Here is a 101610-nt window from a genome sequence, read left to right on the forward strand (position 1 = left end):
CAGATATGAAGGTAAATGAAAGCAGATACACGTGGCTCCATATACACGGGTAACATACAGGTACATTTCCAGAGTAACCAAGGTGGGGTTTTGTTTTGATCAGAGCAGAACGAGGTCCCAACCATCTACTGCTTTTTCACTGCACCGTAAGAAAACCACACTGGAAAACATGGATGAATAACATCAGAGAAACAGAACTTCAATCTACATGTATGTGCGTGTTATGCATGTATGTGGTGTCTTGTATTCTCTGTTTGTCACGTGTGAGCAGGTTCGCAAGCTAACTAGCAGCGTTAATGACAAGAGCCGTAAATTATGTTATGCAACAGAGTCATATGACCGCAGCGACGTCCAATCGCAACCTCCCGTCCTGCTTTGATGGAGCATGTATGACTGCTTGCTCTTCATCCTCAGCGTTCCTCAAGCTTTGACCGCAGTATATCGATCAACGGACAGCTCTTTTGACCAACTGGGAGCCGCTTTTGGTCTAAAGAAAGGTTCACAAGGGTGCAGCGTGGTTGTAAATTTTCTTGTTCCATATGTCACGGTGGCAAAGTTTACGATCGGAATCCACATGCAGCGCCGCATGCCTCAGCAGCCTCTCGAGTCTCTCGGATATCCATCCCTGACATCCATACCTGTCTTCAAATGGTCCCTCCAAAATTAACCTGCACTGACCTCAGTGAAGAAGAGATGGGGGGGCTGCTGCCAGAGGAAGATTAGATGGAGGGATTCAGGGATGAGATGAGTGGATTAGGTAGTAATAGCTACCATCCAACTCTGCATTCTCCTTATAGCGGTCTTGGGTGTGGAGCTTCTGGTGTTAGTGGAACTCTATCAGGTGCTGCTGGATGTGTTATGGATACAGCAGTGACAGAAAAGGAAATGGGGTACAGGGTGTAGACAGAGATGGTAAACAGAGCAGTGGGTGTTTCATTCGGACACAATGAAGCTTAGATGCCATATATACTTGTACATGTTACGTTGCTGGTTCAAATTCCTCAGCCAGGTGTTAAAAATCTGAGCAGAGACTGAGAATACCTTCACAAATGCTACTGAGCAAGACATTTAACCCATAATTGCTCCCAAGGGGCACCTGCAGGCTACAAGTGGACCACTGTGGCTGCACTGAGCAGGAAATGTTCCCTCTGTTCTACACCCAATGATTTATAACCAGGTGATCGCTCACAAAGCCAAAACCAAATGGTTTAAGCCACACCGTGATGCTCTCCTAACCCTAACCAAGTGCCTAAACCTAAGCAAAGCATAGGCACAGCGTTGTGACAAGAGAGAAATAGAAAAATGGACCTAAACAGACGTAAAGTTGATACTTAGCTGACATTTATTGTAGCGATTGGGTTGTTAAAAGTCATCAGAATGTAGGAAACATAAGACAAACGTCTCTGAGACTCCCCACTTTGGTTTGGAAAGCCTTCCTATGTTTGACTTCTCGAGATTGGCAGTAATGTGCAGGATAAAGTCTAAAGTATTTAGAGCATCCTTGCCACAGAGTTATTCCTAGAAAAGGTGCTACTAGATTAAGTGACGTGAGTTAGTGATAAGATAAAAGAGATTTTAGGTAGTTGACCCAAGATAACGTTACTTGTACGGATTCATATTTAAGACTGCGTCACTTGTGGTCAACAGGTTCACAGCATGCCTGTAGACATGAGTGCAGGTGAGTACTGTGTCATGTCACAACTTACAGCATATAAGAGCCTCTTTACTGCTTGAAAGTAGGCCACATGGCCCATAGGCGTACCGTCGGTCTGTTTTGTATGTCAAGGCCTGACAGTGACATGTAGCAGGGTAAGGTGATATTTTCAACAAGGCGCTCCCTCCCTCAGAATGATAACCGATATCTGAAGAGCTGAACAAACCTGAACAGACTGACGGAAAACCTCCCACACACAGTTTCGTCTATACGAATTCAGTAAATGGCAACGACGGGTGAGATTGTGAGATTTGAAGAGAAGTAACTCTCAGACAGCGAACAACAATGCTGAGAGAGTACTGAGTGTTAAAAGCTGAGGGACTCTGAGTCTGTAGCTCCCACAGCCGCTGGTATTATCACAAACATCCCCCACCGAAACAGACAGGAAACCAGCGGCTCACTGTGTCTGCTCCTCTCATACAGCGGCTCAGCAAAAAAATGTGCCCATCAAAACCATGCGGGGTGTTGAAACAACATTCTCAGGCTGCGGGTTTAGATCGGCACAAAGAACGATCCGAGCTCAGATCGAGTGAGTTTAAACGGGATACACTGATGCAGAAAATACTGTGACAGTTCTGACTCCATTTGTCCAAACAGGTGGACTCTTGTTTCAGACAGTTTTCAACCACTAGACCACTCGTTCCTTACCCCCGAAGGCTGAATGATGACGTCCAACAATCAGAAATACTGAGCTCAACATCTGCCCTGAAATGAAATGTGGCCATGAATATAAACAGACTCTTGCATCATACTCTGTCATGACAGTGAAGGCACCAGCTTTGCGTGACAGTGCCAAATAGTTGCGGCTTACCAGTCACTTCTTCCTCCCTCTGTGATTTCCATTAAAATTTTGCAACATGTTCTGCAAATGGTTTCCTCCATGTGTTTCCTCATGCCAGGCATAAAGATGAGCAGAAAAAAAAACATCCTACAAGACTATGGCTGCACTACCACCCTAACCCTGCACTACATGAGTTAAATGCACGTCTGCGCATGCTAATGTGCTCATAATGACAATGCTAACGGTGTATGTCTTTTTCACTTTCTTAGTTTAGCATGTAGCTAACATTTGCTTACTAGCATTACACACAAGGAACATCATTAGTGTAGTTATTAGCCATCACCAGCCAAATCTTGGATAAAATACTTGAAATAGTCTAGTATGTCATCAGAAGATTGAGCTAAAGTAGGTGCTAACTGCTGCTAACTGTAGCTGCAGTTAGCTCGGCTAGCCACACAGCTAGCAGTCTTATTCGCCCTAACCCGGCAAGAAAACCACATTGGTGTAGGTTGACGGAGGGCAGACGGGACGCTAAAGTCGGACAGGCAGGACCAGCTAGTTAGCAAGCTAGCTTCAGGAGATATCTCTGCAACACTACAGCGTGCCGTCATCTGGAAGTCAATGTATTTTTTTGAATTGACTGAATTTGAACTGATTTACACAAGCTTCAGAACATTTTCACGTTGTTTTCTGTGATATAAAATATGTTTTTAATTCATTTTTGTTGTTATCTGTGGTCTAGCAGCACCCTCGCTCTACTTTGTTGTCCTTTTTCCAGAAAATTCATAAAATAAAAGTGACGCTACATTGATCTCACATTACAGACGAGTATAAATCCACATATTCAAAAATAGCCTTTATTTCACTGCATACTTTCCTCTGTCTACTTTGCTCCGAGCGGATGACGTCAGCTAGCAACAGTCATAAAGAAAAACAATTATCACTGCCCTGTGGGAAAAACCTTTGAGCCCATAAATAGAGAAATAAACAGCCTTCCAGTCCAGAGATAAGCCGCTTTTCAGCAAATCCTAATGAAAAGGGAGTCATGGGAGATAGAAAAAAAAATCTGAGTGAGAGATTAGGAGACAGAACATGGCGCCCTACATCATCGGCCTGGCAGGTTAAAGGGCTGAGATATAGACGCGCTAACAGCTACAGCAAACCTATAAACCACAACAACTTTACAACTGCCAGGTTAACTTATACAGAACTTTGAGTTTTACTTATTTGTTTTGAGGGGCATGGCAGTTTTCCCGTGGCTCATAAAAAAAGATGATTGATAGAATCAGGGGGAAATAGACTTTTAAAATAGATATTTTTAGATATTTGAAGCTTTGAAGATATTTGCTGATTGTGCTGCAGGGCGGCGGTGTCTGCCATCTAAGAGACATTGTGTTCTCTGCAGTCTGCACGTTGGACAGTCACAACAGCGGCTCCCCGGGCAGAGGCCACCCCAGAGTGAACCTCCATGTGCTGCGTGCACATGCTCCAGCCGGGCACGTGCACCCTGCCGTCTCCTCAGCCGGGCTGTGCCAAGGATGCCGAGATGTGACCTGATGTGGTCCGTGACACATGAACTGGACCGGGCACTGCTTGTGCTGACAGTATGCTATGAATTATGATATGTAAACTACAGCGGGTCGCCTTCCTGAGGATTTCTGATGAGTTTAGACAACATTAAATACAAACTACCTCCTTTAACGACCTAGAAATTGACGCTTCCCATCAAAATCATCGCAGCTAAGCACAAAAGTAGGGCCCAGAAATGTTAAAAACAGAGAGAAAAAGAAGTTGAAGATAGAAACAGTGGGTAAATACTTAACAAGATGGGAAAATTAAGAACATATTTCAAGATAAGTGACTACTGATGCTGAAAAATCAACGAAGCAGCTTGTGGAAGACAGAGCCTTGAGGTGAAACTAACAGAATTAGCTCTCTCGATGACAACAACTCCACTGTAGTGGTTCAAAGAGTCAGTCAGATAACATTAGCTCCCAGAACACTCAAAAATAACCTTCTCTCTTTTGTCTGAATTCAATTTGAGACCTAACTGATGATGATCATGCTCCATCTTACATTACAGACCTTCCTTTTGTCAGATTGTCTAACGTCTGTGGTTTGAGAAAGGTGGACAGCTTAGTTGTCTGTTGAGTGGACTCGCACGATGAAGGTGATCTGTATGATTACTCAGTAGTATGTTTATGACGAGACAACAGTTACACAAAACACACGATGCAGATTTTACGTCTTAATGTCTTTATTGAACATAAAGCAGCAACAAAACATAAAATATGTTCACTCGTGGGACGGGATGCCTCGTGAGGCTCAAACACTTCGTCCCCATGAAAAGGGGAATATATATAAAGTACTTTGTGACGGAAAACAAAGCAAATTCATAACATATACAGTCTGTGGAAAGTGCTAGTATGCTTCATTTCATTCAGCTGAATCATCAGCTCAAATATCCTAAACAATATATTTCTATTTCTTACAGCCTGTCAAGAATAAGTTCATTTCTAATATACAAGATGATACAAACAGGAGCGACAGACTCGTCTCTCACTGCCACAGTACAAAGAGTTATAATGTACACACAAGCCGAGCAGATTTCTCAGAAGAGCGAAGGCTTGTGAACTCAGTGACTGAGAAAATTAAAGGTGACGGCTTCACAGCCCTGTTTGAGTCTCGTGTTCACACCTGCGTCTCCAAATTCCACCGATTCCTGGATAATCGTTTTTTTTACAAGAAGCCTCCTGGAGGCATCTACAAACCATCTCATCTGTACAACTTCCCTTTGCATTTTGTCACCTTTCTCTCTCTAATCTCACGGCCGGTTCTGAGAATTAATTCAACGATGATACAAAATAAAATCAAGCGAAAGGAGCCCCCACTCCCGTCCCCGAATAATGATCCTCCTCTCCCACATTCCCCACCAATGACCTTATCCCCATCCTTTTGTCTCTGTGGCTCAGAATGAGGCCGATTCTGGTGACGCATCACCGGTTAGCCAATGGGCGCCCTTCGTTGAGGGTTGTGTCCTGAGCCTAGCATCACTGAAACGGCAAAGTGAGACTCTTTTTCTCGGTGGTGTGCGAGGGGGGAGGGGATAGGGAGGGCGATGGAGGAGGAGCCTCTTGGCGTGGGCGGGGGGGGGGGCACGTGGCGCCCAACGAGGTCTCAGCCTGTCACAGGGCATCACATCAGACGGCGAGCAGGCATGCGCACTTTCTAAACTCCACGCCCTGCGAGAGAAAAGGGAGGACGTGCAGAAAAGCAGTCCGTGCGGACATATCTCACGTACCCCACATTACTGAGGAAATAATAATATATAAAACAAGGAGAATGCTTCATGGATATTCTGTGAGGCGATTAAAACGGCTGCAGACGTCATTGAACCGTCCCTTTAAACGCTCCTTCCATCTTTATGTTTTCCTTAAAGCACCGAGTCTGTAATGCTAAAAACAATCATGACCTTCAGTGTCTTCCAGGAACTAAAAGACTCTTCTACACCGTCATGTTCACTCCTCACGCCATCAAACATGACAGTCATGCTCAAATCTTTATTGCATGAGCTTCCTTCCTCAAACTCATCCCTACACTACCACGTTTCTGCAAATTCACCACAAATGTGGGCTTGCGTGCGCAGCGGGAACACTAGCAGGTGGAGACATGGCGTGCTTCGGCCTGACCGCTTCCTATCGCGTGCGGACGACACCGCAGATTCTCTGATACAGGAAATACTCTGCAGCTTCCAACTCGACTCGGACTGGTTTCATCCGACAGGGGAGGGTTTTGATTAACAGGAGTTAGCTTGAATATACACCACTAAAAACCTACTGTAGATCTTGTTCAAAATGTTCACAGCTTTATTAAATCATTACAAAATAAAGAAATACATTCATTCATCAATAATAAAAAAAAAGAAAAAGACAGACTCATTTGTTTTGATTAAAAGTCTGCACACCCATGCAGTGTTCGGTAAAGTTAAATGTTTGCATTAACATGTAGTAGATGCTGCAGGAAGGGTTCTTAACCAAGGTGTTCACACATCTTATTAAACAGGACTTCATAGATTAATGTTAAAACGGAAGAAAACAGCGTAAAAATAGGTAGTGAGTAGTTTTAAGTCCCTTGGCAGATCTGATGTAGCATTTTAAAACCTTTCTGCACTTTCTGTGCAAATGTTCACCGAGTCTCTGACACCTGACTGACACATTTCACAAGTAGATGTATTGACAGTCTGAATACAGATCCCCATCTGTTCACAAAGCTTCTCTTGTGAAGGACAAAAAAATAACAATACAGAAAACCTAAAAAAAAAAAAAGGGGTCGAGCTAACTTTTCATCCCCTTTAACCTTTAATGTTCTGGGCCTCCCATCACTTCGTTACAAGGTACAAGGTGCAGTCAGCCGTCCCTTTAAAAGGCGTTACTGTTCAGTGTGTTCAACTCCATTTGAGCTTTGAGCTCTGGCAAAATTCACAGTTATTTAAGAGTTTGTTTCCCCCTCTTGTTATAGCTCAGAACAGTATCGAGAGCATCTTGCAAGTATGTACCTTTGTAACGACTAATGGTCAGACCCCTGCTGGCAGTCAGCTGGTTCTGATCACCCACCCAAACCAGTCCTTAAAACCAGTCCTATGCACGACCCCATATGAGTGAGCCATCCCCCACAAATCCCTCAAGGTCCCGACAACAGAAATGACAGAAAACGTTTAACAGCAGCCCTGATATCTCGGCGCATGGTGAAAGAGGGATCCCAGAAAATTCAGTGTCTGAGTGTGACTATGACTGTGAGGTGAGAAAAGTGCGGTCCTGGAAGACACCGTCAACGTCTCTGCTCCTCGCTCCACACCTTCAGGTTTCATTGGCTCATCCGTTATCTCCACGATCAGAGTAGTCAAAAGTCTCTTCAGGGCGCAGGCTGGGCCTGGACCTTCTCCGTCATCTGTTTGGCACTGTAGTAGGACAGACTCAGGCCCATGATGGCCAGCATCATGGCTATCTGGTTGATGGCGCGGTCCTGTGGCTGCGTCTGCACCTCCCCGGCAACTTGCCTCTGCAGAGCCAAAAACAAACAGGACACAAGGTCAGAGGTCAGGGGTCGGCTTTTAGTGGAAACAAAGGGCCATTCAAGACGTGTTTCTTGTCAACGAAATATGCTGAAGCCTGAAACACCTTCTGCACCTCTGCTTTGTGACCAAACCTTTGGCAAGAACAGCTATTAAACATTTAAGAGGGGAAAGACTTGAGCGAAGGGGGAACACAATGTTCTCTGCACTGTAGAATATAAGCTTGTATTGTGTAGAAACACTGCCCACGGTATTTGGTGTCTAAGTTCGGCTCTTCCTCGCTCTATGACCGGTTTGCAGCCTCGGGCAGTGAGATAGGAACGTCAGCATTTTTAAAAAAGGCATCGGAGACAGCTGCCAACACTCACAACACCATGTAAAGAAACGTACATATAAAACACCACAGATACGACTTCTACTGATGTATTCAGTATTTCCATGTCCTGCTACTTTATACTTCCTCTCCACGACATTTATTTGATTACTTTAGTCACTAGTTCCTATGCAGATTACCTGCTGCATCAGAGCTAAAGTAGCACATTTTTAAATTAATTTATCTGATCAGCAAACGGATTAAAAAAACACTGATTCTGATAACGATTTTATTTTAAAGATATTGTCGTCAACACAAAAAAATAAAAATACATTTGTAAATTTTGTTTTTAGCATTCCTCACACTTTTCTGAAGAAGTTTAGCAAACATTCGTCTCCATCAAAGTCAAACTATATGTTCGAATCTGTCAAATCCAACCAAAGATCTCTTTTCTTCTCTGCAGATTAAAAAGTAGTCCTGCTAGTCAACTCCCCTTTATACAGTAACAACTGAGCATTAACAAAAGGAAAATTTACTGTCGCGCCAAAGTGTCAAATCTTATGTAACAGCCAGTCACTTTTCTCCGGTCTGTTGAGCTTTCACATCATGTGAGGGGACAGCTTTTGTTTCCAAATTAGTGTAAATAAAGCGAACAAAGACTTTACATAATGGTCGAGATGTATGGCGGGTCACTACTGCTGAGTGGATTACGATGACAGCAGGAGGAACAATAGAAAGAGAGGAAATGATATCAGTGATTAGTGTCACCCCTAATTATACTGGTGATGAAAGCGGATTGTGGGTCGCAGAAGAAGTCCGGGCCCCTCGTCTGAAAGCGGTTCAGATTAGAACCAGTGTTAATGCCTGAAGTGAAGTCGACAGCATAAAATTCATTGTTGGTGAAGCCGCACGTACCTGGAGGAGGCGGAAGTATCCAGGTGTCAGTCTGCCCAGTCTGATGATCATGTCTGCTGCTGTGGTGTGAGGTGGCTCGAATGAAGGGAAAGAGCTGGGGCGGCTCTGAAGACCTGCAGGGGGGAAAAAAGAAAGGAGAATTCACTTAGGTGTGCAGCAATCACACAGAAACATGCTGAAAATTGAGTTGCAAACACAGAAATACAGTCGGAAAACTAAAATATCCACCAGGAGTGAGCAGGAGTTGCGTCTCCAGAACAAAAAACAAAAAAAAAAGTAAAAGTAATGAAAAAGTCAACTTAATATAAAGCACAAGATTAAATCAGCTGTCCTCATCCAAGTCAAACTTTCATTAAGTTTTTGCGTTGTTGCCAAAAGAGGAAGAGAACATCGCCGCTGGCTCGCACACGGACTAAAACCATCTGATCGATGCACGAGGAAGGAACGTCTCTCGCCTGCAGCCACTTCTGCGTGCCCATCCATTTTCAACCCCATGCAGAGAACTCCCCATATAAATGCCTATAAGAGACCTTTCACATCTGGATTTAGTTTAGATCTGACCTACTTGGCGCCACTTTCACCCAGAATGCCCTAAAAAAGTCCTCCGTTATTAAATTATTTCTGAACCAAAGCAACAGAGCATCTTTTCATGCTGCGTCATGAAAGCGGCGCAGCAAAGAAAAGAACGATTTCATTCATTCGCTCATCGGACAATCTCATATTTAACTGATGAAGAATGTGGCGTTTTCGTATAAGAGTTGAACGCCAGAGAAGCATATGGAGGGATGGAGGTCCGCCCAACCATGAAATAAGAACAAGAAGTACCCAACGGGGGGGAAGCCAAGATTCAACATGTTCAAACTTTAAAGACTGGATCGTCTTTACTGGTGCAAAGATTGAGAAGAGATCTTAAAAAAAACGCACCCCAGACAAACCAGAGGAAGAAGATTTTGCAGGTTGTGCATCAATACGCAAACCCAAAAAAGGTGTGAGCTTCATGAGCTACAACAACCAGGGAAGTCCCTTCCAGCTGGGACTGATTACTCATTTGTGATCAAGCTTCCAGGGAAGGGAAGGTGAGGAGGAGGAGGAGGAGGAGGGGGCAGGTAAAACACATGTGAAGCATTAATGTGCCAACTCCCCTTTACGAGGAAAGAAATTCAATCCAAGCTTCCAAAGTTGCTCCTGGCGTGAAAAGTTGGGTCTTAAATCGTGAAAACCAACACTTTGTGATTCCTCACCTTCCAGAGGCCTTCTGATGGCGAAAAAAAAAACCCAACAACAACAGCAGGACCCTTTACTTCGCAGCCACGCTGAAAATCCCAACAGATGCCAAACAGAGTGATGATTTCAGAACTAGTGAGAGCTTGTGCCCTGCGCTCCGCCTTTTTATACAGCCCCGCTCTCACCCAACCAGATCTGCGGGATCGCCTGCAACACACACGCCCACACCGCTGTCGAAATGCATTACTCTCAGTGGGTCGCTTTGCCAAACACACCCCTTCCCACCATCTCCCAAAACAGGAAGAAACCTTTGTGGACCGTCTGATATGTTTTACTCATTTTAAAAATCGGCTCAAACAAAAACAATACAGCGTGACAGCGCGCTATTAAAAGCAGTGTGCATGTTAAAGTGTAGGGTTACATAACAGCATGATGCATCAGATTAATCTCAAACTGGAGCAGAAATTAAATGTCACAGGTGTCAGGCCCGGCCGTCAAGAACCTGACAAACCGCCAAATTAGACACGAGGGACAAAAAGTTTCACCTGTATAATCATGTGTTTGTTTATGTTGGGTTTTAATTGCTCCTTTAGCCGTCGGTGTTATGTAACCGGTTTCCATTCCACTGAACAAATAGTTGCACCGACTCTCCACGCATCTGTGAACGCCCGAGACAAGCCGATGTTTACATCGTGCGATTAGATTTGTCAGATTTTTGACTAAAATCCACTGATCCTGAAGTGTTTCCAGAGATGAGCAGCGTAAATACAGCGTCACACGAGGCGATATAAGGATACCTGGGCTGTTTCCCATAAAGAGCTTGATGTACATAAGCAGCTGCATGTTACACCTTGAACACACACGCCGCAGGAATTTGGCTCTAAGTCTAAATTGGCACCTGATCCACAACAAGGAGTTATCTAAGGCTAATTTCATTGTCAAACAAGAACCGAATAAGTCACATTAACAAGAAGGTAAGCTCATTACTGGACGTCTTTACGCACTGTGATTAAGAGATTAAGTAAATCTTGCTATGTGACTCCAAGCAAGAGAACATTAAGACATGATAATCTGACACGAGTGGTTTTATACCACAAGTATAGAAGACAATGTGTTTGAAGAAGCATTTCTGTGTTTGTTGAGGCACACTAAGAGTTTAAAAACAGCTTGCAGTGGTCACAGGGTAGATTTTCCAGCAGGTTGGATACTTGAATGCTTTGGCCATGCATGCGAGCTCAGGTATCACCTGTGGCCCTTTTCCATACATGTTCTGGCTTGGCTTGACTCGGCTCATTATAACAGGGTCACCCCGCTTGAAAGGGTCTTTAACCGACTCTGCGTTATCGAGTCCATGAAGAGCTGCTCCCTCTTTAGTGCTGTCCACCAGTTCACTGTGCAACAGTTGTTGTCAGTCAGCTACTCATCATCATGACTTTTCAGACAGCTGTTATCATTTTGCTTGCCGTTTAAAAATCGCTTGAAAAATGGAGACGGGGTGATGAAGTGGATCTGGAAGAGGAAGCTACCGACCAGACATGATGCTTCATCACGGGTGCGACTCGGCGTATGTAAACTGGTAATGGAGATGCAAATCAAGGCGGCATGGTTCGACTTGGCATTGCCATGAGTGCCGATGGAAAAAACCCCACTGCTGTGAACTTCAGTTTACTCATCATGAGTCCTCTGTAGCTTTGTTAAATTTGAAAAATAACCCTGAAGTTTGAGACTTTAAGTTTTGAACAGACGGCTTTATAAGCGTCACTAGCTGGAGGTGTAGGGTTTGAAAATAGTGGGTATTTACCAGGCATGGTGGGGCTGATAAAAGTCGCTTTTGATGGGTGCATTATGGGAACTAGGAGCTAGTGCTTTTGGAGTTGGACACATAAAAGTCAGGATTTCTTGCCACTTGCTGCTTCACTACTGACCAGATTTCTTTAGAAAGCCGTCCCCCAATTATACGGACATCCATTGCTAAGATCAAGTAATGTAAATGGTACAATTTACATTGGATTTTCTGTGATTGCCTCTTTATTCACCATTCTTGTCCGTTAAGCCATGAAAAGCTGAAGCCAAAAAAGTACCCACATGTTACATTTCTGAATCTAGTGTATTGTAAAAAAGAAAAATTTCCTCAAAAAAAAAAAAAAAACCCCATAAAAGTGTCAATGTTATCACTTTTGCAATAACCTTCAATACAAAGTACAAAATCAGTCTCTCTTAAACTTTTTATGGAAATACTGGGGACTTATCATTGTTTTATTTGGTTCAGTATCAAACAACTATGGAAACTGCTCTTGTTCTAAATGCTAATGGCATCTCAAATGTTTGTAGCATATCACACAGAGAATCAATCTTTATGAGTAATCGGGGATGACAGTCACAAGTTGCCCGTCTGAATGCAGAAAATCCTCCCTGGCAGCTGACCGAGTAGCTGACTCAGGGTTTAGGAGTGGTTCACTACATGCTTCGGCAGGAGTCCAGGTGAATCACCTGCAAACTATTCAGGCTTATCTGAGGCACGGCGGGAAGGCAAGAGGGCGTCTCCACTTCCATTTGTGTATCACCTGTGACCACATTTCAAAACAGCGGCTGCACACAGACTGAAGGAGTGGCTGTCAGTGAGCTGACACAAAACAGCTGGCCGGTGCGCTTAAAACATCTATGAGTGGTATTTGCTCTCAGGCAGAACTACACGCCTTTCTATCTGGAGAGGCTGAGAAAACACATTAAAAGGATTAATTCACATCATCTCTCCCACACCTGAGGGATGTCATTCAGCTCACCAGGCCCAAAAACATCCATTTGGTACACTGTGTACTTAACACCAAGCAGCCAATGAAATATCATCAGCGCTCCTCTTCTCCGCTCTCGGTCCCGCCTTCTCATGTCACTTTTTGTGCCCCCCCTCTGCAGCCCGTCCGCCTCCAGCCGGGGACCTCCTGCGAGTGAGCTCTGACACCAGCCTGAGAGCGAGGGAGGCATCAGTCGCAGCACCGGAGCGATCCATAAAGCCTCAGCTCTGGATTACATCATCATATAGGGTTGTGCAATCACTCCGCGCCGCTGTCTGGGCATCCTCCACATTCATGACGATGGCATGTGCACGACTGTTGCTATGGTTTCTCTGTGTTGCCGGGGTGTCAGCTCAAGCGCTTGTCATGCGATGCTGTGACTGAGAACGACTGAACAGAAGCCGGTTTATGCTTTTCAACTTGATATCAACACTTCAAACCAAAGTCTATAACACGCTGTGTACTGTGTCACCTCACAAGTTAAGAAACAAATGGGAAGGTCAGAGGTCAAGTAGTTCATACAAATCCCCTTTTTCCTTTAGTGTCTTGTGTACATGAGAATGAAACACAAGACACTGCCTCCATTTTGGGGCCCCAGCTGTGAAAGAGCCAACATGGCTGATCCACAGAGACAAAAAGAGCAAAGTTGAATTTTGGGAGAGTAACACACTGATGAACGGAGCTTTGTCAGGTAAACGAGGCAGAGCTCAAGCTTCTTAATCAGCATTGTGCTAAACCGTTTGCCCACCTACTGTTAAAAGCCCCCCCGCTGAGCTGACACACAAGTGTAAATCTAATCAAGGTGGGAAAGGGACCCAAAAGTCCAGAAGGTCCAATCACAACCTGGGACATGCAGATGCCGACAGCTGACAACAGTGCAAGCAAAGCAAAAAAAAGGTTTTCTGTGTCATTTGAAATGTCTTCATGTCAATTCAAATAGCAAAAATCAGATTAAAAACCAAAATCTAATCAACATTCAGTTCTATCTTTTGTCCCCAAGCGCAGACTGGCTGCACTTCCAAGAAACACCATTAAAGGCGAAGGGGGAGTCTGTTTTACAGTCTGCAGACTGCCAGGGTACAAAATGTACAGATGACATAGCATACCCTCACGCACTCTGCAGAAAGGTCAGATAACCTCCAACTGCCAACATATAGACAAAGTGAATGCAAACAGCAAAGCATTTTTAAAGAGTCATGTTTTAATATTTGCATTTTATAGATGAAAAAAAGCACAAAACATAAGATTTTTATAGAAGTTAAGCTCTTACTTGCAACTGTAACTGTGAAAATCATCATTAATGATGAAAATATTAAAAATATACAAGGAAAATTAACAATATCGGTGCAAACGAGCAGCGGGGCTGCAAAATAAATCAATAAATCAATAAAATGCTCTCTGTGGTCTGTGGGGGCAGTTTCTCTACATGGACACTTTGTTCAAGAGAAAATTTAAGAAAAAATACAAAGCTCTTCTTGATTTGGTCAAAATCAGCTGCATAATATGACAAAAATAATCTCAGTGCTGAAATATTCAGCTTCTTCTAAAGATATCTATAGGAGCCTAAATATCAATCATTTAGTTAATTATAAACCTTTTAAACGCAGCTCTTACTTTGAAAAGCACGTTTTTTCCTCTATAAAACCGATTATTTCACCAGCCAACAACTTGTTAATGGACAATTTGCTCATCTAGTGATTTTTTTTCTAACCTCCACATCAGCAACAAAGATCTCCCCCACAATAAACCATCTGAACACAACACTTCTCACCTTTAAATCCATAAACTCCACCAGCATTCACCCAAAAAAACCGTCAAATTAACGATATCCTGCATTTTTTCAGCACGTGGTCACACCCTCAATGTGAAAGCTTCAAGTTTTAAACACAATACAAAGTAAAAGCAGACAAACAATCATCACACTGGAACAACAAAAAGCGACTTTGTGTCCTTGTTAACCGGTTGCAAACTCAGCTGCAGCCGCCTCCTCGCCTCCCTTATCAGTTATCAATGAATTGAATCCCTTTAAAAAGTTGTAAAATCTTACCTGCAGCTGTTCTGGGTTCTGGTCCGGTCGTGTTTGGGGGTGTCCCTCGGTGCTTCTGTGTGGATGGTACACTGTGTTCACGATGTAAAGTCTTTATAGGAAGCCGGCCGGGACATGTTCTATATGTGCGGGGGGTGGGGCACCGCGAGTCCCGCAGCACACACAACGCATGCCAGTGTGCATGTGAAGCACATGGACCCCTACAACTGGGAGGAATGGGCTCGTCCACTCTTTGTGCTCACGTGTGTTGCTTTCTGCTGGAACATTTTGTCTTCCTGCAACTGTTCATTTCTTGTTTAATACTCGACATACAGGAGGAAAATGTCTGTGGATGCTGATTGTTGATGGACTGATAAATGAAACTCAAGGGAAGTGGTTCAGACCGGGTGTATCTGCAGATGATCAGAAGTGTTTCTTGTGTTTGCACAGTTCATGATGTGTTTGCATCTTGAGCCCTGGAGCTGTTGACTTACACTCTTTAAACCAGGATGCTTTCAACCTGATAGAACTAAAAAAAATGGGACTTTTTTGAACTAAATCTTAAAAAACTTTTGATTGGTAGTTGAATAAATAAATTAAAACCCAGGGGGGTGGCCGTGGCTCAGCATTTAGAGGGGTCGTCCACTCGGTTGGTGGTCTGACCTCCAACACAGTGAGTCCCAAATCACTGCCAACGGGCTGCCATCGCTGTATTTGCATGTGTACAGGTGAAATTTTAAAGCACGTTGGGCAAAATGCATACATTCAAAGATGTGGCACTGACTTAACACTTTTTAAAATGAAGCTCCACGCTGCAAACAACTAGATAAGCCCCATGTTTGTTCCACTTTTAGTCCTCTACGTTCAGTGTTGAAATAAAACTTTTATTGGGACTAATTGAAGAGAAACCAGACACAGACAGAACACTTGAACCAAACAGGAAAGTTAGGCATATTGTCAAGGTGACTGCAGAAACTCCCTCCATACTTTTAGTTATGGTCGGGCTGAGTGCATTCCTAACGCGAGAGAAAGGAGCAGTGGTGTCCTCCACACTATATGCAGAGTAAACACATAGAGCTGACTGGTATGTCACTCCACATGTGGTAAAGCCCGGGGGAAAGGTGACACTCGGAGCATTTTCTGGCTTAAGCAGGGTTGGCTTAAAAACAAACTCTTTTAAAGAGAATAACTACTGTATGCGTCTTATTTAAGCTTTTGTCTGCACATTTTCCAACATATTAATGAATTAACCTTTATGTCTTTGTGATGCAGCCCCCTTCCTGCCTGTGTCACCCCTGACATGCTTCTCTGGTGTCACCCCCCACCCCCACCCCCCGGGGTTACTACATGCAGAGTGACACAACAAGTAACTAATTTGAAGTATGTGTTAACTCCATGGTCAGCTATTAGTTGGGCTGCATATCATCTCACCTTGTTCAGGAATGCATATGAACTCACTGACCCCCCCACCAGCACAGTGGGTTCACCGAAGGGTGTTTTCCTTTTCAGTCAACTTGAACATCCTTGCATTTACACCTCGTCTACTTGTGATGCTAAACGATGCTGTTTTGTCACCTATAGTCCCAACAAACCTTACATTTCTGTCTGTAAGAGCAAATAAAAAAAAAAGTATAAAGTTTGGTTGTGTGTAAGATCACTCAGAGAACTACATCATGACTCAACATACGCCTCTAACAGCAACATGGCCGTCACTTTAACACAGAAAAACTATTTAAAAAGATGAAAATCACAATAAAACTGGTGATATTGACAACTACTAATATATAGGATATACAGGACAGGCTCTACAAGGTTTAAGTTGCGGGTTCTGGTAAGGGTTAAACGAGAGACGTCTTATATTTCATCAGTTTTATTGCAAAATGCGACTTTCTTGAGTCGAAAGAGATCACTTTAAATCAACAAAGATGATACGTGTAATTCATGGCTCAATTCAAACGTATCAAAAAAACATGGTTGTCCTTTGCCATTCACTACCATGCATGTCTTATCTGATTCTGGTCAACTGGAAGTGGCGTGACTTCACCTCTCAGAGTGAAATCGGCAAACTTGTTCATATCTGTTGTCCTTTTTTTTTCCTGCTGCTCTTCTTTTATGTGCTGTGTTGATATCGCCAGCATCTTTGCTATCTCCCCAACAGCGATGTCTAGTTTTGGTTAAACTCAAGCCGTCATTTTCTTGAGTCTGCAACTAACTGCACTTTCCAAAGTTGTAAAATCATTAAGATAAAACTAAGAAGAGAAGAGAATACAGCGTTTCTTCATTATACTTCCACCTGTACCCGCTCTCTGTATTGTTTATTCATAAAAAAGAAAAAATATACTTTTAAAGTTTAATTTGACCCATTATTGTCGCTACTGAATCTTAATTGGAGCTCATAGGATGTTAAATAGACCCTTAAACATCGCACTCAATGATCTGAGCAAACACTCTCTCTGGTTAAAGGTTTCAAAACAAAACGTGTCATATTTGACCTAGTTTCCCAGGCTGTACCAGGCTGGAGCATGTTAAAGGAGAGGGAGACCCCCGCTGGAATAAAGACAAGTAGCTCATGTGTCTGCAGTGATGTGACACTGCCCTCTACCGGTGCCACTGAGCAAAGACGCTGAGTGTGTTTTCCACAGCTGGAAAGTCAGCAGGATAAGAAAATCTTTCACACATCCCTCTGATGGGATACTCAGGTGTTACAGCAGCACGAGGACGGACGTGAGTACAGGTAAATAGAGAGAATGAAATAAACTGTTATATATTTGTACACAACTTTACGATATCATATAGTATAATATGCTGCAGGATAATGAAGGACAGGACATAAAATCAATAACGCACAGTACAGCAATATCACTCAGAATAGGACATATAATAAAGTATAGTATATGGATAGTATAGTATAATACACAGTGAATAATGTTATACAATATTATATATTATAATAAACAATAGCATATAGTAGATACTATACATATTGTGATACGTATAGTGTGGAAGATCTGTATGGGAGTCGTGTGTGTTATGAATGCGGACACTTTGTATCAGGGTTGACATATTGACCATTAACTAGCTGCTAGTTTAGCATGCACACTAGTAGCATACTGGCTCTGTATTAGTCATTTTAAAGAACGTATTAATACCTTATTCTACATCTATATTTACGCTGTATGGTACTGTATATTTGTATTATACTGTACATCGGTAGTGATACTACACATTGTACATATTCTATATGTATTTTTCTCATTTTTAACTGTTTAATCTTTTTTTGTTTAACTGTGTATATGAAAATAAACATTTTGAATTTGACCGCAAATACTAGGTCATTAACTAATAGATTTCACACAATAAGCTCCTAATTACTGTTTAGGATTATTATTATTAATAATAATAATAAGGAAGTTGTTGTGCATTAATTAGTATCTTAACATGCTTTAATAAGGTGGTAGCACCACAAGAATAGTCATTCTCCATTAACAACACTTAACACTAAATAAGGTCTAACTCAGAATATGTTCCCCTTTCCAAAGTGAGATTTTGCTCATAATTAATACACTTGTAGTGTGCCATGTTTCATCCCAAACAGGCTCTGCTGTGAATTAGCATCTTAAGATCATAATTCATATACAACTTCCTTACTATCAATAAGAAGTAACTGGAAGGATACTGAGAAAACTCTTGGTCATTGTAGAATAAGCAGAATAAGGCATGAATGGGTACTTTATATAGTTATAATTAAGAACTAATATGCTACAAATATGCAGACTAATACACAACTAGTTAATGTTTAATATGTGTACTGTAATATGAAGTGTTACTGATGCATTTGTTAACGAATGAAAGAACTACAATGTGATAGTCTCACTTTCACATCTGTAAATTCAAAGACGACCGTTACCGTTGGCTGCTTAACTCCAACTACTGTGGTTTTACCGAAGTGAAGTTTCATATGCACATTTTTACTTTTACATGGTTGAAGAATTTATATAATTTCAAAGAAAGTTTTGGTTCTTCATTTTAAGTTAACCAGCCTCCAGTCAAACACATTTAGAGAATATAATACTGACACATCGGCAGGTTGAAGCAAAAGCAGAGCCGCCTATAGCCTGCAGTGGTGATGAGTAAACGAAACCTTGGGGGGGTGTTGTCTTAAAATGGATGTCCTGCCAAGATGGAGGAGCCTGCAGAAGGTGTGGGGACGACAGTTGTCAGCAAAGATCATTGTCTCACAAGAAACAAAGGGATGTTATGTCTATATGAAACAAGGTTACCTCCATTTTTTGTGAAGTTTTCATGTCACAAAAAATAGCCAAGGACGACATTTTGAAAATTTTTATTCAAGAACATTTAGATCAACCATTGAAGTCAGAAAAGCTTCCTTTTCTTCTAACAGAAACATAACTTAACGTTTCATTAGATGACCAGGTTCACATCTTACATGTTTTTTGGGATGTATCAAACTTTTGACCTAATAACAGTATTTTTCTGTGGCATTTTCAATGACTAGATCTCATTTCAACATACAGTGCTTCAAAACATTTGGTAAGCAATTTCTTATTAGTTCAACATTAAAATATAAAGGAGATAAATAGGCAAAATTCCTGTTCTCCCTCATATTTTAACAATATGCTTTAGCTGCCTTATAATGTTTAAAATTAGAATCAAAGTCCAACGTCTTGGAAAATATCTATCACTCAGCAGAATTAGACTAAACTAAAAATGCCACGTCTACAAGATATGGACGGTATCATTTTAAATGGATATGAATGTGACAACAGAGTTTTGTTACATCAAGTGCAAGCCCAAAACAAACCTATAAATGACATTTGTAATATAAAACTTGGTAAAAAATACTTATTTTAAAACTGTACAATCACCAAGTACACAGAGTGAGTACATCAACTGATATTCATTTGGCTTCAGTGGCGTCAGTCTTTGCCTCCTGGGGACAGAAAAAGAAAGAAGAAGACAGCAGCATGTTATATTCATTGATAATTTAGGCAGTAGGACAGTACACTCCCCTCTACTGTGATCGCCGTCATGCTATGATTTAATCGACTTTATCTTATATGGTTTATTGCAGGGTGCCTGCAAGTTTCATCAAACCAAACAGCCTTTCAGATCCTTTTGTTAACAAAATCAAAAGGAAAACAATTGACCAACTTTACTGAGTTGTTAAGGATGATACTAATTATGGCATTTGCCTTCAGAGAAAGGATTACATTTTCAACAAAGAATAAGTGCGCCAATGAACCATAACTCCAGTCTTTTTTATACATTTTTGAAGATGTATAAATGGTAATTATTATAAAAAGTTTAAGGACTTAAACTTGCAGACACCTTGTGTTGATTTTCATGAACTTTTGTTTGATTGGTATTGTCTATTTTGAGATTATAATTATTGGTCCAGCCTTATTAAGACCAGCCTTATTAAATCCCACTGATATACAGATGCATATTATCGAAAGATATCTGCATTTGTTCTTACGTAACCTGGCAGATATTAGGAAAACTTTTTTTTTGTACTTGTGTGATCTCAAAGTAATAAGTTACAGTAATTAAAGGAATTAAAGTGAAAGTGCCTTAATATGGATGACATTCAATCTCGTTCCATTGACACTCTGGAGATAGGTAAATTAAAAACAAAGTCTTCTGCTAAGAGCACAAACAACCTGCAAAAAATTAAGAAAAATTATCTTGTGTAATATTTGTAATGGAGGCACTTTCTCATAGAAGAAACAAACCTGAGCCTTGGCGCCTCCATTTTCGGCTTTGGTCTTCTTCAGTTTGGCTGCCTTCTACAAACGACATGACACGTGGTTAGGAACAGATCAGAGCTCTCAAGCACACGTTTCAGACAATGAACAACATTAAGTGAACTAAAACATCTAAACACGTCTCAAATGGTCCTTTCCCATTTGCCCTGAAACTTAATTTCCCTTCAAGGAACTCCAGGACATGAATCAGTTGAACATGTGACAAACAACATACAAAAACATTCTGTTTAGCTTGTGTTATCAGTTACATACCTTTACAGCTTTCTTCTTCTCCACCACCTGAGTAGGTTTAGGTTTCTATAAAAATAAGGAAAAAAAGATAGAAGTTAAAATGATACGTAAACAGTATGTTACACCACAGAAAAGCATGTGCTACAGTGAAAAATACTGGCAGGTGACACTGAGCATTTAAGTTTTGTGACCACCTTTCAAAATAATTTCTGTTTTTATATTGTAAACACAAAACAATAGAAAGAAAGGCATACAACTTTAATAAACTAATCAAATGTTGCATGTCTGTCTAGTGCAAAAAATCAAATTGTTAATGATTAATTGTGTTTCTAAGACGCTTACGCTCGCCAGCCTTGAGGAACATCTTCTTTCCTATGGAGACAGAAGGAAGAAAATCTTTAATAATAATTATACATGTTAAAAAACAAACAAACACATAACTCCAACAAAGTATGACATATACAGCCCTTAAGTGGGAATCAGTCTTGTCAAAATTACTTAAAGGGACACTATGTAGTTTTGGAGAAGACATTGAAACTCAGAATTTAAATACTTACAACATTAATGAGATAATAATACAAACTCAGATTTTTTCCCCCCGTAACTGAATAAACAAGCTGTTCTCAGAGGTAAATAAAGTCCCCAGAACACTGTTTGAAGCTAGTAAGGTGGCAGGGTCCGCCACATATAAACAAAGTAAAACAGTATGATATTAAGTTGTCCTTTACGGTCAGTTTGTTTATTCAGTTTACGAGACAGTCATGAAAACAACGAGTTTGTTCAGGCATTAAAATCAGTCACTGAAGATCTTACTCTTCTGATTACATTTCCCCCCAAAACTACATAGTGAATTTTTTTAACAAAAAAAGGGAAATTATATTAAGAGCAACATTAAACCACAAATCTCAATTATCAGTCGACTATTTAATCTACTTTCTGAGAACGTGCAGGTGTACAATATTCTTACATTCTCAATAACAGAGCATCAAAATAATATAATAATACTGTAAACAATTAGGGTTTGTTACATACCTCAGCGGGCACGTTTTTCTGCAAAACAAAACAAAAACAAAACAGAAAAACACAATATTACAATTTGAATGTTATACATGACATCTCTAGAAAGTCAAACAACAGTATAATCTCTTAATCAGGGAGTATCAACATTGCTGCAGTAATGATCCTGTATTGGCAATAAATAAATAAATAAACGCTAGACCTGAAGACTAGTTAAATAAACTAATTTTTTTAAACGTCTTCCCGCCCTTATTTGAATTCAAACTGGGGCTGTCCCGTCACCATGACAGCGCCTTGGCGCCCTGACAGCTTCCTTTGTTTTGTATCAGTGCGCGCCGACAGACAGCTGTTGGGAAACTGATAAGATTACTACTCTACTAATCTGTAGCGACCGCCTTACAATACGTGCAGCCAAACGCAGGTCTGCAGAGATTGCACACAAAATTTTATTTAACTTAAATGTGAGATTTCATTAAGAAACGGATTTGTAATTTTTGACGCTTTTTTCCCCCCAAAATTGAATTTATTTATTTATTTATTTTTATATACATATGTATACACACACATATATACATATATATATATATACCACACGCTGCTTCAGGACGTATTATCACCTTACGCAAAAAAAAAAACAACGTAACTCCTGATATAACAGAAAGAAAGAAACATTTCGCATAGCTGCATTTGTTCACTCACTGACAACGTTACGCACTACTTAAACCCACAACGCGGTTTTCACATTTTAAAGGCCATTGTTGATTAAACTCGAGAATAAACCTGCGTTGAATCGACGTGCATGAGCAAGCCTGACTTTTCTTATTCAAAACAGACCGAAAAATAAATAAATAAAAAATAATTCCGCCTCCCCTCCCCCAACTCCTTCCTCAAAATTTGCAGTTCGCGCTCGAACTTAATAATGCCAGAAGAAGAAAAAAACAACAACTCATCTTTAGCTCATGCGTGTGGCGCGGTGCGGTGCGTTTATATCGAGCCGATAAGCCGCACATTTAACGTTACGGTGTGCGGGGAAATTGTGTTGTTGCGTTTAGCCTGGGGGACACCCCCTCCCCCTCCACCCCCTCTGTCAAAGAGGGAAAAGACCAACGGTGCCAGACAAATGTTGCACAGCGCAATGTCAGCCTCTGCACGAGTCGGAGCTTTGGCGCAGGACGTGGGAAATACAACCGCGAACGCCATCGGCCGCGTTAAGATGTAATTTTCCGTAACGCCGCGGTGTAAATACATCCACGGGGAGGATGCCCGAGCAGGTCTTTCCTGCCCGCCCGCCCGCCATGGCTGCAGCGTTTCGTTCGGGATGATGACGTTCCTCTGATGCACAAATATCAAACGCGAGCCCATCGGTAACCTCAAGCGAACTGCGCCGACACAGCAGCGTTGGTCTTTAAACAAAAAAAAAAAAAAAAAGGTAAAATAAAATAAAACTCTTACCTTCGTTTTGACCATGTTGGTGGCTGGAAATGAACGGAAAGCTCACAAAAAAATAACCGTAAAAACGGGGTGTTTTTCGGAGAGATAAACACACGGCGACCGGGCAGTAGCGGAGTAAAATGGCGAATGTATAATGCAAACGAATGTTTTTGTAGTTTATACACTGAAATATAAGAACGAAACCGGTTCGAACCAGTTTTGTGTTTCCAAGTCTGCCATTGGTTGAGAGCGCGTCACGTGATTACAGGCGCCACCCCATTCGTTAAAGAGGCAGGAAGCAGCCAGGGGGAAAATACCGCGCAGCGCCGCGGGGAGGCGCTGTACCGACGGTGGATTACCGCTCATGACGGTTGAGAAAAGTAGATCCAGTTCATCACATATCATTTAAAATCCTGTCTGTTTGCTACACATGTGCGTCATAATTTTAAAGGCGCACTATTTAGTTTTAGGGGAAGTACATTTTGATCAGAAGAGAAAGAGATGTCGTGTATTTAAGGCTGGTGTTCAAATCGTAATATTGTGTTTTTTTTATGTTTTTTGGCTTTCAGAAAAAACGGCCCCCTCGAGGTACGCATCACCTAATGTTTACAGTATTCGTGGTATTTTTTTGAAGCTCTGTTATTGCAAGAGTATTGTGCACCTGCACACTCGCAGAAAATAGACGGTAGATGTCGACTGATCATTGAGATTTGTGGTTAAATGTTGCTTTTAATATAATTTTCTTTCTTTTAAAGGTGCAACATGAAGTTTCTTACGCCTACAACAAAGTCTAAGTTTTCATGACTGATTAAACTGAATAAACAAACTGACCTTAAAGGACAACTTAATTTCATGCTGTTTTACTTTGTTTATATGTGGCGGACCCCGCCACCTTTCTGGCTTCAAACAGTGTTCTGGGGACCTTATTTTCCTCTGAGAACAGCTTGTTTAATCAGTTATAGAAAAAAAGTATTTCTGAGTTTGTATTATTACCTCATTAATATTGTAAATATTTAAATTCTGAGTTTCAATGTCTTCTCCAAAACTACATAGTGCCCCTTTAATGTGTTATTTGGCTTCTTTACTTACTCCTCGACCCAAACGAATCAATACTACATCATCAGTTTGATGCCATTACTTGCAAAATCATACATTCATGAATGAAAATTCTCCAATAATAAACCGTCCTTTTGAAATTTTGAAAATGAAGCCAACCAATACATTACTTTAATAAATACTCCAAAAATAGAAAAACATTGAACTTATGTTTCCTATTTAACATCTTTATGAACTGCTCTATGATCTGTGTGACTGTTGTTATTTGTTTTGTTTTTATTTTTAATTTTTTTTTTGTATTTAAATCTGCTGTCAATATTAACATTGTTTTTGCTTATAAAATTAAAAACAAAACATCTCTTTCATGCTAAATTAATCCAACTTTGGTGCTGACAAATCGCTCCATGACAAGATCTTGGCATAAGCTTTGTTGTAGCCATAAAATAAAAGTTCTGGTGGACTGTAGGCTACCTAAGTACATTTGCTTTAAGTACTTATTTATACTTTCACTACATTTGTTTCACTGATCGAGATAAATAGCTACTTTATACCTTAAAGAAAGAAGAAAACTATGAGTATTAAGTACTTAGACTTTTGATACATCATATTTTTCTTCTAATACTTGTGCTTGTACTTGTAATGAAGTATTTTTGTACTGTAGTATTACTGCTCCTTTAAGTAAAAGATCCTAATACCTCTCTCTCCATTGTATACAAGTGACACCAGTTGTATGAAGATTGAGGCTTTGATATATACTATATATTACTTAATAGTATTTTTTGTATTTTATATGGAAGGATTTTCAAAGAGCTCATTTTTGTCAGTGTATGTCTTGCAGTTGACTTACATGAGAGGTAAAATTAAATATTGAGAATTTTTGATAAAAAGTCCCTTTTTTATGTCATGACAGACCTGATTGTGTAGATAGGATACTATCTGATAATGATCTATGCTACTTTTCTTGCCTGCCACTTGTATTATAGCAAGAATAACATGGTCAGAACGGGGAGGAATAATAGGATAGTGGCTTGAACTGTGCCTTTAAAATGTACATTTCTATTAATCTCCCTTTTTTTCTATTTGTAATCAAGTGTTACTTATTTTTAATTTTAAACTTGGTATTTTTGAAGGATTTTTGTGAATGTTAGGTCCTCCGTTAGTCCCAAATGAACAACATATTAGTGTTGCCTTGCTTGTCTTAGATCACTGAATGGAAGTCATAGTTCACCTACCTTTTATATTCACTAAATCACAACTGCTACATAAGAATAGCAACTATATGCTTTCATATCGATTTAATCTACACAATAAATGTCTTAATTTAAACTGTATATTTAGCATGTCAATTTGTGGAAAGGTCCAATATTTATCCAACCGTTACTCGTAGAAATTAGAGAAGCTGATATGCCTGTATGGGATGAACGCTCTCCCGTTTTAGAAAAGCCTCCGTAATCTCATGCCAAACCAAAACAGTAATATCCTGAGATACTATACCTTACAAAATTGATATTTGTCTGCTGCACAGGTTAAGACATTCATTACCATCATATTAGAAGCTAGATGGAGGTAAGAACTGATGTCAGGCAGCTGATAAAAGACAACCAAAATGTGCAACAGAAGTACGAAGGAGTGGATCACACATCATTTAATCACATCTGACGTACAGTTATCACTTTATTCTGTTTAAGAAAGCTGGTCAAAATCTAGTTATGTCATTAACATCACACTCAACAGACGACACTTCCTTTGGGACTCGACAAAAAAAAAAAAAAAAAACTGGACTGGACTGGTTTATATCATCTGGATGATTTCTTCTTCGCAAACATCTCCACGACACAGAATCCCTGGCTTTCACTCGTAAGATTTGATCTTCCACTGGCATGCATTTGACACACGAGTTACACCATTTAACTACATCTTGACCAGACATTTCCACGTATTAGACTTTTTTTTAAATCTACAATCATAAATATCAATTATTCTACAGCCCCATAGGGGTAAAACTGCCCTCTCAACTTGTACAAACCAGTAACCCAAATGAAACCGTTGCCAGTTACTGCTCACTCTTCCCCTTTTCCACAAAAAGCCCTTTTGGGAAGAGCACCGGAGAGGTTTCATCCCCACTTCAACATGGGGTTCGTTCTTCGGAGCCTTCCTAAGCCAGGACGGCTTCGCTCTCGAAGTCATTAAAGAAAGAGTCTCTCTTGTGCTTCAGCGCTTCTAGGAAGTCCTGAATTCGTTCTTCCCGGCAGGTGGTGTAGTGCAGCAGCGCCTCTTGTCTTCTCTGGGCGTCGGCAGGCTTTCCATTCCCATGGTGCTGCAGGTGCTCCGCCACGCAGGCACGATCCGCCTCTAGCTGCTGTAAGGCCTGATGCTCTCGATGGAGGTCTCTGGCTTTCTAAAATACAAAACACACATCGACATTCCCATTAGTCCTGTTACGTAAGGAATTGCTTTGATTAGCAGTTTTAAAAATTGGTATTCGGATTTGTTTTGGTTGACAATAACTGAAGCCACAATGCTGATTACATGCACAACAGAGAGTCTGTGTTGTGTGACAGATGGTGAGCAACACAAACTGTTTCACTGTCATACTGGCCCAAGATATTTCCCTCGTCTTTGAAAAACATGGCAGAGCTAAGCTGATTCATTCGGGTTAGAATCCCAGGATATTTGGTGGAAAAAATATCTATGCTTTTTCACCAACTTAGCTAAAACCATACTATTTACGTTTTGCGACAGAACAACAGAATGACATGCACTGGTTGAACTAATTAATATAAACATCTTAGAAATGTGGGGCAATAAATGTCGACTACTGTCATGTATTTTGTCCTGAAATTGTAAACTTTTGGGGAGATGTTCATATTGTTATGTCAAGATTCTGGGCTATGATAAACCTAAATCATGTGTAGTGCTGTACTATTATACAGGAGATCCCTGTGAACGGTATTTGTTGAAAATCTTGTTGGCAGCCTGCAAAAAGGCCGTTACAAAGAGATTGTAACAAGGCTGAACCACCAACACAAGATGAATGGTTAAAAATGTGTGTCTGAAATATATGATATGGAAGAGTTGACTCAGGATAAGAAATGGACGATGTTTACATGTCAACGACAAGATAAGAGAGTGAACCACTGAATATGTTACAGGAATTGATTGGTTTTGCGGATAGCGGGCATTCCAGACATTTTTAAGTGTGTTTTTTTGTCGAATGTCAAACATTTGCTGGTTCCAGCTTCTTAAATGAAAGGATTTGTTGCTTTTCTTTGGCATTTATGACAGTAAAGGACAAGACTTTGGGTTTTGGACTGTTGGTTGGACAAAAGAAGCAATTTGAAGACGTTACTTTGGGCTCTGGGAAATTATGATGAGCATTTTTCACTGTTATTTGCCATTTTATAGACTAAACGAAAATAATCCATGGTTACTTGTTGCCCTACTTACACTAGAATAACCCAGGTGTAAATATCCATTTGATGAAGCTGGGAATGTTTGGAGTTTGTTAAGGTTGTTGATTCAGTCCTTTTGGATGCAGTATGTAAGAATTTCAGTTTAAAACATTCGAAAATGAAATAAAATTACCAACAGACTATGTATGGTGTTGCAGAGATATTTGCCTCTTTCTCCCAGCGACAAGCTCCTGTGCTAGCGGTGTGAACACCAACACTTCCCTGGTAGTCTGGCTAGCTGCATGGCTAACTGAGCTAACAGTAGCTGCAGTAATGGATGTATAACAAGAATACGGTTAGCAGCAGTTAGCGGTTACTCTGGTGGTATGCTGCCCTTATTCGTTGGGAGTATGATTTCAAGGTGGCTGACTCTTACATACTGCACCTTTAAATACCTTTCAATAATATTGATAAAAATACATGTGACCAGTTATTCCTCATTTCCCAAAATAGTCCTCCTGCATTTCAAATATGCTCTCAAGAGTGTGGTTGCATTTCAACAGAGATCTGACAGTGACCGTTTCATTGGTGAGTTTTGAAATCAATATATAGCAGGCTATGAAGGTTCAAGGAGGCCTGATAGGATCTGTGACTGTATGCTTTAGTACTGGCTGCCTTTTTCCTGTGCACCGCTGGCAAACAATGCAAAACATTCAAATGTGGAAAAGGCAACCACAAGAAATCAAGTGCTGTGTTCCCGTGTTGGAATATAACAACACGCAACGGGGAGCTGAAGTCACACGCAGATCCTCATCTGCACTGCCTGTGAAGACCCAAATGAGGACATTCACTCAAAAAATGACAGACCAGTGGAGTTAAATCAATACACTGGGCAGGGTGACAAAACAAACACTGTATTCTGAGATATTCTTGTTATTTTGCCAGTGTCCCTGTATGCCCTTTCAAATACAAAGTCCTCCATTGATCTCAATATAAGCCTTACCTGGATGGATTTGTAATTTAGTTGATATTGGAGAATGGCTTCACACAGGTTCCAGAATGAGTACTCTGGCCACAGCACCGACTGAAACACTATACAAGAGTGGGAAGTCTGCAGAACGGAGGAGAAAAGAAAATCAATACAAGTCTCAGACGAGAAGCTGTCAAGTGTCTGACAATATGATCAAATCATTACATAACTGTGTCTCTTTTGTGAACATCTATCGCAGATTGCACTCCTAAATTGGTGAATAACACTTTGTTGCTGTATGTCAGAACAAATAAATCTGCTTTAAAGAAGTCCTTTGATCGAAACACGTTAAGTTGGCGGTAAAGAGAAATGCAAAGTATCAAACAGGCAGCTGTGTTTGGTCACAGTCTTGATAAAGTAAAGCAGCCGAGACGGTCAAAGCCGACATGAATGAGCTTTTTAAAATAAACATTTATTAATGATCTCATTTACTGGTAAAAATCGATTCAATTGTCATCTATGATGGCTGCTACATTACAGATAACAGCAACGACACACAGAATATGACTTGAATACTGAAGATCACCACAGAGTCTTACTTGAAACAAAAACAGTCTTGTATCATATCATCTGACACTGTGGAAATCAATAATGGTGATCACGGTTACAGTTATCAACGGCTTATATGCATCAAAAAGCCTGGGAAAAATCATTACTATACACGAGCAAATAGTTTGTTTGAAGTAATCAGTTAGTCCACCTACAGTTTTCACTGTGGGTCTCTTCTACAGGACAACGTATGGGAAAACATTTTAGACTGGAGTAATTCAGACTCCCCTGGTAATCTGTCTCGCAGCAACCCGTTTGCTTCCGACTGGCTACCTGAGGCTGTTGTTGTGTGCACACTGAGATCATGATGGGAAAAAGGATAGAATTTTCTCCACATGAAAAAATAATCTCCTCGTAGCCTCGTAACAAAGTCAACGAGACGCAGTAGAAAAATGTGGGGTTCCTCAGGCTACCTTGTCTAGTCTACTGAAAGGATGGAGACAGAAAACGAGCAGGCATGGGGAGGAAGAACTGCAGCTGGCTGTATTTTATATACAGTACTGTATTATATAATAGTGTGTTTGAATTATAGACAGTACTGCAATTTAATTTGTACAGTAAAGAGCTATCTGACCGTTAGCAAAACTGAAAGAAAGACCTTGATAATATACAGTATATAATGAATACATTAAAAACAAGGTCTGTAATGTAGGGCCGCAACTGATGATTATATTCATTCTCAATTGATTTGTTGATTGTTTTCCCCGGGTGATTGATTGGTTGGGCCTGTGAAATGTCAGGGAAAGGTGAAGGATGTTGATTCGTGCTTCTCTGGGCCTTGGATGGCGTCTCTGAGTGTCTTGTTCTTTTTTCATCAAGACAAAAAGATGGTTTGTTTGCTGTTATGGGGGAGTGCGGAGGCCAGAGGGTGTTGGACTGAAATCAAAGAATGGCAACTTTCTCTTGGAAGTTACTCGGGCCGAGTGTTAGGGTGCTCGGCAGTTGATCTGGTGGTCGACCGGTCGATTAAAAGTTGTCTTAAAAAATGTCTACATAAATTAAAAGCTTTGCTTAAAATGAACGCTTTGAGCAACATTACCTGAAATACAAGTCTAGCTGCCGGGGTGACGACAACTACTGCGCCTGTTGAAGAATTCCTACCAATGATCTCCAAACACTCTCTGGAATTCGTATCTCCGATCTGACTTGAGTGTTTTCTGAGTTTAAGAGAGATCTCTCGAGGGGCACGTGAAAGAGACAACAACTCTCATCATGTTTCCACTGCAGTCATTCTCATCCTCACCTGCCAAAGAAGGAAGTCGCTGAGGCGAACCTCTCCAGACGTGCGGATGAGCAGATCAGGATTGGGAGAGTTATTGCTGTACAAACACTGACTTAGCAACGCTTCTGAAACATCGCTGAGCACAACAGAACAACACAAACATTAGTTTATTAATGCACTGGCTCCCCCGGTTATCTTTTCACATTATACGCTGCACGAGGGCTGGGCAACATATCGATATTAAACTGTTATCAACAAGATGAGCTCAGTGCTTAGCCTTAGTTTACCTTGCTTTGATCAGGCCCTGCTCCACTCCCCAGGCCATTTCTCTCACCGCGTTGGTGATTTCATATCTTGACGTGTAGGCGAAACACACATTCAGGAAACATCTGCAAAACATTTGTATAATGCATTATATATAATCTACTTATGTTATATGATATGGATAATGCGGTGGTAAGATTGAGTCACTAATGATGAGGGGTCATAGAAGCAGAGCTACAGATTAAAGGTACACTGCGTAGTGTTGGGGGAGAAGTTTTAATCAGAAGGGAAAGATCTTCATTGACTGATTGTTTTATGCCTTAACAAACTAAATAAACAAACTCTCTCTTCGTTTAACATGACTGCATAAACAAACTGACTTTGGGCAAACACAATTTCATCCTGTTTTACTTTATGTTTATATTTGGCGGACCCTGCCACCTTTCTAGCTTCTAACAGTGTTCTGGGAACCTTATTTTCCTCCGAGAACAGCTTGTTTATTCAGTTATGGGAAAAAAAGTTTGTACTATTACCTCATTAATATTGTAAACATTAAAATCCTGAGTTTGAATTTATTTTCCAAAACTACACAGTGCCCCGTTAATAAAACACGTACTTATTGTGCGCCTTGGTCGTGAGCACAGCTTTGGCGATAATTCGCTGGAGGTCGAGTGGCAGCATATTCAAGTCACCCAGCACGCGGATACACACACCATGTTTCTCCAGGTTTTCCCTAAAGAAGCGGACAGACAAGGGAGGGGTACGGAGGAGGAGACGAATTAAGAAAAACATGATGATTAACAGGAAGAAGAAGACTGCATTTCCCAATCAGAGATCACAAGACACCCACACAAAGGAATTTCCAAAGAAAAGTCAGTGAGTACAGGTTCTCTGAAGCAATCTGTGATCCAGAGTCTAGAGTGAAGCGGGTTTTTCAACACTAACCACATTTTTTTTTACAGTGTTAATGCTGTAGGGAAAAACGTAGAGAAGGTGGCGGGAACGATAGGCAAACACCAAGGCTGAGTGTGACAAGTTACTCGCTTTATTCAAGCTAATATGCTGATCTGTTGTACAAAAACATGAAGCAGTCTGGCAAAGCAAGACGACATTTTTCTTGGGCCAACATCTAGTGGCTATTTGTGAAACTGCGGATAAGCACAGCTCCATATTAGCTTAAACATTCACCATGGTAGCTGTTGAGAGGGGAGATTGAATGTTTAGTGGATGAATGTTATCAGTAACACCTATAAAGTATAGGTATAAGTATATATTGCAGGAAAAGAGTCAGAATTAGCCAAAATAGCGATGGAAATAATTGATATTGTGCACTCCTATCTATAAATCAGCCTTTCTTCCTCTTGGCCGTCCTGGCATCAGTCCACAGCATGTCTTACCCAATGGTCAAAGCAGTGGAAGGCGTTTCTGTGTCAGAGTTGTCAACTCTGCATGCAATTGCAGCAAAAAATCCCAATATCTTTCCTCAGTGCGGATGTTTTGAAATGCAACTGTGAAATATGTTCATGTTAAAGCCCATTACAGGTCATTTTAATTCATTTTTATAAAGGTTTCAGTCTTGAAAGCAGTGTCCGAGCACAGCATTTGTTTCCTGTCGACTTTACTTTAAGGAAACTGTGAATCATATGTGCAAAATGTGACAAGCAGCAGCAGTGTTATAAGCTATTTTAAATCTTCTGACGCTGGATTATGGAACTTTTCTCTCCCCCTTGTGGCTGTTAGGTTTCTCTGCCATGAGCTCTACATAGTTGCTGTAGCCGCTTCCCTCTTCACTTCTGGAATTCAAACAAAAAATGCAGCCACAGACACAACATCTGAAAACTTGGGGGAATACTGCAAAATACAGAGATTTATCTGGAGGGTATAGGATTAATCAGCAATGTGTGAACTCGTTTGGCAACGGCTTGAATATAAAAGTCTTTAATTTGTGTGTAAACGTTTCATACTGCTGCTTTAACTTGGAAACTCACCTTTCATCCAACAGCCTCTCAAATTTCTGCTTGGCCAGCTCCATCAGCCCATCCACCTCGTCTTTAGTGCGCTTGAAGTTCTCGATGCTGAAGGCGTACACCGTCACCTCTTGGATATTCAGATGTTTACACCAACGTAATGTCTGGTGTGGAAGGGACAGGCGGTTACACATACACAAGCAACCTACTTTATGCCCAGAAGACGTGTAAATCACAATGCAGCCTCACCTCTGCCAGCTTGTTGAAGCCCTGCATATGCCCTTCCTGCCGCTCGATGTTGTTCTTGAGTGCAAAGCGGCGGTTACCGTCCATGATGAAGGCCACATGTTTTGGCATGGGTCCAGCCTGGGAGACACGATGCAGGAGAGTCGGGAGAGATTTAGCACCGAGTCATGTAAATAAAGTTAAAGAGAATAATCAGGCAACAGTTGCGATGATGGACCAGTCAATTTTTCGGTTATTTATTATCAAGCATGTGTGCAAAATATTTTCTGAGTCCAGCTTCTAAAATGTGATGATTTCTCTTGCTTTTATGATAAGACACTGATTATTTTTGATACGTGTTTTATTCTTGACCTTGAAAAAAAAATTGTTTGAGTATTTTTGAGTCACAGAGCTAAGCATTTGTTATTTTGAAAAATAAAAAAGCAACACTTAGCAGTGCTCTGGGGGTATTTCAAGAATCCAAAAAGACTCTTTTGACCATCTGGATGAAAAGATATTCTGTCTGCAGCGCGACAAAAACATGATTTAATCCAATCCAGGTGGACAGAAATTACATCGTACTTGTTTTGTGTGACACAAGAAAATCCTGAACACATTATTTTATATGAAAATAGAAAAAAAATGTATTTAACATCAACACATGCACACTACTTAAAACTAGTTAGGGATATTTTAGTGTTTCACTTGATTGTTTATTCTGACATATCTGAATTTTTATTTTGCATTCTGTGAATATTTTTGGTCCCCAAAAAATAATGCGACGCATTTCATTTGACTTTTGTTGCATATCCACGCACACGCACCCATATCCCAATATCCATAACTTATTTGGAGTAGTGTACTTGATACTAGGAAGATTTTTATTTCGTCTCAGGTTGAACATGTTGAGCGAGGACATTTACTGTGAAGCTACCAGCTTGGTGCAGATTTGGAAAACAGAGGGAGACACTGTGCTCAATCAGTACACTTCACTTTTATTGCCGTTTTTATACATTCTCCTTACTGCTGTCTTATTGCACGGTGTCATGTACATACACATATAGACAGATATATATACACATAAGCAACATATCCCTGCTGTCCATATTTTTATTCTGCATACTGTTGTTGTTTTGTGTTCTTTCCTTACTGTTATCACTAGTTGTGTACATTTTATTTACTAATTTACCATTTACCATTTCTGTAGTGGTCTTAGGCATAAGAATTTCAATAACCAGAGTGACAATAAATCCATCTTGAATCTTAGATCTTGATTATTTTGTCAGGTAAAGTGTTAAATGTTTTTTCGAGCATCTCTTCTGGGTATTACTTTTTGGGGCAAACCGATGCTGTACTCATTGACTCAAATCTTACAGCAACACATGAGAGGCACACACTGGGGATAATAAGTACTTGATAAGTTGTAAACTGCTAGGATTAATAATAACATAAAGATATAATATGAAGTGTAATGGGCACCTGGGTGAGAGGCCATGATAGCACATATGTAGATGGGATGATTCAGTATCAAGATGGAGGAGATTTCATTCGCCAAAGCCAAAATAATAATAATTAAAGAAAGGAAACAGCCTAAGTTGACTCAAATCTTATGGCAACACATGAGAGGGTGCAGACACACAGGTGAGGAGGCACACACACATTCAGGCTTACCTTCAGGATATTCGCTGAAATCTTTTCAAGCAGGTTCAGTTCACCTTCTCTTATCCACGACATTTTGTAAACGGTCTAACAATAAGTGGAGTGAAATGCTCTTTTAAAGCGGTTTATGGCTGTCGACCTCGTGACCCACCCTACACTGGACAGAAAGGGGGAAAAAATAAAGCCAAGTTGCTGCTCAGAGGAGAAGAAACCTGTCCGAGTGTCTCATTAGCCTGTCATTTTAAAAATAACATCTCGTCTTCAATGCAGCAAAGTGCCCTGACTCGTCCGTTTCACTGCCAGCCCGGGCTCACGAGACATGCAGTGAACTTAAAGCCGACCGCGAGGCTTTTAAAAGGCACGAGGCGACTCGCACATCGTCCACAAAACACCTACACGGGTCGGACACCGCTTCACTCATTCAAACGACCGAACCGCACGCTGGTCTTATCGCAGAAAAGCGCTGCGATGCGATCACATCTCTCGCAGACCTTCCAACTCACAAGCCTTTACGATGACGATCGCTTCCGCATCGGAGTAAAGTGACGTCGCAGGCGCGATGACGACTTCCGGTCACGGGTCGGTAGATTTGAAAGCGTGCGGATGGAGGATGCGAGTCCGCGTCGGTGGGTTACAGTCGGTTCTTTGACCCAGGATGACACGAATAGTCCAAACAACGTCTCGGTACAGAGGTGATCCTCTCAATGTTTACTGAAGTGAGACAGTGAGGTCATGTCCTTGCTCCTCGATATTATTTTTTTGGGGATCTTTGATATCTTGATATATATATAAATATATATATATGCATATATACACACACACACACACATATATAGGCATATAAACATATATAAAATTACAATAAATAAAATTATATGTAATATATGCTTTATGAAATAGAAAAGGCATATATGTATGTATATACATACACATATATATAGGTATACATACATATATACATATATACATGTATATATACATATATATATAAAATTACAATAATTAAAATTATATGTAATATATGCTTTATGAAATAGAAAAGGCAAGTCCTGAAGAACTTGCTGAAGCCAGAATGTGCATTGCTGGCAGTGAAATCTTTGAAAAATGTCAAGGATATATGAAAAATGTGGAATATTTTTAGGTCTTTCAAGAGCTGGTGCCAAATTCCCATTGCTGGCCTTTAAAACTTTGAAAAATGTCAAGTATATATAATAAATGTGGAATATTTTAAGGTTTTTGAACCCCTTCAACTCATCCTCACTTCCACCATCTTCACTCCACGCTCTATGCTTTGAAATTCACAGGAGTAGTGTTCATCTGTGAAGATTATCTTGCTGAACAAAATGTGTAGGTATCATAAACTTGTGTTTGTCGCAGAGATTATTTTTGGTGATATTCCAAAATCCAATTCAACAATCCCCTAGGCTTTTTGTCGAAGGAACATGAGCTTGACCAAATGTGTATATAATTTTGTTTTGAAAAGAATTTGGGACCTTGGGGCTTCTGGAGACTTTGATTGCACCGTGTGGAGCCATTTTCTGTTTTTTGGTTGTTTTTTCACATTTTAAATCAAGTCTTCAACTACTTCAGTTGTTTAGGAGAATGCTGCAAAGATGTTGTGCATGGGGGTGAGTAGATAATGACTTCATAATTCATTTTAGTGAATTTATTGATATATATTTTATCATATATACATTTATATATGCCAATTTAAGCTTCCCTGCAGAAATATGAAAGAAAACAACAACAAAAACAGCCATTCAAACTTATAACCCTCAGAAATAGCTTTGCAAACCATGAAATTACACATTTCTAAATCAATATTTGCATTCCATAACTTAAAGCTATTTCATGGCGAAATTCTTAAAAACAAAGATAATGCTTTTTAAAAACAAGCTGAGTTATTGTGCTGCTACCCGTGGGTTGTTACCCAGAGAGATGGCTTGAGGCTGAACAGAGCCTTGGCTCTTTCTTCTTACTTAAACTTTTATTACCATCAAGGCAACTAAACCTGAAATGTCCCTTTTTGTGAACACACAATGATTGACGTCAATGCTGTGCTGTTGTTTTGTGGCAAACCTCCAAATGATGAATGCATATGCAAAAAAAATGTGTGTGGCATTAGTACACTCATGAAAAGGAACGTTGGGTAAAGGTAAAAGGCCAACTTAAAACAAAAACATGCAAATTGTTACAATTTATCTCAAAAGAAAATGTATTTATTTATGTGGGAGAAACCGGAGCACCCGGGGAAAACCCACAGTTGATCATCTCTAAACCACCCTATGTTGTTAAGCTCCTGCTGCAGGCTTCCTCTCTTCTGACTGACTGATGGAGAGTCGCAAAGACAGCTCTGGTCCTGGAGAAACAGCTCTAGTTCTGGGAAAGACAGCTGTGGTCCCAGATGAACTGCTCTTGTTCTGGAAAACAAAAGCTCTGCCTCTGAATTAGCATCAATTTTTGATCGGGAACATGATTTAAACTGATTGTTCATTGGATTTAGACAGCACTTCTTCTTCTCTGTCGGACCGTGGAAAACACAGCTTAAATCCCTGTTCTGGTTCTGGAAATAGCCGCTTAATTTTGTGCCAGGGTTCAGTCCAGGCCTGAGTGCGTAGCCAGCAGGTCTGAAGAAAGATATTTCACCGGATAGTGGGAGTCGATGAGAGATGACAGTATTTCTACTAATATCCAGGTATCGTTGTCAAGTATGACAAAACTGTGTCCAGATAATGGAGAAACGGACCGCTCCCTGCTTGTAAAGATTACAACTGAACAGCTTCTCTTATATCTGTCACACATCAAAGGCGCTGATCAATAATAATAATAATGATGATAACAATACATTTATTTTATATAGCATATTTATCATATAATTTGACTTTTTAATCTCATAATTATGACTTTTTCTCTTTTAATTCCCACTTTCTATTTCATAAACTTAACTTTACGTAATGTTAATTCTAATGAATACTGCCTCTAACACTTTATAATAAGGGTACAAATCATATACCTGAGTAATGTCTAACTAATGCACGTCTCATGATGACTTGATCCATGAATTATTGCAGCATGTATCATGACTTCCTGTTGCTCACCATTAACAAATGATCAAGGGACTATGACTTTATGTGATTCATTCACACTGAATAGATCATAAGTTAAGGAAAGTTACTTCACAGTTACTTCATACATGAATTGATATGCATCAACTTAACTGGAGTCTTTATATGTAAAAAGTTTGATTTCTTCATATGTCTATGAGAACAGGTACTGTTGTGCTTTCAGAGAGGCTGAGCAGATGCATGGGTCTTAAATCAAGTTTTATGTGAAGAAGTTGAAGAATAAAGTAGCATAAAACTGGAAATACTACTGGCAAATGTACTTATATACAGTGCTTAACTAAATGTACACCCACTATACTCATATTTATCATCTGTATCCTAGATATGCAGCCTACTTTTTTAAACACTTGGATAACTCCATAAATAAAGTGTGCAGACTTACTTAAAATGTTATCAAACAGTGTATGGTGACCCAAGGTGTTCAAGATTAAATAAATACATTTGACATAATGAAATAGATAACAATATGAAATTGTACTGAGATCATTCCTCGATTAATCGCTGACCGAAAATTCATTGGCAACTACTACTCAAGCAAAAATACAAAACATTCCTCAGTTTCAGCTTCTCAGGCGCACCAATAACCTCTTGATTCTGGACTGTGAGTCTGACAAACAACAACTGTTTTCAACTTGGGCTCCAGGAAATTTTTCATGGGCTTTTTTTTTTTTTAACTGTTTTCTGGCATTTCATAGACCAAACAATTAATCAAGCAAGAAAATCACCAGAGCATTAATCGCTTATGAAATATGAATACAGGATACAAACATAACCATGACACTGTGAACAGTCCAAAACATTTCTAAAAAACCTGGCTCATTATTTTGAAATGCATTTTTATGTCGCAATGTTATTTCTCCCAGTGAATGTTTGTGTGTGTGTACATGTGAGTGTGTGTGACCAACATACCCGGATGAAGAGTTAGCAGGGGGGGTTAAACACTGTGGGTCCAATAAAATAACTTGACGTTCTTATTAAGCTAGAAACAGTTCACAGCCATCCAGAATCTGATGTCCTGAAGACAGTTTTTGAGGTCGAGTAGTTTGCTGTGAAAATTCAGTCCTAGGAGAAGAATGATCGTGTCAATCATCGAGTTTCATTAGCATAACAACAAAAAGAGAGCTTGCGTTTTTGGGTGATGTGAGCAAACGGGAGCATATGGAGAAAAGAATGGGACCAAGTATAAAACTTTAATGGAGACGGGGAAGGATCTGTTGCATACATATGAAGACAACCAGTCTCGAGGGCTGTGTCTGGATCACTCACATACCCGCTGTAGAGTGGAAGATATAGTGAGCTTGCCATTTTGTAGTGACATCCGAATGTGTACTTCTAATTATTATACCCTATATATCTGACCCAAAGTACCCCACAGTGTGTCGTGTTATTTATTTGCACAAGTTACAAAACACACAAAAATCACAGTGCATTAAAGGATGTAAGAACTGTGCTTGTGAGAGACCGTCCCCAAACAAACAAACAAACAAACAAACAAAAAAGAAATAAAATTAAAAAATCAGTGAATAAAGAACAATTAAATAATTATGAAACACATTTGTAAAACTAACAAAAGGAAATATGCCTATAAAGAACAATAGCCAGTGATGGAATGTAACTAAGTACATTTATTCAAGTACTGTACCTAAGTACAGTTCTGAGGTTGATCGTACTTACTTTCCTTAAGTATTTCCAGTTTCTGCTACTTAATACTTCCACTCCACTACATTTTGGAGGCTAATATTGTACTTCTTACTTGCTACTATAATTTAATAACTTTTTTCTACTTTACTTATTTGATCTAAAATCAGATATATCGGATCTAATCATTGGACAGTCTGATAATCGATCGACTCATACTATACAGTATATGCATTCATGTAAATACATGTATAATTTACCTTTAACTTCAGTTCTTTTTGCTGGAAAATGACCTTTAATTTCTCTTTAATATCAGATCCTTTACGGCTTTTACTCAACTACTATTTGTATGAGTGGCTTTCACTTTTACCAAAGTAATGTTTTAACACGACATCTTTACTTTTACTCAAGAATGACTTTTGGGTACTTTATACAACACTGTAAATAGCTTATATGTACCAAAAACAACAAACATAAGATACATATTATGTCAGCTGCTGCTAACAGGCCTGGCATACAAGTAGTCTGATTCATCAATTCATCTTTAAAGGTGCTGTATGTAAGAATTGACCACCTGTTGAATTCATGCTCCAAACATAGCCGCTAACTGCTGCTAACTGTAGCTAGTAAGCTAAGTTAACCGTGCAGCTAGCAGTCGTCTGAGCTGACTCTGCCTGGACCGGGAGCTCGGATCACCAGGGACGTGTTGGTGTTGTTTAATATCGGGCTAGCTGATTAGCACGCTAACTTCAATAATAGATATCTCTGCAACACAATACACAGACGTCTTTGACATGACGTCAAAACTGTCTTGAAGGCCTTCATATTCTTATAGTTCAAAATTCTTACATAATGCACCTTTAAAACCTAAATTATAGGGAGGAAAATTGCATAATAATCATAAAATGAGTTTTGAATTATTCTGGATTGTTTCCCAGTCCTCTGACTATATATATTCTGTGTGTAGTTATTCATATGATTAATAATTTCACAATGTGCTGTTTTCTTTATGAGGTTCTGAACACGCCGGGTCACAAAGCGTCTGTCCACATTTGCATATCTGCAGTGCAGTACCGCCGTCGGCCTCTGGGGTGTGACAGCAAGTTCATCAACAGTTCCAGTGCACTTTTTTTTAATGGCAAAGAAGAAGTTTGGGATTTTTTCGGGGGTGAGGGGCTGGCCTTTTTTTGTTCCGCTGGAGAATCCTGCCTGAACGGTGAGCAGGAGCACAACAGACCGACGGGAAATCACAGCGCCGCGGACAATCGGCGAAATCAGCGGCGCCGGGAGGGACCGCGCTGCCCCGCGACGGAAGAGCCGTTAGAAATCACGCCGTGTCTCCGTCCAGCTCCGCCGCTACGAGCTCCGGGGTCAGCGGGCAGACGGGCGACTGGCAGCTACCGCCGTTAGCCTCGACTCCTCTCTGCGGGGTCTGAGGGGGGTTCTGGTTGGGGGCAGGGGGCGGGGGTACACCGAGAAAGGAGAAGACTACACGCCGAGAGGAGGGGGCTGGAAGTCTGAGACGCTTCCAGCCTGAAGGGGCCGGCGGTTTGGCCACAGCACCCCCGGACTAGCTAGCTTGTACCCGCGCTGCTAAGTGAATGGGATGGAGCCGGGACCGTCTGGCGCTGGTAGGTGTATTTTTTTTTTCTTTCTTCACTTTAGTGGTTTAGTGGTTTCACATGCTATCAGTAATGGGTGCACACATACACTGCAGTCATAAAAAAACGGGGCACCATAGCCTGGCCTTAGCGTCTGAGGGATGTACAAGGCTTGGTGACAACCCCGTCTGTTGCATCGCAACGTTAACAGAGGAGGGAGTGGGAGATGGAGGGGGCTCTCTCAGAGCCTGCACGCACAGCACTTCGCGGAGCACGATATTATTTATCCGGATTTATAGCCGTAGACAAGCCTTTTGGAGCGCTGACAATATCCTCAGCCATGCGCGGGGGCAGGGAGGTCGTGGGAATCTCGGTGAGGAGGGACGAGGTGAAGCCCGCCTTCAAGCAGCAGCAGCAGCAGCAGCAGCTGGCTGCACCCCGCACAGCAGACCAGCCTCCCCTTTCACTGACAGCTTACTGTTGCTGAAAGAAGTGTTTAATGTCCACACCTTACATGCGCACATAAGGGACACAGGCCTAACATCTGCACATGAATTATTTATGTGAAACCAAAAATATTCCTCAGTGATGTCTGCAGATCTGCTGTTGTTAGAGTTGATATAACCTGTTTATAGACTCAAAAGGCTGAGATGCATATTGCATTTGTGCACGCTTCACTTTCAGATTTATAGCCGGTGCTTATCAGTGCTAGTGCTGATGTTTGTTTGGCAGTTTCCTTGGATGACACTGAGGTGTGGAGGAAGCTAGATAGTGTTCAACTTTATGCTCAGGTCTGAAGTCCACCTATTGTGGAAAATGTTGAACCCTGGCATTTATAATCCAGCTTTGAGTCTGTACTTTTGCTATACAGGGGTTTACATATTGAATAGTTTCTTTCATACCGAGGTGGTGTTGTGAACTCTGTGGATATTCAGGCGGTTTCTATTTGCACAAGCAGGCCTGAGTTTGAAATTACATTGTCAATCTAGATACTGAGCCTTGAATTCAGTTGAAAAGGCTTGTTTTTATTTTTTAGGATGGGTGAAGGGCCCCCGGGGCCCCTCATCTCAAAAGTCTGCTTTTGTGTTTGAAGTGTGATTATTCAACGTGCTATTTTCCAAGATTGAGCTGATTGCCATGTTTAGCTCATGGTCAACAGCCAATTATTCCAGAGAGCCAACTAGTTTGGCCGAAACAATTGATGCATAATTGGCTGTTCCTTTTCATTCATGTATTGGCCTGATGAGAGAAGGGGTCTCCTAGTAAACATCCACTACTGCGACTCATTTTGAGATTTTAATGGCTTGCATTTAAGCCTCCACCAAGGCCATTAAAAAACCAAAAGTGTGCAAAAATGTACATATTCCCCCAGATATAACTTTAAAGTAATCATTCCCATGTGAGTTGGGCTTATTGCTTGTTACGTCATTGTAAAGACAGTAAGTGGTGAGCGTCTTCATGTTGTGATGCAGCACTAAAGCTCAGCGTCAAGACTTACCGCCCAGGAAAGACTGCTATTGTCTCGGGATATGTGTGAGCGCTGGCTCCGCTTCTCACCATCTGCCTTTACTGGCACGAGGGTGAAGTGTGTGTGTCATTGTGCGAGTGTGCAACGTTCACAACGCACCCCAGACACTCACATATTCACGAAACATACATGCTTTCTTGCACATAGTGAGAGGATGTGTGGCCAGCACGTGTCTGGTGTTGTTGGTCAGATTTGTTGTAGTGAAGTGTGATTCAAACATAGATACACACACACGTGCTAAGAAGAGCATCTTTCTGTGTGTTTTATGGCTAATGTTACTCTTCCCGTCAGTTTGGCATCATCTGAAGGCTTAGTGAACATATGATGGCGTGGTATGCTTGACCCAAGGATTTCCACAGCAGCTATTTAAAGCCGGGCTTTTCCGCTTTAGGATACACAGGCGCCTTTGCCCGATGTGGGAACACGTTCAGTGTAGGACCAAAAAGGCCAAGGTCTCTTCAGCATGACCACAGCAGCACCCTGCCTCCTCCCATCTCCTAACACACACACACACACACACACACTGGTCCCCTGATATCCATGACAATGCTGTGTTGCCGTGGTGTCTCCATGGTGAGGCTGGGAATGTAGAGGGGGCCCCCTGTGTTTGTGTGTATGAGTGTGTATGTGTGTGTGTGTGTTTGCTGTAGCAAGGGCGCTCCCTCCGTCACACACCCGTGTATTAGTGAGTGTGAGACGGAGGAGCAGGGCAGCTGGGGTCTTTGTTGTGGTGGAGGAGGGCTGGTCTCTGGGGACCAAGAGGTTAAGGCACTGGGCCCCTCTCAGGCAGGAGTCACAGCTAGCCTCACATCTAGCACCCAGTGTCGGACCCCCTCTGTAACAGACCTCCTGACTGGCTCAGACCTGTTTTGAAGACATGATGCTGGTAGGGCTGCAACTCGCGGTTATTTTCGTAGTGATTAGTCTGCAGATTACTGCTGACAACTCTTTAAAAAAAAGTTTTAAAAATTGTGAAAAAGGCTCATCACAATTTTAAGCGCCCGACGTGACATTTTCTTTTGTCCAACAAGCAATCAAAAACCACGGAAGACTCTTCTTTTACTCTCATAAATGACAAAGAAAGGCAGCAAGTGCTCACATTTTTAAGAAACTGGGACCAGCAGATGTTTGAGATTTTTGTTTGAAAAATGACTTCACTCAAAATAGTTGGAAACTAATTTTCTTTCCATTGACTAATCCATTAATCTTTGCAGCTCTAGATGCTAGGGTGGACACTAATAGTCACTTTTCAGTGAGATTGCTGTATTCTGACATTTTAAGTGTGCGTTGGATGAAGAAAACTTCAGAAATGCAACTTATTTTGAAAGTGAAAAATATGTTCGGCGCCGCGACTGATGATTATTTTCATTATGGTTATAATCTATAAGCTGAAGCTGAAGTGTTAAAAGCTGGGACCAGCAAATTTGTGCATTTTTTTTGTTTGATGAATTTCTCAAACAATCAATCAATAATCATAATTGCTGTTAATCTGTGTAGAAGGGATGTGATCAGATGCACAGTACTGAATTTCATGCAATACATGAATGAATCTTTGCTACTTTGCTACATAAAGAAGCATTTTTTCTAACGTGTTCCTTTTTTTCTCCCCCTCATAATTTCTCTCTCTGTCATCCTCCCCCCTTCTCTCCCTTGTCCCCCCTCATCTGACCTAATCTGGTTGTTCCTCCTTTTCTTTATTTCTTGCCAATATCCTCCTCCATCACTCTTTATCTCACCACTTACATAACATACTTCTTTTCCTTTCCCTGGCCCCAAATGCACATTTTGCTGTTTATATGTTCCACTCTCATTGTTTCTCTTTTCACATCTTCCTGTTCCTGCCCCTCGCTCTGGTTTCCACCTATCGTGTCCTCTCGGCCTCTGCCTACGCTTCCTTCCCGACTTATGCCATATTTCTCGCCCTCCGCTGCCCACAACCACTTCCTCTACCACCTCCTCCCATGACCGCTCTGTATCTCCCGTGTGCCTGCTCTGCCAATGCCCTTCCTCTGTTCTTCCTCTGTTCTCACGGCTGTTTTGTGCACATCCAATTTCTTCACTGCTACGTTCTTGGCTCTGAACCTCCTCCCCTCCATCACCTGTCCCTGCCGATGGCTCCCTATCTCCTGTCTGTCCAGTGCCCATGGGGGCCTTCCCCCCACCCCTGCAGCAGGTGTTCCATGCCCCCCGCCGGCCAGGCATGGGTACCGTGGGCAAGCCCATCAAGCTGCTGGCCAACTACTTTGAGGTGGAGATCCCAAAGATGGACGTCTATCACTATGAGGTGGACATTAAGCCCGACAAGTGCCCACGGAGAGTCAACAGGTAACAAGACATGTGAAGGCTGCCGTTACGCTTTCATCTTGATTTTCTTGTCTGTGATGTCGCACATTAATCTGAAAGATCAGTACTTATCAGCTGTCATGTGTCGTAAACGGTTAAGTTGTGGCAGCGAGGCGTGCATTTTAAGGAGTCAACAAGCAGCTGAAATGCCTGCAGTGTGGAACAGTTTTGAAATTGGATAATGAAAGCCCAACAGTCACTCGTAATCACTGTGTTGTCAGTCTTTCAGGAGGCAGCAGCAACAGCCTCTTTCAACGTGAACAATGCAGCTGAGATTTAAATGTAATTATTTGTAACAACTATTTATTTTTCAGCTTGATTATCATGTTTTGGGATGGGGAAAATAATAGGAAGCTTAAGCGGAGCTCTTCAGCTCTCAGTATTACCTCGATCGGTCATGCTTTATGTTTCCATGCAGCTCTGTTAGGTAGGAAAACAAATATTTGATTGGGATGCAGTGGAAGTAGCTATTTAGTCGTATATTGTTCAAATTAGGGGTAAAAAAAACAACCTCATCACCTGCTTCTGATATTTTCAGCCTATTAAACATATTCTCCAAACTTTGGACATTATATTATTGCTTTATTTTGAAGGACATGCATTTGTGCCTCCTTGGATATACGAAAAGTCTCTGCAGAATCAGGCAAAAAATAAACACTAAGTATGCATGCGTATGAGATCGCATCAAGCAGTAGGAAGCCTTCTCTCCCTGCAGTAGCTGTGCCAGAGTGACCGGACTGGACAGATGGTGGAGTCAAAAGTGAATCTAACTTAACTGACCCTTTAGCCTTGGCTGGTGTTTATGCATGCTTGAAGAAGCCCTTTTATTGGATGGTTTGACCGCTTGCTGTCTGATGCAGGTTATTTAAAAAAAGGCTGTGTTGTAATCTAGATGAAGTCACCAACATGAGGCAGGATCCTGAGGATATCATTGAATTGAATACAAACCAATCCACCAACATACCGAAGAGGTTTATTGCAAGAAAAAAGGAGATTAATCAGTTTTCTTTTATGGTGAAGAGACTGAAGAATCTTCTTTTGGTTCACTCAGTCCATGTACGGGTTAGCAAGGCTTTAAGACTGTCAAAAGTATTGATTTTGACTTTTTCGATACCATTTGTTTAAAACAGTACAATATATACATTCGATAGTATTGAAAGTACCAAAGTGAGAGAAAAAACAGATCTACAATCAGATTTTCAACCCAAGGCTGCACAGATACGAACATCATCACAAATGTGATGTGTGTGTTTGGCGACTTTTCTGTAGCAGAGCTGTGAAAAGAGAAAAATGATCCTATTGTGTGTGACTAGGACATTTTTGTTTTTGTATCATGTTTTTAATACTTGAATCAAAGTTTAATATTCTGGTTTCGTGACAACTTAACATGAATTGCCGTGTTTCTGTGTGCTTCATTCAATTTTCACTTTTTAATGGAGCTATTACTCCCTTGACAGTTTTTAGTGGGCCAATCCAAATATTCTTTTCAGCTGTAAGAAATTATAAACACAAAAGAGCTGCCATGGTGGTGATTTGTCACGTTTATAACTTTAATCCAAGCATCAAACAGAACATAAACAAAATTCATGGAGGGAAATGTGGTGTCTGTCTGCCTCGCTGACGTTTGTCATGCCTCTCCAGAGAGCCGGTTTCTTCGGAAAAATAAAAAGACTGTCTAGTCTGCCTTTGAAAAAAATCCGGCAACACGCCACACAATACATTTTTGTTTGCTCATGTTTGATCCAGAAGAATGTATCCTTCTATGAAGCCCTGAATGTAAGTTTTGCTTTTACCCTGCTTTCAATTCAAGACTAAAATTGTAGTGGGACTGTGACAACGACAATATGACTGGCTATCATGTTCCACATGTCTTTTGTGTGGAGTCATGTGTGAGGTATCAGGGACAGGCTAGAAGCAGAAATAAATATAGGGTTGTTTTTTTTTGGTCCATTTTTTGGCACTAGCCCAATCTGTGTCACTGTCCCAGTGTGTCTCACTAATAGCCTTGTGCCTCTGGGTAATCATCAATAATCATTTAGAACGACGGGCTGTAAAAGGGTGAGAATCGGTCTTTGGAGCTAGAAAATCTTGACAGAGGTAGAGCGAGTGAATTTTTCAAGGCTGATATAATAACGATGGTTTAGAGGAGGAAAAAGCCAATATTCGATTAATAGACTGATATCACACTCCAACCCCCCACCCCCCCTGCAAAACAAAACAAATGACACAGTCGTAAATGAACAAGCTTTTATTTTGCTAGGAAAACTGGATAAATGTTAAACTGAACAAAGTTATATGTACCGAAATGAATATATACATTTTGAAACTTAAAATCAAACTAATTGTAAAAAGGTGGGAGCGATTTCTATTATTTTAGTTGGAAAGCCTGATTTTATTATCGAGGAAACAGAACTGTCTGCATTCCCTTCAGTAAAGGCGGCTCCTTGTTGTGTAGGATCCCAATGTCCCTGAACACTATCGGAGCAAAGTTTGGGCGATACCCATAGTTTGTCAAATGTCTAATTGGCTCCAATTAGTCAACCTAAGCGGTTAATAGGTCGCCCTATCATAGATATTCTGTGTTTCTTTCTGCGAGTGTTATATATGCCTTTCTGTCTCTTAAAAACAACCCCGACCCAGTACTGGTGACCTCATATAACACTCTGTTTTTGATTTAACAAACAATCTTTTGTTCAAATCCTGGAAGATCTCAGCAGAAAGGAAAGGTTGTCTGGAGAGCTTTTCTAGGAGAGGATGTGAAGAGAAACAGATACAAATAGACAAATCAGTAATCTATTTGTAATTGGAGTTGTTTGCTCAGAAAACCTGAAGTTCCTGAGCAGAATCTTTGAAAAGTGCATGCGTTAGGACCACCGCCTCTAACGCCCAGAGAGGCTCTTTGAGCATCAGTCACTTTTTCTTTTAGGGTTCGAGACAAAGGTTTCAAGAAGGCATGCAAAGGTCGAGCCCTCTGACCTTCTCTTTTCAGTGCCAACCCTCATCCCCCACACTTATATGAAGGCCAAGGCACCGTTCATTGAAAGGTGGCCCCCCGCACACACCCTCACTCCTTTGTCCTCGCCACTCCCCCTGTGACCATGAAATATTGCCCACACCAGCTGTATCCTGCTTGATCAATATTCCATCATCTTGAGAACTGCTCCCCCCGGTCCTGATCACAATAGAGCATCCTGATCAGAGGATGGGTTAAATTGGAAGAGTCTCCTTCTGCTTCTGGTGCATGTTAATCTCATATTGTGTGTGTGTGTGTGTGCGTCTTTCCACAGGGAGGTGGTGGAATACATGGTGCAACACTTCAAGCCCCAGCTCTTTGGCGACAGGAAGCCAGTGTACGACGGCAAGAAGAACATCTACACGGTGCTAGCACTTCCTATTGGGAGTGAGAAGGTAGATGTTTGCAGTGGTTTTGCGTTGCACTTTTACACAATGACATAATCACCCACTAATTTCTCCTCAGGGATCAATAAAGTCAGTCTTAAGCCCTGCTCGGATGGGAATTTTGGGATTTCACTAGGGGAGAAACCATGAATAAAGGCACTACTTTATCTCCTGCAGAGCACATATGTCTAACCCAGTATCCTTTACAACCACGAACACCTCCTGTTTTATGGAACATTGTTACCCTACAGATGGAGACTTCTAGATTTTTCATTTAATATCATAAATGACAAAGAAAAGCAGCAAATCATCACATTTAAGATGCTGCAACTAGCAAAAGGTTGAAATTTTTGCTTTAAAAAAATCACTGAAACAATGAATCAATTATTAAGATAGCTGACGATTAATTTTCTGTCAGTCGACTAACCGATCAATCCGCGCAAAACCATGCAAACTCGTGTGCTGTCGTAATGTCAGCTATAGGTAAGCAGGCTGTAAGCTGGCACTCTTTTAAGTCATGTATCAGGCACCAACTGTAATGAGAAATGCCTCCTTGAATAATGAATCCTTTACGAAATAGGGTTTCCAGTATACTGCACTACCTCATAATTCACTGTTCTCGCTAATACTCCATCTTTTGGTTATTGTCGTCCTCCTGTTGCAGCCTTGTTCTTTACCTCTCCTCTCCTTTTCTGTCCGTTCTGTCCTCTATTTCTTCTAGGTGGATTTCGAGGTAACTATCCCAGGCGAGGGTAAGGACCGCATCTTCAAGGTGTCCATCCGTTGGCTGGCCAAAGTGTCATGGCGCCTGCTGCAGGAGACTCTAGTCAGCGGCCGGCTGCAGGTCCCCCTCGACTCGGTTCAAGCCCTGGACGTGGCCATGCGCCACCTGGCCTCTATGAGGTAGACGACATGCACCAGACAGACACAAACGCATATACTGCAACAAATCAGAGTCATACATCTTTAGAAAATCGTGCTTCTGACAAATTCTTTTTTGTTGATTTTTCTAACCGTGCAGTCTAGGGAGGTTAAATGGGTTGTTCCATTCATTTGAGTCAGACCATCCATAGCTCCAGGGGTCAGAGTCGGTAAACAAAAGATGCTTGTTAGCTGAGACCTGTGTGAAAGTGTCCACTGAACAATGCTGAGCAGGGAAATAATGATAACTGGCTTGAGGACCTGACCTGAAAATGGTCCAAAAGGATTACAGCTACAGATGCTTCTGAAAAAGAAGTCGGTTCAGTGATAATGTTTCCACATTTTTCCACATTCCTGTTCTTAAAAAATACAGCACTGTTCCTTGTGACTTTAGGTGTTTTTCCATGCTAGTTTTCCTGTTTTTTTTCCCTAATGGTCACAAAGAGTTGACTTATTCTGAAAAAGTCTACATGACACGACTTAACTCAGCTAAACTGGATATGAAGTCACGCTGAGGTCATGCTGTAAATTCAGTCATTTTGCACATTCATCATTTTCCCCTTCCCACCCCCTCTAATTAGGTACACTCCAGTGGGCCGTTCATTTTTCTCCCCACCTGAAGGATACTACCACCCACTGGGTGGGGGCAGGGAAGTCTGGTTTGGCTTCCACCAGTCTGTGCGCCCCGCCATGTGGAAGATGATGCTTAACATTGATGGTGAGTCACTGAAGACACCCAGAGAGTGTGCAGTCAGTCAGTGATCTCATTGTTTTTTACTGACATTGCATGACTGGGCAGAAACAATGAGACAGAAAAGGTGAAAAAGTAAAATAAAATTACTCTGGGACTAAAGAGGATTTAAACCACCAATCATTTTATGAATCATGATGTCATAACTATAGACAGCTGCTCTCCTTTCTATTGGCTGCTTTATTTTACCTTATAACATTAACTAGGCTCGGATAAATGACTTAAATGGTGTCACAAAAGTTGAAGACATCCATGCACCTTTTTGTCAACTTGCTCTCACTTGCATGGACTTATTTCTGCTCTCTGTCTCCCTCTAGTGTCCGCCACGGCCTTCTACAAAGCTCAGCCTGTAATCGAGTTCATGTGTGAGGTTTTGGACATTCGCAATATCGACGAGCAGCCCAAGACTCTCACCGACTCACAAAGGGTCCGTTTCACCAAGGAGATTAAAGGTGGGCGAATGGACAGTGGGGCACTGCATCCTAAACAACACACCAAAATAAGAAAATAAAGATTATTTGCTCATTTTAAACCTGCCAGACACATTTCAACAACATTTAGCACTGTATGTTCCATTTTAACATCATGATAGTACTGCTTTATTTCTTGAGACGCTCTTTTAATTACTCATAAGTTAGCTCCCCACTTTCTGTCATCACAAGGCCTGAAGGTGGAGGTGACCCACTGTGGCCAAATGAAGAGGAAGTATCGCGTATGCAATGTCACCCGACGACCTGCCAGCCACCAGACGTAAGTACACAGACGTCATTAAATGACATATTACACTCATTTGGCAAATGCTTTTGTAAGTGACTTATAATAAGCAGCCAAGTACATGTATGGACAAGATCAATTAATTATACTAATGTTTTTTTTATACAAGTACATTATTAGGATCTCTCCGAATTTGCTATATGGACTTGAATAATCTATGTTTGCCGTTGAGATCGTCTTGTATCTTGTTACAAACAAACGAGAACACATTTTAGGAACTAAATTAGCACGTTCTCCTTTGCACATTCCAGTTTTGGAGGACACAACAACACAGAGTCATCCTGTTGCTCTCTGCTCTTACTGTTGCATGATTCTGATGTTTGAATGAATGGAAGGAATGATAAGTTTTTGTCCACTCTTGTTCACTCTCTTTGCTTTTTTTCTTTGCCACTCTTCCTCTCTCATTCACTCACTAGCAAAATGAAATTCAAGGCCATAGCGAGTGCTTTCACATTTAAAAACCTAATAACACCATACAAATCTTAATCTTACCCGATTTACTCTCTGCTCTGCTGACAGCTTTCTTTGTACCACACACTCAGCATTCTGCACAACTAAATTTACTGGCCCAACGTGGCATATTTCTTACCCTGGGGCAATCTTCATTGTAGAGCCCCACTTTTTATCTTATTTCGTTGGCACCAGGAACTCTCATAGAGGAAAGGCAGGTAGGGGATTTTCCCCTGCGAATCTATTGCGGAAAATCCCCTAGGATCGTTTCCTGGTACAAATACCCCATTATATAGTCACAAAGGTTCCTTTTATATAAATAAGTATTCATCAGTATTTTAGGGAGTTTGGTTAGAAAAATAAAACAGCCATTTTGTTTAAGAAACAGTGACTGTCCAGTTACTTGTAATAGAAGTCCATGGTCTTAGTTGGCAGTCGGACAAGGAATCCAAGGCACTCTGATAATAATAATAAAAATTCTTTATTGATTTATGGATAAGCCAACATGTTTGGTCTCATCAGGAAGACTGGTGATGACGTGTTAATTGTACCACTTGAGACCAGCTTCAACACATATCAACAAGTGCAAATATTCTGTTTAACAACTTGTTTAATGGCGTCTGATAAGTTGGCCAAGAGGTGGTTGGTCATGCATAGCGATGACAATAACATTTGTCACAGATGTGACCATGCAGCGATGCATCTGCTGAAAAACATTTTGTAAACCATAACATGTAAGAAAACTTACTGCTCTTTTTTTTTTTTTTTTACCAGATCTTCTAGTAGTTCATGTGTCTTGTCTTTTCTACCAGGTTTCCCCTCCAGCTCGAAAGTGGGCAGACAGTAGAATGTACAGTGGCCCAGTACTTCAAGCAGAAGTACAACCTGCAGCTAAAATACCCCCACCTACCCTGTCTACAGGTGGGGCAGGAGCAGAAGCACACCTACCTGCCTCTGGAGGTGAGGAAGTAATCAAGGATAACTGAGTTCATTTTGAGATACATCCATAATTTGTCTGACCAATGGCTAATGTCTGCACCCTGATCTCCTTCCAGGTGTGTAACATTGTAGCAGGTCAACGATGCATCAAGAAGCTGACAGATAATCAGACCTCCACTATGATCAAAGCCACAGCTCGCTCCGCACCCGACAGGCAGGAGGAGATCAGCAGGCTGGTGAGTTGTAGAGAAAACCACTGGGTGGAGGCCACACAGGAATGTATGACTCTGTGATTTCTGTGAAGTATGACGTACGTCCTTCACTCTCCACAGATGAAGAACGCTAACTTCAACCTGGACCCGTACATCCAGGAGTTTGGGATCAAGGTGAAGGATGACATGGCTGAGGTGACGGGCAGGGTGCTTCCAGCCCCCATCCTGCAGTATGGAGGACGGGTAATACATCACTTATTATTTTAAGAAAATCCATAGGGACACTCCGAATAAAAATCCTTCAGTTGCATTTTTTCACACACGGTAGTAGTTCTGACCTGATTTAGTTTAAACTTCCTCTCCTGTGGTCCTCTCTTCTACAGAACCGTGCCATAGCTACCCCCAACCAGGGAGTGTGGGACATGAGAGGGAAGCAGTTTTATAACGGCATCGAGATCAAAGTGTGGGCGATTGCCTGCTTTGCCCCCCAGAAACAGTGCAGAGAAGAGGTGCTCAAGTAAGTACTAATGAGTATTAACATGCTGTGCATTTTTGTAGTGGTAACTCATTAGATGCTAGCAAGAGAAAAAATGTGCATCCACAGCGCTTTATTTAGCCTACATTTGGTATCTCGAAACTAGGGATTCATTTCTTTACAATATAATCAACAATATTTCCTAATGACAGAGGTGGGATACAGTGAAAGACAGAATAAGAGAAACTCGAGTCATAGCTTGCTGAATTTTGTCTGAACTGCTCTGGTTTCCTCTCAGGAACTTTACAGACCAGCTGCGTAAAATCTCTAAGGATGCTGGGATGCCGATTCAGGGCCAGCCGTGTTTCTGTAAATATGCCCAGGGAGCGGACAGCGTGGAGCCCATGTTCAGACACCTGAAGAACACCTACTCTGGACTGCAGCTCATCATCGTCATCCTGCCGGGAAAAACCCCTGTCTACGGTAGGCTGTGTTCTTGTTTTTTTTGGCTTGGATCCACTCTCAGTTTATCATTTTTGTTCAGAAAAATAAGTAAATACTACAAGAAAAAGTGTGTAAAATAGTCAAATCGAGCCCTAAAAACATCTTAAGACATAAAGCATCGAGACAGATTGTGAAAAAGCTGAACTTCCAGAAACTGCTACCTCAGTCCTTCAGCATCATAGTCTTCCTTATGTCTCATTTTCTAACTGTCCTCTTCAGCCGAGGTAAAGCGTGTGGGAGACACCCTCTTGGGCATGGCCACGCAGTGTGTCCAGGTGAAGAACGTGGTGAAGACGTCACCTCAGACCCTCTCCAACCTCTGCCTCAAGATCAATGTGAAGCTGGGAGGCATCAACAACATCCTGGTGCCTCACCAACGGTAAGCTTTTGTTTTGACTGCTTTTCAGTTAGTTGTACACATTTATGGCAGGACAGCAGTGAGAATTATACCCTCCATATTGTAAAAAAGTAGAGTGTATATTTACGAACCTATCGTCTCTGTTAACACCTACGATACAAGTGTTCTATTGTCCTTTATTTGGTCTCCTTTTTCATCTTAAGTATTTGAAGCAAACAAATTCCTGCGGGATTACACACTGTATATTGACCCATCTCAGCCTGTCATGATAATACAACTCCCCAAAAAGCAACTCTGTAATTTACATCTCCTCCTCCGTTCGCTCACGCAGGTCAGCAGTGTTTCAGCAGCCGGTTATCTTCCTGGGAGCAGATGTCACGCACCCCCCTGCTGGAGATGGCAAGAAGCCCTCCATTACTGCTGTAAGTCTTCATTAATAAAACACTAGTTGACCTTGAACACAATCTCAGGAAAAGGAAGGGAATGTTCAACTCCCGTGCAACAAAGTCGGGGTGTGCTGAATGAGTCAATGCGTGGGGGACACTGGAGTGCTTTTGTCTCTCAATCAAAACAAAATCCAGGCGATTTAACAGTGGGAATATGTGTTAGCTGCAACAATACATTGTGCATATATTGTCTAAATTGTTAAAAGATCATAGTTTCTGAAGACTGAGTTTCCTGTTTATTGCCTACTTGTCAGGTACAGGAGCCAGAAAAACTTCTAAGTGGTCAGACTGGGACACATTTTTGAAACATGCTTTTTGTTATGTTTTGGTATAACTCTAAAACTGCCTCCAAGACACATGTTAAAAGAAGAGAAATCAGCTTTTGAGACTAGGCTTGGGTCACTATTAGATGTTATCAAATATCACGATATTTATCACAATACCGAACAGCTGTGTGATTCTTCACCTGAGACGAACTGCTATAACTGTATTTAAATATATTACAGTGTTATATATTACATTTTTCACCTGGCTGACCCTCTAGAGTTTGGAGGAAAGACAACAAGTGACAGACTAACTGCACTTAATATATTATACTATTACACGTACTACATATGTAATTTAAAGGTTCCTATTTTATATTATTTTGTTATTTAAAAGGGTTGTGTGTGTGTTGTTGCAAAAGGGAACTGTCAGTCCTGTATTTATTCATGCTACTAATCAACATAAACTACAAATTAAATAAAATACTATAATTTTGTATTGTAAGAAAAACATTACCCCCGACCCAAACAACAATAATATTGTGATATTTTGCCGAGACAATATCGTTATATAAAATTTGGGATATCGCCCAAGCCTATTTGAGACTCTCAACTCTTGTTATATTATTATATATTATATTTGTTGTTAAATATTTTTCTTAGACATCTATATAGTCAGGGTATTTTTTATTTTTTTAGTCAGCATCTGTAGTACGAGTTGGCATTACAACAGGAACAGCAGCTTAGGGCAGTTGGCTGCCATTGATATAGATACAACAACAAGTCAGAGTAATGCAATTATACACTTTTAATCAGCATGAATGTGAGGCAGGTTCTGTCCACTGCTACTGTTTGTGTTGGACATGGCAGTTCTGTGTCAGCTCTGACACACAGTTGGCTAAAAAGGAAAAGTGGATTAAACCTTTATCTGGGGAATAGTAGCCTCTAAGAAAAATGGAAGGTGTCCAACACAAACGATTCAACCTTGGTCTCCCGGTTTCAATCCTTTTCAAAGCCATAAAAAACTTTTTCTCTATTTATAGGTATATCATTACACAATGTTAAAATTATACACTAATTTCGTCATTGTAGCGTCTCTGATGGCCGTCCAGATGCTATGATGGCAGGAGCACTCCTTGTATAGGCAAATCAAAAAACAACAAGGGCGTGTAAATAATGCAAATGACCTCGAGATGTCACAGAAAAGCAGACGCACATGCTCGTGGTTGCTCAGTGACAGCGGCACCAGGTCACGGCGTTCATAAATGTTGCTAAGAGAAGAATCCCACAGCCAAAAATAGAACGTTTGAGGCAGAAGCACTTTAATCTTAAACACATGACAAAGTTAATTAAAACACTGTAGAGTAAATGCGTCAATGTATGTGGCTCATATGTGAGTATTAGTAATAATCTTGACTATTATAGCAACAGAAAGGAGGGAATAGTATTATGTTTGCTGGATGGATGAGATCACCTATTGGCTCTGGTATCGGGTATCTGCACATTTGTATTTCATTTTGGCATTTTCATTAGTCACAGCCTTTATTTACAGCTTGTGTAATCACTAGTCGTTCATAACACTTACCAAGCAATTTAGCCTGAAGAACTGTTGAAGTATTTTGGCTGATCAGAAACATTTCATTGGCACCAAATTGTTCCAATTCTGATGCAATAGATCAATGGTAAAGGCCCGGACGCACCCTGCTTTAAAAGTCCATTTCATAAAAAACGTCTGTCGTCAGTCTGACTCGGATATACCATAAATGAGCCTGAACAAAGAAAAAAAAACAGTAGTAAGAGAGGAGTTGGTGAGGGATGAAGGGAAACAAATGGCTCATCACTGACTCACGTTCAAAAAGGAAATGACGTCAACTCCCGTCCGCCCTTGACCCCCGCTCAGCTGTGGTTGGCTGCGTTGTTGCCTAGCAATTATGACAAACGCTTGAGTCACACACGGAGAGGATGGGAGAGGAGAGTTGGTCTGTCTGATCCTCCCGACTGAGGAGAAAACTGGTGAAATATTACGATTGTAGTGCAACTCAAGGAAAATAAAAGGTGGATGTTGAGCCTCCCACACTTCCCAGTGGCAGCCTGTAGGGGATGCTAACGTGCAGATGTACACACTAGGGCAAGCGACTCAACAGATCATTTGAAGAATTTTTCATTTTTATATTTTTCTTGGGAACATGTATTTGTCTTGTAAACAGATTATTCTAAGTGCAGCAACTGAGAAATAATACACAACATTTTTGTCTTTGTTTCTCCATCACTTCTCCATCACTTCCTCCCCTGTCTTCCAGGTGGTAGGCAGTATGGATGCTCATCCCAGCAGATACTGTGCCACAGTGCGTGTCCAGAGACCCAGGCAGGAGATCATTGAGGATTTGTCGTATATGGTGCGTGAGCTGCTAATTCAGTTCTACAAATCTACCCGGTTCAAGCCCACCAGGATCATTTTCTACAGAGATGGAGTTCCTGAGGGACAGTTACCGCAGGTAAGAGGGTTAGGGGATGTGATGTCGGCAAAGTGCTTTTTAGCATTCATCTATGAGATTCATTATATCAGCTCGAGTGCTAATAATGAATGCTCTTGTGTGTAGATTCTCCACTATGAGCTCCTGGCCATCAGAGACGCCTGCATCAAGTTGGAGAAAGACTATCAGCCAGGCATCACCTATATCGTAGTGCAGAAACGCCACCACACACGCCTCTTCTGTGCTGACAAGTCTGAACGGGTGAGCTTTCTGACACATTTTTTTTTTTTTAATAATTTGTTCTCTTTTCATACCCACATCTTTTTATTCACATGTTTGACAATAATCATCTTGTGTTTACTTTTGATAGATTGGGAAGAGTGGGAACATTCCTGCAGGGACTACAGTGGACACCAGCATCACTCATCCCTTTGAGTTCGACTTCTACCTGTGTAGCCATGCAGGCATACAGGTAATAATAACCCTACACATTTAATTTGTTTGTTTTACATAGCCATTTATTGCGTATATGTTTCATCTCATTTTTATCGCTATCTCTGTCTGCAGGGCACCAGCCGACCGTCTCATTACTACGTCTTATGGGACGACAATCGTTTCACAGCTGATGAGTTACAGATCCTAACTTACCAGTTGTGCCACACTTACGTGCGCTGTACCCGCTCAGTCTCCATCCCTGCGCCAGCCTACTATGCTCGTCTCGTGGCCTTCCGTGCCCGCTATCATCTGGTGGACAAAGAACATGACAGGTCAGTGTGATTATTAAAGATTTAGCATAGGGTTTCTTCATAGATTGTGACTTCGGTTTGAGACTTTATAGCGAAACTAACATAAAAAAAAACGTTACTGATTTTCGCTCTGTAACTTCTCCCCCGTCGTCTCTCTGCAGTGGAGAGGGCAGCCATGTGTCTGGTCAGAGTAACGGTCGGGACCCCCAGGCGCTGGCCAAAGCTGTTCAGATTCACCACGACACCCTGAGGACCATGTACTTCGCCTGAGCTCCACCAACTATCACCACCATCGATCCCTCCCACCTCATTTCTACCTGAGTGGGCACATGGCCCGCCACCACCTCATCCCCATCCCTTATTCCCAATGACTGCCCACCACACATACTCCACAGACCTGCCAGTCATTCACCCAAATTCAAGAAGAAACACAAGGCCCTTCACCTGTAAAACACAGGCAGACTCTACAGCCTCATGCACTCAAAAGGTTATGAATATTATTATTATTATTGTCATTTTATTGTTTTTATTTTACCAGGACTATTGCTCTTTTTATGTTGAATTTTTAAAACTTGGGTATTATTATGTAATTGTATTGTACGCTACCTTCACACTCCTGTGTATGTCAGTATGCAATACGGATGGGAGGAAAATAGGCGATGAAAAGAAAAAGAAAAAAAAAAATCACAAAGAACTTTTTTAACTGCCACCACGATGCTGCCTCTTTACCCATCCGAACGCCGGATGCCAGTGTTCCAAGCCCCTTAGTATGGGGATCCTCCAGAAGGGTGGTACTGGGCACGCACACGTACATGTATCATTTTAACGTCGTCATGAACTACATTCATGTTTTTAATGTTTTTTGAATAATGTTATTTTTTTAAACAGCCTTGAGGAGTCTGAGGTATGGTACATTAGCACTTAGTGTTAGCATGTAGGTGCCACCAGTCCTGCACATAAGAGTTTGTTAGTACATGTGAGGCTAGCCCTCTGGTCTATATATTAGCAGACAGGAAGAGCAGGTGTAGCATATCGTAGATACAGGAGAGGAGTCCTGCCGCACTCTCTGTGCTGGTTGGCCAGTCCCTTAGAGATTTAGCCTATAGAGGCAAGCTTAGCATAACAATAGAGGGACCATTTGCATAGAGTGTATCAAATATACTTGCACCCCATGCACCTAAACCAGCATTATTAACCAGCCAAAAGTGATGCCAACCAATGGAAGGGGCACTTAAACAGGAAGATAATTTTTTATTTCTGTAATGCTCTTTTAGGATATACGAGGCACTTTTTTCTTAATTTTATTTACTTATTGATTTCTTCTTCTTCAAAAATGGTGAGACTTGTTGGTCCCGAGGCTTGACACAGACTTCTTTTTGAAGTTTTCATACCCGCACTCGCATAGCTTTCAGAACAAAGAGGTAACTAAGGCAATAGGCAAGGTCAACACTCCTCTGTAGATTTGAATGCAGGCAAATATGAAGTCTGATCACTTAAGTGCTGCGAAGCTGAGCTCACATTCAGCAATTGACCTTGCGCCGATCATTCTGCACATTCCGACAGGTATCAGTGGAGATGACGCCATGCAGTGCACGCAAAACTTCCACCCACACACGTCTTCGCGTAACTTTACGCACCTATCCCCATTTTTTTCTTTACACGACGCTCTTCCCTCTGCAGGCATTTACAACTCATAGCCTGGAAAGCAGAAGCACACACATCTCTGCCCTCTCAGTCTCTTTCTAAGCATGTAGAGACCAACCTCTTCAAATGCACTTGTCCCCTTATATCCCTCCAAACTATCGCTCATCCCCCTTTCCATCATCACCTTCTATCCTCACTGTCTATTCTCACTTTTAACATCGCACACCCGAAGCATCCCCTGCCCCAATCCCCTAGCTCGTGTTAGCCAATCCCCATTGGTGCTCTGTGTGCATGGGCGGCACAGATAGGGGATTGCTACATTGGACAGGGTGGGCCACTATTACTACTACTTAATATGCCCTGCCTATACATCTAGTCACTTTCTGGATTGATGAAAAAAATGCATGTAATTATTTTTTATGACTGGATATTCTGAGCCACCTTATTTTGGTTTCCTTAGCGGTAGGAGCATTACGCTCACCACTGCCTGTCAGTCGTTTTGCCTCGATTGTGTAATGGTTATAAAGACTGCTTTTTCCTTTGTCATTATTATTATTATTATTATTATTATTATTATGAATATTGTGACAAGTGTCAGAGTGTATCCTCAAGAGGGCACTGTGGAGACTGTCTCAAAATTCCACCTCAGTTGCCCTTTAAGCGCCTCAAATCTTGTCTGATGGTCAAAGCCCCTTTGAGCTGAAAGGGATCAAAAGATAAGAGATCAGATGAGTTTGATTTTTAAATCATGTTTATTAACTTGCATAATCAATATGCCTTTGTACACCGTTTTACTGATCCTTCATTGTGTCCAAGGTGATTTGTACATATAAATATATAATATTAACCTGTTATGTATTTTGGCTCACCAGTTGCCGGGCCTTTCACAGTTGGGGTCAGTGTTCAATCCCTCATTCTGTGCTGAAATAATAATAATAAATAAAAAAAAAAATCAGTCTAGGGGCATTTCCCAGCACCACTGAAACCAGATGCAGTTCTTCACTCACCGAAGCCACAAAGCACCTTGCAAAGGGGGGAGACGAAATGGCAGTCACCCTGGAAATGCATCATGTGGACACTGGAGAGTCCACTCCTCTCCACACAGCCTCACTGTCTGACTAAGCAATATTGAAGCCACTGATCAAGAACAGTCCTTGTCATAGCACTTCCCAATAGATTTGAATGAAAGGACATGGAAGCATATTATTTTGGCTCTGTATGTGATAGTATGGGAACTCTGTTGGGGCGGGTTATTTTTTAAAGAAAATAAAATTGTTTTTTATTACGCCTGCTGTTTGTTTTGTTTACTTGCTTATCACTTTAATACCGTGCTGTCGAATTGAATTTCAACTTAAAGGGGCACTGTGTCCTTTTGGAGAAGAAATTCAAACTCAGAATTTTAATATTAACAGTGTTGAGTGGTTTGTAGTCCTAAAACCCAGAGAGCAGTTAGCATTTTTTGCACATCCAGCTCCCTCGTCTCAAAGTCTGTGAGTCGTTTGAATACGTTTTCGGTTAAATGTTTTGGTTTTGTGTCTAAATGAGACCACAGAAGTTGTCGGGGACATTAAAACGTCATCACACCGAACCCAGACACTCATCTACTCACTAGTCCGTCTTTACAGGCCGACTTCAGATACAAACTATTCTAACTCTGACTTTACAACTTGTAGATTGATCACTTTATAGAAAACCTGTACAGTAATTGTAGTAAGACGCTCAGTGGTGGTGACGTTTAAGTCATGCGACCACAATGTAGTCCATCTGTGTTCGTCTGTTCATCTGTGAAGATTATCTCGCTGAACAAAACGTTTAAGTATCATAAACTTGTGTTTGACACGGGACTTATTTTTCATTTTCAGAAATCACAAAGGCTTTTTGTCGAAAAAACCAGGGCGACTTCCGGGTTGGCCTACAAAAAACATGTCATCGCTACACCTCTCTATTAATGAGGCAATAATACGAATACTGAATAAACAAGCTGTTTTAAGAGGAAAATAAGGTCCCCAGAACACTCTTTGAAGCTAGAGAGGTGGCAGGGTCCGCCACATGTACACAAAGTAAAACTATGAAACTGTTGTCCTTTAAGGTCAGTTTGTAAAATTCAGTAAAAGATCTTTGTCTTTGGATTAAAATGTCTTCCCACAAAAACCACACAGTGCACCTTTAATATAAAAAAAACACAAAAACTAGTCGGAGCAGCAGAGGAGATGTTGGCTTACACTCCCGCTCTGAACACACATTTAACCAACAATTCACGTATTGTTACGAACAAAAAATAATAATCCATTGTAATCTTGGCTCCGTGAATGTGAGCCACAGGGCTGTGGATGTAGGGTTACCTTTAGGTGAGGGCGGAGTTGATGGTTCTGACGTGCTGGTGACACAGAGCCCACCTCTTCCTGTCGGTGTCAGAAAGGCAACTTCACCATATTTAGCTGGCTCGCCGAAGCCCCGCAGAGTTGATCTGTCAACCGGACTGAAAAAAAATCCCTGAACCCACTTATCGGGCGGACGCTTGCCCGCCCGGCGCTGACAGCTTGTTTTCATCACCGGGACACAAACTACAGAGGAGGGACGTCGTCCGGGGGACATGGTGCCGGAGGGACCGGGCCGTGTCGGCGGCTGTTTTTAACGCGATAAAAGTAACCGTCGTCTGTCAGAAAGCCCAACTATCCGAACCAGCCGAGCTAGCAGGCTAGCTAACCAACGTAGCTACCCCGACGCTCGCCGTGTCGCGGAGACGAATTTATGTCGTCTCCGTTCGTGCCCGGCCGTCGGTAGGGATTCATTTGGACCCGGTGACCCCGCTGGGATGACATCCTGACAGCTCCTCTCATCCGCGCCTGCCACTTTCCCGAGCCTCGGCTAGCGAGCTAACTTGGGGCTAACTAGCGGGGCTTGCTTTTTTTTTCTCACTGCCACAGGGTCGCGTCGAGCAACCGGTAGCTTTTCGCCGTGGCAGCGGACTCCGATTGGATACGTTGACCGTGTGCGAAGCGGCGGTGTGCGGGGAGGGAGGGAGGGAGGGAGGGACGGGGGTGGAGGGGGGGACGGGACGCCGGAGACCCCCGGGCCGGCGAGACGACCGTACCGAAGGGCCCCTTATCTGACAGCCCCGCAGAGAAGGAGAGGGAGAGAGAAGGGGGGAAAGCAGCAGACAACCAGGAGGGGGGGAGACTTGGCCGTTCATCGCTGCAGAGGCGGTGCGCCGCTGAAGGAGACACCGGACTGAACGGAGGAAGAGTCCCACACGTTTTCTGACAACTGTGATCCGGGAAGTGAACCGGGCAGGGACCTCATGAATGGAAATCGGAACTACAGGTAAATTAATCCGTCATGTCTCTTTGCTAAGTTGTCGACTGGTTTTACGTTACATGTGTCGGTGGAAGTTACATTTCCTGGAGGGGTGGTGGGGTGGTGGGGGGGTGATGGTTGGATGTGACACCCCTGACTGAGTGGAGCTTGATGGTTATGAGACTTGTAACCAGGGAGTCTTTTTATTTTGCCATAACATGAGTCACAGTTGATTTACTCCCCCCCCCCCCTTTCATATGAGACTGGGCTTCTCTGAAAAGCAACATATTTGGCTGTCGTGATCGTTCATTGTCCAAGTGCACTGAGGACTAAGACTGCCTCACTCTTTGTAAGCTCGTTATCCAGGTGTGTGGGCTTTATTGAGCAGGTGTTGAGGTCGAGCCTGGTATTCCCCTGCATTACCAGGAAGACTCCCACCATGTTAATTCCTTGTATTAGTGTCCTGGCAGCAAAAATGAGATGCACTGAGGTCAAACCTTGCCCGGCTAGTCACTTGAGATCTTGTAAAAGTGGGTATAGTCCTTTTGTCTTCTGGTCAGCCGCTGACCCCGGACTGACCTTAACACATTTAGCAGTAGCCTCTGTCACAACATGTACAGTCTGAGATTTACCCAGTGTTGCCCTGTCCGATGCCGTGTGCACGAAACCTTAAACCTTTTCTGTTTTCTAATCCGTTAAAGGGGCACTATGTAGTTTTTAGAGAAAGAAATTCAAACACAGAATCAGAAAATTTGCAATATTAACGAGATAATGATACAAAACTCGTAAATATTTATTTTCTCCGTGACTGAATAAACAAGCTGTTCTCAGAGGAAAATAAGGTCCCCAAGACGCTGTTTGAAGCTAGAAAGGTGGCAGGGTCCGCCACATATAAACACGGTGAAACGGTATGAAACTGTGTTGTCCTTTTAAGGTCAGTTTGTTTATTCAGTTTACAAAGTCGTGAACACTAAGAGAGTTTGTTTTATTTAGTTTGTTAAGGCATAACAAAGCAGTCAATGAGGATCTTTCTCTTCTGATTAATATTTCTTCCCCAAAACTACATAGTGCATGTTTTTGATATTAAAAAAACATAAACAAATAAAGTTGGAACTTACGTCTTAACACAAATATGACCAATAATTTGAGACTAAAACGACATCAATGGGATCTTTGGTTGTTTTTGGCGACCTGTGAAATTTTGTTTATCCAACTACACAACACTCTTAGTAAAAAACACTGAAAGCCTTGTTACTGATCTACGTCAGTGACCTCATGTAACCTTTCACAATGCTGTCCAGTCAACCTCGGCCAACGTCAGTAAAAACTGCTTCTTTCTCGGTCACAGTGGCAGTTAAACAGTCCGGACCGCCCGGCTTTGTCTCAGCCGTAACGGAAGCTATCCACTTATGTGACCATAAACTGAACGCCAGGTACTCTTGATCAGCCAGTGACACATGATACAGCGGTTGGTTCTTAACCCACCCGCCTCCCCCTCAAGAGGAGATCCCTCTCTGCCGCCTGCTGTCTCATTAGCCTCTCTGCTGCTCTCAGATGGGATACTTCCCAACGTCCGTGGCATAAGGGAACACAAGGTATTTTCCCAGTGACCCAGCATGCCAAACGGACTCAAGCAGTTGTGTGTTGCAGTTGGGGCAGGTGTGCGAGTTAAGATTACAGTATCTTCTGAATGGCATTTGGTGTGTTCTCACAGGCAAAATGCAGTTTTTGACCAAAAGGGAAGAACCAGATTTGGTCTCCCTATGCTCTGGCTGCAACTGTGCTTCGATATTATGTGATTAGGTTCAACCAGATGTAATCATTTTACTCTTATAGCTACCCAGGACTCCAGACTACCTTTTTACACTGGTCTCACTCCCTCTTCTTTTTAGGAGCTCGAGTTGTCTGCTTCCACCACAACACTCAAGCTCCTTAATCAGCATTGACCATAAAAAACAGACCTTGGGACTCACTATGAGTGTGTTGGTGTTTGCTTGCAGCACAATACTCCACAGCCAGCTGAGAGCACATCAAATGCAATTTCATGCAGAATATACTTCTAGCCAGCCCTCCATTGAGTGTGTTGAGGACAGGGTTGATGCTTTCACCGTGAAAGATATTAAAGCATTAATTTAGTTAGTCAGAGGCAGGTTTTACCTTTTATTTCTGTGTCATGTCCATGTAGGTCACTGCAGGGACTTGGTATTTTGTGTGTTTGTTCATGATCACATACTACTAACCAACACAGGCCAACCAGTGAATCCAATGCCTGGGTGAATGATTAGAAGGGGGCCAACAGCGCAGGGAGCAGGCGTAGGAACGGACTCACCCTTCTCCCTGGTAGTAGTCTAAGCAGCAGCATGTGGTATGGAAACCAGGGCTCTGGAGAGCTTAGCACCAGGGATAAAATGAGTGCAAGGCTTTTGAGGCCTAGGCAAATCAAATCCATTTTGATGCGCTAACCCCGAGGTATGCCCACAAACTGCCCATCACTTGATGATGCGATGTTACATTATGGCTGAGTTGCAAAGCTTGAACTAGTCATTCAACATAACCTTGAATGGAGAAATACATATTTTCTTACATATCATTTTTAAAGTATGCAGTGTTTAGTTATTGATAAGTCATGCTTGTTTCAGTAGCAGGCCAGCCTTTGAAGAACATTTAGCAAAATACGGTTATTTACTTTCTTGCTGTGAGTTAGATGATAAGGTCTGTCTTTTTAATATTAAGCTTCAGCCAGTTAGCGTAGCTTAGCATTAAGATTGGAAACAAGGTTTTGACAGGGAGCCTGTCTCCGTCTATCTAATGTTCACTGTTTTATGGGCGGTTGTGCGGTGGACTTTTGTTTAGCCGGGGCCAATAACTTCCTGGAGTAGTTGGTTATCTGGTTATCTCTAACCCTACCCTCATGGCGATGACAAACAAGATATATTGTGTTTATTAGTATAAGCTTTGGAGGGACTAGTAGGCATATTTTGTTACTTCTGGATGGAGCGAGGCCAACAGAGTCTCCCTGTTTCCAGGCTGCTGATGTGCAGCGTTGTGAAAAAGAATCTCCCCCCGGGGTCAATTAAGTCTAACTAACAAACTAACTAACTTTACGCTAAAATAAGCTAAGATAATCTAAGTTAAGCCAAGCTTAGCCAAGATAAAATAAGCTAAACTAAGCTAACCATCAGCTGGCTGAATATTTATCTTACATCCATGAGACTGGTGTTGATCCTGTCACCTAACTCTTGGCAAGAAAGCAAAGTGCCAAAATGTTGAACATTTCTTTAGTTTAATGGCCATATCAAGGTGCCAGTGGCGCACACTAGGGCTCCAACTAATGATACTTTGATTATCGATTCATCAATCATTTAGTCTGGAAAATGTCAGAAATTGTGAAAAATGCTTATTATATTTCCCTTCATTAAGTGATTACTCAACTAATGGTTTCAGCTCTGTACACATAAGCACACTTTACATATTGAGAGATGCAGCTTACTGGAAGACAGTGAGATGGCACAGCAGGGGGTCCTCCCCTACCCTCCACCTGTCACACTAAACTGTGTAACCAGGTGGGATTTGAGTTGGCTGGAGATGACTCAGCTTCACTGAGGGTCTCTTTGGGGTGTTTTTTTTGAGAACATCAGAAATGAGCTTTACTTCCTGTGGCTTGTCCCGTTGACGTCTTTCTCACGTTCATCAGCCAGTCTCTCTCTCTCTCTTTCATACCCCCTTCTTTCTCACACTCCCGAGTTTCCCGCTCTTTTTTTGATTCACAGACGGCACCCAACCCCCTTTCCTCGGTTACTGCCTCTATTTCCCTCTCTGTGCCTCAGTGGGAAACTCTGCCTTCCCTGTCAGTCACCTTGTAGGTTGGTCCTCTGTGGATTTTGTGCAGACAGTGGGGTCGGCTTTGAGGGAAGGCTTAGTACTTGATTTGCAGTCTCTCCCCATAGTACTCAGTTCATTCAAGAAGACTGTCGACAATAGACAACCCCCATCCGCAACTCCAGCCACCCATAAGGCTAACCATTGGCATATTGTTGTAGGTTTCTATGGAGAATGCAGTTTGCCGTTGCTCTTTAGGCCCATTGTATTCGAGAGATTTACCCAATTGCCTCAATTTTACTGAAGAGAAAAAACCCATTCTCTGAGATTTCATGTGAGGCACTTTATTCCAGGCTATGAAATAAATCTAACCAGTGTTGGCAATAATAGTCTATCAATCAAAAAACTGGAATCTACAGGGAGCTGCTGTTATAATACTCAAGTCTCAATGTGAGATCATTGTAGGTATTCAGCTTCTTTTTTATGACTGGTTAATTAATGCTGTCAATGATATTCATTATTATAAGTTGAACAACAAAGACAGTGTTCCTTCAAGTATTTAATTATATATATTTCTGAATAATTAGAGTATTCCTGTCTCCAGGCTTTTCTTTGGAAAGGTAAAGTAGCAGGTTGTCTTTTGATGTTGAGCCTGCATGCTTGCTTGTTGTATTGTCACAAAATGTGACTTTTCTATGACAGTATTTACAGATATCCTAAATAATCATGCTTCATTTTGTCTTTTTAAATTTTGAAACACAGATCGGTGCCAGAATTGAACCTGGGCAGGTGCTGCTTGATGTAAAATCTCCACTGATGTATCACCATTCCTGTTTTTTCTGATTTCTGACCTACATTTGCCTGTTCCTTAAATAGGATGAAAAAGTGTTGTTTCAGCTCAGCGCTACAGTGTAGTTTTACCCAGTGAATTTGTCGTCTTAAAGCACAGTCTGTATTGTGAGTCCTGACGCCCTGTTCCTTATGTTTGCTAGGAAGTCTTGATCATGTGTTGTTGGAGTAGGCTGAAAGAAAACCGCTGGCTGACACATGCTGCTGTCAGAGTCTGGGGTGGACGGCAAACTCCTGCAAGTGGGCTGGTTAGACAGAGTGGAAAGTCGAGGGATGGAGTGTGAGGAGGAGGAGGGAGGAGGAGGAAGGCTGGAGGTTGTGATGTGTCACAGAGATTAGAAGCTGGAGCAGCCAGACCACACTCCTTTTCTACCTCCTCCTCCTCCTCCTCCTCCTCCTTCTGCTTCTCCCCTTCCTGAGATCTGCTTTTGGGGGAACTGCAAGGGGCTCATTTTAGGGGGAGGTTATGGACAGGAAGAGAGGGAATTGGAAGGGGAAGTCAGTGCGTTTTGTTTTGGGGCTCACTGGAGAACAGAAGTTTGTCTGTTTATTAGTGGCAGAGAAAGATTTGCAAATATCTCTTCATTATTCCAAACAGTCTTGAAACGAGGAGCGTTAAGATGGTTAAATAGCAGCTACAGTTCCTCACATTTAAAGGGACAATCAGTTATTTTCCCACACATAAACTAAAGTTAGAATTGTTTGTAGTTTGATTTAAATATTTCTCAGCTGATTGTAATTAGAAATGTCACCCTGTTTTTTACATGTTTTAGTTTTTAAACAGCAACAAACAAAAACCAGAGGGAAAGTCTCCCTTTTACATTATTCAGACATTATAATTGGCTGTCTTCTGCCAAATATCAAGTGCACTTTACCACTCAATGAGCTCACTACTTGATATTGTCAATGCTATGAAACTTTAACCGAAAAAAGAACTTCAATGCTTCTGTGAAGTTTAAAGTCTGCGTCAGTCTGTCTCTGGCTTTTGTTCCTCTCCTCTATTCAGATTGTAGACCCTTTTGTGTATGCCTAAATGAAAAGAAAGCCCAATGTGTCGTAGTTAACTTGGATAGATGAGCTGAACATTTTTAAAATTCAAACTATTTAGAGACAGTTTCTTATGTGGAATATAGTCCAAATGAAGCTGTATGCAGTCAGGGATTAGGACTGTTGAATTAATCGCCATTTAATCAGTTTGAGTAATGTTTTAAGAAAAAATAAATAAAATCTAGTCAAATGAATATCTTTGGGTTGTGGACAAAACAACACATGTTGATGTCATCGCAGGCTTTAAGAAACTGACATTCTTGGACATTTTATAGATAACTTATGGATTATAGATAAATAATCGACAGATTAATCTGCAATAAAGGTAATCATAATTTGCAGCCATAATATTGTCTTGGAAAGACATGTTGATGTCCATTTTCAGTGTTTTCAGTGCTAATATTGATATATCGGCCATTATACACACACATTTCACACGCATGATCTCTTAAATGTGGTTAACAAACACTTATAGTTTAACAATAAACTTTGTCTATAATGACATCAGTGCACTGAAACAGTAAACTTTACAGATAATTAAATAATTACAAACTATCCCAACCATCTTTTTCGTCATTATAATCTATAAAAGAGTTTTCATATCTTTGTTTTCACACATGTGCCGATAACGATATATCCGTGATAGGCCAATATTGGCCAATAATAACGGACAAATGAGCCTCTGCAAATAAATCTCTACATAATTAATTCCTAAAAAAATACATTTCTCATTTCCACTTTTTCAAGTAAGATATTCTGGTTAAGATGTTGACGTGACAGTTGCAGTAATCTGAGTATCACCTTGTTTCGGTACTAATTAATTTATAAGAGCGCATGTAAACTCTGAGTGACAGAGCAGCCATCCTGCCCGAGTCAACATGAAAAGTCAACAACTCCTGGCCCCCGTCCGCTGTTCCACTCGGGCCCGACTAGCAAGACTCGAGGACAGAAGGCTCCATTTAACCTGCTGAGTAGAATCTGCTGGTCGGTCTAACAGAGCGAGTACTTTGTGTGAGTGAATATACGCGTGTGTGTGTGTCCATCCATCAGCTACCTGTGTCAGTAAGACTGTTCGGCCTTCCATAATGCCACTGAGTCATAACTGGCTTCTCACTGCAGTTGATTCCTCACCACGTCCAAATCCCTCCACCCGCTCCTGAAAATATTTCTGTCATGTTCCCTCCTTCGCTCTCCTCATTCTCACGCATGCACTCAATCACTGTGCCTCAGGTTCGCCCTGAGGGGGGATTTCAGCATTTTTGCATGTTGTTGTGACTGACCAGGCCCTCGTCAGCCTGTCAGCGTGCGGCTGCCTGCTGGTATTTTTCTGTGGCGGAGAGTGGCATTGACTCCCATGTGTGCAGATGCAAGACTCTTGAGGTTGATGAGGTGAACAGTTAGGAGGAGTGCGACTGTGTGTGACGCGCATCAGTCCTTCCTCGCCAGCTATCGGTCTTTCTGTGCGTGTGTGTTTCTAGGTTCTGCCTGCTGTGACTGACGCCATTGTGCCTCGCCACTGAGCACTCGCCCTGTTCCCACAGCTCAGGCCTCTCAGGATTAGAAACACAACAGCTGTATTGTGTGTGTGTGTGTGTGTGTGTGCGTGTGTGTGTGTATGTGTGTGTGTGTGTGGGCCTGTATATGTGTGGACATGTGCACTCGTTAGCAGCCTGTACGTTCACAGGGATGTGTCCGAGGGGGTTAACAGGGACTGTATGTCAGCCGAGCTTCTCACTATCCAGTTATTCTGGCCTGCAGCCCGCTGTGTACAGTGTGACTGTGTTGTGTTGGAAAGCAGCAGAGTGGAACGAGTTCACATTTCCTCAGATGCTTCTGAAAAATATTCATGCGCTAAGGAAGACATCACAGTTATTGGTGTTATTATTTGATCTATTTATTCCATGTGCACTGTTGCAGTGATGCCTCACTTGCTGAACGGTATCGCTCAGCCTGCAACACCGCCAGTGTGACTTATTGAATTATACTGGCTGCGCATACCATAGATTTGCATGTGAATTATTTAGGGGTGCACTGAAAAGTTAGAAGCTTCAGAGCTTCATTCATAAAGTTGACATTTAATTTCTAAGTCAACATTTTAATTCTGCACAGCTTTTTTTGTTGCACAGTTGCAGACAAAGGTTAGGCTAAAGTTTTGTGCTTCAGTCCATATTTGTTGCCGTTTAACCTTTTTAAAAACATCATTTTCATAACTATTGGCTCTCCCGCTTACCGCATGCAAATGAAGGCGCATACCTGTATTAACAAGGTGGTCTGACAGCATCATAAATTACATTTATGAAACCACAATAACAAGAAATCTATTTTGGCCCTCGCACTATAATAGTAAATTACTTAAGTCATTACTAGAGCTGCAACAATTTGTCGTTTAATTGATTAGTAGTTAATAGAAATTTAATTGCCAACTATTTTGAGTATTGATTAATTGTTTTAGGCATCTCTCAAGCAGAAATGTCAAACATTTGCTGGTCAAGCTTCTTAAATGGAAGGATTTTCTGCTTTTCATTGTCATTTATGATATTCAAGAAAGAGTCTTTTGGTTTTGGACTGTCGGTTGGACGAAAGAAGCAATCTGAAGAAGTAATTTTTGGTGGCGGAAAATAGTGATTTATCACATGTTTTTGTGACTAAACAATCTTTGAAACTGTGAAAATAATTGGAAGATCAATAATGAAAAACTGTTAGTTACAGCCCTAGTCTTTATAAAAATCATATTCTGTATCTGCACTTGCTTGGTCCTCAGTGCTCCTTTTTAATCCGATGAATCACTTTATTCGAGGTAAGGTTTTCTTTTTTTAGGGCAATGACGGCATAAAATACGACATCAGATTTTCAAAGCTTCTTTCAAAGAAATCTGTAGAAGTTTGAGTGTAAAAAAAACCCATTCAATTCAGTGCAGCCCTTGAATTATCTGAATCTATTTGGCCTTGACTACTGAGGAATATTAGGAAAGAGAAAAAGACTTTAAAACTACTTGTGATATAAGTTTTAAATGCACGGTTATACCAGAGCTGCATGTGGATCAAATTGAATAAATTCAGAAAAATGCTGATAAGAAACAATAATATGCTGCCAGACTGGGTTTCAACAGCACCATAAAAGCATTTCCAGCCTTTATTACTACGTTATACATGTGTTGGAGGTTTGCTCAAACTGTAAAAGGCGCCAAAGCCAGCAGACTTGTATAAAACTGATCCGCCAACAAGAAGTGGCGGAATATGTCCAAAAGCAGGGGTGCCAGCTTAACTGCACAAGCGACACACACAAAATCATCAAGCTGAAGCTGTGTATTCAGCAAAAAATTGGCAAAAATATGTGGAGCATATTGGGCATGCTGTCGGGCAGCGGGAAAGTGGATTTTGTTGCAGGACTCGTAGGAGTAGTTTGAGAAGTTTCTACCAGTGTTTTGGTACTGAAACGCTGCCATGAAACTATGTTACTATTGGAGTACAGTGTATGTGACATAAATTCAAACCGACAACAGCAGCTGTCCTATGAAAGAGGAAAATACAAACGTTTAAGAGCCACCTTTCAAGCCTGGAGGGTAAAGCATATAAAAGCACAGATTTTTAGTTGGCATATCCCTTTATTAGGATTATCTGCTTTATTTGAAACTACTGTATTTGGCCCAGAAATAAAGAAAAAATTCTTCTAGATATTAAATGGAGAAAGTGGCTTTAATGCAAGTTTACATGGATTACTTCACCTGTGATTGTGCATCCCTCATATTAAGTGACTATCCATTGTAAATGCAAAACCCACAGTTCAGCGTGACTTCTTTTTTTTAGCAACAGTTTATTTTTCCGTTGCTGTGAATGAAAGAAATTGCTGTTGCTGACATTGCTATTACTGTTGCATATCTTCATAACAGCAGCTTGTTTAACGACAAGCCAGCACCAGACTCGGGTTATAGAATGAATGACTTGCTGCGCAATAAACGGCAACAAGGACGCTTAAGCTACTCGTTCAGCAGGAGTCAATAAGCCCAAGGCTCGAGTGGCAATTTCCATCCACAATGTGACTCGGGATTGTCGCAGTTTCACTAAAACTACACTAATGGAGTTAATTTTAATCACATGTCAAGAAGGGTTTGCCCTCCTCTGTCGTTTTTCACCGTCTGAATGTACAGGCTCAGGAAATGAGAATCATACTGATAGACAGGGGGGGGGGGGATTATATCTACTCTCTTCTGTTTGTTAAAGCATGTCCTTCCTGTAATTATCTGAAAGTGTACACACACACATACACACTCAGTGCGGCATATTTCAACAAGTGGAGGTTTCCACGAACCCTTATTCTCACTGTACACAGATCCAATAAGCCTTTGATGTGTCAGTGCAGATTTGTGGTTGAGTTTTCACTATTTGTCATAGTCAAATAAAACACGTCACATACCAACAGCAGAGGTCATTGCATCCCTGACGTGTTCTTGATTCGTATTCTGCATTTAGCCTCGTAGAATTTGGGTGTTCCTGTAAACTCATGCGAGCATCTTCGTGTGTCAGGAGTTGCACAGCTTCCAACACACCTACCAACAACCACGCAGTTGGCAACTATCAGACGGACCTAGAGCTTGAGACTGAAGTACTCTGCTTTCCCAGTAACAGTTAAACCTCCCTCTCTGACCCCCTTCTGCCTGTGGACAAACACGCTTGTTATGTCTGATTTCGGAGCAAACATTTTCCAAGAAGTGCAGATAGAAGGGAGGTGTCCGATGTGTTGCCAAATGATCCGGATCGGGTTGGCTGTTCAGAAAATCCTTCAAAAAACGCATGCCTGGTTGATTTTCAACTTCGCAGCATGTTGCCTGCCATGCGCGTGATGTTGTAAGGTCCCATCTGTGTTCACAGCGAGCAGTCATCACCACAGATGAATGCTGAAGCCAAAGTGAGTTTTCTTAAGCTGCAGGCTGCTCCGACGGCCATTATATTGAATGCTGGTTTAATAAAGAAAATCAAACCGCACTACATGAAAGAAGAAATCCTCCAAATAATTTTTTCCTCCCAAACAAAAGGTTTTTATAAGCAAAGTCACTATTTTATCCTTTTTAAATTTCTGGAACATTTCACCCCATGGAGAGACGTTTGCCCTTGAAGAAATATGAAATCTTCTTTGCTTGCATAGAAAACCTAAACAAACCCCCATCTTAATGTCTTGAAGCATTTCTGCAAGCGACAGAAATCACCCAGAGGTCTGTCATAATCGCAGGAAGCCAAAGAATGCAGAGGCAGGCCAGCCAAATATCATGGCGATGGGGGCCAATGTTTTGATGAGTCCCACACAAGTTGTTTGTTTTGATGCCCGTTTGCATCTTGTCAGATTACCAGCAGCCAAACACAAATCACGACAGCGGGCGGTGGGTTAGTGTGTGTGTGTGAGCAGGCACTTTTGGCCGCGGAGATTGCGCTGTGTCAGGAATAATTTGTTTGTGCGATTTAAGAATTTATAGCAGTTTGTCAATGTGTGTGTGCGCGTCTGCTTCAGAGCATCAGAGAGTGTGTGTGGTCTTGTGTTTATGCAAAATGCCAAAAGTATTAACTCTTTGTTTAATATGGGAAATATAAACCCATTCTATCAGGATGTCTGTGCAAAAACCACACCACAAATTACTGTACGTCTGTGTGTGGGTTTCATACTGAAACAAAACCAACTGGCTGCGTGTGTTTGTGTGCACGCAAGTGGGTGTAACACAAGAACTTAAGTGTGTGATGTGGCTTTTTTTTTTGTTTGCGTCAAGTTTTATTTTTTCTTGCTGTGACACCCTGTCATTCTTACCATAGTTCATCCACTACTGAAACGAGAAGCGTGGACTCAAGGATGCTTCGCAGTGTGTTTCTCTGTCCGCGGTGGCTCTGTGACTCATGCTGAATGGAAGCCAGTTGCCAGAGGCAGATGAAAGCCGGAAAACACCAACCCTGCCCACTCTCTAATCCTGCCACTCCCTGCTAACCTCCTCTTACTTGCCAGGACCGTCACAGGACAGAAAAAAAGTTCTCTGTATAAGGGAAATCCTGATTTCAAAAGCAATCCAGGCACTCCAAAAAAGAAAATATCAGGAGATGAGGAAGGAAAATATTAAAAAAGCCTTTACTGTGTGGACTAAATCATGAAAAGGGCAATAATTAAAAAAGCCAACGTGTTTCGACCATCAGGGCTTCAATAGGGAAATCCTCTTGAGGTTTGTATCGAGGACTTCTTCAGTGAATTCTCTCTGGAAATTGTCGGAATTAGAAAATGTTTCAATCTGTGCCAGGCAAGCTTGTTTCTGTAGCCTTAATGAAGATTTACCAGAATATCTGTCTTCTCTCTTTTTCTCACTTACCTCACAAGTTCCACTGAGGGCCCCAAGGGAATTACCATAACAAAAGTTTGTGTGCGCATAGATTTGTGCGAGAGGGACAGCCGTGGTAGGAATTCCAGACTTTCCTCTCTTTTTCATCATTTTATCCCAGCGGGCTATTTCAAACACGAGGCCCTCACCCCCTCCATCAACTCCGTTAGCCTCCACCCCACAGCCCACCAGAGGAGAAACAGAAAATGAGAGCGGGGCAGAAGGTGCATACTTCCAAAGGCTGACTGTAAACAAACATGTTGTCTGCCGTTACCTCACAGAAGGTTTCTGTTCTGGCGTGGGGAGGTTTTTTTTTTTTTATGAACTTCCCCTCAGCAGGGCCCTCAACTCTAACTTCACCCACACATGTGCACCTATGAGTCAAATCAGCGGTGATTCACACTCAGCTATGACTCTCGTTTATCAATGACACATTTGGGACAGTTTTTATTTTTTTGGTAGAGTGCTGTTGAGACACAATGAGACAGTTGAATAAAACTGAAAAAAGGCCATAGGGGTGGAGGGGAGATAACACTTGCCAGACGAATGAATGAGTCTCATCCGAGTTTCTGTGTAAAAATAACTCTTGCATAACAAAAGCAAAACTTGGGATGGCATCGTAATTGCAATCGAAACATCACATTGGCACAGCAAAGCCATTTGTTTTGTCATGTGTGATGTGGAAGGGAAGCCTCAGCAGAGCCAAAAAGAGCGCTGACATGAGTGTGGCACATTAAGTTGAGCAGAACAGAACTTGCTGTTTCTGGATCAAAGTGACTCATGTCTGAGACATCTGATGGTCTTTTGTGTGAGCGTGTGCAAGCACAGTAACGCTGCTTTCCAGAAAAAATGTGAACACACTAAGTAGATTACCAGATACATGCTCACACGCAATGTTGCCCTGTATGGGTCAGTTCGAAGAGCATTTGACACATTTAGCAAGTTATTTTGTGAAGAGCTGCTGTGATTATTCAATTAGTTTTTAGCTGTTGAATTAATTATAAGTATTTTTTAAGAAAAACATTTTTTTCATTATCATCATCCATCGATCATCTGTCATCTTAGAGGGGCACTTTTTACTTCCACTACAGTGAAATTAAAGAGTTTTAGTTACAAAATTACATTATTCAGCTCTTTTATATTTACCTCTGCCAAGGAGGTTTTTGCCCATGTCCATTTGTTGCTTGGTTGGTTTGTTTGTCAGCAGGATGCCACAAAAAATACTGATCAGATTTTTCCACAAAAATTGGATGAAAGATGTGTCTCGACCCAGAATAGACCCCGTTAACTTTTGGTGCTGATCAAGATAAAAGGTTTTTTTCTCTCTCTTTCTCTTTCTGTTTTTTTTTTGTACATTTTTGTTAATTTTTAAGGGATTAATGCATGGATCCTAATAGGAAAAAAACAGGTCTATATATGTTGCTGGTATCTGAATAAATCCAGTTTGATGCAGATCGAAATAAAAAATAAATCTAGTGGATTTTAATATGTTTATTTAATATTGAATTCGGCTTGATTGAATCAAAGGAGACTGTTGCGCCTCGGTGGAGGTATGAGCTTCTAGTTTTAAATGCTGCAGTGATGATGTTAATGGCATCGTTTGGAAGGCAGAACTGCAGTGGGACCTCAACGCGAGCATTTGTTTTACATCATAAATTTACTAACTTTCATTATTTGTGTTGGCCCATGTGTAACACCCGTGTGCAGTTGTTTGCTTTAGTGTTGGTGCCCCACGATACACTTTTTTTTTTTTTTTTTTTCTGATGGGTATCAGTTGTTCATTTTGAAAGTGGTTTAATTCCCCTGATACATCTATTATCATCTCTGTACTTTTCTTAGCTCAAATTTAAAGTGCTCGTTTCATAGAAGTGTGACAGTGTGTTTTTCATTGAAGAGTTTAGTGGGTGTGTGTGTGTTTGTGTTGTATAATGTTTAACACGTTGATGTGAGATGTGTTTATTTTTGGTGGTTCCCCTACACAGCACCTTATCTTGACATTTGGAATTTCACTGTTAATGTTTTTTTCCACCATCAGGCACTTGTTACTTTGTTGTCTACCAACCCACGGACAGGGTCGAGAGAGTAGAATAGAAAGTATCTTTTTTAATCAGCTGGGATCATTCAGTTCTAACTTTTGTATAATGTCAAAGTTTCTCTTTTTGTCAATAGAGCCCAACAAATAATGTTTTTTGATGTTAACATGTCCATTTTATAAATAAACAAATGATGCTTCTTGTGTTGGCAAGGATAGTTTGAATATGAAATTGTTGTGACAAAGATTTCTACTAAGGCACGATATTATCACACATCAGGCATTTTTTAAACTGTAAAATTCAACAGAAATTAAATTATAAGTAATAAACATGAGCGTATAAAGTAACATACGTTAAATATACAATCTAATAGATGACTTATCTGCACGCTGACACTGAAAGAGACTGGCTTATCACAGATACTGTAATGTTCTCTGAGCTTAACACATTTTATTTAATTGAAAATGGCCTGACTCTTATCTACGCTACATGTTATCTTTAACATTTATCTTCCCCTCCTTGTTCCCCTCCCAGGAGCCGTTGGGGCCCAGTCCCTGTTCTCCATGCCTCGGCGGCCTGGCTATGGCACGATGGGGAAGCCCATCAAGCTGCTGGCCAACTGCTTCCAGGTGGAGATCCCCAAGATGGATGTCTACCTCTACGAGGTGGACATCAAGCCTGACAAGTGCCCACGGCGAGTCAACAGGTAGGCTGGACCCGCTGAATAGCTTTATAACTTCTCATCTCTTACATTTATGAATAGGCATTTAGCTGATGCCTAATATGGAGCATCTTGCAGTGAGCGAGTACACAGGTTTGTAGAGTCTTGCCAAAGGTTTTTTTGTGTTCGCTGATAACTGTTGATTTAACAGTTAACAGTTTTTGATGTCTTGAACATGTATTCTGAACCTCAGTTTGTGTGTGTGTTGTGCAGGGAGGTGGTTGACTCGATGGTGCAGCACTTTAAGGTGACAATCTTTGGGGATCGCAGGCCAGTCTATGATGGAAAGAGGAGCCTCTACACAGCCAACCCACTGCCTGTGGCACCCACAGGGGTGAGCTGGAAAAAGACAAATACACACAGTCCTAACAGCCACCACTTCAAGTCTACTCTCACTGGATGCATTCGCCTTGATCTAATCATCGTTGTCCTGTCTCACTCTCCTCCTTTATTCCCCCCCCTCAGGTGGACCTGGATGTCACTCTACCAGGTGAGGGAGGAAAAGATCGCCCCTTTAAAGTTTCCATCAAATTTGTGTCTCTGGTCAGCTGGCACATGCTCCACGAGGTGCTGACTGGCCGCAGCATGCCTGAGCCCCTGGAGCTGGATAAACCCATCAGCACCAACCCCGTGCACGCAGTGGATGTGGTGCTGCGACACCTGCCCTCCATGAAGTAAGCTCCAAAGAGTTACAGACTACTGTGTTCACACTTTTCATGTGAGCTGGGGGTCATAATAGATAATGAATTGTCGTTATTAGATAATTGAGAGGCGATGTTAGAGAATCATAAGGTAGCAGTCTATTTATCCTTACCTAATCACCCCACCTCAGTGATCTTCAGTCAGCAAATAAAGTCAAAGATAAAGAACACATGACCCCTGTGATACTCATGTAAATACTATATGTTTGTTTTGTCACAGCGGCACCATTATCAGCACTCTGGTCCCAGCGGAAATCAAACACAGCTTATATGGGCTCTCTTGACCTCATACCATCTTCCACTCGATATCACTTTCTTAAGCCGCAGCAAGAACCCAGTCGAACACAATATCACCACCGCTTTAATGAAAATGTCTTTCAAAGCATTATTAAAAAGTGGTGATATGGGCACCTTTCATTTAGCTCTGTTCGCAGCCACCGAGGGAGCGGTAGTGCAGCGGCATCGTGACACGATGTCAGTCGAGGATTCACCAAGAAAAATGTATCCCATGTGTAATTATTAATGTGTCCCCTGAGCAGAGTAATAAGAGGACGCTGGGGCCCCGGCAGTGTCACCACCTTCTCATTTCACCGATGTAGTTTCAGGCCATATTGAAGCGCAGCTGAATGTGACACTGTATAAACACATTTTGACCTACATTCTCAATTCAGGATGTGTCAACTAATCTTACATTTCCTGTCATCTTGTGTGCCCCGTGTTCTCCTCCTTCTCACCTTGTCCTTTTTTCACCACCTTTGACTGTTTTTAACCTCCACATTATCTTTCCTGCCTTCAGCCGCTTTGCTTTACTCTCATAATTGCTGCTTTTTCTCCCATCTAGGTACACTCCAGTGGGTCGATCCTTCTTCTCGGCTCCAGAGGGCTATGACCATCCCCTGGGAGGTGGGAGGGAGGTTTGGTTCGGCTTCCATCAATCTGTGCGCCCAGCCATGTGGAAAATGATGCTTAACATTGATGGTGAGAACCAGATTCTACTTTGTATTTATTTTGCTGTGATGGCACCTCAGGGCTTCAGTATGGCCTCAGTGTAGATACAAAAGCTGTTGTTTGCTCATGTTTACTAATGCAGCTGTCCATGTTAAAAAAAAAGCTAAAAAAAACCTCAAACATTCGCAAGATTCACTATGTTTTTTCGCAAAGAAGAACACACACAGAGAAATTGTTCGTCTGTTCCTCTATACCAGCTGGGGAAATGAGATTTTAATAATTAAAAAGATAGATTAGAATGAGATGGAGGCTCCATGATAGAGGCTATTTTTAGATATTTGTGCATGATCAATTTGCCTTCAATGATGTTATGTTTGAGGAAATGTAATAGCTTTATTTAACATAAATCTAACTTGTCTAACTGTCACACTGATGAGAAAGCTGCTTCATTGGAGCTGAATCAGGTCTGCAAGACAAGCGAGGCTTTTTCATCCTTGTGGTGCTTTTTACGGGCTTGAGGGTGAAGATTGATTTTGGTTATTTCTTTAGAAAATCCAACTTGAAACTCTTCTTCCATTGCTTGTAAAGGCTGTTGAATGAGTTGAGCTTTACATGTGAGATGGCAGCGCTCCCACCCTGACATCACGCATTATTGAGTTGTCGACCAATTTGTCAGAACGGAGCCAAATCTGCTGGCCGAGAACCAGTTTTTTCGGAAACGAATGAAACGGTTCAAGATGCAGTTCGGTAATTGGCTTCAGCGCTGCCCTTTTGTCAGCAGAAAAACTCTGTTTGTTGACCTGGAATAGTGAGCTACGATTTCAGTCTGTTATTATTTGTGCTAAATAAGAGGCGGAAAGTGTGGTGGAGAATGTGTTTGGCCATATGCACACCGCAGGAGGTTGTTGGAGACCCAAGGAACTTGGAGGAAGGTGGCTTCTTGGCTGGATGGGAACTGACTAGTCGGTTGCTGTGGAGACGGAGGGCAGCTAGTGTGTATGTATGTGTGTTTGTATGTGTGTGTGTGGTTGAGCCTGCATGAGTGAGACTGGTGGGTGTTGCTGGGGTCAGGAGGGTAGCTGTGTGGAGCATTTCCGTGAGACAGCTTTTGTTTTGCTCCGAGTGCTTGAAGCCTCTGTCTGTATTTGAACCTCTCCCTCTCCACTCTCTCATTCTCTCTTTGTCCCGTTTTCCCGCCTTCTCATCCTTGGAAATCAATTGGCCGGCTCAAGTCTCTTGTCTGCCCTCCAACAACAAACTGGAACTCCCAAGTGCTTTCTGTCTTCCGTACGGCATTGTGTATAGGCAAAGCCAACTGTTGAGCCTCTTTGAACACATGTTTGTATTCAACAGCTTATTTGAAAACTGCTTTGGTATTGTGTGATCAGAAACGCATATATCACATAATTATAATCACAGAGAAATGAGACCGTTCAGTTTTTGCATTTGCATGAATGAGTCACACACTCTTCCAAAAACACTGAAATTACATCACAATGCGTGGGGAGGACAATCAAAAGTGATGTCATTTCCTGTCACAGGTGAAAGGTAACAACGCCTTGTTAGTCATCACTCATGGATGTGCGCTTGCAGAGCTTTTGTTAAACGCACCATCAAGGAGAAGCGTCCTACGTCACAACAGCTGAGCTGGATTATTCTTAAACATCTTCCTCAACACAACACTCTCTTCATCTCTGTGTCCATTTTTGGATTTCTCCTGATCTCGCTTTGTGTTTTTGTCGTACCTGTTCTCGTTTTCCCTAGATTTTAATTTCTCTGACGTCTTGCTGTGTTCTGCGTCACCTGTCGTATTTTAATTTCTCAGTGCCTCAGACTTTCCATTTATTGAGAAAATGTATCGTATCAGAATAAAGGGAACTGTGCTGCACAAATTGCACTTCCTGTGCTTTATGAGTGACCACGACATTATTTAGTATGGTAACCTGATTACACAAACATGGTGCGATAAAGCCTCTACAAGAGCTTCATAATGGCTACATTGTTCTGTCAAGAACACGTATTCCACCTCTGTGTTACAGTTCAGCTGGTATTCATGCTTTGTCTTTGTTAGTTGCGCGTCACATTGTTGTTTGAAATATTTAAAGTAGGTACCATTCTGAACATATAATCTTCCGAACGCGTTGTGAGGACAGCCTTTGATTTGTCTGCACAGTCTGAGTCCTGCACACTGCCAGACAACGTGTCCATTAGCCTAAAATGTCAGACAGAATATTTTTGTTCGTTTCTTCTTTTCAGGCAGACTCAAAATGCACACCATCCAATTTATCTGATGTAACTGCACTCAGTGGATAACAAAAGCAAGTTGTTAGCGGTTAGTGTATTGTTATAGTGTATTGTTGCTTTTTTTTTTTGTCTTAAATGTCTCTTGTCCTTGCTTCATCTTGCAGTGTCTGCCACTGCCTTCTACAAGGCCCAGCCAGTAATCCAGTTCATGTGTGAAGTGCTGGACATCCACAACATAGACGAGCAGCCTCGCCCTCTCACAGACTCACACCGGGTCAAATTCACCAAAGAAATCAAAGGTAACGACGGGGATGTAAAGTGTGCCTGCATGTGAGAAAGAGGGCTCAATCAGATGAATACAAGTACATTATGTGGGTGGGCTAGTGAGAGAGAGTCTGAGCAGGAACAGACAGCGCTCATGTCGCAGCCATTCACACACAGACACATGCTCAATGCTACTCCAACACTTTATGTTATTCACCAGGTTTGAAGGTGGAGGTGACGCACTGTGGAACCATGCGGAGGAAGTACCGCGTCTGCAACGTGACCCGTCGGCCTGCCAGCCATCAAACGTGAGTCAGCCTCGGGGCGGGCGAAGGAACAGGGCGGAGTGTGTGGATGGGACGGGGGCGGGAAACACGGACCGCAGAGGATGCGATCACCAATTCAGCACCAAACAAACCAGATAATGGCTGACTCATCTGACAACCATGCGGCCAATATTAGTCATCCGTTAGTGAAGTAGCCGTGGCGTGCGGCTGCTGATTATTTGTGTTTCTGATTAAGAGCAGAAAACTCTCCTGTGTGTTGTCCTTTATACATGGCAGTTATATCAACATATGGCCTTCAAAATGTGCTATCTAGCAACATTATGTGAGAATTAGAGCTGCAACAATGAATCAATTAATCGATTAGTTGTCAACTATTAAATAATTTGCCAGAAATGTTTATTTTTGAGTCATTTTTAGTGAAGAAAAGACAAAGTTCTCTGATTCCAGTTTATTAAATGTGAAATTTTCTGGTTTCTTTTCTCTGTTATGACACTAAACTGAATGTATTTGAGTTTTGGACAAAACAAGACATTTGAGGACATCATCTTTGGCTTTGGGAAACACTGTTTGACATTTTTCTCATTTTTCTGTAATTTTATAGACCAAACAACTTACTGATTTATTAAGAAAATGATACAAAAAAAAATCAAGTTGCAACCCCTGTTAGAATACTAAGAGTAAAGATATCTGATGGTATTTCAATTGTGATTATGAGGTTTGACAGAAGATTGCTGCAGTGTTATTAATGCATGCTGTAGCTACGATTTCATACATGGTGACTGGCTTACATAATCAATCTAATGTAGTTGTCCTCATTTGCAGTCTAGTTTTTGACATCCCTCTATCTCTGCAGGTTCCCTCTACAGTTGGAAAACGGTCAGACTGTAGAGCGTACTGTAGCCCAGTACTTCAGGGAGAAGTACAACCTGCAGCTTAAGTACCCACATTTGCCCTGTCTACAGGTGGGCCAGGAGCAAAAGCACACCTACCTGCCTCTGGAGGTGAGAGAAAAAACAAGTTGCTATTTCTCTCTGTTTTTATTGGGTTTCAATTTAAACACAACTCAGAGTATGAAACCTGCAGTATCTCATCCACTGGGTAGCTCTCATATGTGCCTGTGTTATCGACTGTGCAAACAAGAAGCAGAGCAGCTGCAGAATGTGCAAAACATTTTTTGCTGGTTAAACAACGACAAAAAACGATTTTTGAAAAATGAATTTTCCAACCTCTTTTAAACTTTTGCTCTTCTTGTCTTCTTGCAGGTGTGTAACATTGTAGCTGGTCAACGGTGCATCAAGAAGCTGACGGATAATCAGACCTCCACTATGATCAAAGCCACAGCTCGCTCCGCACCCGACAGGCAGGAGGAGATCAGCAGGCTGGTGAGTTGGGAGCACCTGCTGAGTTAAAAGTTTAAAAGTTAATGATTTATGTCATCAGTCGAGACTCTGAGTTGACTTGCATTTTGTCAGTCGAATCACACAGGAGCAGTTGCACGCTGTAAACTTTACAAACAGAGTCTCAAAATGACCACAAACCACTAAACTAACTATGATGATGTCAGTGAAGTTGGCTGAACCACTTTTGAACCAGACAGCTGTACAACCTCCTCTACTGCCATGCACTGGATTGACTTGGCTGACAGCTCTGTCCACAGTCCGGCAAGAGTGACGCATCATGGTGCGCTGAGATTTTATAACTGACCGGAGAGCTGGACGCACACATACTTTGTCTGACTGTGTGGAAATCTGACAATATGACAAGGAAAGGCTAAAAAAATTCCTGTTGAACAGCCAAATCCGATTTGACTGACGAAATTCAGAGTCAGGTACAGCCCCACAGTGAACAAATAGTATTTTTGCATAATATACTCACCAGTTTTTCTACTAATATGTGTCTAGTCGGCAGAACAAATTGTTCTTTTGTACAGGGCCCCGTGCATCATCACTTGTTTTTAGGTTTAGGTTATACTGTGAATGGTTAAAAGTTAGAGCCACTGTTAGGACCATTTAAAGGAGGTTGGTGTGAGAGTTTCAGCGGTATACCGTATTTAAGGTGGTGTGAGAGTTCTACTCGATAATATTTCAAGTCTATATAATTTTTTATGTCTGTCAGGACATAGTATTTTGTGAAACTTTAATTAAGCTATTAAGGACCCTTCTGTTTTCATTCATATTATAGTCATTATCATGACTATAATAATTGTGTAATACCATTTTATCACGATGTTTCTCGAGATGGTTATTGTACAGTGAAAATCTCTGTTACAACCCTTGTTGTCTACATTCAGTGACAGAATCTATGACTTACAGCATATTAGATTTCAGGTACAGAGAATGACTATGTAGAATATTTCAGCTGACATAAGTTTATGCCGATTTCACTGTGTGACATTTGGATAGCCACTCAATTGGAAACCCAACAGCTTTCTGAAATGCCCTCGTTGCTAAGCTTGTCAACACTCTGTTGCCATGCTGCTTGTCTTGATATTAAATTGCTTGTTTTGTAATCACCTCTCCCAGATTCTCATTTTATATTGTTAACGGAGGCATGTCTGCGTGCTTGTCCATTGCGTTTGGGCTACCCAGGGTCATCAAAATGCCAGTCATAATGGCTTTAATGTGTGTGTGAGGCTGTTACAATGTCTGCAGCACATTGTTTATGGAAAGATTGACAGACTGTACTCTCCCTCTGGCCACTATCAGATTAGCAAGGCACATTTAGTACCCGTGGTTTGCCTTATTAAACCACGTCTCCCTATCTTTTCACCCAAGAGCAAAATGACTGGACTTGCTTACAGGAAATCATTGTAGACATCACTGTGGTGGCGTTTTCATTCAGACGCACAGTTGCTTGAAACTGATGGAACAGTGTGGGTGGAATAGCAGAGGTTGAGAGACAGAAAAGGACAAAACAAGCAGATAAGCTGCGTCTGTCAGAACTACATAATGAATTCTATAATAAATTTGGATATCATGCCAGCTGGACGGATCATGGACCCTGTGCTTGCAGCAATTTTGGATTTCTTGGCATGACACCATTTTTCCTATCTACCAACATCATATCAAATAATGAAAACAATAGAAATGCTTACTGCTAAAGGGAAAATACAAGGGACAATTCATATCTATACATATGCCAGCTTGTACAGAAGCAGTGCCTCATTAGTGTAACAACTGTAGGTATGAGGTCTATCTAAAACAATGCTGGCATGAGCACCTGGAAGAGAGGCAAGCATTACAATTGCTGTGCTTTGGTTTGGTCAGAGGAATCTGAGCTGTCTCCCAACCTACTGATTTTGCTTTCTACTGTACAACATCTGAGAATTAACTGTCTAAATCACAACAACTCAGTGATGAAAGTCATCTTCTATATTTAGCAGATGCTCTTAAAGTAACAGTTGGACTTTTTCTGGAAATATGCTGATGAGAAGAACAATGTCACTCTCATATCTGTCCATTAAAGGGGCACTATGTAGTTTTGGAGAAGAATTTCAAACTCAGAATTTAATATTTACGATATTAATAAGGTAATAATACAAACTGAGAAATATTTAGTTTTTCCGTAACTGAATAATAAAAGGTCCCCAAATAAGGTCCCCAGAACACTGTTTGAAGCTAGAAAGGTGGCGGGGTCCGCCAAATATAAACAAAGTAAAACAGTATGAAACTGTGTTGTCCTTTTAAGGTCAGTTTGTTTATTCAGTCATGAAAACAAAGAGAGTTTGTTTATTTAGTTTGTTTAGGCATAAAAACAAAATCAGTCAATGAAGTTTCTACACGGTGCACCTTTTTAATATTAAGTCACAGCCTCCAGCTGGTTAGCTTAGCTCTGCTTAGCATACGGACTGGAAACGGGGAGAAACAGCTAACCTAGGTTTCAACTGAAGTGTAAAAATGAGCAATTATCAAACATTTCCTTGAACCAAAACACAATGAGTGAGCCGGTAAAGCTAGAACCTGTCCATGAGTTGTAACCTTTCAGTACTGCAGTGGTCTTCACATCATGATGTCATTAACTGACCCTGTGTCTCATTTTCCCACCGCCCCTTCCCCGCAGGTGCGCAGTGCCAACTACGAAGCAGACCCGTTTGTGCAGGAATTCCAGTTCAAGGTTCGCGACGAGATGGCCCACGTGACGGGGCGAGTGCTACCCGCCCCCATGCTGCAGTACGGCGGCAGGGTGAGCACAGAGCACTTTATGGTACCCTTCCTTTAAATCACGCCCATTCTCTCTGTTTGTCTGACACGCTCTCCCCTTCCTCAGCCTTTGTTGAACTGTCTCTGAGGGGAACTAACTCACTGGCTTCTGTTTGTACTTCATGGTGTCAGTCTTTTCTAGTGGTTGAGTCTCAGTAGTGCAAACTTTGATTCTAACTTATTGTGTATTTTTCTGAGAGGGACAAATATGTCCCTGTATCTACAAGAAGGAAAACCCAAATAATGATTGCCAAACACTTTGCCAGCAATATTAATTTTCCTATTTGAAGTGAAGAAGAGGTCGATTTCCAAGTTTCTAAGTATTGGACAAAGAAGCAACTTATTGAGACTGAACCACAGTACCAATTAACATCTGTCTGTTTATCCTCTCTGAGGTGACACCTTCACTATTGTACATCTGATGTATCACTATGACACCATTATATACATTGTGCTGTTTGCGATACACACACCAAATTGCATCTAACCCAGTTTAGATGCATCACACAACCTTTGCAATAAAATTTAAGGTTCACATCAAAACCACTTGATGATGTTTATCATTCACTTTGAAAGTCAAAAGTTCCTCTGGTTGAAATGCATGTTTCTTCTTTTTCAAATTGTGATTTTTTTGTACAAAAATGTTAATATATTTTGGTATGGATGAAGAGTGTTTGTGGGTTCTGTGGGTTTTCAGAAAGTAAGTCTGTGTGTACGTGAGTGCGTGCACACCTGTGTTGCTGCACGCTCAAGCGTGAGTGTGTACGAACAGTACGACTGCGAGTGTTTGCCCACACAATCATGAGTACATGTGGTGAGACTGCAATGTTGTTTCAGAACCGCACGGTAGCCACGCCCAGCCACGGGGTGTGGGACATGAGGGGGAAGCAGTTCCACACCGGGGTGGAGATCAAGATGTGGGCCATCGCCTGCTTCGCCACACAGAGGCAGTGTCGGGAGGAAATCCTCAAGTATGATTAATTACAAATGTTTTTCCTTTATGGTCCTTCTGAGATTCTCTTTTCTTTGTGCTTTTCTTTTGCTCCCTAAAGTATATTCAGAATTGTTTAAAACACATTTGTTGGACCACTGATTAAATCACTGATCTATTTTGCCTTTTTTATTAATTTGTAATGATGTTAGAGATGATTGTATTTGTATGAAACTAGCTTATACCAGAGAAGCAGTGCATATTCATAAAAATAACCACAGCTATATCAGATGCAGTTAAAAGGATGGTTTAAATCTGTAGTCTTGCCAGAACATTAAAAAGTTACTCTGAAAATCAATGAAACATTTTAAATTTGATTCTTGGCATTGTAGAATCATTAAAAACATGGTCAGACATATTAATTTAAAATGTAAAATCTCTACTTAAGATAACAGAATAATGTGTGCATTAGTTTTGATTGTTGTTGACGCCATCATCCTTCCTTCCTGCCTCTTCCTCGTGTAGGGGTTTCACAGACCAGCTGCGTAAGATCTCCAAGGATGCCGGGATGCCCATCCAGGGCCAGCCATGTTTCTGTAAATACGCCCAGGGAGCGGACAGCGTGGAGCCCATGTTCAGACACCTGAAGAACACCTACGCCGGACTGCAGCTCATCATTGTCATTCTGCCGGGAAAGACTCCAGTTTATGGTTAGAAAACGGCTCAAAAATGAATATTGTATTAGAATCCAGAGATGTGCTTGTGTTTAAGACTGTGTGTGAACTCTAATGCTGTTCTGGGACTGAGTGCTGGTGCAATATACTCTCCTCTTCAGCTTCTCAAATCAATGTCAGTACACTCTCCTCAATATGGTTCTTTCACTATGACCAAAATATTCTTTCCATTTTTGTCAGACTGTTTTTACCTGTGTTTCTCGGTAAATCCGAAAGTGTTTCCAGGGATTTTGAGAACAGATATTTTCACTTTTTTAAAAAAAGAAGATGAATACTGTTTCTTTTTTTGTAACCACCCATAGCGGAGGTAAAGCGTGTGGGAGACACGCTCTTGGGCATGGCCACGCAGTGTGTCCAGGTGAAGAACGTGGTGAAGACGTCACCTCAGACCCTCTCCAACCTCTGCCTCAAGATCAATGTGAAGCTGGGAGGCATCAACAACATCCTGGTGCCTCACCAACGGTCAGTCATGCTCTCCTTCTCTGGATATATGATGACACTCTACCGTAGCAGTGCTGGTTTTAAATTGCTTCTCATAGCCTGGACTGCTGTTTTAAATTTTTTTGTGTCTTTGTTTTGTCTCTCAATGAACAGACCATCAGTGTTTCAGCAGCCTGTTATCTTCTTGGGAGCAGATGTTACACATCCACCTGCTGGAGATGGGAAGAAGCCTTCAATCGCAGCAGTGAGTTACTTCCTCATTTTCCACCTGACCTCTTGCTGAAATGTATAACCTTATCATGCCTATAACTGACATCCACTGTTGATCACTGCTCCTCCTGCTCCTCCCCTCGCTCTTCCAGGTGGTAGGCAGTATGGACGCCCACCCAAGCAGGTACTGTGCCACTGTGCGGGTCCAGAGGCCAAGGCAGGAGGTTATCCAGGACCTGGCCTCCATGGTGCGGGAACTGCTCATTCAGTTCTACAAGTCAACCCGCTACAAACCCACCAGGATCATTTTCTACAGGGATGGAGTTTCAGAAGGCCAGTTCAGACAGGTCAGCTCCAAACTTCTTTCACAAAACGATTGTTTGGAGGCAGGATGTGACACATGACAAAATTCTGTTGAGTTTTATGGGTCATAATTTAGATATGTAGCTTTACAGTAAGTGGTTCTTCTGACTTAAGTGTGTTCACGTGCCTCAAGTTGGTATGTAGGAGCAACATGGACTAAATATTTGAAGCAAAACGTTTTCTTTTTCTTCCTCAGGTGCTGTATTATGAGCTGCTGGCCATTCGTGAGGCCTGTATAAGCCTGGAGAAGGAGTACCAGCCAGGTATCACCTACATTGTTGTGCAAAAACGCCACCATACACGCCTCTTCTGTGCCGACCGCAACGAGAGAGTGAGTCCCCACCACTCCCACACACGCTCTTTGAGTATGACACGGTGATGGTACCCATTAAAGTCAGTACGGTGTGTTATGTGCTAGTCCGTATTCTTTTTTTTTAATGCTCTGTGCCAGCACGTTAAGTACTCGAAATGGGTCTCCTTAATTACCTTTTGTTGTCAATTGGACTGTTCACCCTCCTAACCCCTGTAATTAGCTTCGATTAAAGCATTAGGGCCCAATGCAAGCGGAGAGCTCTGGAGTGGCTCTCAAGGCCCCAAGAGTGAGACTCGGCTAGTAACAACCTTATATTCAGTGCAGTCACTCCCATACAGAGCATTAGGCTCTCTAGAGCATTAAGCTTTTAATTGGTTGATTGGGAAGCAGTTGATAAACCTTTGCCTGGGTTGGTCCATCATCTCTTTTTTTCACTTAGTGCCTTAAAAGCTTTGTTTTCTGCTGCTCTTCTCCTGCATCTTCCATTTTCTGTTATTATTGTTGTCATGGACAAAAATAGAGGGGGAAAAAAAAACACTCCAAGGGCATTATAATGGACTAACTGATCTCAACTTTGCTTTCGTCAGGTTGGACGCAGTGGAAACATTCCTGCTGGTACTACCGTGGATACGGACATCACGCATCCCTACGAGTTTGACTTTTACCTCTGCAGTCACGCTGGAATACAGGTCAGACTAACCTCTTGTCTTCTCTGACAGGCCTGCTGCCTTTTTTCAGCGGTATTTCATCACACTCTCTCTCACTAAAATGTGAATGCCAGTAGATATCTGCTTTTGTAAACATAAATCAGAAATAATTTGGCCTTGAGAGAAAAGAGACAAAATACTTCTACTTATATTCTTTCCCTTTTCTCGTAATTATTTGAAGTTAGATCATCGGGAACTGGAGACCTGCCACAGGCAAACAGATTTTCTGTTAACGAACTCTGGCCACTTCTCATTTTGGACACACTCATTTTCAGGTCTCTTTTGAAGACCGTATTGTATCCTTATTCTGAGTCTATTAATAACACGTGTGTGTCATTTGATTCCCCTCACGCAGGGCACCAGTCGGCCCTCCCACTACCATGTACTGTGGGACGACAATTGTTTTACCGCTGATGAGTTCCAGCTGCTCACCTACCAGTTGTGCCACACCTACGTGCGCTGTACCCGCTCAGTCTCCATCCCTGCGCCAGCCTACTACGCCCACCTGGTGGCCTTCCGCGCCCGCTACCATCTGGTGGACAAAGAACACGACAGGTGAGGAAGGGAGGGAGTAAACAAGAGGTCCTGTTTTTGCTCTGTATAACTTGCATACTGTTTACTTATGTACTGTATATGTTTTAGGTACTTGTAGTATTTTAATCTCATGCCACTTTTAGAATGAAATGATATACTTTTTCCTCCACTGCAATTATCTGACAACTTTAGCTACTTGTTTCTTTACAACTTAAGATTTTTGCATTCAAAACATATAAAAATGTATAAAGTATGGCTGAAATTTTAAGATAAGTTATAAGTCGATTGACAGTAAAATAATTGGCAACTGTTTTGATAATTAATAAAGTACATTTTTTTTAATGCAAAAACACTTCAGAAAAGAGTTTCAGCCTCCCACGTGTGAAGATTTGCTGCTTTTCCTTTTTAATTATTTTAAAATGTTTAATTCATTTTTTAATATTTTTGAGGTTTTGACTATTAGTTGGACAAAAGCATTGTGAGGGTGTCACTTCAAGTAATTCAACAATCAGTCGATGTAATGTAGGAAATAATCTTTAGTTTAATCCAGAATGAAAAGAATCATTAGGAGCAGTCGTTTACAAAATAGTTACAAAATCAGCTCCGCCTCAACAGTAAAATTCTGCTTTTACATGGATACATGAGAAATAATGATAGACTGATAGAATATATAATAGTGTGACAGTCTAAGGGAACATTTTTCTGATTATACTTACAAACTTTAACTTTTACTATCAGAATACTTCCTCCTCTGGTCATGTATAATAACTGCTCCTCTCCTCTCCACTCCGCAGCGCTGAGGGCAGCCATGTGTCTGGTCAGAGTAACGGTCGGGACCCCCAGGCGCTGGCCAAAGCTGTTCAGATTCACCACGACACCCTGAGGACCATGTACTTCGCCTGATCTACATCAACCTTCCCCAACCAATGCCACCCTCAACACACACAGAAGACACACACAGACATCCATGCACACCTGGCTCGCCAGTCAAGGAGTCCTCATACGTGCAAGTCCCGCCCGCCCCCCCCCACACGCCTAGTCAATCCGGACCTGACACTGTGCAGAGGAAAGCAGGGAGGAGGGAGGGAAGGAGGCACCCCCACACTGGACTGAGGATGCAAACGCTGCTTTAAAAACAAACAAGAGAGAAACTCAGCACTATTATGCAATATTAAACCAGCCAACTAGTTTATTTTCACCCTTATCAGGCTCCCCTGTGTTGCCCCTCCTCCTGTTCTCCCCTGTATGTCTCCTTTACTTGTGGCCTAGTGGGTGTGTTTCTTGTTTGTTTTTACTTGTCCCTTCCTTTGGCACAGTCACTCTTTATAGTCTACTATCTGCTCCTTTGCCATCTACAGTACCTCAAGTCAAATTTGAGCAGCAGCACTTTTACATTCTGTCAGTTTTACTGTAGTTTGTTGTTGATTCTCCCCAGTGTTAGAAATAGGGGAGCGGAGAAGGAAGGGTCAGACTCTGGAGTTGGAAAAGAGTTATTTCATTGGACCAGAGGTCCTCCCAATTGCCACTTTTATTCTTCCTTGTTTCCTCTTGTGTCTTCTGTTCTGTCACTTTTCACTTGTGTGTGAAATCACCAGTTACTTGTACGGAGCAACATGTTCTTTTGAGCACACTGCCACCTGTTGGCGACGAGGTATAAATGCCCCCTTAAAGTCACAACAAAGAGTTGTTGTCTTGTAAGGTTTCAGATCAGTTTTGATTTATCTTTTAGCTGTCACATTTTAACAGGGGCAGTTTATATTGGCTGATATATCATTTGCTCAACTGCAGCCATCTATGGATTTCATTTAAAGTATAACACTGTTATTTAATTCTGGTTGTTATTTTTCTTCTACATTATGTGAAACATTTTATGATTCTGACTTTTTTTTTTAAACTCATTTAAATCATGTAATCTTATGTTCTTAATCTTAGTAGTCGTAGTGCATTCATTTCCCTCAGTGCTTTATCTCACGTTTCCCTCTCTTGACTTTAAGACGGTGGGTAAATCGAGATCACGTCGATGGTTTCCTCTAGTGCAATAATCAGTTGAAACGAAGGGAAGAGGATTTTAGGGGACTAAAAGAACGGTTACACATTTCATTTGAAAGAGAGCGTCCTCGACAAGAGAAAAGTTTGCCACTTGCTCGGCACTTTCGCACGTTGCTCCTCTGTGAGACGATCGATCAGCACGTTTTATGAGTTTGCCCTTGCTGTCGGACAAAAGATGGTGCAACTGCAGCGTTGGTGATTTTCGTGTTTTTACTTGAATTGAAGGATGTTATGCGCCTCTGTGGTTTGAGAACACTTTATCAGAATTCCTGATTATCAGTTTGCTAATGAGGCTGATTTTCTTAATTCCTAAAGCTTTTCACCTGACCGCAGCAAAGTGGAGTATAAAGGCCATAAAGAGGTAGTATTCAAGTGCCTGGTGGAAGTGTTAAATGGTCAAAAGCTGCATCATAGGGATCCTATTTCATTGGGGTAAAATAATCAAAGAAGCATATTCCAACAAATGGACAGCATAAGATGGTTTAAAGCGAGAAAGTTTCACCGGTTGCCTCTTATTCTTCTCAACAACTGTCTACTGACTTTTCTATACATCTCATTCAAATCATCCTAAGATCAATATATTTATTGTGTTGCCTGTTCGGCAGTGTTAACCGTTGGCTTTGCTTCGGAGCAGCGTTCAAGCCAAGCAGGCAGAGTTGTCTTTTGTTGCTTAATCATCACCAGACATGGATCCAGCTGCTACAGTGTGTTGAAAAGGCCGCGTTCATGGGCATGGAGTCAGCCTCATCGTTGACCAATTCTTTAAAAAGACTATTTTAGGGATGCACAATATTGGATTTTTGTCGATATCTGATATGCGGATGGTTTCCAACTCAATCTGTCTGAACGCTGATTGAAGGGAAGTCTCTCCTGTTCTGAAAATAACGTTATATTATGCCAACTTTCATGTAAGGCCCACTGCCAGACACAGACGTATGTTTTTCAAAATGACTTGTCATATCGGCAGAAATGTTCATTTTGGACTAATGCCGATATTTCATTACTTAAGTGTAATGAAATATGGAAGAGGATTAGGGGCACTGTAAAAAAAAAAAAAAAAAAAAAATGTTTTACAATTCAGAATTTTTCTCAGAATTCTGACTTTTTGTCCAAAAAAATTAGATTTTTCCCCCATAAATCTGACTTTTCCTTTCCCTCAGAATACCAAAATTTTTCTCAGAATTCTCCTTTTTTTTCCAAATATTGAGTGAATTCTGAGAAAAATGTTGGTTTTTTTTTTGCAGTGGCTGAAATCCTCTTCTGTATCAGCAGATTCCGATGACGCTCCAATATTATTGTCCATCCCTCAATTGTTTGATATAATTGAAAGAAGTTGGAACCAGGTTCAATCCCGTGTCCATGTAACCGGCCCAAATTACGACTGGCTTCAGAACAACACTGAGGAGTTAAGATAGTTGCTCATACTTGCAGCAGAAGTACAAACTGACTGTTGATATGAGTCGTGTATCTGAACTATAGTCACCACTTAGCTCCTTTGTGCCTCTGAAGCTCGTTCGGGAGGTGTTTGTAAAAGTTATCTGCACTAAAAGAAGCTGTGTTTCAGGAGTGAACACAGGTGTGGTGCTACTCTGTCTGAGTTAGAATCTGAAGCTGAACCTCTATATGAGACGCTAGATGAGCAGGTGGGGAAGGGTCGAAGAAAAACTCACTTTAAGGACCGGAGAAGGTGCTGTGGTTGAAGCGGGTGAGGTCTAGGTGTAGGATTTCCATCGGCGTTGTAAAACGGTACAATGGCAGACGTTCCCTTGGACTTTTGAGGTATAACGTAGGGTCCTGCATCCGCTGCTGCACTTGCCTTTGTGGTAGGCGAGCCCTCCAGTGTGGAAGCCAGTGGGTTTGAGCCTTCATGATTTCACTAGTGTCTGAAAGCCTTTTTAAAAGCCAGATCGAAAGTATATTTGTACATTTTAAATGATGTAATGCACACACCACTTATTTTTGCTAACAGAAAAAAAAATGTAGTCTAATTATTATTAATCTTAGTAATAAATGTATCATGATAAGTAACGGTTAAAAAGATATAATAACAAAGGTTTTATTATTGCAATAGACTGTTGACTTGTTCCTGTGTCACTATAGTGTATGTGTGAACAGTGGTGGGGTTGTTGAATCTAGTGACGTGTGTTTGGACTGTCATACTGTTATTGATTAGGGATGTGGACTTAAACCGCCTCTTGCATTGTTGTTTGGAAAAAAAGCTGCAAGATGTTGAATGCTTACTTTTTTGTAGATGTTTGTACAGTCGGAGGTTTGTCGCAGAGGAGAGAGAAAAAAAACATTTTACCGTACTCCAAAAGGCTTTGTATTGAGACATCCCTGTTGTGATGACAAACGGTAGAATAGAAGAGGAGTCGGCGGATGTATTGAATGTTCTCAAGTTTTTCCTCAACTGGTGCTGCTCCTTGTCAAGAGCGAGAGTGTGAAGGAAGTGGTTTTGAAAGTGCTGTCGACCCATTTCAAGGACACGTGTGATCAAACAATATCGTGACGAGGGCTAGTAGTTCTCCACTCCTTTGTGTTAAAGCCTCTTGGGATTTACGTGGGGATTGCAACCTCTGTTGCTTTTCCTCAGACTCCTCTCCTTAGCCGAGCCACTTCATGTGCTCGCGAATACAAAGGGTTAGCCTCCCGGTAAGTCTGCGGCGTGACAAAGCCTGTAATCTTATTGTTGCTCTCTCTCCCCTTTCCGCCCGAACATTTACTCCCCCGTGCCAGAGAACTACATTCTACGGCCGCACAATCCCATCCGATCCCCCTGGGAGGCGTGAGAAAGATTAGAGCTGAAGGACAATGGTGGGGTCTGGTCAGTAAAGATATCGTGGGTTGTGCGATTTGGAAGGAATCAAAGCTGATCACTTTATGCGGCAGGTCGTGTTGAAAGTTAAACTGGAGGTTGTTGCATTTGTAACTCGCTATCTCTGCTGTCTGTAATGGATGTTCAGTGTGTGTATAAACTACACTCTTGAGGGCAGTTGAACACATGTTTACATAGCAGATGTGTTTGCCTCGCTTACAACTGAAATGTCATCAGCTCTGCTTTGCAAATATTAGCTAGTAGAGAAGTGACCTAACATGAGCAAGACCAATTGGGGCCTGTGGAAGTGAACGCTTGGAGGGATACGGAGATGTTATTTATTAGGTCGGTTTTTCCTCAACAGACGTCGGGGGAATAGACGTGTTTGTCCTTCCTGTTCGTTTTAAAATGACTTAGATAAAAGAGCGCTCCCGGCTCACAGATAAGCGCTAGCTGTGGCTCTCAATACAGACAGGAGAACAAAACATCTTGCCCACGAAGTCTGGTGAAGAAAAACAGCCAAATTAACTCAAAAAGGTCAGCGTCTCCCTTTTCTAAACGCAAGTGAAGGGTGTATTCCATTTTGAGTAATCGATCAATATCCCTGATTTTGGTTTTTTTGCAGTGGAAGGTAGCAAAAGAGTGAGAAGAAGTCCACAGAAAGTGCCTTTCCTCTTGATGGTGCTGTCAACTGAAAGATAAAAAAATGTCAAATCAAACTAACAGAATCTCCTTTTCAAGAACACATCGCAGCGCAGGAGCGGCTGCATTTACACACAGTCACTGTACACGTTTGTTTCGGTTGGTTTTTTTGTACAGATGGCAAAATGCAAACTCGTGTTTCATGTATTTAGATATTAAGCCTACATAGAAAAAGAATATATGCCAAGTATATGGTTGTGGTTGAGCTTTCGCTTCCTAGTGCATTTAGTGTCTTGGACCAATGGTGTCGTTGGTACAGTGGAACGTGCGTTTGGGTCGGAGGGTGGTGGGGTATTTGGGGGGTGGGGGGGGGGTTATAGCTGACACTAGCGTGGTGTGACACAGCCCAGCCCACGAATGACGAACATCGCACAGCACTTTAGAGACTGCCACTCTCACTCAGACACAAAGCCAAGAGGTTTTCAATCGCGGTCCCTCCAGTCGCCCCTTCTTTCTACCTCCCGACCGGGAGGAGGAGGAGCGGATCCAAACCTCAGCGTGAACGAGGAGTCGAAGGGACGTGTGTGTGTTACCAAACAAAGCAGTCAGTCATTAAAAAAAGTGTGCCTCATGCTCTTGTGACTTCGGCGGCGGCTCCAGGGGAGTCGGCCTGCTCTCGGGTGGCGGTCGCCACTCGACACTTTGTTACAGCTAGGGCTGGGCGTCGAAACAAGGTCCCTGATTTTGGCGCCAGAATTCGAAAGCATCCCAAAAAACAAAACAAAAAAAAAAAAGATTAGATTCTTGCACTGAGGAATCACGGGCATTTTTTTACTAGAGAAATCAACATAAGTAGGATCTAAAAGAAACGGCATGAATGAAAATAGTTTAGTCTGTTGCATAGTGAGGTATGCTATCATTCAAGTGTCATTTTTTACAGCAGGTGTAGAGGGATATCGGCAGAACCAGTGTCAGTATTGAAGCTTTTCTCACGATGCCCAGCCCTGGTAGCAGCCCGTGGCATTCTTTCATCTTAGTGCAATGCCCTGCCATGTGTCTTGTCCCCAATGGAGGGAATGTGTGCCCAGCAAGTATCCCTGTCTTGAGCCGGTAGGGTCGTCGACTGAAAAAAACCAAGGCTGGTCTTGTAGTTCTGTGGGTACCTTTTCAGTCCAGGGGCGGGGTGAAATCTTTCTATTACAAGAGATCTCGAAAAACACTGCACCTCACTTACCTTGGTATGCTGCATATGTTATACTACATGAAAGAAAAACTGCAAATTGCTTTTATTATGACATATAATGCTTGAGTAATGCCTGATTGCGATATTCTTATACGGTAACTATTTTAGAGTCAAAATAAGTATAACTGTAACAAAAAAATGAAAAAAAAATGAAAAAAAAATCTCTGTTTTGTCTTAACACTTATCCAATTTTGAGAAATTGTTCTTGAGCCGACTTTTATTTTGTTGTCCTATTTAAATGTGTCGTTCTTTAAATTTATATATGAAATATATATGTGCGGAATATTTTATGGTGTATTTATTGAGAGTGCGTTCAAGCGGCTGGAGTCTCCGCATCACATTTGCAGCATGGTGGGGGCGGAGCCAGGAGGATGAGGCCTTTAGCCCCTCCCCCTCCATGTTGACGCCTTATCCTCCTAGACACGCAAGCACAACAATATGGAGGGGGGTGCGAGGTGGAGGAAAAGGGCGGAGGCGGACTTGACCTGGCGATACAGAACCGTGTATCAGGTTCTGGTTGATATTTAGGTCGACTCCTCCGTCCTCCTTTTTTCTTTGTAATCTTTACCCTCCACTCTTCTTTAGAACACCTAAGAAGGCCCAACGCCAACCCCCACATGTTGCAGCTCATCTCTGACGAAGGGAACCATTTCTGAACCACACTGACTTGAGTGTCGAATAGCTGACTTATTTTTTGTTTTATTTCATCCCGAGCTGCTAATTGGTACGTCAGCCATGAAAATCCCACCGCGAGCCGGTAAAGGGCAGGTGGGAGAGCGTAAATTTTTTTTTTTTCGATTTTAAAAAAAGGCAGCGAGGGAAGGAAGGAAGGAAGGAAAGATGTCGGAAAAAGGCTGAAATCTTCAGATCACGGTGAAAACTTTAGCGTAGGTGTTGCTTCTTTTCTCTTGAATCGTCTCCTGTTTTTTTTTTTTTCTTTCTTGTGCCAGAAGCATTTTTTTTTACAGCAGGAACAGGTCTCATTCCACAAGAAAAGACATGCCTCAGCCTTAAGTGCGTTCTTACATAATCGTCAGATTTCTATGTGACTTTGCGATGCCTGTGTTGGGTGGCCTACCAAGAGAAAAAAAAAAAAACAAGCCTACGTACTTGATCTGCCCTGATTCCCCAACCGGCATCCTCATCTCTTCTTCATGTAAACCACTAACATTGCTACAAAACTTGGTGAACTCTGATGTACGAACAAGCGTAAAGCTTTCAAAAAAAAATATGCTTTGTTCCATTTTTAGTGATGTCTGAACAGAAACCGGGTCTGGGTCAAACCGCATGTGGAAGCAGCTCTTGATTTTGATGAGCAGTGTTTTCTGCCTTGAGGACGATTCAGAAAGCATCGTATAAATTCTGAATGACGTGAGAACATTGTGCTAGGTCGACTTTTCCACACTGTGTTCGTGTAAACGTGCTGGCTATGATTGTATCGTCGAAACGACGGTGCTTTCAGATGCAGTTTGACCCGGGCCTCACAGGAGCCAGGAGGTTCCCCAGAGTGCTGGATTACAGAGACCTGTGCCTGTATAATGAACCAAGGATGAGATGTGTTGTGATGAATTGCTGTTCTTTTCTCTTTGTTTTATTTTTTATTTTTTACTTTTGTGTTGGTTGTCCCTCACCCCATTGGAGGATCAGAGACATGGAGCTTTTGAGTGTTGTCAATCCTGTTCCAAAGTAAATAGGCCCTCTGTTCATTAAATCATTTTTTGGTTTAATAAATGTTTACTCCCATGCCTATCAAGATGTTTTAACCTGTTTTCATCCCATTAGCATTCCAGTAAAGACTTTGAACCAAATATTGCGCAAGAGATTAGGCTCCTGATGCTGTATACACACGGTGGTTTTGAAGACAGATATCCGACAGTGGCCAAGGATTTCAAACGTTTTCTGTGTGCGCTGATTGTCATGTTTTTCGATGTAGCATCTCACTCTTGTGTCAGTTTTATTTCAAACTAAAGACCTTGGGCTCTGATACCTCTGAGGGAGGCACCAGCAAACGGATGTACGCGTTGAACAGTGAACCTTCACCACCAGATGATCCATGTCTCCGTCTCTCTGTGTGTTGCAAAGGCTCTGTTGTACCAACAGCTCTATTCCTTTCAGTTTTTAAATGTCTCTTTCTTTTGTAACTCTCTCTTATAGGTTGTTGGCCTTTTAGTGTTGCTTTGCTTCAGTTTGAAGTGTATCTTTGACTAATACTTGCAATAAAATGCTTTGCTTTACCCTGGTTGTCTCCGTGAGATAGTGTGAGGAAGACGAATAAATGTTGTTTTGTATGTGCATCAGGTTATGAGAAATAAAAGAAACTTGGGGAATACACTCAACAGCAGAGACACATATAGGCCTGTCCCAATTCAAATGACATTTTCATCTTTACTGAACAGTTTTCCTTTGAGCTAAATGCTAACAGCAGCACGCTAACAAGCTCACAATAACAATTTCATACAGATGTCTAGCAGGCATACACTTTGTCCCAAGCTATTTTGCCACCAGACATCATTTTTTAAAATGTCTTTTCAGCTCCCCCATTTCTTTTGTGTTGCATTGCATTGTGGGAGAATATTGTCAGATTTGGGACACTGACGGTGTTTACCACATTCATCACCATCTTTTATCAGGTTAGCATGCTAACATTTGCGACTTACTATTAAGCACAATGTGCATCTGATGGGGATGCCATTAGTTCTGCAGTATTTGGTCATAAATAAAAAAGTCAGATTGACCTCATGGTGGTGCTAGAGGAAAAGTCAAGAAATCCCCAGAATCATGAGGATTCATCATCTGCAGGCCACAAACGCTGCTACAAAATTTAGCCTTTTGAAACAAGCATGTGCAATATATTAAAAATATATTTTAATGTGAGGAAAGAGTCCACGTACGTTTAAACATGGCATGCCAATATACTGTCAAAGCCAACTGACTGAACTCTAGGAGCTCACTCAAGTAAACCGTCAGATTGTTTAACACAGTTTCCTAAATAAGGAGATGAGATGAGACAGAGATGTGGATTTAAACACAATATTTAAAATCATAACTGTATTATATTTGTTACAATCACACAAAGAGAGCAAGACAAGTTACGACTGACTGGAAAAATGAATGCACACAAAGGAAAACAAACGTAGATTTCTGTCTTTCTTTCTTTCTTTCTTATTTATTTTAATAAATGATTTTCTCTCTATTTTTCTTTTTACTTTAGGAGGTTTCTATTGGCGATTTCATTATTTATGAACTTATAGGACCAGCAGATGAAACATGGGAACAGACTAACTAACTTTAAAAAAACAAAGTCATAAAGGGGATAAAAAAAGGAAACTGTTGTTTTTTAATCGCTTTTTTGGGTCATGGATATTATCTTTCTTTTACTTTTCTTCCATTTTGAATTTTTTCCCACATTTTTATTATTTTAGGAGGTTTCTACACACTCCAACACCTGAGCACATGCAGCATAAGAAAAAGTGAAAGTGGAGGATCACATCAGAGCCCTGGAGTAGAGAGAGTCGCGACAACAGAAGTTCAAAATGACGATATAAGCGGGAAATTTAAATGCATGAAAACAAAGAGACAGAAGCACGATGTCGGGCAGTTTGTAGCCAATACATGCATTACTGATTGATTAATTTACAGTACTGGGCTGCTAGTATTTGCAGCTAATTTCTGGGAACTATTAAGAGGCTCCAGGATCCACCATTGCTTACAAAAAATAGTCCATTGGAGTAAACAGAGATGTAGCAACTCTCTCTACTCGACGGCTCTGGACTACATCTAAGCAGGTGACCAGTGACAGTATTCAGCAACTGACACACGTTTTCTACTAATGAGCTGAAGTGTTTACAGGTGTGATGTGTGAGGTGGAAGTGAGCGTGACCCCGAGAAGATGTGGAAGTGAGAGGGACTACTGTCAGCCCCATCACGCTCCACACAGCCATGGTGTTTTCACATACACTGCCAGGTTTCGACCTCGTGTGTAAAAGCTGTCATTGATCATCAAGTCCTTCGCTTCACCACACAATACATTAAACCGACACTATTCTTGTTTGTGCATGTTGTGTGTGAGCTCCACACACACAACACCAGTGTCACCGGAGGTCTGATCAGCCACAGTAACTGAGAACACCTGTGTGGGCGCGTGAGGCTTTTAGGATTTGCCTTGAAAGGGATCTAGAATAACAATAATGTTTAAATAATTGAAATCCCTCGCATATGTGCGCGGGTTTTATTAGCAAATGTTAATGTCAATGTTGGGGGATTGAGAAATGGTAATATGGAGGCCATGTACAATAGCTCCTTTCTTCATTAGACAGTAGGTTTCCCTTCAAGACAGAAGAACAGACCTCACACCATGCTGATTAGGAAATTCACACTTCGAGGGAGGATCAGTTCTGTAATTCATAGGTCTTTGACATTTATTCTACTTTTTAAGAACCCCTACACTGTAAAACAAAAACCTGTAAAAATAAACGAAGAAGATAGCCATCTTGTAAAAGCATGGTCATTTTCCGTAATCAAAATACAGTTTTTTATCTTTAATTGCAAATGAGATTTTGTTAATTTTTGAGGCCCTTAAATGTTTAATCAAAACTATAATAATATGAAAGTGTT

At 41.6% G+C, this 101610-nt stretch overlaps 3 protein-coding genes and 2 long non-coding RNA genes across 7 annotated transcripts; 2 read left to right on the forward strand and 3 right to left on the reverse strand.

Moving 5' to 3' along the window:
* Positions 1-6340: 6340 nt before the first annotated feature.
* On the reverse strand, positions 6341-14958 carry LOC141012358 (uncharacterized). The gene is made up of 3 exons (XR_012180375.1): positions 14858-14958; positions 8795-8907; positions 6341-7553 (listed from the first exon to the last, which is right to left on the reverse strand). It is a non-coding gene; the product is annotated as an uncharacterized lncRNA (long non-coding RNA).
* A 4204-nt stretch (positions 14959-19162) lies between these two features.
* LOC141012363 (uncharacterized) lies at positions 19163-23504 on the reverse strand. The gene is made up of 6 exons (XR_012180376.1): positions 23323-23504; positions 21886-21903; positions 21196-21225; positions 20875-20919; positions 20590-20643; positions 19163-19787 (listed from the first exon to the last, which is right to left on the reverse strand). It is a non-coding gene; the product is annotated as an uncharacterized lncRNA (long non-coding RNA).
* Positions 23505-25977: 2473 nt separating this feature from the next.
* Positions 25978-35198, reverse strand: dhdds (dehydrodolichyl diphosphate synthase). Its single transcript, XM_073486043.1, has 8 exons — positions 34678-35198; positions 33031-33147; positions 32803-32945; positions 31431-31547; positions 30838-30939; positions 30572-30686; positions 28753-28860; positions 25978-26755 (listed from the first exon to the last, which is right to left on the reverse strand). The coding sequence occupies exons 1-8, from the start codon at positions 34738-34740 to the stop codon at positions 26513-26515; spliced, it is 1008 nt and encodes a 335-aa protein (XP_073342144.1). The 5' UTR covers positions 34741-35198; the 3' UTR covers positions 25978-26512.
* Positions 35199-40571: 5373 nt separating this feature from the next.
* On the forward strand, positions 40572-58271 carry ago1 (argonaute RISC component 1). 2 transcript variants are annotated; one of them, XM_073485263.1, is made up of 19 exons: positions 40572-41059; positions 44696-44882; positions 48188-48308; positions 49021-49202; positions 49802-49938; positions 50289-50423; positions 50634-50721; positions 52008-52155; positions 52251-52370; positions 52467-52589; positions 52730-52863; positions 53120-53304; positions 53545-53704; positions 54015-54105; positions 56693-56887; positions 56993-57127; positions 57237-57338; positions 57434-57633; positions 57774-58271. In XM_073485263.1, exons 1-19 carry the CDS (start codon positions 41035-41037, stop codon positions 57880-57882), a joined length of 2577 nt encoding a protein of 858 aa, XP_073341364.1. In that variant the 5' UTR covers positions 40572-41034; the 3' UTR covers positions 57883-58271. The 2 variants fall into 2 exon arrangements, with proteins under 2 accessions (XP_073341364.1, XP_073341363.1); XM_073485262.1 differs by having other exon boundaries at positions 40619-41059; positions 50610-50721.
* Positions 58272-62368: 4097 nt separating this feature from the next.
* Positions 62369-93450, forward strand: ago3a (argonaute RISC catalytic component 3a). Of its 2 annotated transcripts, none has more exons than XM_073485650.1 (19): positions 62369-62580; positions 77185-77356; positions 77585-77705; positions 77837-78045; positions 78914-79050; positions 81429-81563; positions 81749-81836; positions 82669-82816; positions 83078-83197; positions 85875-86018; positions 86852-86985; positions 87471-87655; positions 87982-88141; positions 88274-88364; positions 88483-88677; positions 88890-89024; positions 89594-89695; positions 90069-90268; positions 91042-93450. In XM_073485650.1, exons 1-19 carry the CDS (start codon positions 62562-62564, stop codon positions 91148-91150), a joined length of 2604 nt encoding a protein of 867 aa, XP_073341751.1. In that variant the 5' UTR covers positions 62369-62561; the 3' UTR covers positions 91151-93450. The 2 variants fall into 2 exon arrangements, with proteins under 2 accessions (XP_073341751.1, XP_073341752.1); XM_073485651.1 differs by having other exon boundaries at positions 62370-62580; positions 85875-85997.
* The last annotated feature ends 8160 nt before the right edge of the window (positions 93451-101610 follow it).

This window comes from Pagrus major, chromosome 17 (assembly GCF_040436345.1).
Source record: "Pagrus major chromosome 17, Pma_NU_1.0".
In the NCBI taxonomy this organism is placed as follows: domain Eukaryota; kingdom Metazoa; phylum Chordata; class Actinopteri; order Spariformes; family Sparidae; genus Pagrus; species Pagrus major.

Coding starts and splice junctions, on each gene's coding strand:
- ago3a (XM_073485650.1), top strand. Junction 88,365..88,482: donor AGAAGCCTTCAATCGCAGCA/GTGAGTTACTTC, acceptor TCGCTCTTCCAG/GTGGTAGGCAGTATGGACGC. Junction 89,025..89,593: donor GTGCCGACCGCAACGAGAGA/GTGAGTCCCCAC, acceptor TGCTTTCGTCAG/GTTGGACGCAGTGGAAACAT.
- ago1 (XM_073485262.1), top strand. CDS start 41,035: ATGGAGCCGGGACCGTCTGGCGCTG. Junction 52,371..52,466: donor AGGAGGAGATCAGCAGGCTG/GTGAGTTGTAGA, acceptor CACTCTCCACAG/ATGAAGAACGCTAACTTCAA. Junction 53,705..54,014: donor ATCCTGGTGCCTCACCAACG/GTAAGCTTTTGT, acceptor TCGCTCACGCAG/GTCAGCAGTGTTTCAGCAGC.
- dhdds (XM_073486043.1), bottom strand. CDS start 34,740: ATGTCGTGGATAAGAGAAGGTGAACTGAACCTGCTTGAAAAGATTTCA. Junction 33,148..34,677: donor TTTCAGCGAATATCCTGAAG/GTAAGCCTGAAT, acceptor CGTGTCTCCCAG/GCTGGACCCATGCCAAAACA. Junction 28,861..30,571: donor GCGACTTCCTTCTTTGGCAG/GTGAGGATGAGA, acceptor TCCGTTCTGCAG/ACTTCCCACTCTTGTATAGT.